This window comes from Anomaloglossus baeobatrachus, chromosome 2, assembly GCF_048569485.1.
Source record: "Anomaloglossus baeobatrachus isolate aAnoBae1 chromosome 2, aAnoBae1.hap1, whole genome shotgun sequence".
Lineage (NCBI taxonomy): Eukaryota > Metazoa > Chordata > Amphibia > Anura > Aromobatidae > Anomaloglossus > Anomaloglossus baeobatrachus.
In genome coordinates this window covers 31,676,152-31,820,330 of record NC_134354.1, presented here as the reverse complement: position 1 = coordinate 31,820,330, position 144,179 = coordinate 31,676,152, and the positions used below count along the sequence as shown (strand labels likewise).

The following is a 144,179-nucleotide window of genomic DNA, read 5'->3' as shown; positions in this document are numbered from 1 at the left end:
TCTCCTCCATACAGATCTTCTCCAGATCTTTCAGGTCACTCCTCCATACAGATCTTCTTCAAATCTTTCAGATTTCGGGGGTGTCACTGGGCAACATTGAGTTTCAGCTCCTCCAAAGATTTTCTATTGGGTTTAGGTCTGGAGACTGGCTAGGCAACTCTAGGACCTTGAAATAATTCTTATGGTGCCGCTCCTGAGTTGCCCTGGCTGTGTGTTTTGAGTCATTTCATACTGGAAGATCCAGCCACGACCCATCTTCAATGCTCTTATTGAGGGAAAAAGGTTGTTGGCCAAAATTTCACAATACATAAAACCATCTCATCTATCCTCCCTCCCTTCAAAACGGTGTAGTCGTCCTCTCCCCTTTGCGGAAAAGCATCCCCAAAGTATGATATTTCTGTCGCGGGCGAGGAGGAGGGTGTCAGCACACTACGCTCACCCCTTCTGCTCGGGTCCGGCGGCTGCTGCTCAGTGGTGGCTCGAGCTGTGGGCCGGATCCCGGGGGTTCTCGAGCGGCACTCCTCGCCCGTGAGTGAAAGGGGGTTTGTTGGGTGTGGGAATAGTTTATTGTCCGTGACGCCACCCACGGTTGTGGTGATTTCACCACCGCTGCTCAGTATGGGGATCCCGGGGATGGTGATGCGGAGCAGCCAGGTGTTGTGTTGCCCCTCCGTGGGTAGGGGTTGGTGATCCCGGGGCCCGGTGATGGGGTGGAAGGGTGCAGGGCCTGGTGGGCGCAGGGACGCGGGGGCAGCGCCGTGCCTTACGGCACTGTGGTACTCACTCAGCCTGAGACACTGACACAGTTCTTAGTAAAACACTCGGCTGGATGGACGGGTACCCTCAGACGGCTGCGGTTGTTGTTTCTCCCCTGACCCAGTTTGGTGGTGTAAGTCCTTTCTTCTACTTCCGTGCACCCTTCTCCTGCACGCCGGCTTCCAGCTGGCTCCCCGACTCTGTACCGGGGGGCCACTGCCCAGCCCCGGCTACCTGCGGTTCCACCAGCTGTCTCCCCGGCTCCCTGCAGACGGCACCTAGCGTCTGCCGGACTCTCTCTACGAGGCCCTAGGCTCCAACCTAGGCCCCTGGCTCTGTCTGCCTCTCTGCAGACCTTCACTCTTCCTCTCCTAGGACTAGACTGGGCTTGTTCCCTGCCTCAAGTCAGCTCACTCCAGGGTGGGCGTCCCCATCTCCTCACTCCGCCCACCTGGTGTGTCAGTCTGAGGCAGAAAGCAGGTCACTTTGGGGTTGTCTGCTGTGAACTGCTGGGGGTGGGGGTGTGTGTGTGTTGTTACCTGTGTCCCCTGGCTTGTCCAGGGCGACACATTTCCACACCCATGCTTCACTGCTGGGACGGCGTTCTTGAGGTTGTGCTCATCCTTCTTCCTCTGCCAAAACTTATATGCAAAAATTCGCTTTTGCCTATTTACGAATACATAGTAACAATTAGAAGCCTATCATTGGAATTTATGGGGTTAATATGTTGAAGGATTTTAAGTTGGGTAGTAAAAAAATAAATAAATTAAAAAAATGTACAATCCTGTGAATGACTTTGCTGGCAGTGATATCGAGGGGGAGAAGAGCCAAAAACCTTAGTTGTTTTACATGCATCAAATGAGCTCTCGAGAAAATCCATGGCAGGAAGACTACAGCTCAATTTAGACTCTGCTATACAGCAATATTGAGAGTGCTGATCCAGCGGCACGGACAACACTTACTTATGTGATTAAATGGATGGTGGAGGCCTTGATTCCGGGATTTACTTAGTGCACACAGCGAAGTGCTACACGGATTATAGATGGAGATGTAGCAGAGCTGAACGCCTGATTGATTATTTAAAGTGCGAGACGTACGTTGCGTGAACGCAATGATCAAATCGACTTTGCTACATCTATTTCAGGGGTCACGTTAGATATTGGATGTTTATGTAACAGCGCGGTGACAGGCGGCATCCTTTACCGACACTATTTGTCGCTCTGCCTAAATGACTGTAAAATGAGAGCCATACATCATCAGAATAACCGTGACACGGCTCTAATGTGGATTTTTGCAAAATTCAGGCAGCGAAAAGAAATCCTCATATATAAGATGTGAGTATCTGACAGCACAATGCCAGTCTGCTGTGCTAAAGGACACGTAAGGTGCACACTTGTCCAGGAGATATATGATTTTAAGAACATTAGTGTTGGAAATTTAGTTCCTGTCTCTGTCCCTGAAAACGCTCCTGTCCTGATGGGACTGTCTATGAAAATTTGGCAAATTGGGGACAGGTACAGTTAGGTCCAGAAATATTTGGACAGTGACACAATTTTGGCGAGTTGGGCTCTGCATGCCACCACATTGGATTTGAAATGAAACCTCTACAACAGAATTCAAGTGCAGATTGTAACGTTTAATTTGAAGGTTTGAACAAAAATATCTGATAGAAATTGTAGGAATTGTCACATTTCTTTACAAACACTCCACATTTTAGGAGGTCAAAAGTAATTGGACAAATAAACCAAACCCAAACAAAATATTTTTATTTTCAATATTTTGTTGCGAATCCTTTGGAGGCAATCACTGCTTTAAGTCTGGAACCCATGGACATCACCAAACGCTGGGTTTCCTCCTTCTTAATGCTTTGCCAGGCCTTTACAGCCGCAGCCTTCAGGTCTTGCTTGTTTGTGAGTCTTTCCGTCTTAAGTCTGGATTTGAGCAAGTGAAATGCATGCTCAATTGGGTTAAGATCTGGTGATTGACTTGGCCATTGCAGAATGTTCCACTTTTTTGCACTCATGAACTCCTGGGTAGCTTTGGCTGTATGCTTGGGGTCATTGTCCATCTGTACTATGAAGCGCCGTCCGATCAACTTTGCGGCATTTGGCTGAATCTGGGCTGAAAGTATATCCCGGTACACTTCAGAATTCATCCGGCTACTCTTGTCTGCTGTTATGTCATCAGTAAACACAAGTGACCCAGTGCCATTGAAAGCCATGCATGCCCATGCCATCACGTTGCCTCCACCATGTTTTACAGAGGATGTGATGTGCCTTGGATCATGTGCCGTTCCCTTTCTTCTCCAAACTTTTTTCTTCCCATCATTCTGGTACAGGTTGATCTTGGTCTCATCTGTCCATAGAATAGTTTTCCAGAACTGAGCTGGCTTCATGAGGTGTTTTTCAGCAAATTTAACTCTGGCCTATCTATTTTTGGAATTGATGAATGGTTTGCATCTAGATGTGAACCCTTTGTATTTACTTTCATGGAGTCTTCTCTTTACTGTTGACTTAGAGACAGATACACCTACTTCACTGAGAGTGTTCTGGACTTCAGTTGATGTTGTTAACGGGTTCTTCTTCACCAAAGAAAGTATGCGGCGATCATCCACCACTGTTGTCATCCGTGGACGCCCAGGCCTTTTTGAGTTCCCAAGCTCACCAGTCAATTCCTTTTTTCTCAGAATGTACCCGACTGTTGATTTTGCTACTCCAAGCATGTCTGCTATCTCTCTGATGGATTTTTTCTTTTTTTTCAGCCTCAGGATGTTCTGCTTCACCTCAATTGAGAGTTCCTTAGACCGCATGTTGTCTGGTCACAGGAATAGCTTCCAAATGCAAAACCACACACCTGTAATCAACCCCAGAACTTTTAACTACTTCATTGATTAGAGGTTAACGAGGGAGACGCCTTCAGAGTTAATTGCAGCCCTTAGAGTCCAATTGTCCAATTACTTTTGGTCCCTTGAAAAAGAGGAGGCTATGCATTACAGAGCTATGATTCCTAAACCCTTTCTCCGATTTGGATGTGAAAACTCTCATATTGCAGCTGGGAGTGTGCACTTTCAGCCCATATTATATATATAATTGTATTTCTGAACATGTTTTTGTAAAAAGCTAAAATAACAAAACTTGTGTCACTGTCCAAATATTTCTGGACCTAACTGTATGTTTATATTTGTGGCATCAGATGCCATATTATGGCATCCTCTCTGCCATGACTCAATAGTGTTGGCTTCTCTGTACTCGGAGGACACTCTCCATATTAGGGAGATATTCTTCCCTAAAAGCTGTGGTGGTAAAAGAAAATACATGGACGCTTCTGAAAAATGTAAAACAAAAAAGTACCGTACTTTTCTTTTTATAAGACGCACTGGATTATAAGACGCACCCCAAATTTAGAGGGAAAAAAGGGACAAAAAAATATGGTGTCCGTCTTATAAGTCGGTGCTGTCTTACCGGAGGGGGCGGAAGAGATGGTGGGGCAGGGTCACAGGAGGCTGGGGCGGGGGTGGAGTAGAGCGATGCAGGCGTTGCAGCGGCTGTCACAGATGCTCGCTGTGGGCGCTGTGAGGCAGAAGGAGCATCCAGAAACTGTCGCCGGTGTGGGCTTCAAAGAAGTGGGCTTTGGCGCGTGAACAGATGACAAGCCGAGATCTCATCTGTGCACGCGCTACCTCCGGGCACCATATTCCTTAAGTTTACTGCAGGGAATCAATGAGTTAATGGCGGTGCGTGTGCATATGTGAGCTTGAGCCAAGAGCTCCATCGGCGCACGCGCCGCCTCCGGACACCATTATTTGAAGCCCGCACTACTAACAGCGGCCCCTGCCTCACCGCCTGCAGCACAGCACAAAGCACCAAGTCCGTAGCACAAAGCCCGCAGCACAGTGCCCAGCACTAAGCTTACAGAACAGCACCAGGCACCAAGCCCGCAACACAGTGCCCAGCACCAAGCCCACAGCACAGTGCCCAGCACGAAACCCGCAGCACAGACCGCCGCCCGCAATAAGTCCGCAAAACAGCGCCCACGGCCCACAGCATCTCCCCTTTCTCCTGTGACCACTCTCCACTACCCCCGGTAACCTACATTCGGATTATAAGACGCCCCTCTCATTTTCCTCCAAAATTTTTGGGAAGAAAAGTGTGTCTTATAATCCGAAAAATATGGTATATTGTCACACGAAGGTTTTTACTAATTTTGCTGACTGTCATGGCGATATCGGGATCTGTTCAGACTTCAGATTTTGACACACCGCCTGATAACTTTTCTGATGTCTGTGATTAACGCAGGCAGACTCGGGCGTTGATCAACAGATTGGTATAGGCAGGCTAGCAAGAGTTGATGTCTGCTGGTATGCTTGTGAGTCATCTTTGATCACATGATGTGGGAGAGCCAATCACATCTGCTTCCCTCCTTTATATGCTGGCTGGACACTTCCATTAGTGCCAGCTATAGTTTGTCTAAGCTGGTCTGGTGAGGTGTTGTGATCCTGACTAACTAGTGGTTGTAGTACTTGTTGTTGTGTGCAGTTGTGGCATTAACCCTTGTTGCCTTTTTGTCGCTACCTTCCTGCTCTTGCTTTTCTCCTGAGCCTCTCATTGTTGGTCCCCGTGCGTTTGCAGTATGTCAGAGTTTTGGTTTCCCCCTGTCTGCCTTTAACTGTATTTCCAATTCTCCTCCTTCGTCCTTCCCTGGTGATCAGTTCTGGTCAGGAGCTTAGCCAGGCATGGACTCAGGTATCTCCACCATTAGGGGTAACCTAATATATATACACATGTCCCCTTCCTTTTATGATGGTCCATTTATAATACTGGTTTACTTTCATGGGGCTACTGGACCCTCATAAATACCCAGCATCAAATGTGAATGCAACTACTGTATCTCCTTTTAATGCACATCTGACACTAATGGAAAATACTCTACAAGCTCCCACCCCATTTATAATACTGAAGTCAGTATATGGGTCCAAATGGCCTATACTATAGGCACCTGCGAGCCAGAGGAGCCCAGAATGTTTGCATGTCCTGTATGTACATATGGGAGCAAACTAAAGTAGGTATGCATTAATTTTACATTGATGACCTGGGATATGAGACCGGCGGTGGATCGTCACCACTGATCAGTTATCTCCTCGGTGGTCGGGTTTAGTGACAGTAATATTGATGACTCATCCTAAGGATATTTTTATAGTTCTGTGGTACTGACACAGAGCCTCAGATCACCTGTGTAAGCATGTACAGTTAGGTCCAGAAATATTTGGACAGTGATACAAGTTTTGTTATTTTAGCTGTTTACAAAAACATGTTCAGAAATACAATTATATATATAATATGGGCTGAAAGTGCACACTCCCAGCTGCAATATGAGAGTTTTCACATCCAAGTCGGAGAAAGGGTTTAGGAATCATAGCTCTGTAATGCATAGCCTCCTCTTTTTCAAGGGACCAAAAGTAATTGGACAAGGGACTCTAAGGGCTGCAATTAACTCTGAAGGCGTCTCCCTCGTTAACCTGTAAACAATGAAGTAGTTAAAAGGTCTGGGGTTGATTACAGGTGTGTCGTTTTGCATTTGGAAGCTGTTGCTGTGACCAGACAACATGCGGTCTAAGGAACTCTCAATTGAGGTGAAGCAGAACATCCTGAGGCTGAAAAAAAAGAAAAAATCCATCAGAGAGATAGCAGACATGCTTGGAGTAGCAAAATCAACAGTCGGGTACATTCTGAGAAAAAAGGAATTGACTGGTGAGCTTGGGAACTCAAAAAGGCCTGGGCGTCCACGGATGACAACAGTGGTGGATGATCGCCGCATACTTTCTTTGGTGAAGAAGAACCCGTTAACAACATCAACTGAAGTCCAGAACACTCTCAGTGAAGTAGGTGTATCTGTCTCTAAGTCAACAGTAAAGAGAAGACTCCATGAAAGTAAATACAAAGGGTTCACATCTAGATGCAAACCATTCATCAATTCCAAAAATAGATAGGCCAGAGTTACATTTGCTGAAAAACACCTCATGAAGCCAGCTCAGTTCTGGAAAAGTATTCTATGGACAGATGAGACAAAGATCAACCTGTACCAGAATGATGGGAAGAAAAAAGTTTGGAGAAGAAAGGGAATGGCACATGATCCAAGGCACACCACATCCTCTGTAAAACATGGTGGAGGCAACGTGATGGCATGGGCATGCATGGCTTTCAATGGCACTGGGTCACTGGTGTTTATTGATGACATAACAGCAGACAAGAGTAGCCGGATGAATTCTGAAGTGTACCGGGATATACTTTCAGCCCAGATTCAGCCAAATGCCGCAAAGTTGATCGGACGGCGCTTCATAGTACAGATGGACAATGACCCCAAGCATACAGCCAAAGCTACCCAGGAGTTCATGAGTGCAAAAAAGTGGAACATTCTGCAATGGCCAAGTCAATCACCAGATCTTAACCCAATTGAGCATGCATTTCACTTGCTCAAATCCAGACGGAAAGACCCACAAACAAGCAAGACCTGAAGGCTGCGGCTGTAAAGGCCTGGCAAAGCATTAAGAAGGAGGAAACCCAGCGTTTGGTGATGTCCATGGGTTCCAGATTTAAGGCAGTGATTGCCTCCAAAGGATTCACAACAAAATATTGAAAATAAAAATATTTTGTTTGGGTTTGGTTTATTTGTCCAATTACTTTTGACCTCCTAAAATGTGGAGTGTTTGTAAAGAAATGTGACAATTCCTACAATTTCTATCAGATATTTTTGTTCAAACCTTCTGTCACAAACCACCGGGGGGTCACTCAGAAATCCCCCGCGCTGGCTACCAGTACGTCACAATCGGGGGGTAACAAGTGGGGGGTCACCCCTCCTTTATACCTCCCGACCGACAGACAGAGCACGTGACGCGCTCTCTAGCGCCCCTCTTATAGTCAGGCCAATTATGGAATTGCCCGACCATAAGCAAGGAGGCCGCTATACTACTTATGCCGATTATTGCAGGGTCCCCGGTGAGAGTAAGGTATATATTCCCCCGACCTCCGCGGGCGGAATATATAAAATCTCCCCGAATCTCACTGGCCTCCCCACAATAATCCTTGGCACAATTCGCTGCCACCAACCGATTTACGGTAACTATTAGCCGAACACACAGACGTGGGATTCTAGATCGAGATAACAGAACAGCCCAAGATTAATTATATAATTTAATCAGCCTAAAGCACACTAGAAACTACAATATATACAATAGGGAATCTACAGAATATACATATGTCAGAGTACAGTTACAATCAAAGCATGGGTTACAAACAGGCATACACAGTTCCAGCAGTTACCTTGTTGCGTCTGGCCACAGGGGGGCGCTGTAGACCAGGTTTCCAGGGACTCCCTCACAGGTCTTTCCCAACCAGGCCCCCGAGCAGAAGAACACTGGAAAATGGCCGAAGTAGGGTTATCAACCTGGCCAAATCCAGGTCCCCTCCTACCTTAGTGACCTCACAGAGAAGCACTGCCACTCCCCCTGCATGGATCAGAATTATCCAGCAAAGGGGATATTGGCCATAACTTTGCCTGGGAGCGTCGTAGGCGGACGCCAATGCTCTCATTGTGACAGTTATGAATTTAGCTACAGAACGAGGGGACTCATGACCTGTCTACGAGTTCCCATATGGCTGATATCACGCCTGGGGTATTTCCCAAGCTCCCCCTTCCATAAAAAAGGTGTGCCAGCATCGTCCGCCTGCGCAAACACCATTTTTATGGTTGCCATATTTATCGGAGATATGGCTTGCGAGATATGAACCATTTTTTACTGGAGTCGTTCTGTCTGGCTACTTCCAAGCCTTGCTAATGAGATACAACTCTTGTTACAGGGTGACGGCAGGGAGTCATCCTGGGTCCATTGTCCTCACATCATCTCATCTCCATATCAGAGGAGATGGCTGTTGGAGGTGTAAGTGGGATGTGACACCTTCACAGATGCTGGACATTTGAGAACAAGAAGGGAGGGGGGGCACTGCCAGGGAGTGATGAGAGCAATCATGACTTCTAGTCATAATTCCTCTTCATATCCCAGGATTTACCTCACACCTCCCCCCTTTTGAGGGCGCTAGGGGGCAGCACACTCCGGTGTTCCCCCGTGCGCCCGTCCGCGACCTCTCCTTGTCGGGACAGCCCGTCTGCGTTACCGTGGTCACGGCCCCTTTTGTGGCGAATGGTGAAGTCGTATTGCTGGAGCGCAAGGCTCCATCGCAACAATCGCCCATTCGTCCCAGAGACGGTGTGCAACCAGCTGAGGGGATTGTGGTCCGTCTCCACGATGAAGTGGCGCCCGTATAGATAGGGTTGCAGACGCTGCAGGGCCCACACTATGGCCAGGCACTCCTTCTCCATTGTAGAATAGGCCACTTCCCTTGGTAACAGCTTCCTGCTCAGGTACAAGACTGGGTGCTCTTGGCTCGCAGAGTCCACCTGGCTGAGCACCGCACCGAGGCCGAAGTCACTGGCGTCGGTCTGTACTACAAACGGCCGCGTGAAGTCGGCTGCCTGTAGCACGGGCGGGCTGGACAGGGCGTCCTTTAGGGCCCGGAAGGCTGTCTCGCAGTCCACTGTCCAATCGACTGCAGAGGGCAGCTTCTTCTTGGTGAGGTCCGTCAAGGGCTTTGCCAGGCTACTATAGCATGGAACAAACCTCCTATAGTACCCAGCGGTCCCCAAGAAGGACATCACCTGCTTCTTGGTCCTGGGGGTGGGCCAGGATGCGATGGCCTCCACTTTCTCAGGCTCGGGCTTCAGCGTTCCCCCACCTACCCGGTGACCGAGGTACTGGACCTCGCTCATGGCCAGCTGACACTTTCCCGGCTTGATGGTCAAACCTGCCCGGTGGATCCGCCTGAGCACCTGTGCTAGATGCTCTAGGTGGTCCTCCCAGGTGGGACTGAAGACGGCAATGTCATCCAGGTACGCGGCCGCGTACCCTTCAAGTCCCTTGAGCAGGGTGTTGACCATCCGCTGGAAAGTGGCAGGGGCATTCCTCATCCCGAATGGCATCACCGTGGACTCGTACAGTCCAAATGGGGTAATAAAGGCAGAGCGTTCCCTGGCCTTGCGAGTCAGGGGGATCTGCCAATATCCCCGGCTCAGGTCCATGATGGTCAGGTACTGAGCCCCGGCCAACTGATCGAGCAGGTCATCGATGCGTGGCATTGGGTACGCATCGGCGACCGTGACAGCATTGAGCCCCCTGTAGTCCACGCAGAACCGAGTGGTTCGGTCCTTCTTAGGGACGAGGACTACAGGCGAGGCCCAAGCGCTGTTGGATGCCTGGATCACCCCCAGCTCCAGCATCTCGTCAATCTCCTGGCGCATGTGTTGCTGCACCTCCAGGGAGACCCGATATGCTGAACGCCGGATCGGGGGATGATCCCCAGTGTCCACGTGATGGACAGCCAAGTCAGTCCTTCCGGGCTGGTTGGTAAACAACCCCCGGAAGGGGAGGAGGGTGGCCCACAGCTGGGACCGTTGGTCCTCCAAGAGCTGGTGGCCAACCTCCACATCCTCAATGGATCCGCCTGCCCTAACCTGGGCTAGCATATCCAAGAGGGTTTCCGCTTCTCCCTCCTCGGGCAGGTTGCACACGGGGAGCGCACATGCCTCCCGCTCATGATGTGCCTTCATCATGTTCACATGGAAGGGCTTTCGCCTTCCACGGGCGGGGTCCAGGGTGACCAGGTACGTTACAGGGTTGAGCTGCTGGTACACGAGGTATGGGCCTTCCCAGGCTGCCTGAAGCTTGTCCTGTGGTACGGGGACCAGTACCCACACCTTTTGACCCACTTGGTAGGTCCTCTCACAAGCGTTCTGGTCGTACCAACGCTTCTGATCGGCCTGGGCTTGAGCCATATTGTCGTGTACCAGTTGCGTCAAGGCCTGCATTTTGTCCCGGAAGCGCATGACATACTCGATAACCGACACTCCAGGGGTGGCCAAATCCCCTTCCCAAGCCTCTTTCACCAGAGCCAGGGGGCCCCGCACACGTCGCCCGTACAGGAGCTCAAACGGTGAGAATCCTGTTGAGGCCTGTGGAACCTCCCGGTAAGCAAATAACAGGTGTGGGAGATACCGCTCCCAGTCACGCCCATGGGAGTCGACCAACATCTTAAGCATCTGCTTTAAGGTGCCATTGAACCGCTCGCACAGGCCATTAGTCTGTGGATGGTACGGGCTGGCCACCAGATGTCGCACCTGGACTTGCTTACAGAGGGCCTCCATCAGCTGGGACATGAATTGGGTCCCCCGGTCAGTGAGCATTTCCTGGGGAAAACCCACTCGGGAGAAAATCTCCAGCAATGCGGTGGCCACCTTGTCAGCCCGAATGGACGACAAGGCCACTGCTTCTGGGTACCGGGTGGCATAGTCCACTACCGTCAGTATGAAGCGTTTCCCGGAGCTGCTGGGGATGGCCAGCGGGCCGACCAGATCCACAGCCACCCTCCTGAAAGGCTCATCGATGATTGGCAGAGATACCAGTGGGGCTTTGGGGTGTGGCCCCGCCTTCCCCACTCTCTGACAGGTTTCACACGAACGGCAGTAGGCAGCCACATCGGCCCCCATTTTTGGCCAGTAGAAATGCTGGTTCAACCTGGCCTTGGTCTTAGCGATCCCTAGGTGTCCGGCCATCGGAATCTCATGTGCGATCCGCAACAACTCCGTCCGGAACGGATAGGGTACCACCAACTGTCGGTCCCTGGGCCACGCCTCCGGTGAACCCTGCTGGACCGTGGCCCGGTACAGCCGTCCTTGGTCCCAGACCACTCGCTCCGGGTCCGAGTCCGAGGGAGGCTGTGCCGCCTGCTCCTTAAGAGCTTTCAGGCTGTCGTCAGCTTCTAACGCTGCCTGAAACCCCTGACTAGATGTGGCCAGAATCGACGAGACTGTCACATCTTCAGTCAGTACCCCGGGACCTGTGTCCTGGCCTCCACCTGACTCGGCTGCCACTTGGTCAGAAGGGGAAGAGCTATCGGACCTCCGGGAGGCCCCTTGGCTTCCAGCACTCCCACTGCGGGTGACAGCGGCCACAGCCGCTGCGACCGTGGGTCGTGCCTGCTCCTCCTCCGTTCCTGACCAAGTCGCCGGTTCAGGCAGACCTACCTGGCTTCCTGACACCCCGGTTGTGGGGGAACCATGCACCGAGATCTTACCTGGGAGCACTTCCGCTCCTGGACCGGCCCCAATCTCACCTGCCTGTTCCCCTCCTGCAGCAACAGAACCCCGCTGTGAAATCTCTGGGGACCCCACATTTGCTGTGGTAGCCCCCACCCCACACACTGGTCCTCCCCCTGCAGCACCCTGCTCTCTGCTTATCCCTGCAGAGGGCAACAGATCCCAGCTCACAGGCTGATTACTTGTAGAGGCATTGTCACACCTTTCTCTGACCCCCTCCCCTGTCACAGCTGCAGCTGTGTGTGTGTCTATGGTGTCTGTGCAAGCAGAAATATCAGAGTTCACTCCCTCCTCCCTTACATCATTCATAGATAACACATTAACATTGTCCGGAGGCATGTCAGTACGGGCTGAAGGTTCAGCCCTTGGTTGGGGCCCAAACTGGGAGGTTATCTGCCCCAAATCTGTCCCAAGTAGCACGTTTGCGGGGATCCGATCAGTTACCCCCACCTCCCTCACCCCTCGCCCTGCGCCCCAGTCCACATAAATGTCAGCAACAGGCAGCGCCGGGTCAGTGCCTCCAATCCCGGAGACAGCGAGGGTTTTTCCAGGGATCAAGTCTTGGGGGGACACCATCTCAGGCCGCACCAGAGTCACCTCCGAGGCGCTGTCTCGCAGTCCTATGGTCACAGACCGGCCGACGGTGACAGGTTGGAAGCTGTCCAGGGACCTACCACCACCCCCACCCACACAATACACCTTGGGCGGCCCTTGGGACGGGGACGGAGCCGGGGCCTTGGGACGCTGAGGGCACATGGCCTTGAAGTGTCCAGGTAGGTTGCACTGGTGGCACCGTCTTGGTTTCGCCACGGGCCTGGAGAGGGGAGTTGAGGGGGACACCCCCTGCAGTCTAGGGGCAGGTGGGGCAGTCGCAGAATTCATCTTACCCCCTCTCCAGGTGCTGCTGGTGGCCGCTCTCCTGGCCTCAGGGGCCCGGTTGTTGGTGTAGTCATCGGCAAGGGCAGCTGTAGCCGTGGACCCCTTTGGCTTCTGGTCTCGGATGAACTGGCGGAGATCCTCAGGGCAGTTCCACAAGAGTTGCTCCGTGATGAACAAGTCCAGGATCTCCGGTCCGGTGGAAAGCTGCAGGCCTTGGGTCCAGTGGTCGGCAGCTCGGGCAAGTGCCCGCCGGTGGTCAGCCCAGGAGTCCTTTGGTCCCTTCTGTAGGCTCCGGAACTTCTTGCGGTAGGACTCCGGGGTGAGGTTGTACTGTTGGATCAGGGCCCGCTTGATGGTGTCGTAGCCCTGATCTGCCTCAGCAGGCAAGTCCCCAAGGATATCCAGGGCCTTACCCCTTAAACGGGGGGTCAGGTATTTGGCCCACTGGTCCTTGTTCAGATGGTGCTGCAGGCAAGTCCGTTCAAAAGCAGTCAAGAAAGAGTCCAAGTCTCCATCCTTCTCCAGCACTGGGAAGTCCTCAACACGGACCTTTGGAAGTTTGGTGTCTTGAAGGTCACGTGTGGCTGATGAGGGCCGGAGCTGAGCTAGCTGCAGCTGGTAGTCACGCTCTGCCTGTCGCTCTCGCTCTCGCTCTTCACGCGCTGCTTGCCGCTCCGCAGCCTCACGCACTGCTTGCCGCTCCGCAGCCTCAGCATCACGCGCTGCCTGCCGCTCTGCCCTGTGCTCTGCCAGGAGTCCCTTGTAGCCCTCCTGGTCTCCAGCCTGGAGAAGGGCCATAGCCATTTGAAGAAGGCTATCCGAGCCTCCCAGGCTCGGTGGAATGGCACGTGGTGATCTGCGGCACGCTGCAGAGCTAGGCGATTCACTGTCCCTTTCAGAGCGGAGGGCTGGCATCTGGCTCGTTGAGGAACCTTGGGTGAGCTCCTCCTCATCTTGTCCAGCAGTGCCAGGTTGCGCAATGTCCTCGGCAGAACGGTTTTCTGGCGTCGAGCTCCTGGAGGACTCGTGGGCAACCTCCTCATTGCTGTCCACAGCACCGTCCTCCCTCTCTTCGGCTCCTGCCTTAGCATTGGCCAGTTGCATAGCTCTGCTCCTGGTGCCATCAGCCATTCTTGCAGACTTTTGGTCACTGACACAGAACTGACACCTGATGCCTCCACACACCTTACAGTATCTGCACTCTGACACTCTAGTGTTGAGCTAGTCTGAAGACCCCAGCAGCCACAGCTGCTGCAGGCAGTCTTTAGTGTCTGGGAGTATGGGTCTCACACTCACACACACTATTATCTCGATCCCACCGCTATGCCACCAATATGTCACAAACCACCGGGGGGTCACTCAGAAATCCCCCGCGCTGGCTACCAGTACGTCACAATCGGGGGGTAACAAGTGGGGGGTCACCCCTCCTTTATACCTCCCGACCGACAGACAGAGCACGTGACGCGCTCTCTAGCGCCCCTCTTATAGTCAGGCCAATTATGGAATTGCCCGACCATAAGCAAGGAGGCCGCTATACTACTTATGCCGATTATTGCAGGGTCCCCGGTGAGAGTAAGGTATATATTCCCCCGACCTCCGCGGGCGGAATATATAAAATCTCCCCGAATCTCACTGGCCTCCCCACAATAATCCTTGGCACAATTCGCTGCCACCAACCGATTTACGGTAACTATTAGCCGAACACACAGACGTGGGATTCTAGATCGAGATAACAGAACAGCCCAAGATTAATTATATAATATAATCAGCCTAAAGCACACTAGAAACTACAATATATACAATAGGGAATCTACAGAATATACATATGTCAGAGTACAGTTACAATCAAAGCATGGGTTACAAACAGGCATACACAGTTCCAGCAGTTACCTTGTTGCGTCTGGCCACAGGGGGGCGCTGTAGACCAGGTTTCCAGGGACTCCCTCACAGGTCTTTCCCAACCAGGCCCCCGAGCAGAAGAACACTGGAAAATGGCCGAAGTAGGGTTATCAACCTGGCCAAATCCAGGTCCCCTCCTACCTTAGTGACCTCACAGGGAAGCACTGCCACTCCCCCTGCATGGATCAGAATTATCCAGCAAAGGGGATATTGGCCATAACTTTGCCTGGGAGCGTCGTAGGCGGACGCCAATGCTCTCATTGTGACAGTTATGAATTTAGCTACAGAACGAGGGGACTCATGACCTGTCTACGAGTTCCCATATGGCTGATATCACGCCTGGGGTATTTCCCAAGCTCCCCCTTCCATAAAAAAGGTGTGCCAGCATCGTCCGCCTGCGCAAACACCATTTTTATGGTTGCCATATTTATCGGAGATATGGCTTGCGAGATATGAACCATTTTTTACTGGAGTCGTTCTGTCTGGCTACTTCCAAGCCTTGCTAATGAGATACAACTCTTGTTACAGGGTGACGGCAGGGAGTCATCCTGGGTCCATTGTCCTCACATCATCTCATCTCCATATCAGAGGAGATGGCTGTTGGAGGTGTAAGTGGGATGTGACACCTTCACAGATGCTGGACATTTGAGAACAAGAAGGGAGGGGGGCACTGCCAGGGAGTGATGAGAGCAATTATGACTTCTAGTCATAATTCCTCTTCATATCCCAGGATTTACCTCACACCTTCAAATTAAACGTTACAATCTGCACTTGAATTCTGTTGTAGAGGTTTCATTTCAAATCCAATGTGGTGGCATGCAGAGCCCAACTCGCCAAAATTGTGTCACTGTCCAAATATTTCTGGACCTAACTGTATATAATTATATACAGGAGATGCCCGGGTTATACCGGCTATACATATATAATTATATACAGGAGATGCCCAGGTTATACCAGCTGTACATATATAATTATATACAGGAGATGCCCAGGTTATACCAGCTATACATATATAATTATATACAGGAGATGCTTAGGTTATACCGGCTGTACATATATAATTATATACAGGAGATGCCCAGGTTATACCAGCTATACATATATAATTATATACAGGAGATGCCCAGGTTATACTGTACATATATAATTATATACAGGAGATGCCCAGATTATACCAGCTGTACATATATAATTATATACAGGCGATGCCCAGGTTATACCAGCTGTACATATATAATTATATACAGGAGATGCCCAGGTTATACCGGCTGTACATATATAATTATATACAGGAGATGCCCAGGTTATACCGGCTGTACATATATAATTATATACAGGAGATACCCAGGTTATACCAGCTGTACATATATAATTATATACAGGAGATGCCCGGGTTATACCAGCTGTACATATATAATTATATACAGGAGATGCCCAGGTTATACCGGCTGTACATATATAATTATATACAGGAGATGCCCAGGTTATACCAGCTGTAGATATATAATTATATACAGGAGATACCCAGGTTATACTGGCTGTACATATATAATTATATACAGGAGATGCCCAGGTTATACCAGCTGTACATATATAATTATATACAGGAGATGCCCAGGTTATACCGGCTGTACATATATAATTATATACAGGAGATGCCCAGGTTATACCAGCTGTACATATATAATTATATACAGGAGATGCCCAGGTTATACCGGCTGTACATATATAATTATATACAGGAGATGCCCAGGTTATACCGGCTGTACATATATAATTATATACAGGAGATGCCCAGGTTATACCGGCTGTACATATATAATTATATACAGGAGATACCCAGGTTATACCGGCTGTACATATATAATTATATACAGGAGATGCCCAGGTTATACCGGCTGTACATATAGAATTATATACAGGAGATACCCAGGTTATACCGGCTGTACATATATAATTATATACAGCAGATGCCCAGGTTATACCGGCTGTAGATATATAATTATATACAGGAGATGCCCAGGTTATACCGGCTGTACATATATAATTATATACAGGAGATACCCAGGTTATACCGGCTGTACATATATAATTATATACAGGAGATGACCAGGTTATACCGGCTGTACATATATAATTATATACAGGAGATGCCCAGGTTATACCGGCTGTACATATTTAATTATATACAGGAGATGCCCAGGTTATACCAGCTGTACATATATAATTATATACAGGAGATGCTCAGGTTATACCAGCTGTACATATATAATTATATACAGGAGATGCCCGGGTTATACCAGCTGTACATATATAATTATATACAGGAGATGCTCAGGTTATACCAGCTGTACATATATAATTATATACAGGAGATGCCCAGGTTATACCGGCTGTACATATATAATTATATACAGGCGGTGCCCGGGTTATACCGGCTGTACATATATAATTATATACAGGAGATGCCCAGGTTATACCGGCTGTACATATATAATTATATACAGGAGATGCCCAGGTTATACCGGCTGTACATATATAATTATATATAGGAGATACCCAGGTTATACCAGCCCCAGTTGTGATGTTCTGACCTGTGATTTTCCTCTGTGGAGGCAGTGCCGTTTTGCCTATATGCCGCTGTGCTTAGATTGCTCCCATGCAGTGCAGAGTTCTGCAGTGTGAATATGGGCGTGCAGACTTATGAATCATCTTATTACACGGCGTCCTGTGACCTTCTTATAATGCTTCAATATTTTGCTGAAACTTCTCTTTCTTTTCAGGAGCTTAAGGTTCACGGTCACATCGCCTCCATTATCTCGCCCTTGGTGCGTGTGACTCATAATGCCGCTTTTTCCCTCTGCTTCACTCATATATCAGAATTACTTACATTTGTGTTATTAAACATCGATTAATTTTCCAGCAATATAGTAGGCCGCAGTGGACTGAGGGCATTTTGCTCCCTCAACCTCCTAGACTATGACTTCTGGGCTTTGCTGCCCCTTTTAGGGTGATGGCATTTAACATAAAGTAGGGGGTTAATACTCATCCGAGCCCTTTTTCTACCCCATAAAGGATTAGTCCCATCTTCATTGAGTGACAACTTGCTGATCACTGGTGGTCCCACCACTGGGACCTCATGGATCTAAAGAACGAGGCTCTTAAATGGCCCCTTTGGAAGGAATCGGTGGCCACACATGCTTTATCTATGAGACTGATGGAGATAGACAAGTGCTATTGAAGGAGATTGTCGAGTCCCGCAATGTAAAGTATATGGTTTTGTGGAGTGTAACGTTTTTTGCCCATGCCACATACAGTAGTGGTTGGGCTGATATCCACTTTATGGAAGAGATCGGGTTAAAAGGGTTGTGACAGATGTGGATAGAGGACGGTTGGGAGGTCTTGAGGATAGCTAATCAAGAAGAGTGTCACATGGTGTTTGGCTATAAACTCGCCTAGTGTCATGGCGGCATCTGACGCTGTTCACACTGCAGAGTCTGGCACTCCTCACTATGCTTCCTTTAGTGCTGTGTTCTCAATAGTGATCGGGCTTGCAGGAGTTAACTTCTGCTAGCCTGCTGGTTACCTTTTGGATCACATGTTGTGGTAGACCTATTACAGTCACTCACCTTTTTAAGATGGAGGAAGCTGTCTCCCTATGCCGACTACAGCTTTAGCTACTCCATTTTGTGTGCTGATGTAGCCCAGTCCCGCTGATGATTGTATTGCTTCGTATATGGAATTGTTGTGAAGTTCTTCCGTCATCTCATTGTTTCCTCCCTGCTCTTATTTTCCACCTTATCACTTGTTGCCTTTGTGTGAATGTGCTGTCTGATCAAGTTTTAGTTTTCCATTTGTCCTCTGTCCGGGCCCTTTCTTAGGGTGGGGGAGAGGGGGTATTAAATCAGAGCTTTTTAGGAGCAGGGCAAGGAAGGCGGCCCAGATATCATCACCATTAGACATATCTCTGGGATCAGGGACAGCTAGGGCCCTCCTAGTTCGAGGGCCAGTTTAGGAGCCCTGGTCCCCAGTTATCCCATCACAAATATGGTTTGAGTGTATGAAGATAAGAACTTGATGCTAGGGCCAGTCATGGAACCCTGAGGTGTCCCGGAGAGGTCCGGAGCCTACAGCTCACCCCGGCGGTCTTAGAGAGTCGTTTGGCTAGAGAGCCGCTGGGGCCCAGAATTGGACGAAGGTGAACGGAGTCAGGGGGAAAGAGAAACAGACCCCGGAGGTCGAGGATGAGATCCAAGATAGCGGAGTGAAACAGGTCGAGACATACCAGGAAGACGTACCAGAAAGGAAGCAAATGAATGACATGTCAGTCATAACGGTGTGAAAAAGAAAGTGAACTTTCTGGTTGGCTAAGTAAACTGTGTTGTCACGTGTGTTACTGCCAGTGAGGTAATGGAAACCAGCCTGAAGAAACCAGTAAGTGATGTCCCCCCCACTCGATGTCCCATGAACTCCTAGAGCCTCATTAGCAAAGGAGCGCGGTGCCTGTACGGCTAGATAGATCCTTTATTGTATGTAGGTTTTTCCGGCAGTCCTATAGATAATCAAAAAAGAGGTGGCGATCCAATAGGGCATTCTAGGGGCTCATTCTCTAACTCAGTGGGTCCCACCAAGCGATGATGGAAATAATTTGGGGGAATTTGGCTTTCTGGGACGTTCTCTGAAGCTTCTACTCATTGTAAGAGATTTACCAACACTGTCAATAGTCTGAGAGGTTTCCGTCTCACCATTTTCTGTGGGCCTCACGGAGAGATAGTCAATATTCTTGTAGGCTCCACCATATGCAATGCCAGCCTTACCTTTCATGTTGCCTTTCAGGTACTTTCTGCCACCTCCTGTAGGACATTGTCCTGTCTGTATACAGTATATGATTGTGCCTGTCACATCTCTACCTGGACCTGCTCCAGCGATATCGGCTTCTGCCACCAGGTAGACATCATTCTGCAGGTAATGCTGGTGGTCATGATGGAGACATTGTGGTCAATAGAGGCGCTGGCCAGTGAAGGCGCCATCTTGCCTTTGATACTGGTGTAGCTGGAACCTGTCGTGCTGCCCAGTAAGGCAGAATGGGAGTGTGTGTGTGTGTTATCCGCAGATCGGCTGGACTAATCATCTCCAGTCTCCATGCTGATGTGGTCGGTGTATGGAGACTCACCATTGAAGATGCCGACCATGTTGTTTTAATGTGAATATTGTTAAGTACCGTGTCATATGAAGTCTGTGTACTAATGAGAAAACAATGTTATATAGATAAGTGTGAAGCCCCACAGGTGTTGTATCGGTGCATACCTTCAGGGACTCCACGTAGCTGGTGCTGGTCACAGGTAGGGAATCTTCAGTTTTGATCGTGACGCCACTCTCAGTATTGCGGTCAGTGGGGACCGCCACTGCAGGTTAGGGGACGCCTGGGGCTGATGGTGGGTGCAGTCGGATATAGTAGCCTCCTGAGAGTGAGGCAAGCCCCAGGGCCCGGTGTGAGTTTGTAGTACCACAAGTCGCAGAATGACTCAAACACAGTCCAAGAAGTCTTTTAACGTGTTTACTCACTGTTTGGAGGTCACGGTGAGATGCCCGGGCGACACTGTGATAACCAGGTGGAACCAGGAATTCCAGGAGGCCGTTCTGAGGGTAGCTGTCCACTCGCCTTCCTTGCACTCCTTCTGTTTTAGGAGGATCCTTTGCTTGAAGCGTAGTAGGACCCCTCCAGGGAAGCTGTTACCACCCTGCTCCCCTCTCTCTGGCTCGTCTGCCGGCAGCGTGGCCTTGGTGGGATGGCTTCTGGCCCTGTCCCCTTATGGGCCTGGTGTGCTGCTTGGCTCAAGCTCTGTGTAGTCGTGGTGAGGGCATGAAGTACCCCCCCAACCTGTAGGTTAAGCAGCTCTGGATGATCTGCTGCCTGTTCTGGGGACCTAGTTCCCCTTGTGTGCTCGGATACTGGGATCTCCGTACTCAGCCACCCCTCTTTCTCTGGATGCTCTTCAGGCCGACCCACAGTACTCCGTTCTCCTCCGCTTTCAGCTACAGCACTCCTCAGGACCTGTCTGCACGGGAGCTTCTCTGCTCCCCCTCCATACACTTCAACTTCTTCCTCTCGACTCCCTCACTTCCTCTCTCTCTCTGCCCTGCTTCCTAGCAACCAGCCCCTGAACACACCCCTAGCTGGGAATTGAAAGTTAACTCCTTCTGGCTACTCAAGGGTCCCCTCTGGTGATGTGGGAGGCCTGATCACTATATGTTTGTGTGTGCACCTCATCCTGGCCTTTGGAGATTACCTGGAAGCATTGCTCCCGCATGGGTGCAATACTCTGTGGTGCCTGACCAGGTCAGGGGCGCCACATTCCCCCTTAGTTATCATCAGCACGTCCTCGGGCTGCAAAGACAAGAGAAAGAAAAAAGGTAATTACAAACTTTTCCCACACAGGGGCAATTATTTACATTTAAACATGCCAGGTACCATTCCACCACCAACCACCCACATGTCCGAAACCCACCCAAAAACCTCCAGGAGGCAGGTCACCGGTCCTTTTGGTAACCAGGTCTGGGCCATCACATTCCCCAGACCTTTCCTCCAATCTTCCTCTCCTGAGGGGGGTGGTGTAAGGTAGGCCCCATAAACAGGCGTACCCGCTTCCGAGTGTTGGAGGGCAGGCCCCATAAACAGGCGTGCCCCCTTGTTGGTGCAGAGCCATGCCCCTCAACAGGCAGACCCTGTGGTTGGTACCAAGAAGGCAACTTTTTACAATGCAAAGTTTGTGGTTAAAGCCAGTTCATAACCAGTGGTCTAACATTTTAAGGAAGTCTCACAATAGTCCTTGTGGGCACATTTCGCTTAAACGTTGCTTAACTATAACAGGTTAAACATTACACTCCATACCGTCACTTTCAACTAAACTGTACTTTGTCTATAGCGTAATGGGAGCTGACCAAAGTTGCTGCGGGTTGATCTACGCAGTACTATACTGTCATCTGTCTGAGGTTGTGTCCTCCCACCCGATGTATGTGTCTCAATGTGAATTCTGGGTGTACTGGGTACTGATACCAATGCGTGGTTTTCTGCTTCAGCTACATTTGGCACTTCTAGGTTCTGAACAGGTGCTTCTAGGTCTCCTACTTCTCTAGATTGAGTGAATGTAATGACTGGAATAACAACTGCTCCATTGTATTGAGGCCAACTTGCTGGAAAATCTCCAAGCGCAGTATGGATCATCCTTTCTTTTGGTTCTTGAACTGGCAAAGGGTTGGGACTTTCTTCAGGGGTTCTTAGTTGTTCAGGACATTTCTTTAGGCGATCTCTAGAAACGACAGCTGTTGTTTTTCCTCCATCTTTGCTGATAAGGCATGTCTTTTCATTGCTAAGCGTTGATGGTAACACAGTATAGGGTTCTTCTTCCCATTGATTGTCAAGTTTATGACGCCTTCTCTTTCCCTTGAGAACTATATCTCCTGGCATCAAAGGAACAGCAGGTGCTTTTCGATTGTAGGCCTTTTCTTGTTTCTCACGCTGCTGAGTCAGGCTTCGCTCCACACACTCTTGTACTTTCTTGTATTGGGCTTGGCGGTTGGAATCCCAATCAGCACCTTGTTGATGGTCTTCAGGGGTCTCAACTCCCATTTCCAGATCTACTGGCAATCTCCCTGGTCTGGCCCTCATCAGGTATGCCGGTGTGCAGTTCGTGGAACTCACAGGGATGTTGTTATACATGTCCACTAGATCGGGCAGCTTTTCCGGCCACTGACTTCGTTCTTCTAGTGGGAGCGTCTTCAGAAGGTCGAGAATGATGTGGTTCATCTTCTCACACATGCCATTGGTCTGGGGATGGTAAGGCGTAGTACGGATCTTCTGGCAGCCGTACAGGTTACAAAACTCCTTAAACACTTCAGCTTCAAAGGCTGGTCCTTGGTCAGTGAGCACTTGATCTGGATAGCCATGTGGTCGACAGAAGTGTGTTTGGAAAGCTTTGGCTGCAGTTTGACCTGTCAAGTCCTTGACTGGTACTACCACCAGGAATCTGGAGTAGTGGTCAACCATAGTGAGAGCGTAGTTGTAGCCTTGTCTGCTGGGTGCCAACTTTACATGGTCCAGGGCCACTATCTCCAGGGGCCGTTTAGTTTGGATGGGCTGGAGTGGTGCTCTCTGGCGGTGCTGGTCTTTTCTTCTAAGATTGCAAGGCCCGCAGTTTCGACACCACTTCTCTAGGGCAGATCTCATGCCCACCCAGTAGAATCTTACTTTAAGTAGGGCCTCCAGTTTCTTCCAACCAAAGTGGCCTGCACCATTGTGATAGGCTTCTAGCACCATCCTCGTATCCTTCTGTGGTACAATCACTTGCCACACCTTCTCATGCGTCCTCGGGTCAATGATGCTCCTGTAAAGTTTGTCTTGATAGATGAATAATCGACCCCTCTCCTTCCATAGGTACTGTGCCTCAGGTGGGGCTCCTTTGTCAAGGCTGGCGCCAGGCTGGCTGATCAGTTTCTTTACCAAGCCTACCGCTGGATCATTTTCCTGGGTCTCCTTCCAGTTGTAGTGAGGTAGTGGGTTCAGGGTCACCTCTTGGCGGTTGGCACGCGACTGCCGACACTGTTTTGCTCCATGGCGATGGAACGCTGGCAGCTCAATCTCTTCAAGATCATCTTCATCTTCACCCTCGTCTGCTAGGTGAGGCATCCTGGACAGAGCATCTGCGTTGCCGTTCTTGCGGCCAGCTCGATACTTGACAGTAAAGTCATAATTCGCCAGTCGGGCTACCCAACGCTGCTCCATGGCACCCAATTTAGCAGTATCCAAGTGGGTCAGGGGGTTGTTGTCCGTGAAGACAGTGAATTTGGTGGCTGCCAGGTAGTGCTTGAACCGCTCTGTGATAGCCCATACCATGGCCAGGAACTCTAGCTTGAATGAGCTATAATTCTCCGGGTTTCTTTCAGTAGGCCTGAGCTTCCTGCTGGCGTAAGCAATCACACGCTCTTTGCCTCCCTGCACCTGTGAAAGCACTGCTCCCAGTCCCACATTACTGGCATCTGTGTACAGTACGAATGGCAGGCCATAGTCAGGGTAGGCTAGGATCTCTTCACCCGTCAAGGCCCCTTTCATTTGTCTGAAGGAGTGTTCTTCTGCTTCTCCCCAGTGAAATGGCGGGCCGGAGATCTTTCCTTTCTTCTTTGGGTGGCCTACCAGGAGCTCTTGCAAAGGCGCTGCCATTTTCGTGTAGCCCTTGATGAACCTTCTGTAGTAGCCTACCAAGCCAAGGAACTGACGTACCTCCCGGACGGTAGTAGGTGTGGGCCATTCCTGGATGACTGTGACCTTCTCTGGGTCCGGTGCTACTCCTTCTGCACTGACCACGTGACCTAGGTACTGGACCCTTGGCTTCAGTAGATGGCACTTGGATGGTTTCAGCTTCATTCCATATCGGGATAGTGCTTCAAAGACTTCAGCCAGGTGTTTCAGGTGGTCCTCATAGGTCTTGGAGTACACGATGACATCATCCAGGTAGAGCAGGACGGTTTCAAAGTTGAGGTGCCCTAGGCAGCATTCCATAAGCCTCTGGAAGGTCCCGGGGGCATTGCAGAGTCCAAATGGCATGCTGTTGAACTCACAGAGGCCCATTGGGGTGGTGAAGGCCGTCTTCTCCCGATCTTCTTCTGCTACAGATACTTGCCAGTAGCCACTAGTAAGATCTAGGGTAGAAAAGTAGTTAGAGGCTTTCAAGGCAGCGAGGGATTCCTCTATCCTTGGCAAAGGGTAGGCATCCTTGTGTGTTATCTGATTTATCCGTCTGTAATCCACACACATCCTCATCGTGCCATCCTTCTTTCTTACCAGGACTAGGGGAGCTGCCCAGGGGCTGCAACTGTCCCTTATGACTCCTGCCTCCTTCATGTCCTTCAGCATGTCCTTTGTGCGCTGGTAATGGGCTGGTGGAATAGGCCTATGTCTTTCCTTAATGGGAGGATGACTGCCTGTGGGTATGTGATGTTGCACCCCTTTGATCCTACCAAAGTCTAGTGGGTTCTTACTAAAGACCTGCTCGTATTCCTGCACGACCCTGTAAACCCCATGTTTCTGGTAGTCGGGTGTAGAGTCAGTCCCCACGTGTAGTTTCTGGCACCAGTCCTCTAACTGCTTTTGGGAGGTCTCGCCCTCTTTTGAGTCAGCTTGTGTCAGGGGACCTACAGGTGTTATGGCGTCATCTGAGCATGTAAACAGTTTGGCTATGGTAGCGTACCTTGGTAGTCTGGCTTCCTCCTCCCCACAGTTCAACACTCGTACAGGCACTCGTCCCTTGTGTACATCAACTACCCCCCTGGCTGTCAGAATCGTGGGCCAGTGGTCTGAATGAGTGGGCTCTAGTACAGCCTGGTAATCTTGTCCTCTGAGACCTACCGCTGCTCTACACCACATCATCATTTCACTCCGTGGGGGTATCACAATGGGGTTAGCATCCATCACCCGTACACTACCTATCTCACCGCCAGTCTGTTTTACCTGTTGCTTCCTCAGAATGATTCGGATCTCCTTTTGCAAGGCTCTTTGCGACCTGCCGTCAGCACCTTCAACAATCTGGTGAAGCAACAACAACACTTCCCCTAGGCAATTTTCTATGACATTAGTGCCTAAAATCATTTGCGGGTTCCTTTCTCTAACATCAGTGTCCACAACAATCAGTCCTTGTCCCTTCATTTCCTGCCTTCCCACCTTTATGGTTACCTCTTTGACCCCGATCTGGTCTATAGGTTGTCCGTTGGCAGCATAGATGGTGAGGGAGGGGTCCGGTGGTCGGAGATCGCCGTCCGACCAAAACCTCCGATAAAGGACATGCGGGATCGTGGTGACCTGAGAGCCGGTGTCCAATAATGCCGGGGTAGGGATCCCGTCCAAGACGATGGACAGGACAGGACGTCCACCCACGTACTGATCACAGCAGCGACTTGGGCCTGATCTTCTTAATCCTGAGGACTGGCCCTCGGCCCCAGGTTTGACTCGTTTAAAGGACAGGCCCTTGCATAGTGACCTGCCTTCTGGCAACGACGACAGATGGGTTGTCCAGCTGAGTCATAGCGATCACTGCTCCTGCCTCGAGTTGGGGGACCCCTTCTCCTCCGCATCCAAGGGACGTCCTCTGGGTTGTCGGCTAGCAGGATCTGATGAGGGACTTTGGTCTCTGAGGGCAACTGCATTGCTTTCAGGATTTGTGCGACGTCCTTAGTGAGCTGCTGCACTTGGGAGGATAGCGTACTTATGGTCTCTGCTGGCGCGTTGAGTCCTTTTGCAGTCATCAGGGCCTGCGTGGAGGATTCCGCTCCTGCAGCCGTGGAACTGGCAGGGTCTGTGTCCACAGGGGGTTGGAGTGCTTTCACTGCCCGGTCTTTCAGAATGGCAAAGTCCACGTCGGGGTGTTCTAGGGACCACAGCTTCATCTGCTTCCCATCCTCAGGAGAGCGCAGGCCCCGCAGGAATTGTTCCTTCATCATCCGGTTTCCTTCCTGGTCACTGACAGGGTCCACCAGCTTGAGAGCCCGTAGTGCAGCCTGCAGCCTGAGGGCAAAGTCTCTTATACTATCTTGGGGCTTCTGCCGGCAGTTATAGAAGTCCGTTCTCAGCTCTCCCTCCGTGCGGTGTTCAAAAGCAGCTGCTAGTTTGGCAAAGATGGTCTCAACAGAGCTCCGGTCATCATTGGCCCAGGACTCAGCTTCCAATTCTGCTGCTCCAGTCAATTGTCCCAGCACCACAGCGGCCCTCTGTTTACCAGTCATCGCGTGCATGTCTAGCAGGGTGTTGATCTTTTTCTTAAACCCGGTCAGCGTGTCTATTTTACCGGCGTATTGAGGCAGCCATTGCGCCCCTGGGGCATACAACAAGGACACTGGCATTATGGGGGCGACCTCGGCCGGCGCAGCTGCAACCGCGGCACCGGCACCAGGCGCTGCGGCGTCCAGCGCGACAGGGGCTGGCATCGCTTGGGCTGCGTCGCCCTGACCAGGGGCATTACCTCCTGCAGCGTCCATTTTTCTTCAGAAATCCCCGCGCTCCCTTTCCACTTCCTGGGTCAGAACGCTCTCTGAATTGTGGGGATTCTGGGGCGGCCACACCTCTTCGTGGGCGGTGCTCTTCTCCCTCGCGCGGGCTGCAGCGCGCGCTTTTGAAGATGGCAATATGGCGGCGGTTCAATTTTTGCGGTCGGACCTCTGAGGCACACGGTCACCTGTCTGAACAGGTCTAGTCCTTATCCTGTTCGTGACGCCAGAAGATGTGAAGCCCCACAGGTGTTGTATCGGTGCATACCTTCAGGGACTCCACGTAGCTGGTGCTGGTCACAGGTAGGGAATCTTCAGTTTTGATCGTGACGCCACTCTCAGTATTGCGGTCAGTGGGGACCGCCACTGCAGGTTAGGGGACGCCTGGGGCTGATGGTGGGTGCAGTCGGATATAGTAGCCTCCTGAGAGTGAGGCAAGCCCCAGGGCCCGGTGTGAGTTTGTAGTACCACAAGTCGCAGAATGACTCAAACACAGTCCAAGAAGTCTTTTAACGTGTTTACTCACTGTTTGGAGGTCACGGTGAGATGCCCGGGCGACACTGTGATAACCAGGTGGAACCAGGAATTCCAGGAGGCCGTTCTGAGGGTAGCTGTCCACTCGCCTTCCTTGCACTCCTTCTGTTTTAGGAGGATCCTTTGCTTGAAGCGTAGTAGGACCCCTCCAGGGAAGCTGTTACCACCCTGCTCCCCTCTCTCTGGCTCGTCTGCCGGCAGCGTGGCCTTGGTGGGATGGCTTCTGGCCCTGTCCCCTTATGGGCCTGGTGTGCTGCTTGGCTCAAGCTCTGTGTAGTCGTGGTGAGGGCATGAAGTACCCCCCCAACCTGTAGGTTAAGCAGCTCTGGATGATCTGCTGCCTGTTCTGGGGACCTAGTTCCCCTTGTGTGCTCGGATACTGGGATCTCCGTACTCAGCCACCCCTCTTTCTCTGGATGCTCTTCAGGCCGACCCACAGTACTCCGTTCTCCTCCGCTTTCAGCTACAGCACTCCTCAGGACCTGTCTGCACGGGAGCTTCTCTGCTCCCCCTCCATACACTTCAACTTCTTCCTCTCGACTCCCTCACTTCCTCTCTCTCTCTGCCCTGCTTCCTAGCAACCAGCCCCTGAACACACCCCTAGCTGGGAATTGAAAGTTAACTCCTTCTGGCTACTCAAGGGTCCCCTCTGGTGATGTGGGAGGCCTGATCACTATATGTTTGTGTGTGCACCTCATCCTGGCCTTTGGAGATTACCTGGAAGCATTGCTCCCGCATGGGTGCAATACTCTGTGGTGCCTGACCAGGTCAGGGGCGCCACATAAGATGTAGCAGAGGTAGATGTGTTAGAAGGAAAATGTTGCTGCTTATGATGTTGGTCTGGGTAGGTCAGCCATGTTCTATCTAGGGCAAGGACATCTGGAGGAGCCATTGGGAGGAGTTTTAGAGGGTTAAGGCCTTGAGACAGGAGGACAAAGGAGGAGAACAAAATGACTGTGGTGGTTGTATGGAGTGCTGGGGTCGAACCGCTTGGATCCGGGGTCTGCTGTAGCTCGAGGGTCTCCGGACCCGGGGGCTTGCGGCCACTTCAAATGAAAAGGGGGTATTTACAGGGGATAATAGTTCGTGACGCCACCCGTGGTACCGCCGCTGCCGATGGGAGTACCCGGGGAAATGGAGTGGGGCAGCCAGATGACATTCCCTCCACGGGAAGGGGAGGCCCCGGGACTCTGGATGGTGAGATGCTGGTTGTAGGGGAGCGCAGCACTGGTTGGAAGCAGGGGAGGGCCATGTACTCACTCCGGCAGTATTGGAGATGATACGACTGCAAAGCAGACTCTAACAACAAGGTAAACCAAGTCTCTTGGTGCCACTGCCCTCTTGGAGGAGCCCGTCCGGGTATATGTCGCGGGCGGAGGAGGGGACGCCGCGCTCTCACACTGCTCGGGTCTGGCTGCCGCGGCTGCTGCGGCCTGCCGCTGCTCGGTGGCTCGAGCGATGGGCCGGATCCCGGGGACTCGAGCGGCGATCCTCGCCCGTGAGTGAAAAGGGGAATTGGTGTTTTGGGATAGTTTATTGTCCGTGACGCCACCCACGGTTGTGGTGATTTGTTAACACCACCGCTGCTCTGTATGGGGAGCCCGGGAGTGATGGTATGGAGCAGCCAGTTGTTGATGTGCCCTCTGTGGGTAGGGGTTGTGGTGCTCCCGGGGCCCGGTGATGGGGTTGGTATGGTGGACAGGCGGGTATGGGGCCTGTGGAGGTGCAGGGGCGCAGGGGCAGCGCTGTGCCGCACGGCACAGAGGTACTCACTCAGCCAGTAAACACGACATAGTTCTCGGTAAACAAACGGCTGGTTGGACGGGTCCCTCGGACGGTTCACGGTGCTGATGTTCCCTGCAGTTAGCGGTGACGGTCTCTTCCCTGCACCTATGAAAGTCTCTTTGGTAGCGATGGGTCCCCACCGGTTACCCACTCCTCGGCTTCAAGCTGGGCCGAAGGAGCCCTACTTTGCCCGCAGGCGCTGGCCCTGGGAAACTGGTGCCCTGGCGGTGGCGGTGTCTCCCCTTCACGGTCGGGCTGTTGCCTTCAATCGGGACTTGGTTGTTAGGAGACAGACGTCCCATTCACTGACGGATTTGGCAAATTATGGCGACTCCTAGCCTTGCCGGGATCCAAAAGGCCCCTGCCCTGGTGCTGACTGTTCTTCGTATACTGCTCCGGTACCGCCGGGTCACTACCCGTCCGCGGTCCTTCCAGCAACCTCCGAGCAGTCCCCCTGCAGACTATCACCGCCGTCTGCTGACCTTGCTGTCACGGTCCGGGGCACACACCCGGATCAACTTCAGGCTTTACAAACTGTTTCCTTTCACTTTACTTCAGCTTCTCTCCTTCACTTCCCTAGCTGTTCTGCCTGGTTCTCCCGCCTCCAGGGCTGTGAACTCCTCGGTGGGCGGAGCCAACCGCCTGGCCCACCCCCTGGTGTGGACATCAGCCCCTGGAGGAAGGCAACAAGGATTTTGGGTTAGCTTGGTGTACCTGCAGGGAATGTGGGGTGCATGTGATGTTGTGACCTGTGACCCCTGGCTTGCCCAGGGCGTCACATATACGTCCCCTATAGTACTGCCGGGTGGTCCGGAACCTGCCTCCGTGCACAAATTAGAAGTGTTCGGTTGGCCCGTTGGCGTAAAGCTGTTCGGGCCCCGCTCCCTACTTGTTGGTAGTGCAGCTGCGCTCTCAAGGGCTCACACTTGGGATTTCTGTTGGCTGCGTGGGTTGGAAAGCCCTATCCCCTTGTTGCGCTAGTGCCACTGATCTCTGAGCTTCTTGGGGACAGTCCACAAAGTCACTATCAGGTTAATTGCCAGGTTGCCTGAAGCTACTTCCCGACCGAGGGTCCTGTACCCTGCCCTGCTTTCGGTTCTGGACCGGCTATTGAACTCGAGCTGCTGACCCTCCTCCAAGACTAGGTCTAGGCACCCAGCCTCAATACCCTGCGACTGGGTCTCCGACTCCTCCGGGCCCAGACCACCGTTTGCGACCCAACCTGTAACCCCCCCTGGGAGCCACACACTCCCAGCTCCTCACTTCTCGAGGGACAACACTTCACTACTGGGTCAGTACCATAGGTTGGGAACCCAGTACCATGGGGGTTGAGCCCTGCACTAAAGAGCAGCAAGTGCAGTACCCTCTGACGCCCTGACTAGTCCAGGGGCATCACATCCTCTCTGGTTTTCATCTGGCTTGTTTGACTGTCCTCTGCCAGCTCGCTCTACCAGCCAGCAGGAATTTCAATTGTAAATCCATGTCTGTATTATACAGCTCCATAGATCTGAATAATACCGCTATACAAGATTCTTTACCGAGCCTATTTGCTGCCAATTTTAGAAGAGCGATTCATACACCGAGTGCATACGCCATGGTCAGACCGATGTACATTCATGGGCTCGCTCAGTTGAGACTCCCTTGGTGTGTAATACAGATGAATGATCCCTATGGCATCCATTTTCTGAATCCATTGTATAGATTACCAGAAATCTGAACAGTATTTCGCCTTTTTGAGCGAATCTGCAAATTCACAGATTGCCTTGAATTTCTGTAGGAAATGTGGTGCGTTGGATATGCTTCATTACGGGGGTCTCTGGGGCCCTCACCTGCCCTGCTTTGTCCGTTCATCTTCCTTGGTCATGTCTTCACTGCTCCTCTTATAAAACGGCCATACGGATGACGTGAAAAAAATCGGACACAGCATTGGGATTTTTGATTTTTCATACGCTCGCCTGACCCGACCTTAGAGATGTACCTACGTCCGGCACCCGGCGATTATTACACTATACGTGTGAAGCAGGGGCAGAATGATCGCAGTCGCAGGGATCGCGACCGGGCCCGGTTATGCAGTAGGCTTGCCAGCCCCATGCCCTGCTTCAGCTGGATGTGCGGCCTCAGACGCACATGCAGCTAAAATGCATAGCGGTGCACAGACCTGTCAGGTCCCTGTACTGCGGCCAAACAGAAGTTGGCAGCTTTCAGCGGTGTCCCCGTGACTGATGATGCCTTGCTTTGCCATAGCACAGACACCGATGAAAGCTGCCGGCCACTGCGAGGTAGCTATAGAGGAGGACTTCACATGACATGGGAGCCGGGGAGAGCACAGTATATACCAGGAGGGGGACAGATTATTCCAGGAGGGGCCCAGGAGAGCAACATATTTTCCAGGAAGGGGACTGTATACACCAAGAGGGGCCCAGGAGAGGAACATATTTACCAGGAGGGGAACAGTATATTCCAGGACGGGGCCAGAAGAGGAACATATTTTCCAGGAGGGGGACAGTATAAACCAGTAATGGCCCAGAAGAGGAACATATTTACCAGGAGGGGGACAGTATATACCAGGAGGGGCCCAGGAGAGCAACATATTTTCCAGGAAGGGGACAGTATAAACCAGTAATGACCCAGAAGAGGAACATATTTACCAGGAGGGGGACAGTATTTACCAGGAGGGGCCCAGAAGAGGAACATATTTACCAGGAGGAGAACAGTATATACCAGGAAGGGGCCAGAAGAGGAACATATTTTCCAGGAGGGGGACAGTATATACCAGTAATGGCCCAGAAGAGGAACATATTTACCAGGAGGGGGACAGTATATACCAGGAAGGGCCCAGGAGAGCAACATATTTTACAGGAAGGGGACAGTATATACCAAGAGGGGCCCAGGAGAGGAACATATTTACCAGGAGGGAGGGAGACAGTATATACCAGGAGGGGCCCAGAAGAGGAACATATTTACCAGGAGGGGGACAGTATATACCAGGAGGGGCCCAGGAGAGCAACATATTTTCAAGGAGGGGGACAGTATACACCAGGAGGGGCCCAGGAGAGGAACATACTTACCAGGAGGGGGACAGTATATACCAGGAGGGGCCCAGAATAGGAACATATTTACCAGGAGGGGGGCAGTATATACCAGGAGGGGCCCAGGAGAGCAACATATTTACCAGGAGGGGGACAGTATATACCAGGAGGGGCCCAGAATAGGAACATATTTACCAGGAGGGGGACAGTATATACCAGGAGGGGCCCAGGAGAGCAACATATTTACCAGGAGGGGGACAGTATATACCAGAAGGGGCCCAGGAGAGCAACATATTTTCCAGGAGGGGGACAGTATATACCAGAAGGGGCCCAGGAGAGGAACATATTTACCAGGAGGGGGACAGTATATACCAGGAGGGGCCCAGAAAAGGAACATATTTACCAGGAGGAGAACAGTATATTCCAGGACGGGGCCAGAAGAGGAACATATTTTCCAGGAGGGGGACAGTATAAACCAGTAATGGCCCAGAAGAGGAACATATTTACCAGGAGGGGGACAGTATATACCAGGAGGGGCCCAGGAGAGCAACATATTTTCCAGGAAGGGGACAGTATAAACCAGTAATGACCCAGAAGAGGAACATATTTACCAGGAGGGGGACAGTATTTACCAGGAGGGGCCCAGAAGAGGAACATATTTACCAGGAGGAGAACAGTATATACCAGGAAGGGGCCAGAAGAGGAACATATTTTCCAGGAGGGGGACAGTATATACCAGTAATGGCCCAGAAGAGGAACATATTTACCAGGAGGGGGACAGTATATACCAGGAAGGGCCCAGGAGAGCAACATATTTTACAGGAAGGGGACAGTATATACCAAGAGGGGCCCAGGAGAGGAACATATTTACCAGGAGGGAGGGAGACAGTATATACCAGGAGGGGCCCAGAAGAGGAACATATTTACCAGGAGGGGGACAGTATATACCAGGAGGGGCCCAGGAGAGCAACATATTTTCAAGGAGGGGGACAGTATACACCAGGAGGGGCCCAGGAGAGGAACATACTTACCAGGAGGGGGACAGTATATACCAGGAGGGGCCCAGAATAGGAACATATTTACCAGGAGGGGGGCAGTATATACCAGGAGGGGCCCAGGAGAGCAACATATTTACCAGGAGGGGGACAGTATATACCAGGAGGGGCCCAGAATAGGAACATATTTACCAGGAGGGGGACAGTATATACCAGGAGGGGCCCAGGAGAGCAACATATTTACCAGGAGGGGGACAGTATATACCAGAAGGGGCCCAGGAGAGCAACATATTTTCCAGGAGGGGGACAGTATATACCAGAAGGGGCCCAGGAGAGGAACATATTTACCAGGAGGGGGACAGTATATACCCAGAGGGGCCCAGGAGACTAAGGAGACTAACATATTTTCCAGGAGGAGGACAGTATAGACCAGGAGGGGCCCATGATAAGAACATATTTACCAGGAGGGGGGCAGTATATACTAGGTGTATACTAAGAGGGTGACAGTATATACCAGGAGAGGGACAGTATACACCAGGAGGGGCATAGTAGAGTAACATATATACTAGGAAGGGGACAGTAAATACCAGGAGGGGGACAGTATATACCAGGATGAGGGACATATATACTAGGATGAGGGACATATTTAGTAGGATGGGGGATATACCAAGATGTGGGGTATATATATATATATCAGAATGGGAAACATATACACTGTGTGCAGAATTATTAGGCAAATGAGTATTTTGATCACATGATACTTTTTATGCATGTTGTCCTACTCCAAGCTGTATAGGCTGAGAGCCAACTACCAATTAAGTAAATCAGGTGATGTGCATCTCTGTAATGAGGAGGGGTGCGGTGTAATGACATCAACACCCTATATAAGGTGTGCTTAATTATTAGCCAACTTCCTTTCCTTTGGCAAAATGGGTCAGAAGAGAGATTTAATGGGCTCTGAAAAGTCCAAAATTGTGAGATGTCTTGCAGAGGGATGCAGCAGTCTTGAAATTGCCAAACTTTTGAAGCGTGATCGACGAACAATCAAGCATTTCATGGCAAATAGCCAACAGGGTCACAAGAAGCGTGTTGGGCAAAAAAGGTGCAAAATAACTGCCCATAAATTGAGGAAAATCAATCGTGAAGCTGCCAAGATGCCATTTGCCACCACTTTGGCCATATTTCAGAGCTGCAACATTACTGGTGTGCCATACTCAGGGACATGGCCAAGGTAAGGAAGGCTGAAAAATCACCAACTTTGAACAAGAAACATAAGATAAAACGTCAAGACTGGGCCAAGAAATATCTTAAGACTGATTTTTCAAAGGTTTTCTGGACTGATGAAATGAGAGTGACTCTTGATGGGCAGATGGATGAGCCAGAGACTGGATCAGTAAAGGGCAGAGAGTTCCACTCCGACTCACACGCCAGCAAGGTGGAGGTGGGGTACTGGTATGGGCTGGTATCATCAAAGATGAACTTGTGGGACCTTTTCGGGTTGAGGATGGAGTGAATCTCAACTCCCAGACCTACTGTCAGTTTCTGGAAGACAACTTCTTCAAGAAGTGGTACAGGAAGAAGTCGGTATCGTTCAAGAAAAACATGATTTTCATGCAGGACAATGCTCCATCACATGCATCCAACTACTCCACAGCGTGGCTGGCCAGTAAAGGTCTAAAAGATGAAAAAATAATGACATGGCCCCCTTGTTCACCTGACCTGAACCCCATAGAGAACCTGTGGTCCCTCATAAAATGTGAGATCTACGGGAGGGAAAACAGTCCACCTCTGGGAGCAGTGTCTGGAGGCTGTGGTGGCTGCTGCACGCAATATTGATCGTAAACAGATCAAGCAATGACAAAATCTATGGATGGTCGCTGCTGAGTGTCATCATAAAGAAAGGGGGCTATATTGGTCACTAATTTTTTGGGGTTTTGTTTTTGCATGTCAGAAATGTTTATTTTTAAATTTTGTGCAGTTCTATTGGTTTACCTGGTGACAATAAACAAGTGAGATGGGAATAGATTTGGTTTTTATTAAGTTGCCTAATAATTCTGCACAGTAATAGTTACCTGCACAAACGGATATCCTCCTAAGATAGCCAAATCTAAAAAAAAAAAACACTCCAACTTCCAAAAATATTAAGCTTTGATATTTATGAGTCTTTTGGGTTGATTGAGAACATAGTTGTTGATCAATAATAAAAAAAATCCTCTAAAATACAACTTGCCTAATAATTCTGCACACGGTGTACATCATGATGGGAGACATATTTACCAGGATAGGGGACATTACTACATAATGGGGGGAGGGAACTCGTATATCTTTATAGGATTTAGAATGCTAAATGTATACATATACATACATCTGACCAACATGCGGGGATGGGGGAACTCATGTCCAGAATTTGCACCGGTGCTTATCAAACTCTCGGTACCCCGCTGGTGTGTAGTGGTGTGCACAGCTCATCCCAGGAGACGTTTTATTGTGCGCCCACCTTTATACCCCTGCAGGATACAATTGCAGCTAATTTCCCAGCTATTTCCATGCTACAAGCCCCCAGCTCTGCACATTGCAGTTGTGCGTTGCATTTCCACATTTGACCACTAGGTGTCTCCTTTGACTTTGCCATATAAAGCCAAGACTAAGCTGCTGTCAGCTGCAGGACTCTTATTGGCTTGCTGGGCTAGTGATGCCACAGGGTAGCCCCTCTTAAGAGAAAAAGCTTTGGTACATTACAGCAGCTCGAGTCGCTCGTCCTTCAGTGTAAAAACCATCTGGAGACCTGAGGACTGTCATCTCACCGCCACCATGAGCGAGGTAAGTGACCGCAATCCCAGCTCCTCTTCACTGCTGAGTATCTGCAGCAATGCAACATTCCTCCTGCAGGTGACAAAAGCCACCTGTGCTGCACATGTAGCAGAGCTGAACGGGTTTGGTTGGGTTTTTTTCCGCTGTTTTTAGCTCTTTTTGACTTCGGCGCACAAAATAACGTTCTCAGCTCTGCTACATCTGCCGTAGGATTCTACCTAATTGCTTCTGTGGCTTTCGTGCGCCTCTCTCCTTTATATCAGATGTGCAGGGACTTGTTGAAGAGGTGATTTGCTCAATAATGATATCTGCATTTGGATGGACCCTCATTGCTTGCAATGATATGACATGGGGGGCTCCAGGGGTAAGACCCCCAGCACACAGTGCCGCTCCGAAATATTCCATCAGGATTGATTTACATTCACAGGTAACAGGTCTCGTATCGATGCAAGAAATGCAGAGAGAACGTTATGAATATTTAACAAGACCCCCGGGGACCACCCGGAGTAATGACATTATTCCTGTAGCAATTACACCTCTGGGGTTACGATTCCTCATACACATATATTATATATGTCTCCCAATAAGACGCCGCGCTGTAATGTCTGCAGGTCTGATGAAACTTTATGTGTGGGAGGCAAAAAGGAGAGAAACCTGGAGGTAAAACTGCGGAGCCGAAATCCACAGCAAATCATACATGTGAGAATGACACGGATACTGGGGGTACAGGATAATGACACTGGGGGTACAGGATAATGACACTGGGGGTACTGGATAATGACACTGGGGGTACAGGATAATGACACTGGGGGTACAGGATAATGACACTGACACTGGGGGTACTGGATAATGACACTGGGGGTACAGGATAATGACACTGGGGGTACAGGATAATGACACTGACACTGGGGGTACAGGATAATGACACTGGGGGTACAGGATAATGACACTGGGGGTACTGGATAATGACACTGGGGGTACAGGATAATGACACTGGGGGTACAGGATAATGACACTGGGGGTACAGGATAATGACACTGACACTGGGGGTACAGGATAATGACACTGACACTGGGGGTACAGGATAATGACACTGGGGGTACAGGATAATGACACTGACACTGGGGGTACTGGATAATGACACTGACACTGGGGGTACAGGATAATGACACTGACACTGGGGGTACGGGATAATGGCACTGGGGGTATAGGATAATGACACTGGGGGTACAGGATAATGACACTGACACTGGGGGTACAGGATAATGACACTGACACTGGGGGTACGGGATAATGGCACTGGGGGTACAGGATAATGACACTGACACTGGGGGTACAGGATAATGACACTGACACTGGGGGTACGGGATAATGGCACTGGGGGTACAGGATAATGACACTGACACTGGGGGTACAGGATAATGACACTGACACTGGGGGTACGGGATAATGGCACTGGGGGTACAGGATAATGACACTGACACTGGGGGTACAGGATAATGACACTGGGGGTACAGGATAATGACACTGACACTGGGGGTACAGGATAATGATACTGGGGGTACAGGATAATGACACTGACACTGGAGTACAGGATAATGACACTGACACTGGGGGTACAGGATAATGACACTGACACTGGGGGTACAGGATACTGACACTCGGGGTACTGGATAATGACACTGACACTGGGGATAAAGGATAATGATACTGGGGTACTGGATAATGACACTGAAACTGGGGGTACAGGATAATGACACTGACTCTCGGGGTACAGGATAATCATACTGACACTCGGGGTACAGTATAATGACACTGAGGGTACAGGGTAATGACGCTGACACTGGGGGTATAGGATAATGACACTGACTCTCGGGGTGCAGGATAATGACGCTGATACGCGGGGTACAAGATAATGATACTGACACTGGGGGTACAGGATAATGACATTGGGGGTACAGGATAATGACACTGACACTCAGGGTACAGGATAATTACGCTAATACTCGGGGTACAGGATAATGACACTGGGGGTACAGGATAATGACACTTGGGGTACAGGATAATGACGCTAATACTCGGGGTACAGGATAATGAGACTGACACTGGGGGTACAGGATAATGACACTGACACTGGGGGTACAGGATAATGACATTGGGGGTACAGGATAATGACACTGACACTGGGGGTACAGGATAATGTCACTGACACTCGGGGTACAGGATAATGACGCTGACACTGGCGGTACAGGATAATGACACTGACACTGGGGGTACAGGATAATGACACTGACACTGGCGGTACAGGATAATGACACTGACACTGGGGGTACAGGATAATGACACTGACACTGGGGGTACAGGATAATGACACTGACACTGGGGGTACAGGATAATGACACTGACACTGGGGGTACAGGATGATGACACTGACACTGTGGGTACAGAATAATGATAATGACAATGAGGGTACAGGATAATGACACTGGGGGTACAGGATAATGACACTGACACTCGGGGTACAGGATAATGACACTGACACTCGGGGTAAAGGATAATGATACTGGGGGTACAGGATAATGACACTGACACTCGGGGTACAGGATAATGACACTGACACTCGGGGTACAGGATAATGACACTGGGGGTACAGGATAATGATACTGGGGGTACAGGATAATGACACTGACACTCGGGGTACAGGATAATGATACTGGGGGTACAGGATAATGATACTGGGGGTACAGGATAATGACACTGACACTCGGGGTACAGGATAATGACACTGGGGGTGCAGGATAATGACGCTGACACTGAGGGTACAGGATAATGACTCTGGGGGTGCAGAATAATGACACTGACACTCGGGGTACAGGACAATGACACTGATTGTGAGGTGCCTCTCCCCGGTAGTGATTGTGAGGTTCCTCTCCCCCGGCAGTGACTGGGGACAGGGCATTAGATGGAGCAGTGACTGTGAGGTTTCTTTCCCCAGTAGTGACTGTCAGGTTTCTCTCCCCGGTAGTGACTGTCAGGTTTCTCTCCCCCCGGTAGTGACTCTGAGGTTCCTCTCCCCCAGTAGTGACTGTGAGGCTCCTCTCCCCCGGCAGTGACTGTGAGGTTCCTCTTCCCCAGCAGTGACTGTGAGGTTCCTCTCCCCCGGCAGTGACTGTGAGGTTTCTCTCCCCCGGCAGTGACTGTGAGGTTCCTCTCCCCCAGCAGTGACTGTGAGGCTCCTCTCCCCCTGCAATGACTGTGAGGCTCCTCTCCTCTGGCAGTGACTGTGAGGTTCCTCTCCCCCGGCAGTGACTGTGAGGTTCCTCTCCCCCGGCAGTGACTGTGAGGTTCCTCTCCCCCAGCAGTGACTGTTAGGTTTCTCTCCCCCGGCAGTGACTGTGAGGTTCCTCTCCCCCAGCAGTGACTGTGAGGCTCCTCTCCCCCGGCAGTGTCTTCTATCCGCCATCATTCATCTTTGCAGGATTTCTCATCCAAATTATGTTTTGAATTTAGATATTTCTCTATTCAAATCAATTCCAGCGATTTCCATAAATTTCAATTAATGTCTGAGTTTTTCATGAGGCTTGAATGTCATTTCCATACCGGGGCGATCAATCAGCCTCGTCCGCTCCCTTGTGGATTTTTTTTTCTTTAAGCTTTTCTTGACTAAACAACCCAGTGACAGGATGATGTATGAAGACTTTACCAGTCCAAACAAAAAGTTTTATCGGTAGTTATGGCGCCCTCATTAACACCCGCCGCCGGCTTGTGCTGAGGTCAGCGATCCGTTTTTGTCAATTTTTATCACCTGTCTGCTGAATTGATCTATGAGGAGCTCGCTAATGCATCACCATCCAGCACGTCAAATCGATTCCACCATCTCTAAAAGAAAACCTCACAAAATCATCATAAGAAGGCTTGGATCTCAGCTTGGTGGCATAAAGAGGTCCTCTGAGTCAAAAAAATGATCACAATACCAGTACCACGAGTGACCAGGTGTAAATTTTGGGGGAGACCCATCAGCAAGTCTCCCCGTAAAACCCCCAAAATAAGGCACTACAACCTTCCACATGTCATTCACAGATATGCTGAGTCCTCCAAAAAGAAAGGCAAGGTATAGATGGGGTACCCAACATATGGCTCCCCAGCTCCCAGTATGCCCTAGTTCGGATTGCTGCTTTAGAGCGTCTTTATCAATAGAGGACCCCACATTTCCATGCATGTTTTACATGCACAGTCCATTGTAATACTCCTTTTCGCCTGCGGAGGTGCTAAAGGGAAATGAATGAGTTACTGCTGCAGATAAGGATCCAGAAAGAGCGTCCTCTCTACATTATTATTATTATTATTATTTATTTATAGAGCACCATTAATTCCATGGTGCTGTACATGAGAAGGGGGTTACATACAAAATACGTATACAAGTTACAGTAGACAGACTAGTACAGAGGGAAGAGGGCCCTACCCTTGCGGGCTTACATTCTATAGGATTATGGGGAGGAGACAATAGGTGGGGTGTAGGTCAGGCGGCAGCTCCGCACGGTGGTCGGGCGGCAGCTCCGCACGGTGGTCGGGCGGCAGCTCCGCACGGTGGTCGGGCGGCAGCTCCGCACGGTGGTCGGGCGGCAGCTCCGCACGGTGGTCGGGCGGCAGCTCCGCACGGTGGTCGGGCGGCAGCGAGTTCATTGTAGATTGTAAGCATTTCTGAACAGGTGCGTTTTCAGGTTCCGTTTGAAGTTTGCAAGGGTAGGGGATAGTCTGACGTGTTGAGGCAGCGAGTTCCAGGAGACTGGGGATGCTCGGGAGAAGTCTTGGAGTCGGTTGTGTGAGGAGCGAATGAGAGAGGAGGAGAGGAGGAGATCTTGGGAGGACCGGAGGTGACGTGTTGGAGTGTAGTGGGAGAGTAGTTCGGAGATGTACGGAGGGGAAAGATTATGCACAGCTTTGTAGGTCAGTGTTAGAAGTTTGAATTGGATACGGTGGAAGATTGGAAGCCAGTGGAGGGACATGCAGAGAGGAGAAGCGGGGTGGTATTGAGGAGAGAGGTGGATAAGTCGGGCAGCAGAGTTAAGGATGGACTGGAGAGGGGCAAGCGTGTTGGCAGGGAGGCCACAGAGGAGGATGTTACAGTAGTCGAGGCGGGAGATTATGAGGGCATGCACTAGCATTTTAGTAGATTGCAAATTGAGGAAAGGGCGGATTCTGGAAATATTTTTGAGTTGAAGACGGCAGGAGGTGGTGAGGGATTGGATGTGTGGTATGAAGGATAAGGCAGAGTCAAAGGTCACTCCGAGGCAGCAAACTTTGGGTACTGGCGAGAGCGTGGTGTTATTTATTGTAATAGATAGATCAGGTGGAGAGTGTAGGTGAGACGGAGGAAAGATGATTAGTTCAGTTTTGGCCACATTGAGCTTTAGGAAGCGAGAGGAGAAGAAGGAGGATATAGCAGATAGACATTTCGGGATTTTGGACAGCAGAGATGTGGCATCTGGGCCAGAGAGGTAGATCTGGGTGTCATCGGCATATAGGTGGTATTGGAAGCCATGGGACTTTATGAGTTGTCCCAGGCCAAATGTGTAGATAGAGAAAAGTAGGGGTCCTAGGACAGAGCCTTGAGGGACGCCAACAGAGAGATGGTGGGATGAAGAGGTTGTGTGGGAGTGGGAGACACTAAAAGTGCGATTTGAGAGGTATGAAGAGATCCAAGAGAGGGCAAGATCTCTGACACCAAGGGAAGAGAGGGTCTGTAATAGGAGGGAGTGGTCAACGGTATCGAAGGCTGAGGACAGGTCTAGGAGTAGGAGTATAGAGAAGTGCTTGTTCGCTTTGGCAGTAAGCAAGTCATTTGTGATTTTAGTCAGGGCAGTTTCGGTGGAGTGATGTGGACGGAAGCCGGACTGTAGGTTGTCAAAGAGAGCGTTAGAGGAGAGGTGGGAGGAAAGTTCAGCATGGACATGCTGTTCCAGGAGTTTTGAGGCAAGTGGGAGTAGCGATATGGGGCGGTAGCTGGTAGTAGAGGTTGGATCGAGGGAAGGTTTCTTTAGGATAGGTGTGACTGTTGCATGTTTAAAGGCAGAGGGGAAGGTTCCAGTCGTTAAAGATAGGTTGAAGAGATGGGTTAAGGCTGGAATAAGGATGGTGGTGAGGTTGGGAAGGAGGTGGGATGGCATGGGGTCAAGTGCGCAGGTGGTGAGGTGCGCTTTTGAGAGCAGACGTGCAAGCTCTCCTTCGGTGATGGTGGGGAGGAAGTTTATGGGGGAGGGGCAGTGGTCAGCTACATGAAGGGGTTGTGGTGGCTGAGCAGAGAAGACTTGCCTTATTAGGTCGATTTTTTCTTGGAAATAGGTGGCAAAGTCTTCTGCAGAAATGAGGGAGGTTGGAGGGGGCAGTGGTGGGCGAAGGAGGGAGTTGAAAGTGTTGAATAACTGTTTGGGGTTGTGTGTTAGAGAGGATATGAGGTTTCTGAAGTAATCGTGTGTAGCGGAGGTGAGGACTGAACGAAATGTGTGAATTGCATTTTTGAATGTGGTGAAGTCTTCCTGGGAGTGCGTTTTCTTCCACCGCCGCTCTGCAGCCCTAGACCTTTGCCTAAGTTTTTTAGTGAGGCTGTTGTGCCAGGGCTGTCTATTGATTCGTCTCACTCTGCCATGCACAAGGGGAGCGACTGAATCAATAGCTGATGTGAGGGTGGTGTTGTAGAAAGTAGTGGCGCTGTCTGTGTCGTGGAGGGACGATATGGAGGACAGCGGTAGGATAGAGTCGGCGAGGGTGTGCATGTTGAGGTGTGCAAGGTTTCTGCGGGGATGTGCTAGGTGCTGGACAGGGGGGGTAGGTGAGGAGGACAGGGCTGAAAAGGTCAGAAGATGGTGGTCAGATAGGGGGAGGGGGGAAGTTGTGAAGTCAGAAAGGGGACAGAGGCGGGTGAAGATAAGGTCTAGTGTGTGTCCATCTTTGTGGGTGGCAGAGGTGGACCACTGAGTTAAGCCAAAAGACGAAGCAAGGGAGAGGAGTTTGGAAGCAGCTTGTTGGCGAGTGTCAGTGGGGATGTTGAAGTCACCCATGATGATGGTGGGAATGTCAGCAGAGAGAAAGTGTAGAAGCCAGGCAGAGAAGTGGTCGAGGAAGGCAGTGGTGGCGCCCGGGGGTCTGTATATGACGGCCACTTGGAGGTTGGAGGGAGAATAGATTCGGACAGAGTGCACTTCAAAGGAAGGCAGGTCGAGGGAGGGTAGAGGTGGGATTGTGGTGAAGTTGTAGTTGTTAGAAAGAAGGAGGCCCACTCCTCCACCTTGTCTATTGCCAGGGCGAGGAGTGTGGGAGAAGTGCAGGCCACCGTAGCATAGTGCAGCTGGGGAGGCAGAGTTGGATGGTGTCAGCCATGTTTCGGTGATGCCTAGAAAGGATAGATTGCTAGAGGTAAAGAGATCATGAATGATGTGCAGTTTATTACACACTGAACGGGCATTCCAGAGCGCTCCTGAGAGAGGGGGCGGCAGAGTGGGTGAGAGGGGAATAGTTTTTATGTTGGATAGATTGCGGTAGTTACTATTATGTGGAGAGTGGTGGGTGGGTGATAAAGAGGGGTGTACCATCCACGGGGGGCCAGGATTGGGGGCTATGTCACCAGCAGTGAGAAGGAGTAGAGAAAGGGAGAGCAGGTGGGAGAAGGAGAGTGGACGGCATGGTCTGCGCGATATTAGGAGCGACCTGAGGTTCAGGAGTAGGTCAGCAGATGAGGACAGATGAGAAGGCAGGAGGGAGGGGGAGATGAATATTTGCTTAGAGGGTGCTGGGGTGTGGGGATAGTGAAGGAGAGTGAGGAGGAGAGGGGCAAAGACTGTGAGGGCATAGGTGAACATGGTGGGGGTAGTGTGGTAAGTATATGATTTAACAAGTAAGTTGTGTCAGTGGAAAACTTGGTTAGAAAGAGCTGAAGTTTACCTTCTGGTCATGTCTGGTTCATTTCTGGTATATTTCTGACACTTATGAGGCACTTATCCAGAGGCACGCACACAGACCACGGTCATAGACCTAGTGCAGTACTTATATACATGTCTCATTGACCCAGATGAACATCAGCTGACCAGCAGGGGTGAGGCACATGAAAGAATTACAAACAGGTAGGAAGCACTCAAAGAAGGGAAAAAAAAAAAAATAAATAAATAAATACAGACAGGATTTAACTAATTATACAACAGTAAAACAGCAGGTTAGCATACCAAAAGCAAAGGGACTTTAAATGTGTTTGCAGGTGAGGAGATTAAAGTCAAGTCAGGAAATTCAGATGCATAGAACAACTGGACGGTCATACCTGTGAATGAGACAGATGGATTGTCAGAATCAGAGATGAATGGGGACCATGGAGAGTTAGGCCATAGAATTACATTTCATTTCTGGTATATTTCTGACACTTATGAGGCACTTATCCAGAGGCACGCACACAGACCACGGTCATAGACCTAGTGCAGTACTTATATACATGTCTCATTGACCCAGATGAACATCAGCTGACCAGCAGGGGTGAGGCACATGAAAGAATTACAAACAGGTAGGAAGCACTCAAAGAAGAGAAAAAAAATAAATAAATAAATAAATACAGACAGGATTTAACTAATTATACAACAGTAAAACAGCAGGTTAGCATACCAAAAGCAAAGGGACTTTAAATGTGTTTGCAGGTGAGGAGATTAAAGTCAAGTCAGGAAATTCAGATGCATAGAACAACTGGACGGTCATACCTGTGAATGAGACAGATGGATTGTCAGAATCAGAGATGAATGGGGACCATGGAGAGTTAGGCCATAGAATTACATTTCATTTCTGGTATATTTCTGACACTTATGAGGCACTTATCCAGAGGCACGCACACAGACCACGGTCATAGACCTAGTGCAGTACTTATATACATGTCTCATTGACCCAGATGAACATCAGCTGACCAGCAGGGGTGAGGCACATGAAAGAATTACAAACAGGTAGGAAGCACTCAAAGAAGGGAAAAAAAAAAAAATAAATAAATAAATACAGACAGGATTTAACTAATTATACAACAGTAAAACAGCAGGTTAGCATACCAAAAGCAAAGGGACTTTAAATGTGTTTGCAGGTGAGGAGATTAAAGTCAAGTCAGGAAATTCAGATGCATAGAACAACTGGACGGTCATACCTGTGAATGAGACAGATGGATTGTCAGAATCAGAGATGAATGGGGACCATGGAGAGTTAGGCCATAGAATTACATTTCATTTCTGGTATATTTCTGACACTTATGAGGCACTTATCCAGAGGCACGCACACAGACCACGGTCATAGACCTAGTGCAGTACTTATATACATGTCTCATTGACCCAGATGAACATCAGCTGACCAGCAGGGGTGAGGCACATGAAAGAATTACAAACAGGTAGGAAGCACTCAAAGAAGGGAAAAAAAAAAAAATAAATAAATAAATACAGACAGGATTTAACTAATTATACAACAGTAAAACAGCAGGTTAGCATACCAAAAGCAAAGGGACTTTAAATGTGTTTGCAGGTGAGGAGATTAAAGTCAAGTCAGGAAATTCAGATGCATAGAACAACTGGACGGTCATACCTGTGAATGAGACAGATGGATTGTCAGAATCAGAGATGAATGGGGACCATGGAGAGTTAGGCCATAGAATTACATTTCATTTCTGGTATATTTCTGACACTTATGAGGCACTTATCCAGAGGCACGCACACAGACCACGGTCATAGACCTAGTGCAGTACTTATATACATGTCTCATTGACCCAGATGAACATCAGCTGACCAGCAGGGGTGAGGCACATGAAAGAATTACAAACAGGTAGGAAGCACTCAAAGAAGAGAAAAAAAAAAAAAATAAATAAATAAATACAGACAGGATTTAACTAATTATACAACAGTAAAACAGCAGGTTAGCATACCAAAAGCAAAGGGACTTTAAATGTGTTTGCAGGTGAGGAGATTAAAGTCAAGTCAGGAAATTCAGATGCATAGAACAACTGGACGGTCATACCTGTGAATGAGACAGATGGATTGTCAGAATCAGAGATGAATGGGGACCATGGAGAGTTAGGCCATAGAATTACATTTCATTTCTGGTATATTTCTGATACTTATGAGGCACTTATCCAGAGGCACGCACACAGACCACGGTCATAGACCTAGTGCAGTACTTATATACATGTCTCATTGACCCAGATGAACATCAGCTGACCAGCAGGGGTGAGGCACATGAAAGAATTACAAACAGGTAGGAAGCACTCAAAGAAGAGAAAAAAAAAAAAATAAATAAATAAATACAGACAGGATTTAACTAATTATACAACAGTAAAACAGCAGGTTAGCATACCAAAAGCAAAGGGACTTTAAATGTGTTTGCAGGTGAGGAGATTAAAGTCAAGTCAGGAAATTCAGATGCATAGAACAACTGGACGGTCATACCTGTGAATGAGACAGATGGATTGTCAGAATCAGAGATGAATGGGGACCATGGAGAGTTAGGCCATAGAATTACATTTCATTTCTGGTATATTTCTGACACTTATGAGGCACTTATCCAGAGGCACGCACACAGACCACGGTCATAGACCTAGTGCAGTACTTATATACATGTCTCATTGACCCAGATGAACATCAGCTGACCAGCAGGGGTGAGGCACATGAAAGAATTACAAACAGGTAGGAAGCACTCAAAGAAGGGAAAAAAAAATAAATAAATAAATAAATACAGACAGGATTTAACTAATTATACAACAGTAAAACAGCAGGTTAGCATACCAAAAGCAAAGGGACTTTAAATGTGTTTGCAGGTGAGGAGATTAAAGTCAAGTCAGGAAATTCAGATGCATAGAACAACTGGACGGTCATACCTGTGAATGAGACAGATGGATTGTCAGAATCAGAGATGAATGGGGACCATGGAGAGTTAGGCCATAGAATTACATTTCATTTCTGGTATATTTCTGACACTTATGAGGCACTTATCCAGAGGCACGCACACAGACCACGGTCATAGACCTAGTGCAGTACTTATATACATGTCTCATTGACCCAGATGAACATCAGCTGACCAGCAGGGGTGAGGCACATGAAAGAATTACAAACAGGTAGGAAGCACTCAAAGAAGAGAAAAAAAAAAAATAAATAAATAAATACAGACAGGATTTAACTAATTATACAACAGTAAAACAGCAGGTTAGCATACCAAAAGCAAAGGGACTTTAAATGTGTTTGCAGGTGAGGAGATTAAAGTCAAGTCAGGAAATTCAGATGCATAGAACAACTGGACGGTCATACCTGTGAATGAGACAGATGGATTGTCAGAATCAGAGATGAATGGGGACCATGGAGAGTTAGGCCATAGAATTACATTTCATTTCTGGTATATTTCTGACACTTATGAGGCACTTATCCAGAGGCACGCACACAGACCACGGTCATAGACCTAGTGCAGTACTTATATACATGTCTCATTGACCCAGATGAACATCAGCTGACCAGCAGGGGTGAGGCACATGAAAGAATTACAAACAGGTAGGAAGCACTCAAAGAAGGGAAAAAAAAAAAAATAAATAAATAAATACAGACAGGATTTAACTAATTATACAACAGTAAAACAGCAGGTTAGCATACCAAAAGCAAAGGGACTTTAAATGTGTTTGCAGGTGAGGAGATTAAAGTCAAGTCAGGAAATTCAGATGCATAGAACAACTGGACGGTCATACCTGTGAATGAGACAGATGGATTGTCAGAATCAGAGATGAATGGGGACCATGGAGAGTTAGGCCATAGAATTACATTTCATTTCTGGTATATTTCTGACACTTATGAGGCACTTATCCAGAGGCACGCACACAGACCACGGTCATAGACCTAGTGCAGTACTTATATACATGTCTCATTGACCCAGATGAACATCAGCTGACCAGCAGGGGTGAGGCACATGAAAGAATTACAAACAGGTAGGAAGCACTCAAAGAAGAGAAAAAAAAAAAATAAATAAATAAATACAGACAGGATTTAACTAATTATACAACAGTAAAACAGCAGGTTAGCATACCAAAAGCAAAGGGACTTTAAATGTGTTTGCAGGTGAGGAGATTAAAGTCAAGTCAGGAAATTCAGATGCATAGAACAACTGGACGGTCATACCTGTGAATGAGACAGATGGATTGTCAGAATCAGAGATGAATGGGGACCATGGAGAGTTAGGCCATAGAATTACATTTCATTTCTGGTATATTTCTGACACTTATGAGGCACTTATCCAGAGGCACGCACACAGACCACGGTCATAGACCTAGTGCAGTACTTATATACATGTCTCATTGACCCAGATGAACATCAGCTGACCAGCAGGGGTGAGGCACATGAAAGAATTACAAACAGGTAGGAAGCACTCAAAGAAGGGAAAAAAAAAAAAATAAATAAATAAATACAGACAGGATTTAACTAATTATACAACAGTAAAACAGCAGGTTAGCATACCAAAAGCAAAGGGACTTTAAATGTGTTTGCAGGTGAGGAGATTAAAGTCAAGTCAGGAAATTCAGATGCATAGAACAACTGGACGGTCATACCTGTGAATGAGACAGATGGATTGTCAGAATCAGAGATGAATGGGGACCATGGAGAGTTAGGCCATAGAATTACATTTCATTTCTGGTATATTTCTGACACTTATGAGGCACTTATCCAGAGGCACGCACACAGACCACGGTCATAGACCTAGTGCAGTACTTATATACATGTCTCATTGACCCAGATGAACATCAGCTGACCAGCAGGGGTGAGGCACATGAAAGAATTACAAACAGGTAGGAAGCACTCAAAGAAGAGAAAAAAAAATAAATAAATAAATAAATACAGACAGGATTTAACTAATTATACAACAGTAAAACAGCAGGTTAGCATACCAAAAGCAAAGGGACTTTAAATGTGTTTGCAGGTGAGGAGATTAAAGTCAAGTCAGGAAATTCAGATGCATAGAACAACTGGACGGTCATACCTGTGAATGAGACAGATGGATTGTCAGAATCAGAGATGAATGGGGACCATGGAGAGTTAGGCCATAGAATTACATTTCATTTCTGGTATATTTCTGACACTTATGAGGCACTTATCCAGAGGCACGCACACAGACCACGGTCATAGACCTAGTGCAGTACTTATATACATGTCTCATTGACCCAGATGAACATCAGCTGACCAGCAGGGGTGAGGCACATGAAAGAATTACAAACAGGTAGGAAGCACTCAAAGAAGGGAAAAAAAAAAAAATAAATAAATAAATACAGACAGGATTTAACTAATTATACAACAGTAAAACAGCAGGTTAGCATACCAAAAGCAAAGGGACTTTAAATGTGTTTGCAGGTGAGGAGATTAAAGTCAAGTCAGGAAATTCAGATGCATAGAACAACTGGACGGTCATACCTGTGAATGAGACAGATGGATTGTCAGAATCAGAGATGAATGGGGACCATGGAGAGTTAGGCCATAGAATTACATTTCATTTCTGGTATATTTCTGACACTTATGAGGCACTTATCCAGAGGCACGCACACAGACCACGGTCATAGACCTAGTGCAGTACTTATATACATGTCTCATTGACCCAGATGAACATCAGCTGACCAGCAGGGGTGAGGCACATGAAAGAATTACAAACAGGTAGGAAGCACTCAAAGAAGAGAAAAAAAAAAAAATAAATAAATAAATACAGACAGGATTCAACTAATTATACAACAGTAAAACAGCAGGTTAGCATACCAAAAGCAAAGGGACTTTAAATGTGTTTGCAGGTGAGGAGATTAAAGTCAAGTCAGGAAATTCAGATGCATAGAACAACTGGACGGTCATACCTGTGAATGAGACAGATGGATTGTCAGAATCAGAGATGAATGGGGACCATGGAGAGTTAGGCCATAGAATTACATTTCATTTCTGGTATATTTCTGACACTTATGAGGCACTTATCCAGAGGCACGCACACAGACCACGGTCATAGACCTAGTGCAGTACTTATATACATGTCTCATTGACCCAGATGAACATCAGCTGACCAGCAGGGGTGAGGCACATGAAAGAATTACAAACAGGTAGGAAGCACTCAAAGAAGGGAAAAAAAAAAAAAAAAATAAATAAATACAGACAGGATTTAACTAATTATACAACAGTAAAACAGCAGGTTAGCATACCAAAAGCAAAGGGACTTTAAATGTGTTTGCAGGTGAGGAGATTAAAGTCAAGTCAGGAAATTCAGATGCATAGAACAACTGGACGGTCATACCTGTGAATGAGACAGATGGATTGTCAGAATCAGAGATGAATGGGGACCATGGAGAGTTAGGCCATAGAATTACATTTCATTTCTGGTATATTTCTGACACTTATGAGGCACTTATCCAGAGGCACGCACACAGACCACGGTCATAGACCTAGTGCAGTACTTATATACATGTCTCATTGACCCAGATGAACATCAGCTGACCAGCAGGGGTGAGGCACATGAAAGAATTACAAACAGGTAGGAAGCACTCAAAGAAGAGAAAAAAAAAAAAATAAATAAATAAATACAGACAGGATTTAACTAATTATACAACAGTAAAACAGCAGGTTAGCATACCAAAAGCAAAGGGACTTTAAATGTGTTTGCAGGTGAGGAGATTAAAGTCAAGTCAGGAAATTCAGATGCATAGAACAACTGGACGGTCATACCTGTGAATGAGACAGATGGATTGTCAGAATCAGAGATGAATGGGGACCATGGAGAGTTAGGCCATAGAATTACATTTCATTTCTGGTATATTTCTGACACTTATGAGGCACTTATCCAGAGGCACGCACACAGACCACGGTCATAGACCTAGTGCAGTACTTATATACATGTCTCATTGACCCAGATGAACATCAGCTGACCAGCAGGGGTGAGGCACATGAAAGAATTACAAACAGGTAGGAAGCACTCAAAGAAGAGAAAAAAAAAAAATAAATAAATAAATACAGACAGGATTTAACTAATTATACAACAGTAAAACAGCAGGTTAGCATACCAAAAGCAAAGGGACTTTAAATGTGTTTGCAGGTGAGGAGATTAAAGTCAAGTCAGGAAATTCAGATGCATAGAACAACTGGACGGTCATACCTGTGAATGAGACAGATGGATTGTCAGAATCAGAGATGAATGGGGACCATGGAGAGTTAGGCCATAGAATTACATTTCATTTCTGGTATATTTCTGACACTTATGAGGCACTTATCCAGAGGCACGCACACAGACCACGGTCATAGACCTAGTGCAGTACTTATATACATGTCTCATTGACCCAGATGAACATCAGCTGACCAGCAGGGGTGAGGCACATGAAAGAATTACAAACAGGTAGGAAGCACTCAAAGAAGAGAAAAAAAAAAAAATAAATAAATAAATACAGACAGGATTTAACTAATTATACAACAGTAAAACAGCAGGTTAGCATACCAAAAGCAAAGGGACTTTAAATGTGTTTGCAGGTGAGGAGATTAAAGTCAAGTCAGGAAATTCAGATGCATAGAACAACTGGACGGTCATACCTGTGAATGAGACAGATGGATTGTCAGAATCAGAGATGAATGGGGACCATGGAGAGTTAGGCCATAGAATTACATTTCATTTCTGGTATATTTCTGACACTTATGAGGCACTTATCCAGAGGCACGCACACAGACCACGGTCATAGACCTAGTGCAGTACTTATATACATGTCTCATTGACCCAGATGAACATCAGCTGACCAGCAGGGGTGAGGCACATGAAAGAATTACAAACAGGTAGGAAGCACTCAAAGAAGAGAAAAAAAAAAAAAATAAATAAATAAATACAGACAGGATTTAACTAATTATACAACAGTAAAACAGCAGGTTAGCATACCAAAAGCAAAGGGACTTTAAATGTGTTTGCAGGTGAGGAGATTAAAGTCAAGTCAGGAAATTCAGATGCATAGAACAACTGGACGGTCATACCTGTGAATGAGACAGATGGATTGTCAGAATCAGAGATGAATGGGGACCATGGAGAGTTAGGCCATAGAATTACATTTCATTTCTGGTATATTTCTGACACTTATGAGGCACTTATCCAGAGGCACGCACACAGACCACGGTCATAGACCTAGTGCAGTACTTATATACATGTCTCATTGACCCAGATGAACATCAGCTGACCAGCAGGGGTGAGGCACATGAAAGAATTACAAACAGGTAGGAAGCACTCAAAGAAGGGAAAAAAAAAAAAATAAATAAATAAATACAGACAGGATTTAACTAATTATACAACAGTAAAACAGCAGGTTAGCATACCAAAAGCAAAGGGACTTTAAATGTGTTTGCAGGTGAGGAGATTAAAGTCAAGTCAGGAAATTCAGATGCATAGAACAACTGGACGGTCATACCTGTGAATGAGACAGATGGATTGTCAGAATCAGAGATGAATGGGGACCATGGAGAGTTAGGCCATAGAATTACATTTCATTTCTGGTATATTTCTGACACTTATGAGGCACTTATCCAGAGGCACGCACACAGACCACGGTCATAGACCTAGTGCAGTACTTATATACATGTCTCATTGACCCAGATGAACATCAGCTGACCAGCAGGGGTGAGGCACATGAAAGAATTACAAACAGGTAGGAAGCACTCAAAGAAGAGAAAAAAAAAAAAATAAATAAATAAATACAGACAGGATTTAACTAATTATACAACAGTAAAACAGCAGGTTAGCATACCAAAAGCAAAGGGACTTTAAATGTGTTTGCAGGTGAGGAGATTAAAGTCAAGTCAGGAAATTCAGATGCATAGAACAACTGGACGGTCATACCTGTGAATGAGACAGATGGATTGTCAGAATCAGAGATGAATGGGGACCATGGAGAGTTAGGCCATAGAATTACATTTCATTTCTGGTATATTTCTGACACTTATGAGGCACTTATCCAGAGGCACGCACACAGACCACGGTCATAGACCTAGTGCAGTACTTATATACATGTCTCATTGACCCAGATGAACATCAGCTGACCAGCAGGGGTGAGGCACATGAAAGAATTACAAACAGGTAGGAAGCACTCAAAGAAGGGAAAAAAAAAAAAATAAATAAATAAATACAGACAGGATTTAACTAATTATACAACAGTAAAACAGCAGGTTAGCATACCAAAAGCAAAGGGACTTTAAATGTGTTTGCAGGTGAGGAGATTAAAGTCAAGTCAGGAAATTCAGATGCATAGAACAACTGGACGGTCATACCTGTGAATGAGACAGATGGATTGTCAGAATCAGAGATGAATGGGGACCATGGAGAGTTAGGCCATAGAATTACATTTCATTTCTGGTATATTTCTGACACTTATGAGGCACTTATCCAGAGGCACGCACACAGACCACGGTCATAGACCTAGTGCAGTACTTATATACATGTCTCATTGACCCAGATGAACATCAGCTGACCAGCAGGGGTGAGGCACATGAAAGAATTACAAACAGGTAGGAAGCACTCAAAGAAGAGAAAAAAAAAAAATAAATAAATAAATACAGACAGGATTTAACTAATTATACAACAGTAAAACAGCAGGTTAGCATACCAAAAGCAAAGGGACTTTAAATGTGTTTGCAGGTGAGGAGATTAAAGTCAAGTCAGGAAATTCAGATGCATAGAACAACTGGACGGTCATACCTGTGAATGAGACAGATGGATTGTCAGAATCAGAGATGAATGGGGACCATGGAGAGTTAGGCCATAGAATTACATTTCATTTCTGGTATATTTCTGACACTTATGAGGCACTTATCCAGAGGCACGCACACAGACCACGGTCATAGACCTAGTGCAGTACTTATATACATGTCTCATTGACCCAGATGAACATCAGCTGACCAGCAGGGGTGAGGCACATGAAAGAATTACAAACAGGTAGGAAGCACTCAAAGAAGAGAAAAAAAAATAAATAAATAAATAAATACAGACAGGATTTAACTAATTATACAACAGTAAAACAGCAGGTTAGCATACCAAAAGCAAAGGGACTTTAAATGTGTTTGCAGGTGAGGAGATTAAAGTCAAGTCAGGAAATTCAGATGCATAGAACAACTGGACGGTCATACCTGTGAATGAGACAGATGGATTGTCAGAATCAGAGATGAATGGGGACCATGGAGAGTTAGGCCATAGAATTACATTTCATTTCTGGTATATTTCTGACACTTATGAGGCACTTATCCAGAGGCACGCACACAGACCACGGTCATAGACCTAGTGCAGTACTTATATACATGTCTCATTGACCCAGATGAACATCAGCTGACCAGCAGGGGTGAGGCACATGAAAGAATTACAAACAGGTAGGAAGCACTCAAAGAAGAGAAAAAAAAAAAATAAATAAATAAATACAGACAGGATTTAACTAATTATACAACAGTAAAACAGCAGGTTAGCATACCAAAAGCAAAGGGACTTTAAATGTGTTTGCAGGTGAGGAGATTAAAGTCAAGTCAGGAAATTCAGATGCATAGAACAACTGGACGGTCATACCTGTGAATGAGACAGATGGATTGTCAGAATCAGAGATGAATGGGGACCATGGAGAGTTAGGCCATAGAATTACATTTCATTTCTGGTATATTTCTGACACTTATGAGGCACTTATCCAGAGGCACGCACACAGACCACGGTCATAGACCTAGTGCAGTACTTATATACATGTCTCATTGACCCAGATGAACATCAGCTGACCAGCAGGGGTGAGGCACATGAAAGAATTACAAACAGGTAGGAAGCACTCAAAGAAGAGAAAAAAAAAAAAATAAATAAATAAATACAGACAGGATTTAACTAATTATACAACAGTAAAACAGCAGGTTAGCATACCAAAAGCAAAGGGACTTTAAATGTGTTTGCAGGTGAGGAGATTAAAGTCAAGTCAGGAAATTCAGATGCATAGAACAACTGGACGGTCATACCTGTGAATGAGACAGATGGATTGTCAGAATCAGAGATGAATGGGGACCATGGAGAGTTAGGCCATAGAATTACATTTCATTTCTGGTATATTTCTGACACTTATGAGGCACTTATCCAGAGGCACGCACACAGACCACGGTCATAGACCTAGTGCAGTACTTATATACATGTCTCATTGACCCAGATGAACATCAGCTGACCAGCAGGGGTGAGGCACATGAAAGAATTACAAACAGGTAGGAAGCACTCAAAGAAGAGAAAAAAAAAAAAAAAAAAAAATAAATAAATACAGACAGGATTTAACTAATTATACAACAGTAAAACAGCAGGTTAGCATACCAAAAGCAAAGGGACTTTAAATGTGTTTGCAGGTGAGGAGATTAAAGTCAAGTCAGGAAATTCAGATGCATAGAACAACTGGACGGTCATACCAAAAGCAAAGGGACTTTAAATGTGTTTGCAGGTGAGGAGATTAAAGTCAAGTCAGGAAATTCAGATGCATAGAACAACTGGACGGTCATACCAAAAGCAAAGGGACTTTAAATGTGTTTGCAGGTGAGGAGATTAAAGTCAAGTCAGGAAATTCAGATGCATAGAACAACTGGACGGTCATACCAAAAGCAAAGGGACTTTAAATGTGTTTGCAGGTGAGGAGATTAAAGTCAAGTCAGGAAATTCAGATGCATAGAACAACTGGACGGTCATACCAAAAGCAAAGGGACTTTAAATGTGTTTGCAGGTGAGGAGATTACTCACATTGACTCCAAATATCTCAAAAGGGTATTTGCTATTGGGTTTTCAGAATCAGATAACACCCTTAAAGGAGGACCTGTCACCAGGGCCAAAGGGGGCTATGTTTGCTTTTATTTTATTCCCACTGCTCTACTAACTATTCTTTTTTTTTATGTACTGTGTTTCCCCGAAAATAAGCCCGACACTGAAGATAAGCTCTGGCAGAAATTTTCGCCCTTTTCGGAGTAAGGCTTCAATATAAGCCCCATCCCAAAAATAAGCTCTAGTTATAGTTCAATAATGAAGTGTCCATGCAGTGCAGCTAAAAAAGTTAAAGAATTCTGCAGGACACGTCATTAAAGAATGTGGACACCTCCAAAAGAGAGAAGAAAGAAGATCTCGTAATTATACTCACCAGAACCTGAATGGGAGGACCTGTGGTGGAACGTATTGAGGACCTGCGGTGGAACGCACACACACATACACATCTGGTGATACCGTACTGCTTTGGGGACTTGGAACACAGTGGAACGCGAGGACCTGTGGTGGAATGCATCAATGCGTTCCACTGCAGGTCCTCAATGCATTCCACCACAGGTCCTCGTGCTCCACTGTACTGCATCCCAGATCCCCCTGCTGTCCGGTCAATACGGTATTACTAGATGTTGTGTGTGTGTGTGTGCTTATGCTATGATGTATTGTGTGAGTGCCGGCCGGAAGCAGGGGAGGACCGCATTGGAGCACACCTGCTGGGAGCGACGCAGAAGGCCAGTGTCTGGTAAGTATTATTTTCCTGGAAAGGTAGTCTCCCTTTTTTGGGGGGTAAACTTACCCCGAACCCGTGTTTCCCCAAATATAAGCCTTACCCCAAAAACAAGTCCTGGCACATTTTTCTGGATAAAAAATAATGTAAGACAGTGAAAAACATTGTATTTTTTTTTAAAAACCCATCATACAGTTCCAAAGATAGGAGCCTTTTTATGTAGTACTAATTTTTATGGTCTTTACAAAGGGGGTATAGACAGACAGGATCCTCGGGGGTGTGTCTTTAGTCTTCTCTGCATTATTACCCTGCGAGCCACACCCCCTTTGTAAAGATCATAAAAGATTTCAAAATAGAAAAACAAGAATAGTAGGAGGACAGTGGGAATAAAGTCGGAGCAAAAACTAGACACTTTTGACCTGGCGACAGGTCCTCTTTATAAAGCAAAGTAAAGAAAACACCCAGCCAAGGGTGTCCCTATGAGTAGAATGAACTTGAAGACGGTTTCCCGATATCCTCAGAACATAATGGAAGTCAGTAGAAGAGATGGGATGGGAAATTGTGGTTGAAGAAGGGCAGGGTCATCTTGTTGACATCAGACCCCCATTGTGGTTTCAGTGTAGGCCACCTTCTCTTCTATGTTGAGCTGCAGGTGACTACAGAAGCTTCATTCGTGATTTTTGAGGAGTTGATGGTCTACAAGAAGGAGTGAGAAGCTTATCCTAGCAGGTCCTAGAAGGTCCAGGCTCTTCCTTCACCATGTGGGTCAGCAAATGTGTGGTTCCTATAGTCTAAGAGTTCTTTGACGAAGAGTGCTTTACCAACCTTTTGGAGAGGTTTCTTGACCATATGCTGATTACATAATGTCCTGCTAGGACCTCTAGCAATTAGATCATGTAACATGGTAATGGAAATGGAGTTGTCAACCAAACAGTTTAAAGGGGATTTCCATCCAATTTTTAAGTAAGTTTATATATCAGTAAATCAGAAGTTAGGGAGACGGCCAAAGTTTAGTCATCACGTTTCAATAACTTACAGAGATATAACCATTTTTATTTTGTTTTTTTTGTATCAGCCATTTTGAAAAAAATAACAACAGGAAGTGCAGCCATTTTTGTGAAGTTACTTTAAAGGTGACAACAATATGGCTGTACTTCCTGTTTTAAATAAGCAGAGGTAACAAACTGGAAACATGTGACTATCTATTAAACCGATGATGCCTACATTTTATGTAATGCTCTAACTTTTGATTTACTAATATATAGAAAGTTTTTAGTTTTGGGTGAAAAACTCCTTTAAGGATTTTTTTGTAAAGGAGCTTTGTTGTAACGTTCTCCTCCACTATGGGCTGAGATGGTACTCAATAGAAGACTTTGTGAAGGTCAATGCTGAATGACGATGTATAATTGGGAATTCTGCATCTAATCTAGGTGTGGAAGATTTGAGGATGGAGATGTTACAAAGAATTAAAGGGTAATTCCCATTTGTTTGGGTAGGATACGCCATCTTTATGGTCAGTAGTCTGACTTCTTGAGCTCATAGGGGATACAGCCCTTGTGTAGCACTGCCTCCCCTTCATTGTCAGGATCGGGGTGGGACCCCCACCCCCTTAGTTGGGTACAAATGCCGGAAAACAAGAGAAACCGAGAGAAAAAATTAAAATTTGAATCAATGGAATTGCCACATCTGGTTTTGTTGCCCATAGCAACCAATCAGAGCACAGCTTTCAGTGCTTAAACAGCTTTGATAAAATGAAAGAAGCGCTGTGATTGGTTGCTTTGAGGAAGCAAGAGAGGAGTGAATGTGTAAATGAGGACGATGGAGGACATATAAGAAATATGATTAGGATGGGTTTAAGTGAAGAGAAGATATTAGGCCTGATTTGAAAAACTGTTCCCGTTGCCCAACCAATCAGAGCACAGCTTTCATTGCTTAAATAGGGTTAGTAAAATGAAATCTGCACTGTAATTGGTTGCTATGAAATATGCATGGTAATTGGTTGCTATGGGCAATTTAGATAAATCAGTCTCATTGAGTTGTTGCTAGTAGCAACCAGATTACAGGTCCTGTTTGTGGAAGGGTACAAGCTTCCATTTTTTGCCTGTATTAATTCCTATAAATGGCAGCCATGATCTCATACCTGCTCGACAGCGACCCGTATATCCAATGCTGACCAATCGTAACTAAAATGTATGCGTCCGATGGTATAAACATAGAGGTGTGCTCCCATGATCATGTGTGATTGAAACCCATCCTCTTAAACTAGACCACCTAGATTAGAGCAGACTCAGATCTTGGCCATTTAACCCCTAAAGTTCCATCTATGTGGACCACACAGGGAGCACCCTGTGCTCTCAGTAATGACTGTGACGAATTAGCTAGCTACATACATCGCCTTGTTGGATTTTAGCACATTGTTGAGGATGCCCAACAAATCCGTTATTACTTCATTCTTGAACAACCCCCTTAAAAGAAGACATGTCAAAGATCAAAAATGTCCAGTTTTGCTCTCTTTTTATTCCTACTGGTACACCAAATATTTAGGGTTTTAATCTGTCATACAGTTCCAGAGAGTTGGAAATTTTTATTTAGTGGGGGGGGTTCTTTATGATCCTCAGGGGCGGGGCTTATAGGATCCTCAGGGGTGTGTCTTAACACTAAATAAAAGACCCATATCTCTGGAACTGTATGACGGTTTAAAAAAAAAATAAAAAAAAAAATAATTATGGAACACTCCGGTGGGCAGCAGAATAATATAAGAGCAAACACTGGCTGCTTTTGACCAGGTGACAGGCCTCCTTTAAGACTCCCAAAAATGTTAAGACTCCCAAAAAAGGTTTCCAAATTACAAATCTCTTTGCATTGGATTGAGACGTCGTGACCCAGATAAAATGCCCCGTTTCCCTTAACGAGCCTGTGTAACCAAAGTGGTACCTGATAGCGGAGCATATGTCGGATGGATATTAACAGGCGTCGTTATAACGACCCGAGTGTCAGGATGATAATGACGAGCTCCGCTGCTTCCTCCTGATTAATGTACCTGCATAATATCAGACATTAATAGCCCGCAGGCCGCCACGTCTCCCGCTTTGATGAGGAAGTGTCACTTGATTAATGTCTGGACTTCACTCTTTAGTCCCCGTCCGTGAATACTTTATGTTAGTGTCACAGTGTATAGCGCTATTATTTACTCTATTACATCTTAAACAAATGTAGCATAGCTGAGTTTGGTATATGTACACCACACAGTTTAGTTTTTTAAGTAAAAATACATTCAAAATTTGTGCAGATTAATTTTTTTAAAATATCTGTAACCCTATTTTGCTGATACAAAACTCCAAAATCCCAGCATAGAAAAAGAGAAAGCTACAAAAATTCTGTCTACCTGCAGTAACCACTAGGGGGAGCTCTGGAGCTTAATGTATACTGTTTGCAAATGGTCATAAATACGCTGTTGCCCCAAGCCCTAGCGTAGGATTGGAATGTTTTTTGAGTATGCTTAATATATAAGCCCTACTTCAAAAATAAGCCCTTGTCCATAAGGAAGGGTTCAAGCAGCTAAAAAGGCTAAAAAATACAGCAGGTCTTCAAAGAAAGTAGACATTCCCAAAAGAAAGCAGACCCCCCTCCTGAAAAAAGGCACTCACCAGACCACAAACAATTACAGTTGGCAACTACTGATGGTGGATGGGCTCTCACAAAGAGATCTCTGTTGCTGCCAGGTCCCTCACCGTTCCAGCTGCACTATAGCAGCATAGTATACAGTGGGCTCCCTCTAGTAGTGGCTGCACACAGTCACCCCCGATAAAAAAAAATCGCACTCACCAGACCCCAAACAATTGCAGTTGGCAAGTGCTGATGGTGGATGGACTCTCACACAGAGATCTGTGTCGCTGTCACGTCCCGCGCCATTCCAGCTGCACTATAGAAAATGGTATACAGTGGGCTCCCTCTAGTGGTGGCTGCACACAGACAGATTTAGAATTAATTTCTATAACTTTGCACAGGATTTGGAGCTTTGTATCAGAAATAAATAGAGTTAACTGTCTTAAAGATTTGTATGTTAAGAAACTGGACATTTACCGTGCCAGTGTAGATTAATTAATTTCGTTTTTGATTTGTTTATTTTCTCATCTAGAGCTCAAAATTTTACTGCAAAGTTTTAGCGATAAATGATAATATTCTAGCTACCTACAGCCACCACTAGGAGGAGCTTACTGTATATTGTAGTGAGTACATATATTACCAGTTACAGTGAGTTCCCCCTAGTGGTGGCTAGGGGTAGCTAAAATGTATTTATCTTTATGACTTTGCGGTGGATTTGCAGCTCTGTATTACAACAAAAATGAGCGCTGCTAATGAGAAAACATATATCATAAAATAAATGACCACAAAATTGATATATATATTTCCGCAGGGTAAATTGCGATTCTATTTGTATAGATATTTCCAATGCCGCAGCCATGGAGACTAGTGGAGGAGATTACATCTTATTATCAGGTTTGTGTACGAGGATAGGCAGCGGCGGGTTCACATAGGGACACAATTTTACATGTTTCCTATAAAATTCTGAAGCGATTCTTTAATGGTTGTACATTATTAGGAGCAGCACTGGCGAGGAGCGGGATTATGATTATTATCACCATTATTATGGTCTGTGCAGCGTTTCTGCACTAATAATTCTGTAGATTGTCATTTTAGGGCATGTAATTCTGGATATAGCGACGGGGGCTAATGATGAGGAGACGGGGAGATGCCAGGAGGAATGAATGAGGGAGCTCTGTGTGACAGAAGACGTCCTGCTGGGAAAGCCGTCATACACAGGATGGGAAAGCCGTCATACACAGGTTGGGAAAGCCGTCATACACAGGTTGGGAAAGCCGTCATACACAGGATGGGAAAGGCCGTCATACACAGGTTGGGAAAGGCGTCATACACAGGATGGGAAAGCCGTCATACACAGGATGGGAAAGCCATCATACACAGGTTGGGAAAGCCGTCATACACAGGTTGGGAAAGCCGTCATACACAGGATGGGAAAGGCCGTCATACACAGGTTGGGAAAGCCGTCATACACAGGTTGGGAAAGCCGTCATACACAGGATGGGAAAGGCCGTCATACACAGGTTGGGAAAGCCGTCATACACAGGATGGGAAAGCCGTCATACATGCGCTTCAGCCTTAAATGTTTGTACATAAGTTTCACTCCTAAAACATCAAGTATCATAAATAACCTCCCTCGTCAGATCTGTCATACATGAGCTCCACCCTCAGATCTGTCATACATGAGCTCCACCCTCAGGTCTGTCATACATGAGCTCCACCCTCAGGTCTGTCATACATGAGCTCCACCCTCAGATCTGTCATACATGAGCTCCACCCTCAGGTCTGTCATACATGAGCTCCACCCTCAGATCTGTCATACATGAGCTCCCCCTTCAGATCTGTCATACATGAGCTCCACCCTCAGATCTGTCATACATGAGCTCCCCCTTCAGATCTGTCATACATGATGAGCTCCACCCTCAGATCTGTCATACATGAGCTTCACCCTCAGATCTGTCATACATGAGCTCCACCCTCAGATCTGTCATACATGAGCTCCACCCTCAGGTCTGTCATACATGAGCTCCACCCTCAGATCTGTCATACATGAGCTCAACCTTCAGATCTGTCATATATGAGCTCCACCTTAAGATCTTTAATAAACATGTGCTCCACCCTCAAATCGTTCTTACAGGACATCGACTCTCAGATCTTTTATACATGAGCTCCCCCTTCACATCTGTCATACATGAGCTACACCCTTAGATCTTTCATACATGAACGTCACCCTCAGATCTGTCATACATCAGCTCCATCCTCAGAGCTTTCGTACATGAGCTCCGTTCTCAGATCTTTCATACATTAGCTCCACCCTTAAATCATTCAAACAAGAGCTCCAACCTTAGATCTTTCATACATGAGCATCATCTCATCTTCTGATCTTTCATGCATGAGCTCCAACCTTAGATCTTTCATACATGAGCTCCACCTTAGATCTTTCATACATGTGGAGCACTCCACGGGGCCTTGGGAATACTCGTCACTGGGCCGGTGAGGGTCAGGAGAGGTATCCACGAAAGGAAGATGGATGGGATGATGGGGATGAAGGATGTTGGGAGTAGTAGTTGACTCGTGACGCCATCTGTGGTATGCGGCCAGGGATTAGATGCCACTGCGGGTGCTGTCCTCTGGGGCGAATGGTGTCGCAGCTCCGATGGTTCGGCTCCCCACAGGTAGAGCGGGCCCCAGGGAGGACGACGGGAGTGGTAGTGGCCGGTATCACCGGAGCGCGGGGTGACGGCAATGACGGGCTGACACAGTGGATGCAGTTTAAGGTCTTTACTCACTGTTAGGTTGTCACCCTCGGAGTGCCAGTTTCCGCCGTGATGGGCCCCAGCCGATCTCGGACAGTTCCAAGGCCACCACCGGTGTTGTGAAGTGTGAGACCTTCCTTTCTTGCGCTTTGTACTATGGATCCCCATGGCGTGAAGCTATTTGGGGATCCCTGCCTTTGGTGGTTAAGTTCCTGTCTCGTAGGCAGCGTGAATCAAACGTGGGCCCGACCGTGGTCCTTACTCTGTATGCTACTGTGCCCCGGGATCTTTGGTGGACAGAAAGACATGAAATCCCCCTGTCCGGCAGATTATGATGGCACAATAAAAAGTGTATGCCACCCTAGGGCTCTGCACCCTGAACTGCACTGGTACTGAGGGAGCTATTGAGCTACCGTGTTTCTCTTCTGTCTCATCAACTCCACCAGTCGTCTGCTGCTTCTTCAAGTCGGGCCGGTCCTAACTAAGTAAGCTCTAAAGCACTCTCCTTAGCGACCGTGTTGTTCTGTGTCCCAGACTATTCTGAGGTAAAAGTCTGTCTGCTCTCTCTCTTCCCTTATGCTGCCCCCACCTTCCTGTTGACTCACCAGTGGCTGTGAAAGTCCCGTTGCCATGGTGACCACCTCTATCCCAGTTCCAGGGAAAACACCTAAAGCTGCTTTCACACATCCGGCTTTAGCAGTGTGACACAATCCAGTGCTCTGCTTAAAAAAACAAAACCGTTTTTTTCTGCTGCCGGTTTAGTTTTTTCCAGCATTGACTTGCATTGGTGCCGCATTGTGCCGCATGGGCTTGCGTTCCGTCCGTTTTTTGCCGCATGCGGCAGATTTAGCCGATGCGGCGGCCGGATGCAACGTTCCCTGGCACGCTTTTTGCTCCAGCAAAAAAAACGCATCGCGCCGCACCTGGCCACTGTGGCGCATTTTTCAATGCATGCCTATGGACGCCAGATGCGGCGCGATGCGGCTAAAAACGCATCCGGCCGCCGCATTTGGTTTCTTCCACTGCGCATGCTCAGTAGCGTGCCGCAACCGGAAAAAAATGGACTGGCCGCATGTAAAAACTTATGCAAAGGATGCGGTCTTTTCGCCGCATCCGTTGCATGAGTTTCACAGCCGGATTGAGCCGCAGTGCTCAAACCGGATGTGTGAAAGTAGCCTAAGTGTGTGTGTTGGGTAAGTGATGAACACCAGTGGTTAACCTCTTCCTTACCCAGGATAAGTACTGCGCCTTAAGTGAGATGCAATACCCTGTAGCAACTGAAGTCTCAGGGGCGCTACACATGAGCTCCACCTTCTGATCTTTCACACATGAGCGCCACCTTCTGATCTTTCACACATGAGCTCCACCTTCTGATCTTTCACACATGAGCTCCACCTTCTGATCTTTCACACATGAGCTCCACCTTCTGATCTTTCACACATGAGCTCCACCTTCTGATCTTTCACACATGAGCTCTACCTTCTGATCTTTCACACATGAGCTCCACCTTCTGATCTTTCACACATGAGCTCCACCTTCTGATCTTTCACACATGAGCTCCACCTTCTGATCTTTCACACATGAGCTCCACCTTCTGATCTTTCACACATGAGCTCCACCTTCTGATCTTTCACACATGAGCTCCACCTTCTGATCTTTCACACATGAGCTCCACCTTCTGATCTTTCACACATAAGCTCCACCTTAGATCTTTCACACATGAGCTCCACCTTAGATCTTTCACACATGAGCTCCACCTTCTGATCTTTCACACATGAGCTCCACCTTCTGATCTTTCACACATGAGCTCCACCTTCTGATCTTTCACACATGAGCTCCACCTTCTGATCTTTCACACATGAGCTCCACCTTCTGATCTTTCACACATGAGCTCCACCTTCTGATCTTTCACACATGAGCTCCACCTTCTGATCTTTCACACATGAGCTCCACCTTCTGATCTTTCACACATGAGCTCCACCTTCTGATCTTTCACACATGAGCTCCACCTTCTGATCTTTCACACATGAGCTCCACCTTCTGATCTTTCACACATGAGCTCCACCTTAGATCTTTCACACATGAGCTCCACCTTAGATCTTTCACACATGAGCTCCACCTTAGATCTTTCACACATGAGCTCCACCTTAGATCTTTCACACATGAGCTCCACCTTAGATCTTTCACACATGAGCACCGCCTTAGATCTTTCACACATGAGCACCACCTTAGATCTTTCACACATGAGCACCACCTTAGATCTTTCACACATGAGCACCACCTTAGATCTTTCACACATGAGCACCACCTTAGATCTTTCACACATGAGCACCACCTTAGATCTTTCACACATGAGCTCCACCTTTAGATTTTTCACACATGAGCTCCACCTTTAGATTTTTCACACATGAGCTCCACCTTTAGATTTTTCACACATGAGCTCCACCTTTAGATTTTTCACACATGAGCTCCACCTTTAGATTTTTCACATATGAGCTCCACCTTTAGATTTTTCACACATGAGCTCCACCTTAGATCTTTCACACATGAGCTCCACCTTAGATCTTTCACACATGAGCTCCACCTTAGATCTTTCACACATGAGCACCGCCTTAGATCTTTCACACATGAGCACCACCTTAGATCTTTCACACATGAGCACCACCTTAGATCTTTCACACATGAGCACCACCTTAGATCTTTCACACATGAGCACCACCTTAGATCTTTCACACATGAGCTCCACCTTTAGATTTTTCACACATGAGCTCCACCTTTAGATTTTTCACACATGAGCTCCACCTTTAGATTTTTCATACATGAGCTCCACCTTTAGATTTTTCACACATGAGCTCCACCTTTAGATTTTTCACACATGAGCTCCACCTTTAGATTTTTCACACATGAGCACCACCTTAGATTTTTCACACATGAGCTCCACCTTAGATTTTTCACACATGAGCTCCACCTTTAGATTTTTCACACATGAGCTCCACCTTTAGATTTTTCACACATGAGCTCCACCTTTAGATTTTTCATACATGAGCTCCACCTTTAGATTTTTCACACATGAGCACCACCTTAGATTTTTCACACATGAGCTCCACCTTAGATTTTTCACACATGAGCACCACCTTAGATTTTTCACACATGAGCTCCACCTTAGATTTTTCACACATGAGCTCCACCTTTAGATTTTTCACACATGAGCTCCACCTTAGATTTTTCACACTTGAGCTCCACCTTTAGATCTTTCACACATGAGCTCCACCTTCTGATCTTTCACACATGAGCTCCACCTTCTGATCTTTCACACATGAGCTCCACCTTCTGATCTTTCACACATGAGCTCCACCTTTTGATCTTTCACACATGAGCTCCACCTTCTGATCTTTCACACATGAGCTCCACCTTCTGATCTTTCACACATGAGCTCCACCTTCTGATCTTTCACACATGAGCTCCACCTTCTGATCTTTCACACATGAGCTCCACCTTAGATCTTTCACACATGAGCTCCACCTTCTGATCTTTCACACATGAGCTCCACCTTCTGATCTTTCACACATGAGCTCCACCTTCTGATCTTTCACACATGAGCTCCACCTTCTGATCTTTCACACATGAGCTCCACCTTCTGATCTTTCACACATGAGCTCCACCTTCTGATCTTTCACACATGAGCTCCACCTTCTGATCTTTCACACATGAGCTCCACCTTCTGATCTTTCACACATGAGCTCCACCTTCTGATCTTTCACACATGAGCTCCACCTTCTGATCTTTCACACATGAGCTCCACCTTCTGATCTTTCACACATGAGCTCCACCTTCTGATCTTTCACACATGAGCTCCACCTTCTGATCTTTCACACATGAGCTCCACCTTCTGATCTTTCACACATGAGCTCCACCTTAGATCTTTCACACATGAGCTCCACCTTAGATCTTTCACACATGAGCTCCACCTTAGATCTTTCACACATGAGCTCCACCTTGGATCTTTCACACATGAGCTCCACCTTAGATCTTTCACACATGAGCTCCACCTTAGATCTTTCACACATGAGCTCCACCTTAGATCTTTCACACATGAGCTCCACCTTAGATCTTTCACACATGAGCTCCACCTTAGATCTTTCACACATGAGCTCCACCTTAGATCTTTCACACATGAGCACCGCCTTAGATCTTTCACACATGAGCACCACCTTAGATCTTTCACACATGAGCACCACCTTAGATCTTTCACACATGAGCACCACCTTAGATCTTTCACACATGAGCTCCACCTTTAGATTTTTCACACATGAGCACCACCTTAGATTTTTCACACATGAGCTCCACCTTAGATTTTTCACACATGAGCTCCACCTTAGATTTTTCACACATGAGCTCCACCTTAGATTTTTCACACATGAGCTCCACCTTAGATTTTTCACACATGAGCTCCACCTTAGATTTTTCACACATGAGCTCCACCTTAGATTTTTCATACATGAGCTCCACCCTTAGATCTTTCACATATGAGCTCCACCTTAGATTTTTCACACATGAGCTCCACCCTTAGATTTTTCACACATGAGCTCCACCTTAGATTTTTCACACATGAGCTCCACCCTTAGATTTTTCACACATGAGCTCCACCTTAGATTTTTCATACGTGAGCTCTACTCTCAGATCTTTCATACATGAGCTCCAACCTTAGATTTTTCATACGTGAGCTCCCCTCTCAGATCTTTCATACATGAGCTCTACTCTCAGATCTTTCATACATGAGCTCCAACCTCAGATCTTTCATACATGAGCTCCCCTCTCAGATCTTTCATACATGATCTCCCTCTCAGATCTTTCATACATGAGCTCCAACCTCAGATCTTTCATACATGAGCTCTACTCTCAGATCTTTCATACATGATCTCCCTCTCAGATCTTTCATACATGAGCTCTACTCTCAGATCTTTCATACATGATCTCCACCCTTAGATCTTTCATACATGAGTTCCCCTCTCAGATCTTTCATACATGAGCTCCAACCTCAGATCTTTCATACATGAGCTCTACTCTCAGATCTTTCATACATGATCTCCCCCTTAGATCTTTCATACATGAGCTACACATTTTGCTCCTTGTACAGCTGAAAAAAACTTCAAATATTAAAGTATAGAATCACATTACACCCCCATTCCATTATCTTTTGTGAAGATGCAAACCTGCAAACGACATGGTGGCACATGGACTGGCAATGGATCCATAGCACAATCTTGGGAATCATCGTATCAGTCCCAGCATGTGAAGCAACTGGCAGCATGAGCCCATAGTCATCATAAAGCAGCTTGGTCACTGTTGGGTTAAACCCAACTCACATTTCCAGCCAGGACACAGCCCAGGCCGATATTCTATCGCTCAATGCCCAGGTACAGCAGAGTTCTGCTCATTAATTACAATGTCATCCATCATAAGGAGGTGTAAATTAACTTACTGCACAGGTTTCTTACAAATTACATTTCCCTCTGATGCTGACAGGCGATCGAGCAGAAGCGGTGGATGAAATGGCGCGGACGGATTTGTCTTCTTTTTCTCATAAAGGGACCCTCCAAAAAATTCTTCACCAATCTTAAGTTGTCCCCACTCCAGGGTTGTATCGGTTCCTCTTTGGTTCTGCTGGGCAACATTCTTCCATTCATACTAATGCCTGGCACAAAGATGGCTGTGACTGGCAAAGCGAATAAACATTGATCGTGTCTCGCAATGATATTGTGGCGCTGTCTGGGACTGACAATATTAACCCCTTACCAACTGCCGGCTATACTGGTACGTCCTAAATCATGTCCGGGTAATCACCTCCTGTTGCTGCAGTGAGCGCCGCACATGTCAGCTGATTTGGACAGCAGACATGCGTGCCTCGCAGGTGGATCCATGATCCACCTGTGTCAGTTAACCCCATAAATGCCCACCAAGGTAAACATGTACTTACCTGGCTCCATCGGAGGCACCACGACATGATCACTGGGAGCCAATTTTTGCCATGGTAGCACAGTGTCATGTGATGATTGCTGTAGCTCACATGACTCACTTCCTGTTTCACCTGGCCGACTGCTGCCTGTTACAAGAGGTGAGTATTTCTGGTGATCACAGCTCTGCAGCTGTGATCAACAGAAATGAATCAGTGATCAGACTGCTGATCCTTATAGTCCCGTAGGGGAACTATTAAATAAAAAAAAAAAAAAAAAATTAAAAAAAACCCTAAATTTCAAATCACCCCTCTTTCGCCCCATTGAAAATTAAGGGGTTAAAAAATATACACATATTTGATATCACCGAGTTCAGAAATGCCTGATCTATCAAAATATAAAATCAATTAATCTGATCGGTAAACGGCAAAAGAAGCAGCAAAAAAAAAATACAAACGCCAAAATTATGTTCTTTGGTCGCTGCATGTTTTGCGCAAAATGCAATAACAGGCGGTCAAAATGTAGCATCTGCGCAAAAATGGTACCGTTAAAAACGTCAGCTCGAGGCACAAAAAATAAGCCATCACTGAGCCCCATGTCCTGAAAAATGAGAAAGCTACGGATTGCTGAAAATTTGCACAAAATGTGCGCCAATTTTTTGGGACAAAGTTCTGATTTTTTTTTAACCCCTTAGGTAAAAGTAAACCTATACATGTTTGGTGTCTACGAACTGGTAAAGACCTGAGGTATCACACCGACACATCAGTTTTACCATATAGTGAAGACGGTGAATAAAATATCCCAAAAACAATCATGCAATCACACTTTTGTTGCAATTTTTCCGCACTTGGAATTTTTTTGGCGTTTTCCAGTACACCATATGGTACAACTCATGGTTTCATTTAAAAGTACAACTCGTCCTGCAAAATAAAAGCCCTTATATGGCAAGATTGACGGAAAAATAAAAGAGTTACGGCTCCCGGAATAGAGGGAGCAAAAATAAAAACAAAAAATGGAAAATTGGCCGGGGGTGAAGGGGATCTGCTCCTAGAATTAATATGGAAAATAACTATTGCGCTCCTCTCTATACATAGATCTAAAAATGTCTCCGAAATTGGAGCACATCCTCTGCGCTGACGAAGTTAAAAAGGTTATATCCCATTATTAAACTGCTGCCACCCGCTTTATTACTTCTCAGGTTCCTATATACAGTATAGCACAAAAGTGAGTACACCCCTCACATTTTTGTATATTAAATATTATCTTTTCATGGGACAACACTGAGGATCTGACCCTGTGATACAATGTGCAGTGTCAGTGTGCAACTTGTATAACGGGAAATTTGGTGTCCTCTAAAAATAACTCAACAGTCATTAATGTCTAAACTGCTGGCAAGAAAAGTGAGTACACCCCTAAGTAAAAATAGCAAAATTGTGTTCAAAGTGTGAATATTTTGTGTGGCCACAAATATTTTCCAGCTCGGCCTTAACTCTCTTGGGCATGGAGATCACTAGATCTTCACAGGAGCCACTGGATCCTCTTCCATCCTCCATGACTGCATCACAGAGCTGGTGAATATTAGAGACCTTGTGCTCCCCCACCTTTCGTTTGAGGAGGCCCCACAGATGCTCCATAAGGATTAGGCCGGTTTCACACATCCGGCTTTTCGCCGGTTTGCCGGATCCGGCGCTCTCCCATACAGTGACTACAGTACAGTGACAGCGCAACAAGCGCTGGTCACATGCTGTCATGTGACCGGCGCATGTGATCCGGAAGTTACAGCGCTGTCACTGTACTGTATTGTCTGTACGGGAGAGCGCCGGATCCGGCAAACTGGCGAAAAGCCGGATGTGTGAAACCGGCCTTAGGTCTAGAGACACCTGGCCAGTCCAGCACCCTTATCCTCAGTTGCTATAGCAAAGCAGTGGTGGGCTTAGGGGCATGTTTGGGGTTATGTTGAAATATGAAGGCATGGGATCATGCTCTGCTTCAGTATGTCACAGTACATATATGCATTCATGTTTCCCTCAATGAATTGTAACAGCCAGCAGCACTCATACAGCCCCAAAGCATGACACTCCACCACCATGCCTGACTGTAGGCAGGACACACTTGTCTTCCTTCTCCTCGCCTGATTGTCACCACTCACGCTTGACACCATGAACAAAATAAGTTTATCTTGGTCTCATCAGACCACAGGACAATTCCAGTAATCCATGTTCTTAGTCTGCTTGTCTTCAGCAAACTATTTGTGGCTTTCTTAAGCATCATCTTTAGAAGAGGCTTCCTTCTGGGATGACAGCCATGCAGACCAATGTGATGCAGTGTGCGGAGTATGGTCTGAGCACTGGCAGGCAGAACCCTCAGCCCTGTAACCTCTGCAGTGCAGCGTATGGAATTGTAAGAAGGGATTCTTCTGTGTGTACTTTTCAATCTGAATGACATTGACCAATTATAAGCAGGAGACATCATACAGGAGAAAAAAAGAACACACCCACCATCCGAATGTCAGGCTTCAACCCTAGCTTTCCTCTCAATGCAGTCAGTGGGGTAGATTAGGGGGAGTACAAGATAGCTGACAGTCCTCTAACAGGAGAGCTGCAGCTTGTTATGGAACCCAGCTCAGCTATACTCCCCTGTCCACCACACTGACTGCCAGAAGATGAAAGCTGGAGATGTTTTTAATGATACTGACCTCTACTGTACTCTTCACATTAGATGCAGATATCAGTAAGGACAGCAGGGCTGTGTGTCATTACATGTCTGACAACAGAAAGCTAGCTCTAAAATGATTTAGGGCATGTTTATTGCTTTACATGACACCTCGTGATTATGATTGGTCACTGTCATGCAGGGAGAAAACTACTCACCCCTTTGAGTTTAGCATAAATTAGAATGTAAACTTTACAAACTAATATCACTGAAATGGATGAGAGAAAGTGAAAAAAAATATTTTTTTATTGAGATCTGCAGTCTCTATTCCATGATGTGACCAGTGTAAAGGCAATCTGCTATTTAATATGAGAGCAGCATAATATTGGGGCAGAGAGCCTGATTCCAGCAACGTAATACTTCGTCAGCAGCTAGCAATTAGTGTTTTATCATTAGGAGATTATCACTACAGGACTTGTTGTTGCACGCCAGGCAGTCCAGCTAATCAGTGTAACTCTGCCCTATCACTGATTAGCAGCTTGCAGACAATATACAGTGTACACAGGAAGCTGCCAATCAGGGATGTGGGCAGAGTTATACATAGCTCAGCATTCTGAGAATTGCTACAGCAAAGAAACAACGGCTTATATCAACAATACATCAAGTGACACAATGCTGGATTCAGGCTTTCTGCCTCTACATCATGTTGCTGTCATGATGATGTCCAGCCCACAGTGCAACACAAAGGTATAACGGGGATGGAAAGGGAGAGGAAGGCCCTGATGATAGGGAGTCGGGGTGGGGACACCACCTGACACTAACCTGTATCTGAACCCTGAGCTCCCCTAATGTCCCTATACGAGTCCTTCCCCTCATCGCCGTCACGTGCCTAGTCCCTGTCTGTTCCTTCACTCACCCTGGCTGGTGTGAAGGCTGGGAAGAGCACTAGACTTCACCTCTACGATAGTCCGACACAGGGGAAGGTAGACAGACAGGGGACATAGACAAAAAAGGATATACTTCAAAGTTGCAGCCAGACACCAAGGCTGCAGGCAACAAGACTCCAGCAGCTACAAGAAGCTTCCTTCTTTCAAGGTGATCAGTTCAGAATGAACCTCTATTACCGGCATCAGGTGATGGAACATGTGACTATTTAAGGTGGAGGGAAGTGGTTATAAAACTGCTGCACCTGAGACTGCAGTAACAAGGAACTACCAGCAAGGAAAGGGTCATTAACCCTTGCTGTACCAAAAAAACACAACAACTATGTTTAAAACTCAGAGCTTCACAAGTAGCAGAAGTCTCCCAAGGACAGGAGACCCTCGTGACAGCTGCTTTCATATTCTATAGCAAAAACCTATTGACAGATTCCTTTTAACATGCTGAAACTTTGGAACGGTCCTAATTAAACCTAATAACAGAGTATGCAGTGAGCTCCCTCTAGTGGTGGCTGCAGGTAGCCAGAATTTTAGTATTTATCCCAATGCAGGGAATTTGCAGCTACATGGGTATAGTAAGAAAAATAACCTTATGCTAAAAGGTGTAGATTCTCTTTAAGCTTCTTCATGCAATGTAAATGTGCAGTAAGGGTTTCCACAGCCATGTTAATCATACAGAATATAAAGCTGCTGCCGGCGACGTGGCCGAGGACGGCACCCTGTGTTACTCCAACCTTTGGCCACAATTACATTCCAGGCAGTGTGATAATTATCCTCTGTAACTTCACTATTTTGCCAGAGGAAGAGTCAAATATTTCTTAGATTTAATGACTAGAATAAGATGCTGGGTAAATATTTCTCTTTTTATTATAGCAATTATGTAGACCGCAGATCTGCTCCCCATAGACACAGCACTGGTTACAGAGAAGTATGTTGTAATATCTATACCCCAGCCATCCCACACACTGCAACAGAAGCTCTGCTCGTCCCTGTGCAAGAACAATATATAGGTCCCTGTGCAAGAACAATATATAGGTCCCTGTGCAAGAACAATATATAGGTCCCTGTGCAAGAACAATATATAGGTCCCTGTGCAAGAACAATATATGGGCCCCTGTGCAAGAACAATATATGGGTCCCTGTGCAAGAACAATATATGGGTCCCTGTGCAAGAACAATATATGGGTCCCTGTGCAAGAACAATATATAGGTCCCTGTGCAAGAACAATATATGGGTCCCTGTGCAAGAACAATATATGGGTCTCTGTGCAAGAACAATATATAGGTCCCTGTGCAAGAACAATATATGGGTCCCTGTGCAAGAACAATATATGGGCCCCTGTGCAAGAACAATATATGGGCCCCTGTGCAAGAACAATATATGGGCCCCTGTGCAAGAACAATATATGGGCCCCTGTGCAAGAACAATATATGGGCCCCTGTACAAGAACAATATATAGGTCCCTGTGCAAAAACAAATATATAGGTCCCTGTGCAAGAACAATATATAGATCCCTGTGCAAGAACAATAAATGGGTCCCTGTGCAAGAACAATATATGGGCCCCTGTGCAAGAACAATATATGGGTCTCTGTGCAAAAACAAATATATAGGTCCCTGTGCAAGAACAATATATAGGTCCCTGTGCAAGAACAATAAATGGATCCCTGTGCAAGAACAATAAATGGGTCCCTGTGCAAGAACAAATATATAGGTCCCTGTGCAAGAACAATATATGGACCTCTGTGCAAGAACAATATATGAATCCCTGTGCAAGAAGAATATATGGGCCCATTGCAGTCCATAAGCTCATCATAATGCATAATTCCACCTGTTTCCAAGATATCTTGGAAAATCAATGCTACTGGTTAATGATTGTCAGCTGCTATACCAGACACCGCCTATAGACAATGGTGGCACTTTTATTGGAAAAATGGCAGTTTCTGAAAATGGGATTTAAAGGGGTTGTCCACTACTTTTTACAGTGATGGTCTGTCCTTAGGATAGGTCATCAATGTCTGATCGGCCGGGGTCCAACACCCTGCACCCACGCTGATCAGCGGTGGTAGCAAGTGGCTGGCAATGCTTAGTTCCGGAGTTGCCCCGTCTTCTGATAGTGACCGCGGCCGGGAACTGCACATTCTCCATCCTATTGATTTGAATGGGAAGCCAATATGCAGTACCCAGATGCTGCTGCTATCAGTTAACAGGGCAGCTCCGGAACTGAACAGCTGATCGGCGGGGGTGAAGGTGTTGGACCCTGGCCAATCCTAAAGACTGACCATCAATGTAAAAGTAGTGGACAACCCCTTTAAGTGGTGCGATCCTGGTTTTTTAGGTGCTGTATATATAGTGGATATATACAAGTGATTATAGATTGAAGTCCCCAAGGGGGAAATCAAAAAGTTTGTTTAAAATATTGAAAAAAAATTTGCAAACATAAAAGTTTGAATCACCCACACCAAAAAACCCCACAAAGATATTTGATATTGCCATATAAAGTCGAATCTATCAAAATATAAAGTGTTTTTTTAATAGTTAATGCCTATTTTAAATTCCCCCCACCTCCACCAAAAAAAGTAATTACGGTAAGTAAATGCAGTGGTAAATCGATCAAAATGTTAGCTGTGCCCCAAAATGATATTAAAATTAAAAAAAGCACGCCTTGCAAAAAAACAATCCCGCGTACAGCTCTGCCAACAAAAAGTTTACGAGTCTCATAAAATGGTGAAACAAGTAAATCATGTTTGAAAACTTATAAAAAATGTTAAATCTAAAAATAATGGTAATAAACTATAGAAGTTTGGTATTGTCGTAAACATACTGACCCGGAGGATCACGGTACTGGGTTATTTTAAGAATGTCGTAAAAAAGAAATCCCCCAATAAACCAGGGAAAGCGGATTCATTCTGCGCTGGTGATTCCAGAAGAAGATCCAGGACAGTGTTTAATGAAAGTGGTTTATTGACGACGCGTTTCACAGTCAATCTGACTCCTTCATCAGGACTGTGAAACGCGTCGACAATAAACCACATTCTATACAAAATCATGGCTACTGCAGTGGCTGGGACAGTTGTCACCATAATGTGAGCCCATAATGTGAGCCCATCCCAGTCTCCCCCCCCCCCACCATCATACGTTGGATAAGACCCCATTACGCTGTCCGCTCGTTTCTTTTCCAAAAAAAAAAGGTGGAATTGCCTTTTTATGTCACCTGATTCGGATTTTCCTCCCATTCTTATATACATTAACGGTGTCATTAAAAAAAATACACCTCGTCCGGCAAAAAAACGACTTTGTAATGATGTAAAGTCGGAAAAATTAAAAAGTTATGGGTCATGGAAATGGGGAGGGAAAAATGAAAATTTGACTGCAGTGGGAAGGGGTTAAAAATCCGTGTCTCTCCATTATTTGTGGGACGGGACTAGACGGCCAAGATGCAGTTTGTTTTTCGAGTCTTGTGGCAAAGTGGTTTGTTGGCGCTCCCCACGGGCAGATGCCCCTGCCGTAGCGGAGGATACACTGACATATACGGTGTGTTTCCATCGGGATACAGGGGGCCATTATGTGGCTGCCGACTCTTCACAGCCAGACACTAATGCACCTATGTATATATAAACATGTCAGGAGGATGATTCGTCTTGTGAATCGCATATTATCCTCCCAGCGATTCCTTAAGCCTAACAAAGCCTTAAAAGCTTTCTATGAATGGTACATAATGACTGGCGCCCGATGTGCCATCCTTCTTAATGCACCGTACAACCACCAGGAGAATCTTAAGATAGATGTGCCCTTGAAATGACACTTTCCTTGTACTCGGCAATATCCACAAAAATGATTACGGTTCTTCATAGAGAGAGATGTAACAGGGCTCAATGTGTTCTTTAAACAAGGCCAACATTGGATCAGAATCATAACCTACTGTGCCGACGTGCCAGCTATCGCCATATATCTACAGCCTAAACCTTACATTATGTGTGATGGAGCTCTAGATATAAGAGGCTAGAGGTGAGGTACAGCCCAGATCAACTGTAGGTACCCTTGATTTAGACTCCATGTTCTTTAAACAAGGCCTACATCTATCCAAAATCACAATAGACTGTGCTGACGTGTGCCAGTTATTGCAATATGTCCCAAGCCTAAAGCTTACATTATGTGTGATGGAGCTCTAGATATAAGAGCCTAGAAATAACTTATTGCCCAGATCAGCTCTAGGTACCCTTGATGTAGAGTCCATGTTCTTTAAGCAAAGCCTACTTTTGTCCAAAATCAGAGCATGCTATGCCGACTAATGCCAGCTATTGCCATGTGTCTCCAGCCTAAGCCTTACATTATGTGTGATGGAGCTCTAGATATAAGAGGCTAGAGGTGAGGTACAGCTCAGATCAACTGTAGGTACCCTTGATTTAGACTCCATGTTCTTTAAACAAGGCCTACATCTGTCCAAAATCACAAATCGACTGTCCCGACGTGTGCCAGTTATTGCAATATGTCCCAAGCCTAAAGCTTACATTATGTGTGATGGAGCTCTAGATATAAGAGGCTAGTAATGAGCTAAATCCCAGATCAGCTCTGGTTACCCTTGATCTAGACTCCGTGTTCTTTAAACAAGGGCTACATCGGTCCAAAATCAAAACCTAAACTGTGCGTACTCGTTCCAGCTGCTGCCATGTGTCCCCAGCCTAAACCTTACATTATGTATGGTGGAGCTCTAGTACAAGAGGCTAGAAATTACCTACTGCCCAGATCAGTTCTTGATCTAGACTTTTTGTTCTTTAAATAAGGTCCAAAATCACAACCTAAACTGTCTCTACTTGTGCCAGGTATTGTCATGTATCCTCAGCCTAAACCTTAGATTATGTGTGGGGGAGCTCTAGATATAAGAGGCTAGAAATGAGCTACAGTCCAGATCAGCTCCAGGTCTTGATCTAGAGTCCGTCTTCTTTAAACAAGGTCTATATTGGTCCAAAAACAAAAACTTAACTGTGCGTTCCAGCTGTTGCCATGTGTCTCCAGTCTAAACCTTACATTATGTATGGTGGAGCTCTAGTATAAGAGGCTAGAAATTGCCTACAGGCCAGATCAGTTCTTGATCTAGACTGTGTTCTTTAAACAAGGTCCAAAATCACAATCTAAACTGTATATACTTGTACCAACTATCGCAATGATCCCCAGCGTAAACCTTACATTAAGTGTGGTGGAGCTTTAAATATAAGAGGCTAGAAATTACTTGCAGTCCAGATCAGCTGTAGGTACCCTTGACCTTAATTTGTTTTGTCCGTGTATTACACTGGTTGGGCTCTTTAAATGTACCTGTCATTTCAAGTAACTTTTCAGAGTAAGCCATCCTGTGAGTGTACATAAAGAATAACACAATTTTGGCTATTATTTGATTTTTATCACACATTTTTCACCAGTTTCCCCACCGCTGTCTCTAATTTTCAGTTGTCTCTGAGCACGTGGGTGGAGACGAGCTGCTATGATGTCTCCCATACACAAACTTGAGGGATTCCTGCTCTCCTGTCTCTATGCAGCACTTGGTCAGAAGCAGCAGCAGCATGGAGGACATTATACAGCAGCACTGAGCAGTGTAGCTGTGAATCCAGCATTAGAAGATAAAACACACAGACATGAGGGATTCCTGCTCTCCTGTCTCTATGCAGCACTTGGTCAGAAGCAGCAGCAGCATGGAGGACATTATACAGCAGCACTGAGCAGTGTAGCTGTGAATCCAGCATTAGAAGATAAAACACACAGTCATGAGGGATTCCTGCTCTCCTGTCTCTATGCAACAGATGTTCAGAAGCAGCAGCCACATGGAGGACATTATACAGCAGAGCTGAGCAGTGCAGCTGTGAGTCCAGCATTAGGAGAAGATAAAACACACAGTCATGAGGGATTTCTGCTCTTCTATCTCTATGCAGCACTTGGTCAGAAGCAGCAGCAGCATGGAGGACATTATACAGCAGCACTGAGCAGGGTAGGTGTGAATCCAGCATTAGGAGAAGATAAAACACACAGATACGAGGGATTCCTGCTCTCCTATCTCTATGCAGCAGATGTTCAGAAGCAGCAGCCACATGGAGGACATTATACAGCAGTACTGAGCAGTGTAGCTGTAAATCCAGCATTAGGAGAAGATAAAACACACAGTCATGAGGGATTCCTGCTCTCCTATCTCTATGCAGCAGATGTTCAGAAGCAGCAGCCACATGGAGGACATTATACAGCAGTACTGAGCAGTGTAGCTGTAAATCCAGCATTAGGAGAAGATAAAACACACAGTCTTGAGGGATTCCTGCTCTTCTATCTCTATGCAGCACTTGGTCAGAAGCAGCAGCAGCATGGAGGACATTATACAGCAGCAGCATGGAGGACATTATACAGCAGCACTGAGCAGTGTAGCTGTGAATCCACCATTAGGAGAAGATAAAACACACAGACATGAGGGATTCCTGCTCTTCTATCTCTATGCAGCACTTGGTCAGAAGCAGCAGCAGCATGGAGGACATTATACACTAGCAGCATGGAGGACATTATACAGCAGCACTGAGCAGTGTAGCTGTGAATCCACCATTAGGAGAAGATAAAACACACAGACATGAGGGATTCCTGCTCTCCTGTCTCTATACAGCACATGTTAAGAAGCAGCAGCATGGAGGACATTATACAGCAGTACTGAGCAGGATAGCTGTGAATCCTGCATTGGGAGAAGATAAAACACTTACTGGAAAGCTACATCTCTGTCTCATTAACTTTACTGCTACTCCCCTCTCCATAGACTTCAGTAGGTATGTGTAACCTAGTTTGTCTTGTATAGACCAGATGGTTATAGCAATTTTCCAGGGTGAATAATGAGATCAGGAGGCAGGGGAGGAGAAGTGGCTCATAAATGGAGAGAGTAGCATATTACAAAGTTTCTTGTATTACTGATTTATGCGAAATTTGTTGTGTTGACAGCAACTATTTAAGTCCAGTGGGCTCTGATTTGCCTCGAGTCCTGCGTAATCATCATCATGAACGATGATATAAATGTGTTCTGATATTTCGTTATCTTCACCACGAATTATGACATACGACAGATGAAGCTTTTCTTCCAACTGCATCAGTCTCAAAGTTTTGCCTTGAAGACACTGTAACTCCAAGCTCCGCTTTAATATTAGACCTCTGACATTGCACTTGGGGGGATGGGAGAATGCAAAAGTCCTGTGGCTGCCGATAACCAGCTGCCGTCTTGTGCTTGTACGTCTTACTATTAGGAATAAACAGAAAGTGATGGCATATTGTTAGGATATGTTGTCACTTTTTGATTGGTGGGATCTGACTGCCAAGACCCCACCGATCGTGGGGATAAAGAGTGTTCAGCAGCGGCTCAGCGTTGCAGCCCCTTGTACTGTATTTTCCTGTAGGCACTATTCCAATCACTATCAGGGTGTGCTGGGAGACGGACCTCCATCAGTCTGATATTAATAGCCCATCATAAGGACAGGTTATCAATATCTATTTCAATATAACTGTATGCCGGCTGTGTTATACAGCCAGCACCTACTTCTAACAGCAGCGACCAGAGCTAGCTCAGATCACTGATTTTTAACTAATGTCAGAGGCACTTACATGGCACAATTGCATGAACCAGCTCCCATTGGAACACCGCAATGTGCCGATGGTTTGTCACTGTCATTGGAGACCCGTTGAAGGCCCCCTCTGCTGCAATCATAGCTCCCCCCCCATTATGCTTAGCTTGTGGGCTTCATAGAAGATCGTCATTTTCGCTATATACTGCAGTATTGCAGTATATTGATCAAAACGATCCATATACTTCAACATATTATATTGATATAAAATAAAGTAAAAAAAAAAAAAATACAAATATAAAAAATATATAAAAATACAGTAAAAAAATACAAACAAAATATAGAAATATAAAGTAAAAAATACAAATATAAAAATATATAAAAAAAACAGTGAAAAACAAATATAAAAAATATATAAGGATAATGTAAAAAAAATACAAATATTAAAAAAATAAAGTAAAAATACAAGTATAAAAAAAATATAAAAATAAAGTAAAAAATACAAATATAAAAAATATATAAAAAAAACAAAGTAAAAAAACAAATATCCAAAATATATAAAAAGTAAAAAAAAATACAAATATAAAAAATAAAAATAAAATAAAAAATACAAATTTAAAAAAATATATAAAAAGTAAAAAAATGCAAATATAAAAAAAATATAGAAAAGTAAAAAAATACAAATATAAAAAAGTAAAAAAAAACAACTAAAAAAATATACAAAAATAAAGTAAACAATACAAATATAACAATAAAGTAAAAAAAATACAAATATAAAGAAAACAATAAAGTAAAAATAATTCCAAATATAAAAAATATACAAAAATAAAGTAAAAAAATACAAATATTAAAATATATAAATATAAAGTAAAAAAATACAAACATAAAAAATAAAGTAAAAAAACAAATATACAAAATATATAAAAAGTAAAAAAATAAAAATACAAATTTTAAAAATATATAAAAAGTAAAAAAAATACAAATAAAAAAATACAAATATAAAAAATATACAAAAATAAAGTTAAAAATTAAAATATAAAAATAAAGTTAAAAAATACAAATTAAAAAAATATACAAAAATAAAGTTAAAAAGTAAAATATAAAAATAAAGTTAAAAAATACAAATATAAAGAAAATATAACAATAAAGTAAAAATAATTACAAATATAAAAAATATACAAAAATAAAGTAAAAAAATACAAATATAAAAAATATAAAAATAAGGTAAAAAAATATATAAAAAAACAAAGTAAAAAAACAAATATTTGAAATATACAAAAATAAAGTAAAAAATATACAATAATAAAGTAAAAAAAATCAAATATAAAAATAAAGTAAAAAAATAAATACAAAAAATATAAAAATAAGGTAAAAAAAGAAACAGTATATAAAAATAAAGTAAAAAATAAAAATATAAAAAATAAAGTAAAACAATACAAATATAAAAAATTTATTAAAAATACAAATCCTCCCCGTTTAAATTTTCAAAGTAAAAGATAAGCATATATAGTATCCTTGTATCCATAAAAATCCAATCTATCAAATTATAAAATTAATTGGAAAATAGGACATAGCGGATAGATGATAAATCTGTAATAGTTCCCTTAGCGCACGCTTACATGGGGTGATAATCGGACACGGTCCGGGCAGTTTGGCAGCGCTACCACCATGGTGCCTGCAGGATCAGGGCAGTCAGGAGTCACTGGAGCCATTAATGCCATTTTTCCTCGGCTTTAGAAATATTTCTATAGACTTCTCTTTGCTTTTGCCGCAGTTATTCAGCGCCTCAATGATACTAAATTGCCTCACAGCATGGAGTCCCGGAGATGTGTCACTACCAAAGTCTGAAAGGATGGAGACTTTGTATGGGAATTAGCAGGGAAGGAGTCTTGCTGTCACTCAGCGGAGGACGTAGACCGTAGAGGAGAATGTGACAGCGAGGTCTCCGGCGTAGGATGGAGGAAAGCGTCTGATGCCACGCACCGCACAATGATGGATGCCGCATCCTGATGGGATGTTCATTCACATTCCATGCTATGATTCATATACACGCCTAGATGTTAACGTCAGTCACTGTTACAGAAAAAAAAAATAGCAAAATGGCATACAAGTATAATATAACATGACTGTCATGCTCTGTTTCTCGTCTTTCACTCTTTAGAGCAGGCGCTTTTCACCAGCATTCAGTCAGCACTATAGGTGCTGGAGCTTCCTTTTTTCGTTCCCTCTGCCTTTTGTCCAATGACAACTGAAAGTCCTCCTCCTATTCATTTATTTAGTTTGACAGACGGGAGAACAGAAGCAGAGAGACAAAAACCCTCCACAAACTCCCTGTAATCCGTCTCGGTGTCTCTGCTGCCAGATACAGATGACACTTTACAACAGGCAGTGGACAACAAACAAGACAGGAGGGAGACGCCTAGTGGTCGGGACTGTGTATAGCTTTTGTCAGGGACCTCCAGGTCACTACGATTATAGCGATACACAACCTATGAGGCTTTGTGTTTCTGAGACCTGAACATTTTTAGTTTTCCATTAATGTGGCTGAGTGAGAGCGATATACCTAATATATAAAGCTGAGTGTGTGTGTGTGTGTGTGTGTGTGTGTGTGTGTGTGTGTGTGTGTGTGTCCGTGTCCGGGATTGGCATCTGCATGTGTCCGTGTCCGGGATTGGCATCTGCACCGTCGCAGCTACAGCCACAAAATTTTACACACTCACATGTTTTGACCCCGAGAGCGTCATAGGTTATGTTTTGAGGGGAAATTTTAACTCCGCTCTTTACAGTTATTCACCAAAAAACCTGCCTCCATTAAAGCGAATGGAGCTGGGAGCCACAGTGCAGCCAGAACTTCAGAAGAATGCGCAGCTCCGCCTTTATATGGAATGTTGGCGTGTCACAATGCAGCCAGGGAAAGAGGCAGACCCAGACAGGGTAAGAAACAGACATAGACAGGGTAAGAGACAGACACAAAGAGACAAACACAGACAAAGAGACAGACTGACAGGGAAAGAGACAGGGAAAGAGAGGGAAAGAGAGAGACAGGTTAAGAGACAGACACAGACAGGTAAAGAGACAGACACAGACAGGTAAAGAGACAAACACAGGGAAAGAGAGGGAAAGAGAGAGACAGGGTAAGAGACAGGCAAAGACAGGTAAAGAGACAGACAAAGAGACAGACAGGGAAAGAGACAGAGGGAAAGAGACAGACAGGGAAAGAGACAGACAGGGAAAGAGAGGGAAAGAGACAGACAGGGAAAGAGACAGACAGGGAAAGTGACAGAGATAGATAGACAGACAGGGAAAGAGATTGAGAGAGACAGAGAAAGAGACAGAGACAGTCAGAGACAGACAGGGAAAGAGACAGACAGACAAAGAGATAGAGAGAGAGACAGAGAGATATATACAGAGGGGGAGACAGACATTATAATTACATTTATATCTATTTGTTTTGTGGTTTTTCTGTGCAGAATACATTTTTTTTTAATACATTCTATTTTGTTAACAGCAGTTATTAACCCGGCCGAAGCCGGGTAGTACAGCTAGTATTTATATATATATATATATATATATATATATATATATATATATATATATACACACACACACACATATATACAGTATATATATATATATATATATTTATTTATTTTTTTTAAATGCATTTATTGTTGAAAGGGGAAAATCAAGTGACATAAACATTTATGTATTTTTATTTTTTTATTTAATTTTTACTTTATATTTTAGTCTTATGGATCTTGAACCTGGCGATCGTTTGATGAATTATACTATACACTGCAGTATATGGTTAAAATAACAATCTCCTAAGGCTTCTTAGGAAAAATACTTAACAGCATTGCAGTATATAATGGAAATCAGGCCAAGCTAACAGAAGGACTAAGGTGGCAATGATAACCTATACGCTATACGGATGATAACCTGTCACAGTAATCTCTGTTTTAGGAGACTAATGACAGGTGCAGGACTAGAGTCTCATCATATAAAACTCTATATTAAAGTAGTTTCATTGCTTTTGGTGCCTAAAGAGTTAATATCAGTTTTGTTGCCAGCAGCTCGTAGCCGAGCATTTCAGCTGCAGCTGCTTTGTAGCCAAACCCCTGTTTGTTTAAGTGGTAATGTTTCCCAGCAATCCCTACTGAAGATACAAATTCATTGTACTCTGGCCACCTTGGTGGAAGGTCTTGTGAAGGAGTGTTCCAGAAGTTGGACTTCTTTCTTTTTTTTTGTTTGTTTGTTTTTTCCCTTTTTGTCTTACCTTTTCTTGTGTCACATTATTGCAATGGTGGGGCTAGCGTACCCCACCTGCCAGCGCACTAGCCAGGGCATCTATACGGTTTCTCAGGGTCACAGGTTCCTGCTCGGCGACAGTTGAGGAGACTGTTAAGGGCCTGTCTAGGAGAGTTGGAACAGTTATAGGTGAGGATAGGAGGTGTCCCATCAACCCCTCTCATTAGCACTAGGGCCCACCATTGTTATAGGGTCCTTCTTGCTTGTGGTATTGTTTATTGTGTTTTTATTGTTGTTACCTGTAGATCTGAACGCACATGCCAAGCTTGTCATACCCAGCAAGCATGACATACCTTATCCATATATTAGCCCTGCATACAGTAGATTTTCCCCTACAACCCTCCACGCAGTATGATGGCTAACACAAAACCCTCCATGTTGTATAATGGCCGCCACAACAGTATAGTGACCCTCAAACAGCCCTCCATATAATATGATGGCCTCTACACAGCCCTACACACAGTGTAATGGTCCTCCATACAGAATAATGGCCCTCAGAGAGGCTCTCATACAGTATGGTGGCTGGCCCGTAATACAGTGGCTCATCATATAGTGCAGTGGCCCCCTAAAACCTTTCACACTGTATAATGGCCCGAATACAGTATAATGGACACAATTAGCCCTCCAAATAGTATAATGGCCCCCCCAAACATCCCTCCACACGGTATAATGGCCACCAGATAGCCCTCCAAACAGTATAATTGGCCCCCCACAAAGCTCTCTACACTGTATAATGGCCCAACAGTAGAATGGTGCCAACACAACCCTTCAAACAGTACAATGGCCCCAACACAACCCTCCAAACAGTATAATGGCCACAATTAGTCCTTCATATAGTATAATGGCCCTCACACAGTCCTCCACACTGTATAATGGCCCATACAATGTGTAATAGCCCCCACAGCCCTCCAAACAGTATAATTGCTCAACACAGCCCTCCAAACAGTATAATGGCCTCAATACAACAGATAGCCCTCCAAACAGTATAATTGGCCCACACACAGCCCTCTACACTGTATAATGGCCCATACAGTGTGTAATAGCCACCACAGCCGTCCAAACAGTATAATTGCTCAACATAGCCCTCCAAACAGTATAATGGCCTCAATACAACAGATAGCCCTCCAAACAGTATAATTGGCCCACACACAGCCCTCTACACTGTATAATGGCCCATACAGTGTGTAATAGCCACCACAGCCCTCCAAACAGTATAATTGCTCAACACAGCCCTCCAAACAGTATAATGACCTCAATACAACCCTCCAAACATTATAAAGGCTTCAACACAGCCCTTCAAACAGTATAATGGACACAATTAGCCCTCCAAATAGTATAATGGCCCCACATAGCCCTCCACACAGTATAATGGCCACCTCACAACTCTCCAAACAGTATAATTGGCCACCACAAGCCGTCCACACAGTATAATCCCCTATATTCGTGTAATGGCCCCTACAGCCCTCCCAACAGTATGGCCTCAACACAACCCTCCAAGCTGTATAATGGCTCCCACACAGCCCTTCAAACAGTATAATGACCCCAACACAACCCTCCACGCTGTATAATGGCTCCCACACAGCCCTCCCAACAGTATAATGGCCTCAACACAACCCTCCAAGCTGTATAATGGCTCCCACACAGCCCTCCCAACAGTATAATGGCCTCAACACAACCCTCCAAGCTGTATAAAGGCTCCCACACAGCCCTCCAAATAGTATAATGACCCCTGTACAGTGTTCCAAACTGTATAATGGCCTCCACATCACGCTCCAAATAGTATATTTACCCTCCAAATAGTATGATAACGCCACATAGCCCTGCAAACAGTATAATGGCTCCCATATAGCCCTTTAAAAAGTATAATGGCCCGCTACATAGCACTTCAAATAGCATGATGCCCTCCCAAACAGCATAATGGCCCCCACATAGCCCTCAAAACAGTTTAATGGCACCTACAAAGTAGTCATTGACTGAAAAATAAAAAGAGAAAATACTCACGTGTCCTTGTTCCACAACTGCTCCGGTCTGAAACGTTGCACATTTTGGCAATATAGTGACATCATGCACACTGCGCTGAGGCATCAGGCAGGGAGAGTGATGGAGGAGGGAACTGCCTGAGTGCACCCAACACTAGAGGGCGCTCACCGCACCCGGGTTCCGTCTCGCAAACTGTATAAAAGTGTCGCAATCTCCAGTTAACCCCTGGTGGTCAGGCGGCTTCTCAATGTCAGCATAACCTGTGGCGGCTCTGAGTCACGGGGCTGCACCATCCTCTTGTCTGAGGATGGCCTGAGTCTTCAACAGTCTCTTAGGCCACTACCCACACTTAGTATCTGCCCCTCACACCAGCAGGTCCTTCCTTTATTTTTCTTTATTACTTTTTTCTTTTTCTCTATATATTAGTGTGGTTTCTTTGTTTTTTTTTCTCTCTTTCTTTTTGTTTGTCTCTTTCTTTTTCTCTCCCTCTGTTTCTTTATCGCTTTTTTCTTTATTTTTCCTTCTCTTCCTACTCGTCTCTCTATCTATCTATCTCAATTTTTCTTCTTTCTTTCCTTCTTTCTAGCTTTATTTCGTTCTTTTTGCCCTACCCCTCTCTATCTCTTTTGATATTACTCTCAAACAAAATTTTTCTTTCTTTTTCTCTATTTATTTCTTCCTCCCTCTCTCTCTCTCTCCATTTATATCTCTCACACAGTGTTTCTTTCTTTCTTTTTCTCTTTCTTGCTCTTCCTTTTTTTCTTTCTTTGTTCCTCCCTACCTCTATCACGCTTTCCATTTCTCTCTATCACACAATGTTTCTTTCTGCTTTCTTTTTTACTTCTTTCTTTCTTTCCTTTTTTTCTTTCTTTGTTCCTCCCTACCTCTCTATATCACGCTTTCCATTTCTCTCTATCACACAATGTTTCTTTCTGCTTTCTTTTTTACTTCTTTCTTTCTTTTGTCACTTTTCTTTCTTTCATTCTTTTCTTTCTTTCCTCCATTCTTTTTTTTTCTCCGTCTCTCCATCCCTCCCTCTTGTTTTTCAATCTATCTATCTACCGTATGTACCTATCTGCCATGATGACTTGTATGTGCACCCCAGAACACCATTACCACTCAGGGTGCTGGTAGAGTTGGGTGACCCCTGTGCGGCCATTACATAGGAGCCCCCCTTTAGTTGTCATTATCCACCTGTGTATCTGCCGGCTCCTGTATATCTGCCGGCTGCTGTGTATATGCCTGCTCCTGTATATTTATTATTTTATTATTATTATTATTTATTTATTGAGCACCATTGATTCCATGGTGCTGTACATGAGAAGGGGTTACATACAATATACATGTACACGTTACAATAGACAGACTAGTACAGAGGGAAGAGGGCCCTGCCCTTGCAGGCTTACATTCTATAGGATTTTGGGGAGGAGACAGTAGGTGGGGTGCAGGTGGGGCAGCAGCTCCGCGCGTTGGTGGGGCGGCGGCTCCGCACGTTGGTGGGGCGGCAGCTGTGGTGGTGGTGAAGCAGTGAGGTCATTGAAGGTTATAGGCATTTCTGAACAGATGAGTTTTCAAGTTATGTTTGAAGTTTGCAAGTGTAGTAGATAGTCTGACGTGTTGAGGCAGCGAGTTCCAGGAGACTGGGGATGCTCGGGAGAAGTCTTTGAGTCGGTTGCGTGAGGAGCGAATGAGAGAGGAGGAGAGAAGGAGATCTTGGGAGGATCGGAGATTGCGTTTTGGGGAGTAGTGAGAAATTAGTTCAGAGATATACGGAGGAGACAGATTATGGACGGCTTTGTAGTACAGTGTTAGTAGTTTGAATTGGATTGGAGCCAATGGAGGGATTTGCAGAGAGGAGAAGCAGGGTGGTATTGAGGAGAGAGGTGGATCAGTCGGGCAGCAGAATTAAGGATGGATTGGAGAGGGGTGAGCGTGTAAACAGGGAGGCCACAGAGGAGGATGTTACAGTAGTCGAGGCGGGAGATTATGAGAGCATGCACTAGCATTTTTGTAGATTGGGAATTGAGGAAAGGACGGATTCTGGAAATATTTTTGAGTTGAAGACGACAGGAGGTGGTGAGGGATTGAATGTGTGGTATGAAGGACAAGGCAGAGTCAAAGGTCACTCCGAGGCACCGAACTTTGTGTGCTGGGGAGAGCGTGATGTTATTTATTGTAATAGATAGATCAGGTGGAGAGTGTAGATGAGATGGAGGAAAGATGATCAGTTCAGTTTTGGCCACATTGAGCTTTAGGAAGCTAGAGGAAAAGAGGGAGGATATAGCCGATAGACACTCCATGATTCTGGACAGCAGAGAAGTGACATCTGGACCAGAGAGGTAGATCTGAGTGTTATCATTATATAGGTGGTACTGGAAGCCGTGGGACTTTATGAGTTGTCCCAGGCCAAATGTATAGATGGAAAAGAGTAAGGGTCCCAGGACAGAGCCTTCAGGGACGCCAACAGAGAGATGGTGGGATGAAGAGGTTGTGTGGGAGTGGGAGACACTAAAAGTGTGGAGAGGTATGAAGAGATCCAAGAGAGGGCAAGGTCTCTGACACCAAGGGAAAAGAGGATCTGTAGTAGCAGGGAGTGGTCGACAGTGTCAAAGGCTGAGGACAGGTCTAGAAGTAGGAGTACAGAGAAGTGGTTGTTAGCTTTGGCAGTAAGTCATTTGTGATTTTAGTCAGGGCAGTTTCAGTGGAATGATGTGGACGGAAGCCGAACTGTAGGTTGTCAAAAAGAGAGTTAGAGGAGAGGTGGGAGGAAAGTTCAGCATGGACATGCTGTTCCAGGAGTTTTGAGGCGAATGGGAGTAGTGATATGGGGCGATAGCTGGCAGCAGAGGTTGGGTCAAGGGAAGGTTTCTTTAGGATAGGTGTGACTGTTGCATGTGTCGCGGGCGGGGAGGACGCTGCCGCGCGCTCGCTAACGCTCGGGTTCGGCGCTGCTGCGGCTGCTGCTCGGTGGCTCGAGCGGTGGGCCGGATCCGGGGACTCAAGTAGCTCTCCTCGCCCGTGAGTGAAAGGGGTTGTTGGTTTGGGGGATTTGGTCCGTGACGCCACCCACGGGTCATGGTGAAGATGGGCACCACCGCTGCTGGTGACGGGGATCCCGGGAGCGATGGTAGGGAGCAGCTGGGATGTTGTTTTCCCCCTCCGTGGGTAGAGGTTGGTGGTCCCGGGGCCCTGTGATGTGACGGGGAAGCTGGGTTGGTGAGGTGCAGGGTTGCAGGGACAGCGCGGCCCGGTGCCGGATGGCACGGGTGTACTCACTCAGTAAGAGATGCACAAAGTCCTCGGTAAACCAAACGGCTGGATGGACGGGTCCCGCAGCCGGCTGCAGTGTCTCTCCCCGGACAGGTGATGGCGGATGTCTTTCCCTGCACCTTGATGTACTTAGTTGACTACTATGGATCCCCAACGGTAGTCCGCTCCCCGGTGAATGTATGTCGGAGGAGCCCGTTTGCCCGCAGGCGCTGGCCCTTGGGTCTCTAGCCTTAGGCGGTAGCTGTATACCCTCACGGTGTGGGCGGTTGCCTTCTATCGGGTCTTTGGTTGTTAGGAAACCCCTGGGGTTCCGGTCACATTCGGATTTGACTATTCTCGGCGGCTCCAAGCCTGGTCGGGGTCCGATGGCCCTGCCTGTGTGTGCTGGCTTCACTTCGCTCCCCGGTCGGTACCGGCGGGCCAACGCCCGACCCTGGTCCTACGGTTCCGCGTTGCTTCACCACTCCTGCAGACGGCCACCACCGTCTGCCAACCTTGCTGTCAGTGCCTGGGCCACAAACCCAGACACCCAAGTGTTTACTCCTCTCACTTCCACCTCCTGGACTAAACTCCTGAACTCAACTGACTCTTTTCCCGCCTCCAGGCCTGTGAACTCCTCACTCTTGAAACTCCAACCACTAACTGACACTTTTCCCGCCTCCAGGCCTGTGAACTCCTCGGTGGGTGGGGCCAACAGCTTGGCTCCGCCCCACCTGGTGTGGACATCAGACACTGGAGGGAGGCAACAAGGGTTTTGTGTTTGGCTGGTGTCACTGTCTAATGGGGGTGGGGGTGTTTGTGTGTTATCTGTGACGACCTGGCTAGACCAGGGCGCCACACATGTTTAAAGGCAGATGAGAAGGTACAAGTTGTTAAAAACAGGTTGAAGAGATGGGTTAAGGCTGGAATAAGCATAGCGGTGAGGTTGGGGAGGAGGTGGGATGGGATCGGGTCAAGTGCGCAGGTTGTGAGGTGCGCTTTTGAGAGAAGATGCGCAAGTTCTCCTTCGGTGATGGTGGGGAGGAAGTTTATGGAGGAGGGGCAGTGGTCTGTTATATGAGGGGGTTGTGGTGGTTGAGCAGAAAAGACTTGTTGGTTTGGTCGATCTTTTCTTTGAAATGTGTAGCAAATTCTTCTGCTGAGATGAGGGAGGTTGGAGGGGGCAGCGGTGGGCGAAGGAGGGAGGTAAAAGTATTAAATAGCTGTTTGGGGTTGTGTGTTACAGATGATATCAGGTTTCTGAAGTAATCCTGTTTATCAGAGGTGAGGGCCAAGCGAAATGTGTCAATTGCATTTTTGAATATGGTGAAGTCTTCCTGGGAGTGCGTTTTCTTCCAGCGCCGCTCTGCAGCCCTAGACACTTGCCGTAGTTTTTTAGTGAGGCTGTTGTGCCAGGGCTGTCTATTGATTCGTCTCACTCTGCCGTGTACAAGGGGAGCGACAGAATCAATAGCTGATGTGAGTGTGGCGTTGTAGAAACTGGTAGCACTGTTTGTGTCGTGGACTGAAGATATGGAGGACAGAGGTAGGATAGAATCAGAAAGGGTGTGTATGTTGATGTGTGCAAGATTTCTGCGGGGGTGTGCTAGGCGCTGAAGAGGGGGGGGCGGGCAGGTGAGGAGGACAGAGCTGAAAGGGTCAGTAGGTGGTGGTCAGATAAGGGGAGAGGGGAGGTTGTGACGTTAGATAGAGAGCAGAGACGGGTGAAGATAAGGTATATTGTGTGTCCATCTTTATGGGTGGCAGAGGCGGACCACTGAGTTAGACCAAACGATGAAGCGAGGGAGAGGAGTTTGGAGGATGCGGACTGGCGGGTGTCAGTGGGGATGTTGAAGTCACCCATGATGATAGTGGGAATGTCAGCAGAGAGAACGTGTAGAAGCCAGGCAGAGAACTGGTCGATAAAGGCAGTGGTAGGGCCCGGGGGTCTGTATATGATGGCCACTTGGAGGTTGGAGGGAGAATAGATGCGGACAGAGTGCACTTCAAAGGAAGGCAGGACAAGGGAGGGTAGAGGTGGGATTGGGTTGAAGCTGCAGTTGTTAGAAAGAAGGAGGCCCACTCCACCACCCTGTCTATTGCCAGGGCGAGGAGTGTGGGTGAAGTGGAGGCCGCTGTAGCATAGTGCAGCAGGGGAGGCAGTGTTGGAGGGTGTCAGCCATGTTTTGGTGAGGCCCAGAAAGGATAGATTGCTAGAGGTAAAGAGGTTGTGAATGATGTGCAGTTTATTACAGACAGAACGGGCATTCCAGAGCGCTCCAGAGAGAAGGTGCGGCGGAGTGGGTGAGAGGTGAATGGATTTTATATTGGAGAGGTTGCGGTAGTTACTACTAGGTGGGGAGCGATAAATGGGTGATAAAGAGGGGTGTACCATCTGTGGGGGTCCAGGATTGAGGGATATGTCACCAGCAGTGAGAAGAAGTAGAGAAAGGGAGAGCAAGTGGGAGAAGGAGAGTGGACGGCATGGTCTGCGTGTTATTGACTCGCCCACCCCAGGGCCTTGGGTGACTCGGTGTTGGGCCGGACTAGTCCGGGGTAGTCAGCGGTGGTGGGGCCCGATTCCGTGGCCCTGGTGGGGTCAGTTAATGTGGCGGTATTGGGGGTGATGATAGTGTTAAAGTTTATATAAGATTCGTGACGCCACCTGTGGTAATTTGCAGCTATGGAGCCGCAGCTGCTGGAAGGGACCTCCGGGGCTGATGTTATGGCAGCTAAGTTGTTTCTTGCTCTCCACAGGTAGAGCGGGTACCCCAGGACAACCTTTGGTGCTTGGTAAAGTCTATGGTGTTTTAGGTGCAGTGCAGGACAAAGCAGACGACACAGGGATTGCAGTTAAGGTCTTTACTCACTGTTTCTGAGTCCAGGCGCTAGCAAAACCGGTTGCCCACAGTATGCTGGGATCCACTGTCAGGTGCCTCCGTCGATCCCGAGTAGTTCAGAGGTCAATACCGGTGCACCCTTCCTGTGTCTCTCTCTCCTCACTGTCTTTTTAGCCTTGACTCTACTAGTTGAACTGGTCTCGGCCTCCACCACAGGGCCTGTACAAAGGGCCTGTACCCTCGGCCTTCGGTGTTACTTTATGAGGAATTGTCTTTCTTCCCTCTGTCTGGGGACCCTCCCCGAATGCAGCCACATCCCTCCACCCGATCTTCCTGTGGAACAGGCCACGAGCCAAACTGCCCTTCTGTGGCCCTGGAATCCTTTCTCACTTTCTTCAGGTGTCACCTGGGCCTAACTAGACCCCAGGATCTCCACCAGGAACTTCTTTCTGTCCGTTTCTCTCCTTCACAGTCCTGAGGTAACTACCTCCCTCTCCTCCTCCCTCTCACAGACTGCTCTCACTGACTGAACTATGAACTTGAACTTCCTGGTTCCCTCATCTACTCACACTTTCTGACTCCTCCCACACACCCACTGACTAGGACACACACCATTGGGACCAGAAATGGAACTTATGGCCCCATGAATACATCTATGGGGGTTGCTGCCACTATCCCTGACCCAGTGTATGCCTACCAATTGGTGTGTGCAAGTTTTAGTCTATGGACCGGCATATGAGCTCATTCTTACCCAGGATGGGACATCACACCTCTGGCTGAGGGGCAATATCTCTGTGGCGACGGAAGCCTCAGGGGCGCCACATTATTAAGAGAGATCTGAGATTTAGGAGCAGGTCAGCAGATATGGACAGGTTGGGAGGTAAGGGGGAAGGGGAGATAAATATTTATTTGGAGAGTGCTGGGGTTTGGGGATAGTGAAGGAGAGTGAGGAGGAGTGGAGCAAAGACTGTGACGGCATAGGTGAACATGGTGAGAATAAAGTTTACAAATGTGAATAAGGGGGAGACCCAAAAAATAAAAAAGTTAAAGATGTAAGTGAAAGACACAGTGAAAGAGGTAACGCTCACCTTCTGGTCACTTCTGGAATATTTCTGATTGCCCACTTAGGAATCCCACTTAGGGAATCGCACAGACCATGGTCATAACAGACCAGTGCCATCTGATTTATACAACTCTAGAGGCATAGAAGATGGCTCAGGTGTGAGCAGAAGGGAGGGGTGGCAGGAAGAGAGGTCAGAGAAACACACCAGGGGTGAATTAGTAAGTTTTAACCAAGAGAAACATTTGGACTACTTCACAGCAAGAAAACAAACTACTTAAGATGCAGAAGATATGGACAGGTGTCCGGCTCCTGTATATCTCCCTGCTCCCGTATATCTCCCTGCTCCTGTATATCTGCCTGCTCCCGTATATCTCCCTGCTCCTGTGTATCTCCCTGCTCCTGTGTATCTGCCGGCTGCTGTATATCTCCCTGCTCCTGTATATCTCCCTGCTCCTGTGTATCTGCCGGCTCCTGTGTATCTGCCGGCTGCTGTATATCTCCCTGCTCCTGTATATCTCCCTGCTCCTGTATATCTCCCTGCTCCTGTGTATCTGCCGGCTCCTGTGTATCTGCCGGCTCCTGTGTATCTGCCGGCTCCTGTGTATCTGCCTGCTCCTGTGTATCTGCCTTCTCCTGTGTATCTGCCTTCTCCTGTATATCTGCCTTCTCCTGTATATCTGCCTGCTCCTGTGTATCTCCCTGCTCCTGTGTATCTCCCTGCTCCTGTGTATCTCCCTGCTCCTGTGTATCTCCCTGCTCCTGTGTATCTGCCGGCTGCTGTATATCTCCCTGCTCCTGTATATCTCCCTGCTCCTGTGTATCTGCCGGCTCCTGTGTATCTGCCGGCTGCTGTATATCTCCCTGCTCCTGTATATCTCCCTGCTCCTGTATATCTCCCTGCTCCTGTGTATCTGCCTGCTCCTGTGTATCTGCCGGCTCCTGTGTATCTGCCGGCTCCTGTATATCTCTGGCTCCTGTGTATCTCCCTGCTCCTGTGTATCTCCCTGCTCCTGTGTATCTGCCTGCTCCTGTGTATCTGCCTGCTCCTGTGTATCTGCCTGCTCCTGTGTATCTGCCTGCTCTTGTATATCTGCCGGCTCCTGTGTATCTGCCGGCTCCTGTGTATCTGCCGGCTCCTGTGTATCTGCCTGCTCCTGTATATCTGCCTGCTCTTGTATATCTGCCTGCTCCTGTATATCTCCCTGCTCCTGTGTATCTGCCGCCTCCTGTGTATCTGCCGGCTCCTGTATATCTGCCGGCTCCTGTACATCTGCCGGCTCCTGTATATCTCCGGCTCCTGTATATCTCTGGCTCCTGTATATCTGCCTGCTCCTGTATATCTGCCTGCTCCTGTATATCTGCCTGCTCCTGTATATCTGCCTGCTCCTGTATATCTGCCGGCTCCTGTATATCTGCCGGCTCCTGTATATCTGCCGGCTCCTGTATATCTGCCGGCTCCTGTATATCTGCCGGCTCCTGTATATCTCTGGCTCCCGTATATCTGCCTGCTCCTGTATATCTGCCTGCTCCTGTATATCTGCCGGCTCCTGTATATCTCTGGCTCCTGTATATCTCTGGCTCCTGTATATCTGCCTGCTCCTGTATATCTGCCTGCTCCTGTATATCTGCCGGCTCCTGTATATCTGCCGGCTCCTGTATATCTGCCGGCTCCTGTATATCTGCCGGCTCCTGTATATCTGCCGGCTCCTGTATATCTGCTTGCTCCCGTATATCTGCCTGCTCCTGTATATCTGCCGGCTCCTGTATATCTGCCGGCTCCTGTATATCTGCCGGCTCCTGTATATCTGCCGGCTCCTGTATATCTGCCTGCTCCTGTATATCTGCCTGCTCCTGTATATCTGCCTGCTCCTGTATATCTGCCGGCTGCTGTATATCTCCCTGCTCCTGTATATCTGCCTGCTCCTGCATATCTGCCTGCTCCTGTATATCTGCCGGCTCCTGTATATCTGCCGGCTCCTGTATATCTGCCTGCTCCTGTATATCTGCCTGCTCCTGTATATCTGCCTGCTCCTGTATATCTGCAGGCTCCTGTATATCTCCGGCCCCATCCTGTGGTAAATCACCCTATTAAACATTAATGTGGCCGGGAGCGGGACACAAATGAAGCTTCTCATACCGCTAACAAAACTGTTTATCCTTTCATAATGTCGCCCTATGGACGGTCTTCGCTTGTGCAGCGCCGGTAATTGGGAGAAGTGTCTCTTCCGGCAGCGAGAAAACAGCCACTGGGGGAATGGGGAGCTTCCCACCCCCGTCCACCTGTGTACAGGCGCTGCCATCCTATTTTCCAGATCTGATCCCTCCATCCATCGGGGAGTACAGGAATAGCTGCTGTTTCCTGTTTTGTGTAACATGTAGATTGTTTATCATATGAAATAGCTTGAATAGCCATCCCATAATGTCCCATAATATCTGTCCGATAGACGGCAGAGACCCCACGAAAAATCATCCTACAATGCCAAGTCTTCTTCTCTCTGACCACGGCCATGAACTGGAAATCTGGGGAAAGAAATGGAAATATAGAGGAAGGAGTAAGGAAGGGATGAGCAGCTCCGGCAGCCAATACAGGAGGGGCGGAGCCAGGTACCACGCTCCTCAGGGGAGGGGATAATGGAACATTATACTATTGATCCAGCATGAGGAGCAGAAAAGTCCACACAAAAAAAGGGTAGAAGTGATGGAGGAGCTTATTGAGGGCTACACCAACAAAGAAAAGGGTGGCCTTTAAACTAATTGTATCAACTCCGCAAAGTGAAGCCGAGCCAGGGACGATCACATGATACATTGCCGGGTAGTTGGGCCTGGTTGCCCAGTGCTACTACCTGGGGCTCTGTTTTACTGCTCTAACTATTAATGGGATCTCTGTGGTTATTACTGGGATCTCTGTGGTTATTACTGGGATCTCTGTGGTTATTACTGGGATCTCTGTGGCTGTTACTGGGAGCTCTGTGACTATTACTGGAAGTTTGATGGCTATTAATGGGAACTCTGTGACTATTACTGGGAACTCTGTGACTATTACTGGGATCTTTGTAACTATTACTGGGAGCTGTGTGACTATTACTGGGAGTTCTGTGACTATTACTAGGAGTTTGGTGGCTATTGCTGGAAGCTCTGTGTCTATTGATGGGAGCTCTGTGACTATTACTGGAAGCTCTGTGTCTATTGATGGGAGCTCTGTGACTGTTACTGGAAGCTCTGAGGCTGTTACTGGGAGCTCTGTGACTATTACTGGAAGCTCTGAGGCTGTTACTGGGAGCTCTGTGACTATTACTGGGAGCTCTGAGGCTGTTACTGGGAGCTCTGTAGTTTGCATTTTTAAGGTCTTATATCTGGGACCTCCCAATCCCTAGGAAAAAAGGACTTATCAAGGCGCCTTGTCCTTTGCCTTTAGTGGGCATCCCATTCATACCATAGAGTCAAAATATGTGGCCGCACTGGGGACCGTGCAAGAGAGGACCAAACTGTGTTCGTTTAATCCTTTTAATAATAAATGGTGAGAATTTTTTATCCTGAGGGCCAATACATAGTGTGGCGCCCCTGAGGCTTCAGTCGCCACAGGGTACTGCACATCACCAGAGGTGCAGTATTCATCCCGGGTAAGGAGGATGTCATTGCCGGTAACCACCACAATCCACACAACAAACAGTCAGTTGCCCTCCCACGGGGACAGGGTTAGGGTAGGGACCAGCGGGTGGCCATCACAAAGTGAGGAACCTCCTGCCCACTAGTTCAGCAACCCGGGGGTGGAGCTAAAGAAGGGAGAGCAAGGTGACACAGAGACACGCATACAGTAACAGGCAGACAGGGAACAAGTGAGGCGTGGGGAGAATACGCTCTCTGGGGAGAGAGCTGCGCCATAGCTCCCTCAGGACCAAGCACAGAAAGCAGGGACTTGCACTGCCTGCCATACGGGACAGAAACGGAGCCCATCCAAGGACTTGGGTCTCAGCATAGCTTCAAGCCGCAGGGACCCACACAACACAGCGCAAGTAGGAAGTAGTCACAGAGTGAAGCACCGGCACTGACCTCCGATTTATCCGTCATCAGCTGGAGCCCATGACCGCGGAGCTCCGCACTCCAGAGGTGGTGACATCTCAGTGAGTGAAGAACTTTAACTGTAACCCCTGTGTCCTCCAATCCTACCTTCGCCAAAGCTGCACAGGAGCAGGAAACAACTACTCCCGACATCCCTGGGGCCTGAGCTCTGCCTGTGGAGAGCTGCACCAACCGAGCTGCACTACCATCTGCCCCAGAAGACACCTCCCGCAGCGGCGACTCCTATATTAGCCGCAAACCACAGGTGGCGTCACAAATACAAACTCTATCCTCCCCTGTAAATAACCCGTCCATCTTTATTGACACCATTGTGGTCACGGAACCGGGCCTAGCCAATGTGACATCCCACTCCCTACACCGGCCCAGTGACGAGTACACCCCCAGACCCCGTAGGCGCGTCACATAGCACCATTATGGGGGGACTAGTGTAATGTTTGCTCTTGAGCCCCTTCTCCTTCAGCTCTGAGTAGTACCATTTAGCCTCAAAACTCTGCCTCTTGCTTTGGCACTGGTACCCAGCTGGCATTATCGCTGAATGACCTCCTGTTACTGGAGGAAGACGTGGCTCCGGAGGCTCCGATCTCCTGTCATCTTGCGCCCACTCCTTTTCCTGATCAGCAGCCCTTTCTCTTTGCTGCCAGCACTTTGTTATGAAAGATACCAGCTGATGCAATCTACTAGACGGACGGATGGGAACGAGCCTCAAATGTGCCCTCGATGTGTTCAACTCACATGTGGATGCGTCACTGTTAGTGATGAGCGGGCACTACCATGCTCGGGTGCTTTGTACTCGTAACTAGTGATGAACGAGCACTACCATGCTCGGTTGCTCAGTACTCGTAACTAGTGATGAGCGGGCACTACCATGCTCAGGTGCTCAGTACTCGTAACTAGTAATGAGCGGGCACTACCATGCTCGGGTGCTTTGTACTCGTAACTAGTGATGAACGAGCACTACCATGCTCGGTTGCTCAGTACTCGTAACTAGTGATGAGCGGGCACTACCATGCTCAGGTGCTCAGTACTCGTAACTAGTAATGAGCGGGCACTACCATGCTCGGGTGCTTTGTACTCGTAACTAGTGATGAATGAGCACTACCATGCTCAGGTGCTGTAACGCCTGCCTAGATCAACAGACTCGGGGGGATGTAATGGACAGACTAGAGGGAAGCCACTCACCAAGCAGGACCCCCAGAACCCTGAAACCCTTTAACCCCTATACAGGGATTTGGAATTACACAGGGCCCTGGTGATCACTACCTGTGGAAGGCTGCAGTCCGATGAGAGTAGTCATCAGGCAGGGTCAAACCAGGAGTAGCAGAACAGGAACAGAATCGGCAGACAAGGACATAATCAGAAAATGGAGCAGAGGTCAAATCCGGATCGGGCAGCGAGGTACAAAAACAGCAGGCAGAAGGGTAGTCAAAAAACATGCAGAAGTCAGCACACAGGAATCACAAAACAGAATAGGGCGGACCAGGAGCCAGGAAATCAGAACTATCTCTGGCAGTGGTCATGTGACAGGAGGGGGAATAAGAAGGGTGTGGTGTCTTCCCATTGGCTGTAGCTGAACGCTTGCAACTTCAGCTGGAAGATACACACCACCCACAGTCAGCCAACGGTACTGCAGATCCCAAGATAACCCAGCCCAGTGGATGATCAGAGCCTGCGCCCACCGGTGCCACTGGCATCGACTCTTCTCCCATCACCAGCACCATCCACGGCAGGAACACTGTGTCGCCTGGCGATCGGAGCAGAAGTCGCTGGAGCAGACTCCGGCGGTGACGTAACAGGTGCTCAGTACTCGTAACTAGTGATGAGTGGGCACTACCATGCTCAGGTGCTCAGTACTCGTAACTAGTGGAGAGCGAGCACTACCATGCTCAGGTGCTCAGTACTCGTAACTAGTGATTAGCGGGCACTACCATGCTCGGATGCTTTGTACTCGTAACTAGTGATGAACGAGCACTACCATGCTCAGGTGCTCAGTACTCGTAACTAGTGATGAGCGGGCACTACCATGCTCGGATGCTTTGTACTCGTAACTAGTGATGAACGAGCACTACCATGCTCAGGTGCTCAGTACTTGTAACTAGTGATGAGCGGGCACTACCATGCTCGGATGCTTTGTACTCGTAACTAGTGATGAACGAGCACTACCATGCTCAGGTGCTCAGTACTCGTAACTAGTGATGAGCGGGCACTACCATGCTCAGGTGCTCAGTACTCGTAACTAGTGATGAGCGGGCACTACCATGCTCTAGTGCTCAGTACTCGTAACTAGTGATGAGCGGGCACTACCATGCTCGGATGCTTTGTACTCGTAACTAGTGATGAACGAGCACTACCATGCTCAGGTGCTCAGTACTCGTAACTAGTGATGAGCGGGCACTACCATGCTCGGATGCTTTGTACTCGTAACTAGTGATGAACGAGCACTACCATGCTCAGGTGCTCAGTACTCGTAACTAGTGATGAGCGGGCACTACCATGCTCGGATGCTTTGTACTCGTAACTAGTGATGAACGAGCACTACCATGCTCAGGTGCTCAGTACTCGTAACTAGTGATGAGCGGGCACTAGCATGCTCAGGTGTATGTACTCGTAACTAGTGATGAGCAAGCACTACCATGCTCTGGAGCTCAGTACTTGTAACTAGTGATGAGCGGACACTACCATGGTCAGTACACGTAACTTGTGATGAGCGGACACTACCATGCTCAGGTGCTCAGTACTCGTAACTAGTGATGAGCAAGTACTACCATGCTCGGGTGCTTGGTACTCGTATCCAGGACCGTCCAGGGCATTACAATCATTACTGATGTGTTGGACCCGGTGAAGAAGGGGGCCCAGCCGGGTAATTACTTAGCTTTATTAAGCCGTGGGCCCCAGTCACAGCCACAGCAGAAGGGGCTGGCCGTGTTGCTTCGGCCACTACACATGGCTAATTTCCATGCAAAGGACTTCAGGAACAGGACATGGAAATTAGCCATGTGGTGGAGCCAAGTGCAGGGCAGGGTGCTGGTGCATCATTCTGAGGCCCAATGTGCAGGAGCGTGATGAGGTCATCACTCTGCAACCTCATCACACTGCTGTGGGTAACGCAAAGCTGCGGAGGTGGCAATGATGCAGCGGGTAAGGGAAGAGCTGAAGTCAGGCACAGTACAGACACAGGGGCCATAGGTGGTGGTCGGAGGACCCATCGATCCCAGCCCCTGCTTCAGCTGGATGTGCGTCTGAGGCGCACATCCAGCTGAAATGTATCACAGTACAGAGAGCACACATTCCTTAGCGGTAACGTTCCGGCACATCTACGTGAGTGGAGAGTCCCAATAATTGGCAAGTGGTACTGTGATTAAGGCTGCCTGGACACGGCTGGTCTTCTGGACCTCTGGGGTGGGTTTCTTACAGGGTCACCTGCTATACTGGGAATGGGCTGGTGGCACACATGGGTATACAGTGTGGCAACCATATTTCTTCATGAGTGGGCTACATTGTCAATGAGAGAATGTGGAAATTGGAGATGATTAAGTCTTTTTGAAATTTTTGAATTATTTTGTTGTATTGTGTCACTTTCCTGCTTTACATTAACACTATAGTTGCCGTTTGAATGATCAAAATAATTATTTTTGTTCATTTTTCTTTCTGGATCTAGAGACAAAGTTCTGGAGCAACAAGTGTAAAAGACAAGAAATCAGGTGAAAATGGTAAGACGCCTTCCTTTATCTTCTAACCACTTGACGTTGATGATGTTTCTTAATATAAATCGTGTAATTTTACCAATGATGAATGTAAAATCATCAATCGTCAGTTGACTGAATCACAAACCACCCTGAGAATCAAAAGTTAACAAATTGAAATCCTAGATGGATCCAATGAGTGTGAATTTCATTAAGCAACATAATGTGATGAGTGGTGTGTATGACCCCCGTGTTCCTGTGTGACCTCTGGACAACATCTCGGCATATTCCTCATGAGACGTTGGATGGAGTCCTGGGTGATCTCCTCCCAGACCTGGATCAGGACTAACTGTGACATTGGACAAGCTGTGGTGATAATCGTCAGCGATGGATGCACTGATACATAATGTATGACGTGTGTATCACGTGTGACGTGAAGTGTATGACCCCCGTGTTCCTGTATGACCTCTAGACAATGTCTGAACATGTTCATCATGAGACATTGGATGGAGTCCTGGGTGATCTCCTCCCAGGCCTGAATCAGAACATAACAGAGACCTTGGACAGGCTGTGGCAATAATCGTTAGTGTCGGATGCACTGATACATAATGTGATGGGTGGTGTGTGTGACTAACCCCCGTGTGCCTGTGTGACCACTGGACATTGTCTGGGAATGTTCCTCATGAGACGTTAGATGGAGTCCTGGGTGATCTCCCAAACCTGAATCAGGACATAACTGAGACATTGGACAGGCTGTGGTGATTATTAGCATAATGATACATATTATGATGAGTGTTGTGTATGACCCTATGTTTCTGTATGACCTCTGGACAACATCTGGGCATGTTCCTCATGAGACCTTTGATGAAGTACTGGGTGATTTCCTTGCAGACCTGGATGAAGACATAACTGAGACCTTGGACAGGCTGTGGCAATAATCGGCAGCGTCGGATGCACTGATACATAATGAGTGGTGTGTATGACCCTCGTGTTCCTGTATGACCTCTGGACAACGTCTGGGCATGTTTCTGATAAGACATTCCATGGAGTCCTGGGTTATTTCCTCCCAAACCTGGATTGGGACACAACTGAGACCTTGGACAGACTGTGGCGATACTTGGCAGCGTCGGATAAACTGATACATAATGTGAGAAGATGTGTGGTTTACCCTCATGTTCCTGTGTGACCTCTAGACAATGCTTGGCCATGTTGCTCATGAGACGTTGGATGGAGTCCTGGATGATTTCCTCCCAGGCCTAAATCAGGACATAACTGAGACCTTGGACAGGCTGTGGTAATACTGGGGAGCTTTGGATGCACTGATACATAATGAGTGGTGTGTATGACTCGCGTGATCCTGTATGACCTCTGCACAACGTCTGGGCATGTTCCTCATGAAACATTAGATTGAGTTATGGGTGATCTCCTCCCAGACCTGGATCAGGCCTTAACTGACACCCTGAACAGGCTGTGGCAATATTCAGCAGCATCGGATGCACAGATACATAATGTGATGAGTGGTGTGTATGACCCCCATGATCCTCTGTGACCTCTGGACAACGTCTGGGCATGTTCCTCATATTACGTTAGATGGGGTCATGGGTGATCTCCTCCCAGATCTGGATCAGGACAATACTGAGACCTTGGACAGGCTGGGGTGATACTCAGCAGCGTCGGATGCACAGATACATAATGTGATGAGTGGTGTGTATGACCGCCGTGGTCCTGTGTGACCTCTGGACAACGTCTGGGCATGTTCCTCATGAGACATTCGATGGAGTTCTGGGTGATCTCCTCCCAGACCTGGATCAGGACATAACTGAGACCTGGACAGGTTGTGGCAATACTCGTCTTTTTTCTGATACTCGTCTCCTCTTTTTGGGGTCGTCTTGCTGTACGACGGCACTGTACCTGTGCAGTCAGGCAAAGTCAGGAAACCCCCAAATCATAGTATGTTCACCGCCACTTAGAGTTGATCAAAAAGATTTGCAGGACCTTGTTCCACCTGACATGCCGGTAGTTGGCTGCTGCCAGTTCAGGACCGTGCGTGCATCCAGCCACCCACCGGCATGCCTAGCACCTCTTCGATTGGTAGGACCAGTACAATGTTAGCTTGGTGGCGGACTCACCAATGAGAACAGTAGCCAAGGGTGCCCATGGGTGGAAGGAGGTCCACAGGGCTACCAAAACGCCGCTAGACTAGCATCTAAATCTTAATGGCTCAACTTTACTATTGGGCAATATCGGGAAATTAATGGCGCAATCGTCTGCAATATACGGCATCTTCATGTTCCGCTGACACCGCTCATTGTAAATAAGCCTCAATATAAAGGTCATATAGTAAAGGTGCAGCCCTTTAAGACCTGTATAATTGCTGAATAAGACAAGCTGCCAAGAGCAGGAGCACGCAGAGAAATGACCTGGCGCAGCGCCCGGGTAGCTGTTGCAGGAATCAATGCAAGACAAAGCTGCTGCTTGAGTAAGTAATCTCGCGGAGACGATAGTTAAATAATTATGAATTTGGCAGAGCTGAAGGAGCTTCACCGGGAGCCGCACCGCCACGGAGGAGGACGTGCGCTGAGAGCAAAGCACCCGCGTGCTGCGCAGGATTAATAATCCTCCCATGGTGCTTTTAAATCGGCGCCTTTTCCTAGAGATGAAAAGTTTTATTATCCCATTATGTAAACCTGAAAGCTAATATTTCCAGCGATCCGGGCGTCCGTGTGCGAGGCGACACAATGGAGGCTCATTGTAAACGTCTCAAGTGAAATATGTGCATTTTCCAAAAAAGATTTATTATCCGACTGTCACTTGGAGGCAGAAAGCTGTGCTGTGTTGTTTGCTTTTTTTTGTTTGTTTTTTTTGGGGTTTTTTTTGAGGGATGGGGGGTTCTAAATTTGATACAGCGTATATATAATAGTGCCATACAATGTATAAATAATAGTGCAATAGAGCGCATATATAATAGTGTTATACAGTGTATAAATAATAGTGCCATACAATGTATAAATAATAGTGCGATAGAGCGCATATATAATAGTGTTATACAGTGTATAAATAATAGTGACATACAGTGTATAAATAATAGTGCCATACGATGTACAAATAATAGTGCCATACAGTGCATATAAATAATAGTGCCATACAGTGTATAAATAATAGTGCCATACAGTGCATATATAATACTGTAGTGCCATATAGTGGATATATAATACTGCCATACAATGCATATATAATAGTGCCATACAGACTATATATAATATTGCCAGAGTATATATACATAATAGTGGGATACAGTGCATATAGAATAGTCATAAAGTGTACATATATAATAGTGCCATATAGTGTATAAATAATAGTGCCGTACAATGGATATATAATACTGCCATACAGTGTATATATAATAGTGCCATACAGAGTATACATTTTAGTGCCATATAGTGCATACAGTACAGACCAAACGTTTGGACACACCTCCTCATTCAAAGAGTTTTCTTTATTTTCATGACTCTGAAAATTGTAGATTCACATTGAAGGCGTCAAAACTATGAATTAACACATGTGGAATGAAATACTTAAAAAAGTGTGAAACAACTGAAAATATGTCTTATATTCTAGGTTCTTCAAAGTAGCCACCTTTTGCTTTCATTACTGCTTTGCACACTCTTGGCCTTCTCTTGATGAGCTTCAAGAGCTAGTCACTGGAAATGGTTTTCCAACAGTCTTGAAGGAGTTCCCAGAGATGCTTAGCACTTGTTGGCCCTTTTGCCTTCACTCTGCGGTCCAGCTCACCCCAAACCATCTCGATTGGGTTGAGGTCTGGTGACTGTGGAGGCCAGGTCATCTGGCGTAGCACCCCATCACTCTCCTTCTTAGTCAGATAGCCCTTACACAGCCTGGAGATGTGTTTGGGGTCATTGTCCTGTTGAAAAATAAATGATGGTCCAACTAAACGCAAACCGGATGGAATAGCACGCCGCTGCAAGATGCTGTGGTAGCCATGCTGGTTCTGTATGCCTTCAGTTGTGAATAAATCCCCAACAGTGTCACCAGCAAAGCCCCCCCACACCATCACACCTCCTCCTCCATGCTTCACGGTGGGAACCAGCCATGTAGAGTCCATCTGTTCACCTTTTCTACAAAGACACGGTGGTTGGATCCAAAGATCTTAAATTTGGACTCATCAGATCAAAGCACAGATTTCCACTGGTCTAATGTCCATTCCTTGTGTTCTTTAGCCCAACTAAGTCTCTTCTGCTTGTTCCTGTCCTTAGCAGTGGTTTCCTAGCAGCTATTTTACCATGAAGGCCTGCTGCACAAAGTCTCCTCTTAACAGTTATTCTAGAGATGTGTCTGCTGCTAGAACTCTGTGTGGCACTGACCTGGTCTCTAATCTGAGCTGCTGTTAACCTGCAATTTCTGAGGCCACTCGTTTTTCTTTACTTAGCTGCTTTTTTCTTTCCATAATACAAATTTTAACAGTCTATTCAGTAGGACTATCAACAACTGATGGTCCCAACCCCATTTATAAGGCAAGAAATCCCACTTATTAATATTAAACCTGACAGGGCACACCTGTGAAGTGAAAACCATTTCCGGTGACTACCTCTTGAAGCTCATCAAGAGAATACCAAGAGTGTGCAAAGCAGTAATCAAAGCAAAAGGTGGCTACTTTGAAGAACCTAGAATATAAGACATATTTTCAGTTGTTTCACACTTTTTTGGTAAGTATTTCATTCCACATGTGATAATTCATAGTTTTGATGCCTTCAACGTGAATCTACAATTTTCAGAGACATGAAAATAAAGAAAACTCTTTGAATGAAAAGGTGTGTCCAAACGTTTGGTCTGTACTGTATATAATAATGCCATACAGTCTATATATAATAGTTCCATACAGTGCGTATATAATAATGCCATATATTCATCCATTCTTCCTTGGAGATGTCTTCCAGTTCTGTGAGATTTCTGGCTTGTCTCCCAGTTCTGTGAGATTCCTGGCTCGTCTTGCATGGACTGCTCTTTTGAGGTCTAGCCACAGATTTTCAATGATGCTCAGATCAGAGGACTGTAACATTGCAAAACCTTCAGCTTGTGCCTTTTCAGGTCGTCTATTGTGGATTTTGACGTGTGTTTAGGATCATTATCCATTTGTAGAAGCCATCCTCTTTTCTTCTCTTTTCAATTTCAGCTTTTTACATATAGTGTTATGGTTTGCATCAAGAATTTGTTGAAATTCATTGATTCCATTCTTCCCTCTACCTGTGAAATGTTCCCTGTGCCATTGGCTGCAACATAACCCCAAAGCCTGATTGATCCACCCTCATGCTTAATGGTTGGCGAGATATTCTTTTCCTGAAATTCTGTGCCCTTTTTTCTCCACACATAGCTTTGGTCATTGTGGCCAGAGTTCTGTTTTAACCTAGTGGGTCCACAGGACTTGTTTCCAAAATGCATCAGGCTTGTTTAGTTGATCTTTTGCAGTCTTCTGACACTGAATGTTAAGGTGAGGACACAGAAGAGGTTTTCTTCTGATGACTCTTCCATGAAGGCCATATTTGTGCAGGTGTCTTTGAATAGTAGAACAATGTGCCACAGCTCCAGAGTCTGCTAAATCTTCCTGAAAGTCTTTTGCAGTCAGGCAGGGGTTCTGATTTGCCTCTTTAGCAATCTTATGAGAAGCTCTTACAGAAATTTTGCTTAGTCTTCCAGACTTTACCTTGACCTCCAATGTTCCTGGTAACTGACATTTCTTAATTACATTTCAAACTCAGGAAAGGTCAACTTGAAAACGCTTTGCTATCTTCGTATAGCCTTCCCCTGCTTTGTAGGCCTCCACCATTTTCAGAGTGCTAGGCAGCTGCTTAGAAGAACTCATTGCCGCTTTTCTTTGGCACAAGGTTAGAAGAGGCTGGGTTTTTATAAAGATGTGAAATTTGCATCACTGGGCCTTTCCTAACAATGATAGTGATCAAGCCATAACCCTAACAGGCTAATTAAGGCCTGAAACCTTGGTCAAAGTAATCTGAGCACACAAATATCCAAGGGTGCCAAAACTTTTGCATCGGCCCATTTTCCTTTTTGTATTTTTTAAACAGTAAAAGATGAAAATAATTTTAAAACCTCCGTTAACGCAAGGTGTTTATTATGTAAAAAAAAAAATCCTACCAAGAAGAATAATTTCAGAAATGTTTTCACCATTAATGTCTCCCAGAATCTGTAGAATTCAATTGCAAAATAAACTAAAATCTTTGTGGGTGTAAAAATGAAAATACAGAACTAACATAATGTGGTTGCATAAATCTGCACACCCGTAAACTAATACTTTGAATTTATGACAACATTCAGTCTTTTTGCTTTGGAATTTATCAGGAATTGCACAGCCATAATTGGCAATTTTTGCCCACTTTTCCTTGCACTAGCTCCACATCTGTCAGATTGCGGGGGCATCTCCTGTGTACAGCGCCTTCTGCAAATCACTCACAGGATGTCAATTATATTTAGGTATGGGATCTGATGGGGACATTTCAAAACTTTGCTCTTCTTTTGTTGAAGCTGTTGTTTTCTTGATGTAGAAGTCACTAACGGTCAGTGTTGTGCTGAAAGGTGAAATTCCTATTCATCTTAAAGTTTTTAGCAGAAGTCTGAAGGTTTTGTTGCAAAACTGACTGATATTTGTAACAGTACATAATTTCTTCCACCTTGACTAAAGCGCCAGTTCAACCTGCCAAAAAACAGCCCCAAAGCATAATACTGCCTCCACCATGCCTCACTGTGGGTATGTTGTTCTTTTGGTTATACGCAGTGTTGATTTAGTGCCAAACATACCTTTTGCAATTATGGCCAAAACTTTCAACCTTGGTCTCATCAGACATAACACATTTTCCCAAATGCTTTTGGCAGACTTCATGTATATTTTGGCAAAGCATAGCTAGACTTGGATGTTTTTATTTGAAGGAAAAGACTTTCATTTTGCCTCCCTAATCCACAGGCTAAATATATGAACATGCGACATTATTGTCTCAGGCAGTACACAAATAGTACTTGCCAGAAATTCCTGCATCTCTTTTAATATTGCTGTAGACCTCTTGGCAGCCTCCCAAACCAATTTTTCTTTTGTCTTTTTGTCCATTTTTGAGGGAAGTCCAGTGCTAGGAAAGGTCACAATTGTACCAAATTTAAGACACTTATTGTTGATGTCTTCAGTTTTCCATAGTTTATCTAATGACTTGAAAATTGTACTCTTCTCCTGACTCATAACTTCCAAAATGAGATCACTTTGCTGTGTTGTCAGCTGTTTATGCTTAAGTTTCAACAATGAGATCCTTTTGCTGTGTTATCAGCTGTTTATCCTTAAGTTTCAACAATGAGATCCCTTTGCTGTGTTATCAGCTGTTTACGCATAAGTTTCAACTATGAGATCCTTTTGCTCTGTTATCAGCTGTTTATCCTTAAGTTTCAACAATGAGATCCCTTTGCTGTGTTGTCAGCTGTTTATCCTTAAGTTTCAACAATTAAATACTTTTGCTGTGTTATCAGCTGTTTATCCTTAAGTTTCAACAATGAGATCCCTTTGTTGTGTTATCAGCTGTTTACGCATAAGTTTCAACTATGAGATCCTTTTGCTGTGTTATCAGCTGTTTACGCATAAGTTTCAACAATGAGATCCTTTTACTGTGTTGTCAGCTGTTTATGTTTCAACAATGATATCCCTCTGCTGTGTTATCAGCTGTTTATGCATAAGTTTCAGCAATGAGATCCCTCTGCTGTGTTATCAGCTGTTTATGCATAAGTTTCAGCAATGAGATCCCTTTGCTGTGTTGTCAGCTGTTTATGTTTATGTTTCAACAATGATATCCCTTTGCTGTGTTATCAGCTGTTTAAGCCTAAGTTTCAACAATGAGATCCCTCTGCTGTGTTGTCAGCTGTTTATGCATAAGTTTCAGCAATGAGATCCCTTTGCTGTGTTGTCAGCTGTTTATCCTTAAGTTTCAACAATGAGATCCCTTTGCTGTGTTATCAGCTGTTTACGCATAAGTTTCAACAATGAGATCCTTTTACTGTGTTATCAGCTGTTTATGTTTCAACAATGATATCCCTCTGCTGTGTTATCAGCTGTTTATGCATAAGTTTCAGCAATGAGATCCCTTTGCTGTGTTGTCAGCTGTTTATGTTTATATTTCAACAATGATATCCCTTTGCTGTGTTATCAGCTGTTTAAGCCTAAGTTTCAACAATGAGATCCCTCTGCTGTGTTGTCAGCTGTTTATGCATAAGTTTCAGCAATGAGATCCCTTTGCTGTGTTGTCAGCTGTTTATGTTTACGTTTCAACAATGAGATCCCTTTGCTGTGTTGTCAGCTGTTTATGCCTAAGTTTCAACAATGAGATGCCTTTGCTGTGTTGTCAGCTGTTTATGCCTAAGTTTCAACAATGAGATCCCTCTGCTGTGTTGTCAGCTGTTTATGCATAAGTTTCAGCAATGAGATCCTTTTACTGTGTTGTAAGCTGTTTATGTTTACGTTTCAACAATGAGATCCCTTTGCTGTGTTGTAAGCTGTTTATGTTTACGTTTCAACAATGAGATCCCTTTGCTGTGTTGTCAGCTGTTTACAGATCATGGCTTTTACTGTAAAATGCAACTAAGAAAATGACAAAAAAATCCTACTAAAATATCTAAACTTTATATGGGGTTAATCAGAATTACTTTAAACATACTGATTACTATGTAACATGAGTGTAAATACTATAGATTCCATATGTGATAGTACCATAAAGTGTGTATATAGATATATATTAATACCATATAGTGCATATATTATATTGCCAAAGTGTAATATATAATAGTAGGATGGAGTGGACGGGTGACAGGGCCCTACAATGCTTATTTAATAGTGCAATAAAGTGCACATATAATTGTGATATACAGTGTGCATATAATAGAGAAATACAGCACATATATGACATAGAAGAGCTATGACATATGACCCTGTGACATATGCACTATATGGCACTATTATATAAGCATTACATGGTCCCCATGTTTCTGTACGTTTCCATTAGCTACTCTAGTTTCCTTCCACACCCGTAAACTACTATTGCTATGAAATTCACCAAGGAGTTTGTGTGTGTAGAATAGAAAAATTGGATACTGACCCCTATTTGAGTAGAGGCTAATGTGAATGGTTGGTGGAATACGGTGTCATATCATTATATATATATAATACAAAACTTTGTTGCATATACAATTGCGACCGAAAGTGTTGCCACCTTGAAATTGTTCCAGAAAATGATATATTTCTCCCAGAAAATTATTGCAATTACACGTTTTCTTATACACATTTATTTCCGTTGTGTGTATTGGAACAACACAACAACAAAAAGAGGGAAAAAAGAGCAAATTGGACATAAACACACTGCAAGAAGCCCCAGAAATGAGTGGAAATAAATCTCTGGAGATTACTGAAGCGGCAGCAATGAGTCCGGATCTAAATCCCATTAACTCCTGTGGAGAGATCTTAAAATTGCTGTTGGGAGAAGAGAAGACGCTTCCAAATATGAGAGATCTGGAGACATTTAGAAAGAAGAGTCCGAAATTCCAGGTGAGAGGAGGAAGAAGCTTGTGGACAGTTATAGGAAGAGATTGATTGCAGGTATTTATTCCAATAGTAAACGGTGTGACACCAATTGTTAAGTTGAGGGGGACAACAATTTTGTTCAGCCCACTTTTACAGTTTTGTGTGAAATGATGCCCAATCTGCCTTTTTTTCTAAGTTTCATTGGTGTTGTTTCAATCCACACAAAGGAAATAAACTTGTGCATAATAAAACATGTATAATTGCGATAATTTTCCAGAAGAAATACTTCATTTTCTGGAACAATATCAAGGGTGCCAAAACTTTCGGCCATGACTATAATAGGGCTCTAAAATATATGAGTAAGGACTGTGAATAAAGCACCAGAACCATCATTGATGCATGAATACAGCACCAGAACCATCATCAGTACATGTGTACATTTACAAAAAAAACCCCAATAATAAATACACAAATACAGCACCAAAGCCATCATCAGTACATCAATACAGTACCAGAAGTAACATCAGTACAAGAATACAGTACCAGTTGCCGCATCAGTACAAGAATACAGTACCAAAAGCAGCATCAGTACAAGAATACAGTACCAGAAGCCACATCAGTACAAAAATACAGTACCAGAAGCCACATCAGTACAAGGATACAGTGCCAGAAGCAACATTAGTACAAAAATACAGTACCAGAAGCAGCATCAGTACAAGAATACAGTACGAGAAGCAACATCAGTACAAGAATACAGTACAAGAATCACCATCAGTACAGGAATACAGCAGTGGAACCACCATAAACACAGCAATATTGCATAAAAAACATCAGTATAGGAATCAATCACACCCAACCACCATCAGTGCATGAGTACAGCTTCCCATACACATTGCCTCGCCCGTGCACTCACATGCAGCACTCAGTGGCAATAACTTGTTGCGCTCTAGTTTTACAGGCAACTCAAACCTTTTTGCTGAGTAGTGGTGGATGGAGAGAGAAATGGGCCCCTGTGCATATATGGGCCCTTTTGAAGTCCAATAGTTCTGCTTTGGAGGTAGAAGTGGCCCCCTTATCTCTTGGACCCCTGTGTGGCTGCACAGGTTACACTCGTGATATGTTCGCCCCCGTTTCCAGATCCAATTCAGCACCCAACTTGGAAAACTGTCCATAGCCACAACAAAGCGACACCCTACCAAATATTTCCTCAAAAAGTCACAGATATATCATTAATTGCATAAACCAGGACATACAGTACCGACCAAAAGTTTGGACACACCTTCTCATCTCTAGAACAACTATTAAGAGGAGACTTTGTGCAGCAGCCTTCATGGTAAAATATGGAAAAAAGGAGAACCAGAGCAAAAAGCTGAATCAGATATTACAAAAGTTTTTATTCAAGGTGCACAGTGCAATACATGAAACATTGATGTACAATAAAAAGAGTGGGTGAGGAACATGGGTACAAGACAGATCAACATTAGCTGGGTATGGACTAGCAGGCAAAAAAATGTTCGGTATTAATAAATAATATCTCTGTTGTGTCATCTTGGCCTCCTCATTCATTCATTCACTGTGTCCGGAGTCTTGTGCGCATGCGTGCGCCCGCCTTTTTGTCCCCTGGCCGCGCTCCGGCGTCTCCATGGAGTCCGCGCGTGCGCGGCGGTCTCGGCGGAAACACCGGCTTTCGCCTTGACCTCCGCGCATGCGCCTGACTCCTTCACGGCTGGGGCTACGTAACGGGGGACGTCTTGGCGGGCCCACGCATGCGCCGTCTGACTCCGGAACTGCGAATTCCATTCGCGTTTCCCATTTCCGCGGAGCTATTTATGGGTCACCCTACCGGATATGTGCATCACTCCTTACCTTCCCCCATGATGAAGCGGCAAGCGATGTGCTAACAGCCGCGAAACGTGCGTCGGGCCCCCTGCCACTGGTCTCAGGTAATATGTTCTTTCATTCGGGCACTTAGCCTCATCCCCACTCTTTTGCCGTCGAGATAACCTCTCCTGTTTTTGTCCTATTTTCCATCCTAAACCCCCTTGGCATTTTGTCAAATGGACTCTCCACTTACCACTCTGGATTTGGGTTATTAACTACCCTGGGGGTTTGTTCTATTGACACTCTATTCATCTTTTATACCATTCATAACTAAGGGTATTCATTGGCCTCTTTCTGACCACTCAGTCGGGAGTATTTCTGTTCTGTAGGGTTCTACATTGATTTCACGTAATTTAATGCTATTGTACTTACTCTGCATCTCGGAATGTCTCCTGTTTGCTAGTTATACTCCCTACCAATGACCTTTACTCAACACAGGGATCTGCCCTTTGTCTATTAACCCTTAGGATACTCAGCTTTATCTGACCCCCTCCAGTCCCTGATCCCCCCTTTTTTCCAGGTGACCAGGGGCTTACTAATATTATACTTGCATTACCCCTCCTTATATACTCTTGTGTCTCCTGGGCAACGGAGTTTCCATTTACTAATCGGGATTTGGGTTGTTATCCTCATCCACCTTGGGGGTCTGCTAAACTGTTAGATCACACACCATTTACCTTAAGTGGTACTTCTTTGGCTTAGTTCTTTGATTATCCAGTCAGGAGCACATCTCCTCCCATTTGGGTTTCCGTACTAGTTACTTGTGATTTTATCCTTCCTCATTCTTGGATATTTCCTGACTGCTAATCATTCCTTTGCCAAATTATTTTGATCCACCAATAGGTTTGGTCCTCGGTGTTTTAACCCTAATGGGTTAACTGCATTCATATGCTCTTACCTAGTATATTGATTCATTTCATTTATCCTAGGCAATTAGGGGTTTATTAATACCGAACATTTTTTTGCCTGCTAGTCCATACCCGGCTAATGTTGATCTGTCTTGTACCCATGTTCCTCACCCCCTCTTTTTATTGTACATCAATGTTTCATGTATTGCACTGTGCACCTTGAATACAAAAATAAAAAAACTTTTGTAATATCTGATTCAGCTTTTTGCTCTGGTTCTCCTTTTTTCCATGTATTTTGAGCTGCTGAAAACCTGAGGTGGCTTGCCCACCAGGTTCTTCCTGTCTTGTTTTCCCAATGGAATGTATATTTCTTCATGGTAAAATAGCTGTCAGGAAACCACTGCTAAGGACAGGAACAAGCAGAAGAGACTTGTTTGGGTAAAGAACACAAGGAATAGACATTAGACCAGTGGAAATCTGTGCTTTGGTCTGATGAGTCCAAATTTGAGATCTTTGGAACCAACCACCGTGTCTTTGTAGAAAAGGTGAATGGATGGACTCTACATGGCTGGTTCCCACCGTGAAGCATGGAGGAGGAGGTGTGATGGTGTAGGGGTGCTTTGATGGTGACACTGTTGGGGATTTATTCACAACTGAAGGCATACAGAACCAGCATGGCTACCACAGCATCTTGCGGCAGCATGCTATTCCATCCGGTTTGCGTTTAGTTGGACCATCATTTATTTTTCAACAGGACAATGACCCCAAACACACCTCCAGGCTGTGTAAGGGCTATTTGACTAAGAAGGAGAGTGATGGGATGCTACACCAGATGACCTGGCCTCCACAGTCACCAGACCTGAACCCAATCGAGATGGTTTGGGGTGAGCTGGACCGCAGAGTGAAGGCAAAAGGGCCAACAAGTGCTAAGCATCTCTGGGAACTCTTTCAAGACTGTTGGAAGACCATTTCCGGTGACTACCTCTTGAAGCTCATCAAGAGAATGCCAAGAGTGTGCAAAGCTGTAATCAAAGCAAAAGGTGGCTACATTGAAGAACCTAGAATATAAGACATATTTTCAGTTGTTTCACACTTTTTTAAGTATTTCAGTCCACATGTTTTAATTCATAATTTTGATGCCTTCAATGTGAATCTACAATTTTCCTGAAAATAAAGAAAACTCTTTGAATAAGGAGGTGTGTCCAAACTTTTGGTCTGTACTGTATATTAAGTACTTAAAAATGCAGACTGATAAATGGTCCCGGCACTGGTGGCACAATTAGGAGAGATTTGACTTCCTGCTTGTTGGATTGGTGTTGTTTAAAAACAAGTCTGTGCCGCATTGAGAGTCAGTCTACTGTATGGCACAGCTTCCTGTGACCGCTGCATCACCTGTAATTACATAATTCTCATGTTGTGGTGGGTCAGACCTGAAGAGCAGGGTTTGATAAGCAGAATACAAAATGTAGTGATGGGGAGGGGGGAGCTCGAGCCTAGAAATAAGCCCGTTACTGTAGTGGAGTGTGGACTGGAAGCAAATTAGGCTTCGTCTATCACCTGTGAATGTTTGCAGTTTCCTACAGAAATCTAAGCAATTCGCTGGCTTTAATATGTAGCAGAACCCAACAGGCGGCTGCGGAGTCCCACAGGCTATTGATTCTTCCGCTCTCAGACACGCAGAACATTGCAGAGCAGCGTGAGCGTGCAGGTAAATGAGGAGCGGCGGAGAAGGTCGCGCCAGGCCTCTTACATCACGCTCTACATTCGTTTTTCAAGAGTCTATTGATTGGTTTTATAATTCCTTCTATTTAACTCCAGATTCCGCCGTGTAATATTTATAACACCGGCGGATAGCGGAGTACAAGGTGAGATTTTACGGGTTTTCTGTGGGTAGATGAAACATTTGTTCTCACAGGATCTGAAGCAAGATTATTTCTTCAACCTCTTCACCCCCGGGGAGAGTAAAAAGTTCAGCAGTGTGTGCATAGGATGGAATGAAACAAAAGATAGTCACTGCGTACATACATTACTGATCCTGTACTAGCCATAAGCTATATTGTGCCGCCCCCGTGTTGGCAGCCTGCCGCCGCTCGGGTACGGGCCTTCCGGTGGGTGGCTCGAGGGTCTCCGAACCCGGGGGATCCCGCGGACACTCCGAATGAATAGAGTTGGGGGGTGGTGGATGTAGGACGTATATGTACGGGCTGGGCCGTACTAGGTTTGTGACGCCACCCACGGTATGTAGTGAGTTTGGACACAACCGCTGCAGTTACGGGGCACCCGGGGGGAGATGATGTGCAACAAGTTGTTAACCCCTCCGTGGGCAGGGATGGTGGCCCCGGGACGCGTTGGGATTCGCTGGTGCAGGGAGATGGGCGACCGCAGGGTACTGGTTTACTCACTAGTGAAGGAAACACACGAGTCTCTGGTAAACCAAGGTGATGGTGGTCGGTGCCCGCAGCCGGCTGCGTTCCGGTCCCCCACCCGGCTGGTGGTCTCTGTCTTTCTTCCGCACCTTTGTGTAATGGTGGACTACCTGTGCGTGCAATTTCAGGAGTCCGCTCCCGGCTGGATGTGGCCTAAGGAGCCCTTGCCCGCAGACGCTGGCCCGTGGGATCTCTGAGCCCTGACGGTGGCCTATTATCCCCCTCAATGGGCTGTTGCCTTCTATCGGGACTTTGGGTGGGACAAGACCTCTAGTCCTGGCCTCAATCAGTTAATTAACCAGTTCCAGTTGGTTCTGGACCTAGCTTCAGGGTCTGAGTACCCCCCTGTGTGCTCCGGTTTCCGAGTCGGTTCCCCGGGTCGGTACCAGCGGGCCACTACCCTGTCTCGGTCCACCTCGGTTCCACCGAGCCGTCTTCCCGGCTCCTGCAGACGGAGACCGCCGTCTGCCTCCTAGCCAAAGGCACCAGGGCTCCTACCCTGGCACCTGTCAGTTTGCTTCAGGCCTGACACACAGGGCTGACCTCCACTCTCCTTGAACTCTCAAACTGAACTGTCTGTAGACTCTCTGTTTTCCCGCCCCCGGGCTGTCTAGACTCCTTGGTGGGCGTCTTCCAACCGCCTGGCTCAACCCCCTGGTGTGTCCATCTAGCCCTGAGGGGGGTGACTAGGGTTTTGAAGGATGGATGATGTCACCTGTGAGGGAAAGGTGTTGTGCAGAGGCCTATCTGTGACTACCTGGCCCGGCCAGGGCATCACAATATCCTGTATTATACTCCAGAGCTGCACTCACTATTCTGCTGGTGCAGTCACTGTGCACATACATCAAATTACTGATCCTGTACTGATCCTGAGTTACATCCTATATTATACTCCAGAGCTGCACTCACTATTTTGCTGCTGCAGTCACTGTGCACATACATTACATTACTGATCCTGTACTGATCCTGAGTTACATCCTGTATTATATTCCAGAGCTGCACTCACTATTCTGCTGGTGCAGTCACTATGTACCTACATTACATTACTGATCCTGTACTGATACTGAGTTACCCCCTGTATTATACTCCAGAGCTGCACTCACTATTCTGCTGGTGCAGTCACTGTGTACATACATTATATTACTGATCCTGAGTTACCTCCTGTATTATACTCCAGAGCTGCACTCACTATTCTGCTGGTGCAGTCATTATGTACATACATTACTTATCCTGCACTGATCCTGAGTTACCTTCTGTATTATACCCCAGAGCTGCACTCACTATTCTGCTGGTGCAGTCACTGTGTACATACATTATATTACTGATCCTGAGTTACCTCCTGTATTATACTCCAGAGCTGCCCTCACTATTCTGCTTTACTTAAAGGCAATGATGTGGCATGAATGAGACATTAGTATTGATCAGGATTGTAGTAACGTGCAGATTAGGCATTTTATATTGGCCTATGAGTATTATTGTCGGGGGCCAGATCCGCCCCTGGTCGTTACATTGCCTGGGTGTCAGAGGTTCCAGCAGGTTGTCAGGTCCGGCCTCTTATATTCCCATATTTTGTCACCCGCCTCTTGTGGACTGCGCGGCCGCTGACAGGAGCTCGCTCGGCTCATGTAAAGCATCAGAGATGTCTTTTATGTTTCCATGCAAATCTATGCAAATCACAATGAAAAGATGAAATAAGACTCAGCGCTGTGAGAGGGGAATTTGGTTAAAGGAGCAGAACAGTTTCCATAAAATATGAGCGGTAACGTGCTCATCTTACCAGAAAATATCCATCCTGAGCCATTGTATGGCGGTATTATTTATCTGCACACATGTGGAGGTAGATGGGTAGTAATTTTTGGGTATTCTGTGGTGGCATCGCTCTAAACCACATTGTTATTTGGGCACTGGATTTACAATTGTAGCAAACCCTCATTTAGAAGAAATATAAGAGACCTGTGAGACTTTAGGCGTGAGAAAATATATAATAAAAAAAATTGGAATTTAATTTTTATTTTAGACGCACTGGTGGCAATAGAAGCTCATTTTTATTACATAAAAAGAGGCAAATTATAGTGCAAATATGGCGTGTACCAGAACCTCTGCACAAATGGTGCAAATCAAACAATACATTTCCTCTATTGTGTTCTGGAGGTTCCGAGGGGGTGGAGCATGACACCAAGAGCTCTCACCATTGGTAGAATGCCTGTGTTATGCTCCACCCCCTAAGGTCCAATGCTAAGAATAACACAATATTAGGTGAAGTTTTATTAAAATTCTGTAAAACTTAAAGACCTGTCACTTGCTGAAAATACTTGTGTTAAATACCATGTAACAATCTCTTGGCTCACCTTATTCTGTTGCTTTTTCCATTTTGTGCTGCAAAGCTCCATTGCAGAGATATTCACATTTGTTGCTTTTAGAGCACAGTATGGGAAATCTCTGCTCGTAATGCAACTGGGCCTTCTCCCCTCCTTCCAAGATGTTCAGCTCTGCAGCGGATTTAACTGTCCAAGACCTTGCCAAGCTGAGAAAAAGGGATGCTGAAGAAATTCACATATGTTGCTTTTAGAGCACTGAGTGGTATCCCTAGTGCTGGGCCCTAAATAGATAACGGGAGGGATGAGCTTTTTGTCAACCCCACTAAACACTAAAGAAGACAACAAGGGGTACACACAGGGGAAATGCATGAACTACTTATCCACAGATGACACAGGTAGAAGTTCAGTAACATTTTCAGCAGTGAAACTACAGAGGAGTACAAGCCACTTGCTTGCACCCAGGGCATGGATAACTGCAGAATATCATCAGCACCAGTCTAAGGCAGGAAGGGGTATATAAACACCAAGAGAATACTGATGATCAGCAGCTGGGTGGAAGATGAGCTCCTGCTGGGTCCAAAAGGGGGGAGAGATGAATCCAGCAGGAAAGCTACCTATACCAATGAATACTGACAGCAGGAACTATGGAAAGTCAGGGAGAATTCCGCGTAGCCAAATGCTGTGACCTTCTATTGCCAGAAATCACATGACTGACTCACCCGTGACACACCCGCGACAGGTAAGCCCTCAAAGTATAATAAACAGGGGGCCAAACAAAGGGCTAAAAAAAAACCCAATAAAACATTATACTAACTTGTTCTAGGATTACCCCAAACCTGCCTAAGATCCCCATCCGGTCCTCTGATATAAATTAATTTTTGGCCTGGATCGACCTGAGCCTATAGGGTCTCATGTGGTCAATAATGTGCATCGTCCTTTGTGGTCATGGTGGACTTCAGATCTAAGACCAATCCAAAAACCAAAACGATAAAGACAATCCAAACACCAATTTGGAGTGAGCAGAGAACCACTCAGGGAGCTGTTGAATAATGAGGGATAGGAGCCCATATGTTGTCCCTAACCTCAGGGATACTCCTAATGGTGGAGATGCCGGAGCCTGAGTCCCGTTCCTGGTCCTGCTCCTGAACAGACCTAATCTGATTCCCACCCTCCCACCAGGGAAGGACAAGGCAGGAGAGTGATACTACATATAAAAACAGACAAGGGGAAACCAAAGCTCTGACACAATGCACACACAAACAGGATTAGACAATGAGCAATTCAGGAGGAAAACAAGAGCAGGAAGGTAACATCAAAAGACAACTGGGGTAAACTCGGCGTTAGGGCAGGTGAGGTGTGGGTCTAGAAAACACATGTATAATCTGTTTTTTAATGTTTGCATTCTTTGCCATCCTCCAAATCTTGAAAAATTCAGCTTCGAATATGAAAATCAGAGTCTGAATATTTTTTGAAATTCAAAAAGATTTTGATTTGTTACGAATCAATTCACCAATGTCGAAGGTAAATGAATGGACATGTTGAATTTTAACATGGCTGATCCTTTACTTCTAAGGTGTCTGTCAACAGCCTACTGACTTCTCCCCATTGAAGACACATGCATGCTCAGATGAATGAGCGTGCACTTGACAGATGAGTTCATTAGAAAAAAAGCTTCAGCTGGGGACAATTGAGAGTATATGGCCAGCTGTAGGTTCAGAACCAAACTAAAAAGTAATTTCGGGTTCAAGGGTAGCGCCCCTGAGACCCTCAGGGTGCTACAAGGTTCTGCATCCCCACCAGGATGCAGGGCCTACCCCCTCAGGTACCCAGAACCCCAGTGCCAGTACCAACAAAAACCCAGGTAATCCCAGTTTTCCCCAACAATCCCCCATACAATGGTACCCAGATAGGGTGGGTCCATGGATGGCCGCCTAGAGGTGGAGCCACTCCAGTCCACTAGTTGACCAGGTGGGAGGGGCAGACAGTGGAGAGTAGTCAGGACACAGGAAGACAGTAGACAGAAGGAAGTGTGCAGCGAAAGGGAGCAGACATAGTCAGTGAAAGTGTGAGACGGTGAAGGAGGTGACTGAGAAACATCCTGACTCAGGTTGACGGTGACCTGCTACCCAGGATAGGTGGTTGCCGGTGAAGTACAGTGGAGTACTCCTGGAACTACGCACCGACTGGGTACAGGACCCTATGACAGGAAAGAGCTTCAAGCCGACCTGTTAACACCTGCACAGCAAAGGGGACCATCAAGGACCTTGCTGACCCTACAGAATCCGAAGACTCAGTAGCAAAGGGAGAACCGGGGATAGGACCAGAGACTCCAACCCCACAGGGTTCACGCTACCGTCGGGCGGACAGAAGTGGACAAATCACAAACCGGGGACCCCCAGTGTTATATGCCACGGGGACCCACTTACCAGAGACAGGTGCAGGGGAAGAAGGTAGCAGAGAACCAAACTGGCACTGGCACGACGGGGACCCGGAGGCGAAACCAGCCGGCCTCGGGCAACCAGTTAACATCAACAGTGAGTAAACCAGTTGCGCTGAATACCTGTCTGGACTCCTTCTTCCGACGTGCACCGCACCCTACACCTGCTGGGGCAATTCCCTCCTTGCGGAGGGTCTACCATACTAGCTGCTCATACCATCAGCCCCAGTAGAGACATTACAGCGGCGACTCCCTACACTTAGCCACAACACCGCAAGTGGTGTCACAAATAACTTTATACACAAATCCCCTGTAAATATCCCCCATTACAAAAAGGGCCCAGGGCACGGAACCGGATAACGGCCACTACCGTGACATCCCCGGGACGTACACTGCCCGGAACCGAGTACCCCATATCCCTGGGTGCTAGAGGAGTAATTCTTTTATTTCCATGAACATCAATATATTACGCTGAATAGCATGAAATGTGTGTGCCGCGTACATCCGCTATTATACGCTCTTTAATAATCACCTTACAGGGCCATTTTTCATATGTCAGGAGAAAATAATGCTGCTCTGTTAGATTATTGCATGTGGTGAAGATAGATGAAGTGGTAGAAGCGGAGATAAGAATATAATATTATTAGAGGCAAGGTCAGCGGGGAGGATGGATATATATGTACGGTACTCCCATTGTCAGGGGATAACTCCGCTCGTCACGATTACAGTCAGCACCGCCGGCCGCGGCTCGCAGGCTTTTGTGCTGGGCTCAGTGTCAGATTGTGAACCATTTGGTGGCGATGTCGGATCTTCAAGATGCATTTTATTCCGTGGTACCAGTGATGGAAGGTTTATCGCTGGTGATGGGTTAGCCATGTATGTTCCAATCCGCACACTGATTTGCAGGATTATTAGTAATTCTGGATTTATACTGTACTTAGGAGCAAGCGCTCAACTCATCGCAGCCGGCTGAAACGGGCAGGACGTAAAGCCTGACACTTGAGACTTGTGACCACAAATCTTAATATTTATATGGCGGTATTATTTAGACATTTTATGCAGTACTAGCTGTACTACTCGGCTTCGCCCGGGTTAATAACTGCTGTTAACAAAATAGAATGTATTAACAAAAATGTATTCTGCACACAAAAACCACAAAACATATAGATATAAATGTAATTATAATGTCTGTCTCCCCCTCTGTATATATCTCTCTGTCTCTCTCTCTCTTTGCCTGTCTGTCTCTTTCCCTGTCTGTCTCTGTCTCTGTCTCTTTCTCCGTCTGTCTCAATCTCTTTCCCTGTCTGTCTATCTCTTTCCCTGTCTGTCTATCTATCTCTGTCACTTTCCCTGTCTGTCTCTTTCCCTGTCTGTCTCTTTCCCTCTTTTTCCCTGTCTGTTTCTTTCCCTATTTCCCTCTGTCTCTTTCCCTGTCTGTCTCTTTCCCTCTCTTTCCCTGTCTGTCTCTTTCCCTCTTTTTCCCTGTCTGTTTCTTTCCCTATTTCCCTCTGTCTCTTTCCCTATGTCTGTCTCTTTCTCTCTTTACCTGTCTTTGTCTGTCTCTTACACTGTCTGTCTCTTTCCCTCTCTTTCCCTGTCTGTCTGTTTCCGTGTGTCTGTCTCTTGTCTGTGTCTGTCTCTTTACCTGTCTTTGTCTGTCTCTTAACCTGTCTCTCTCTTTCCCTCTCTTTCCCTGTCTGTCTCTTTCCCTGTCAGTCTGTCTCTTTGTCTGTCTCTTTGTGTCTGTCTCTTTGTGTCTGTCTCTTACCCTGTCTATGTCTGTTTCTTACCCTGTCTGTGTCTGCCTCTTTCCCTGTCTGTGTCTGTCTCTTTCCCTGGCTGCATTGTGACACGCCAACATTCCATATAAGGGCGTGGCTGCGCATTCTTCTGAAGTTCTGGCTGCACTGTGGCTCCCAGCTCCATTCGCTTTAATGGAGGCAGGTTTTTTGGCAAATAACTATAAAGCGCGGGGTTAAAATTTCCCCTCGAAACATAGGCTATGACGCTCTCGGGGTCCAGAAGTGTGAGTGTGCAAAATTTTGTGGCTGTAGCTGAGATGGTGCAGATGCCAATCCCGGACATACATACACACATACACACACACACACATACACACATTCAGCTTTATATATTAGATTGTTATATTGTAACGTCCGCAGTCGAGGTAGTGGCAGCGAGCAGGGTTAGTGGACCTAATGGACCACAGGGGGACCTGGGCTTACCCATTAGTGGGAGGGGCTTAACTAAGCGCTTACCACGAGGCGGACACCAGGTACCACTGCCAGGGAAGTGACCGAGACTGTGGTGGCTGACCTCCAGGGCAGGTGACTGACTTGAGTATAGACAGATACAGGTGAGGTGACTGAGGCAGGTGGGTATGGACAGGAATGGTGGGCATGGCAGAGGCAGGCAGGTACTGGAACTGGACACAAATATAACACGATAGGAGCTCAGGACCTGACGACTAGCTAGGTAGCAGACTGGTATACTGACTGACTAACTAGAAGCGTTGTGCAGGCACCTCCCCTAATGGGAGGGTGCCTTAAATACACAGTGCCTCTCAGCTATACGCTGAGAGGCATTTCCTGGAAATAGCGTGCCAGCCCTTTAAGAGGATGGCCGGTGTGTGCACTAGCGCATCTTAGGTGCACTCCTGGGAACCCTATGCAGCATGCACATGGCCTGGAAGGGGAGGGAGGCAGCAGCACACGGGGATGGACAGGGGAGTGCAGGGGAGTATGCGACCCATCCAGGGTAAGTCGAGATCCCAGTAGAGACGCCGGCGCTACATATATACAGACCATTAATTTGGCCACTATATGTTGCAGGGACGGACACTGACCATGATAGTCATCATGCAGGACATGTGTCTGGGCTGCCCCCTCCGCTATATCCCACCCATGTATACACATGCATATTCATTACACACACATTTACACACCCATAAAACAAACACATACATAGTATATACATATATAGATGCGGCTTTAAAATACTCACATAGTTTTATATTATTATGTGAATACCTGTGAGGTCTGGATTTTTGGAAGACCCTCTACCCTATTAGAATATTTACCATCAAAAAGCGTTCAAGAGATGCTCCAACTCTTAACCACTGCTCTAAGAAGAGCCAAAAAATGGCACATTTCTCATCATTTGCGTGAAGCGACACTGTCCGTTCCCTCCTCACTCTCCAGATATTCATCAATCTCTCCGATATTTCGTTGAAATTACCTTTATCTTCTAACATCCGTCATTTCATCGGGGATTGATCCTCCAACATCTAGAAGAAGACATTTCTCTCCTCTTTGGCTAATCCTTCAAAATCACAATCTACATTTTTAATTTGTGCAGGAAAAGTTTATAATATGGCGGGATTTGTATATGAAGGAGTTTGAAGCGTTTTTGGGTTGTTTTTTTGGGAAAGGTATGAAACATTTTGGGAAAAGGGAAAGGTTGAGATAATGGTAAAAATTGGGTCTAATGCAATGCAGGAAGACGTCTGTCACGGTTGTGTCACGGGTGACAGACAGTCACGTGATTTCTGGTAATAGAAGGTCACAGCGTTTGGTGGTACAAAGTGCTCCCTGACTTTCTATTGTTCCTGCTGTCAGTATTCATTGGTATTGGTAGCTTTCCTGCTCTGGTTTTTCATCTCTTCCCCTTTAGAACCCAGTGGAGCTCTCCTTCCACCCAGCTGATGATTATCAGTATTCCCCTTGTGCATAAATATGCCTTCCTTCCTGGACTTGTGCTGGTGATATTATTCAGTTCATTCAAGCTCTGGTTGCAAGCAGGTGCCTTGCACTCAGTTGGGTTTTCATTTCTTCCCCTTTAGGACCCAGCAGAGCTCTTCTTCTATCCAGCTGCTGATTATTAGTATTTCCCTTATTCTTAAATACTCCCATCTTCCCTGGACTTTTGCTGGTCATATTATTAAGTTCATTCAAGCTCTGGTTGCAAGCAGGTGCCTTGCACTCAGTTGGGTTTTCATTTCTTCCCCTTTAGGACCCAGCAGAGCTCTTCTTCTATCCAGCTGTTGATCATTAGTATTTCCGTTATTCTTAAATACTCCCATCTTCCCTGGACTTTTGCTGGTGATATTATTAAGTTCATTCAAGCTCTGATTGCAAGCAGGTGGCTTGTACTCCTCTGTAGTATTATTGCTGAAACTTAGCTGAACTTATACCGATGTCATCTGTGGATAAGTAGTTCTTGCATTTTCCCCCTGTATTCTCCTTGTGTCTTCTGTAGTGTTTAGTGGGGTTGACGAAAAGCTCATCCCATCTGTTCCCTATTTAGGGTCCAGCACTAGGGATATCTAGGGTCAGATATCCGGCTCAGCGCATAGGTGCGGAACCTTTCTAGGGTGGTGAGGGACCCCAGGGACCAACAGTAGGTTTGGTCATAGAACACTATCTCCTCCTACCCTTTCACCGTTCACTTGGTACGCTCCCAAACCTAGCGTGACAACTTCATTCTGATAGGCTACACCCATTGCCCTTTTTGTAAAATCTGGATTAGCTCCTCTAGGGCGGAGTTTTACTTTACATCTCACCCTTTATACCTTGACCAAAAAATAATTAGATTGGTGTGAGTTTATAATACGGATTTCAGATTCAGATTCAGATTGGCCCTTCCAGAGCATGTGAGGATCCTTGTTTTGGCCAAGGCTCTGACTCAATAATTGGCCCTAAAAGTCCAGAAGAAGACAACCATAATTGGAGGTCCCTTGATGTCAATCATTTACGATTAAGGTCTATTTATATGGGATTATTCCTAAATAACCTATTAAATAATACGCAAAGATCATTATGCAAATATCGGTGGGGTCCACTGGGCCCATGAAACACTAGTAAGACAATAACGGGCCCCTTTGCTTGATTCCATGAGAAAAAATATCTTACTCCATCGGCAGTTGTCTTACAAAGGCAGAAGTATTTCTTATGGAAATATAGACTTTCAGAGTCTATGTGTGCCACTTTGACTTGTATATGAAACAGCACCACACGTGTCTAAAGGTTGTGGCTGGTATTGCAGCTCCATTGAAATGAGGAGGGCTTAGGCTAAGTTCACATTTCCGCTAAAATCTATCAGTCACAATCCGCTGCTCTTGTAAACAGCGGAATCCGTTTAGCGGATTCCGCTGCTCCCATAGACTTGTATGAGCAGCGGATTGTGACTGATGATGCTGCGTTGCACCCTCCGCCCGACTGATCAGTCGTGGAACGACTGACCGCCGGGCGGGAGGAACGCAGCATGTAACGTTTTTTGAGCAGCGAGATCCGTCGGATTTCGCTGCGCATGCTCTCTGGCTCCCTGCACACGTCACCAGCTTTGGTTGGTTACCCGATATTTACCCTGGTTACGGTGCAAGGAGCCAGCGCTAAGCGGTGTAGGCCCGTAACCAAGGTAAATATCGGGTAACCAAGGTAAACATCGGGTGCTTTGCTGTTACCCGATATTTAGGCTGGTTACGTGTGCAGGGAGGCCGACACTTCCCCGCTCGGCCCCGCCCCCTCCCGCACTCCGCACATGTATGTACACACACACACACACACACACCTGTCCCCAGCCATGCAGACAAGCACTGACACCCTCGTCTGGCCCCGCCCCCCGCTCGGCTCTGCCCCAGAACTCCGCCCCCCGCACACAACGGAATCCGACAAAGAATTCTGTTCTTTGTCATCTGTTGTACAGCGTTGAACAGCGCATCAGTCACATGCGTCAAGCGACGCATGTGACTGATACAAATCAACGGAAATGTGAACTTAGCCTTAGTTACATATGTGACATGGCATTTGTGAACAGAAAAACCTTGTGTTTTTAATCTTGGACATCCCCTTTAAATCTGATCAAGAATTGGAAGAAATAAAATAGTTTTATTATGTTATTTTATGTTTTTTTTATAGCGACATAGATTAGCAGTAGTGTTCTTCCTCATTTATCCGTCTGTGTGAAGCAAAATGACCCCCCCCCCCCCACAGGCCCCCGGCAGATGACCTCCCCATTGCTTTTATTGCCTCGCTTGCCCCCAGCACTTCGAGGTTGGCTGAGATAATGATTGTGGGGTCACTTTTCTTCACGGTAGGTGACATTATAGTATCATTAATCCTCACTTTTGCCTTTGGATTTCGGCACATTAAACACATTTTTTTCTTCCTGTGAACTGCACATAATGCGGAAAAAATAGATTTATATCTTGCTCCGTGCGTTCCTTATCTACATTGGCATTTGTTCCAGGTTTTTAATTTTTTTTTCTTTTTTTTTTTTTATTTTATAAAATCAAAGCCTAATAAAACAAATAAAAAATAAACTAAAAGAAGAATTAAAAAAGTAAAAAAAAAAACGTTATCTATAAATACTTAAAACTTACCAGCAGAATTAATATTTTGTAGTATAATTTACCCCTTTAATGTCCCCCTAATGTGTCATTCTGGGGTGTAGGAAAGAGTAACATACCGGAACTTTAAAGCGCACCAATCTATTTTTAATTTTTTTTTATTTTTTTTTTTTTTTTATTTTATAAAATCAAAGCCTAATAAAACAAATAAAAAATAAACTAAAAGAAGAATTAAAAAAGTTAAAAAAAAGCGTTATCTATAAATACTTAAAACTTACCAGCAGAATTAATATTTTGTAGTATAATTTCCCCCTTTAATGTCCCCCTAATGTGTCATTCTGGGGTGTAGGAAAGAGTAACATACCGGAACTTTAAAGCGCACCAATCTATTTTTAATTTTTTTTTATTTATTTATTTTTTTTTTTTATTTTATAAAATCAAAGCCTAATAAAACAAATAAAAAATAAACTAAAAGAAGAATTAAAAAAGTTAAAAAAAAGCGTTATCTATAAATACTTAAAACTTACCAGCAGAAATAATATTTTGTAGTATAATTTCCCCCTTTAATGTCCCCCTAATGTGTCATTCTGGGGTGTAGGAAAGAGTAACATACCGGAACGTTAAAGCGCACCAATCACCAGGATTGTCGTATATAACCTAAAGCCAATGTTATACTGGCACTCAGGCCGAGTCTATACATACCTTTAGTGGTCAGCTTGGATATATAGGTTTTGAAACCCAAGAAAGTAAAGTTTATAAAATCAGCAGATTATTGAGTGACAGCAGCTGAGGATCAGATAATATCTGGGGGGGTATTCATACTTATCCCCTCCCCCTGTTACTTATTCTATTTCTGTTATACAATCGTTTTACTTTGTAACTAGAAGGACTTCTGGTGATGTCATACCCATGTGACCAGAAGGGGAGGGGCCTCAGCCAACAGAAAAATGTTACCGGAACTTTAAAGTGCACCAATCACCAGGATTTCCCTATGTAACCTAAAGCCAATGCTATACTGGCACTATCAGGCTGAGTCTATACATACCTGTAGTGGTCAGCTCGGATATATAGGTTTTGAAACACAAGAAAGTAAAGTTTATAAAGTCGTCAGCTTGTTGAGTGGCAGCAGCTGAGGATCAGATAATACCTGGGGAGTATTCATACTTATACTTATTCTGTTATACAATCGTTTTACTTTGTGACTAGAAGGACCTGTGCTGATGTCATACCCATGTGACCAGAAGGGGAGGGGCCTCAGCCAACAGAAAAATGTTGCTTCCTGGTATAAAATATGTTGGCTGAGGTATGTATAGAATCTAGTCTGAGGGCCAGTCTAGAGGCCCCTGTCCTGTCATTTCATAACCCGTGGCAATTCGATTGGTTTATAATTGGTACATGATGACAATGAGTATGGCATATTGTGCACCTTTTTGTGAATAGGGGATAGTTATTTATTAAATTTAAATCATATTAATTATTAATAAATTACCTAACTTTTCTGAATTTTTACAATATTTGTCCTATCCCAAAAGTAAAAATGAAATAAATATATAAAAAAGCAAAAACATCCATCAATACTTCTCTAGCGTTTCAGTCCCGGTCCTAGAAAAAGTATCAAACTAGATCCATAGAGGAGTTATCCTGTTTTTTTTTACCTGTTTTTCGCTTCCAAAAACAGCACCATTCTTGTCCATGGTTTGTGCATTGAAGGGGACTGAGCTGCAATACCGGGCAAAGCCTAGGGGGAAACATGGCGCTGTTTCTGAAAAAGGCTATTTTTTTTAGACAGATAAAGGGCACTATGCATTATTGCTTTTACGCTTGTTTTTGGTGTTTTGCACTTTTTTTTTTGTTTGCACCAAATTCATTTATCTATTTGTGCTTTATTATAACTTTATGCTTAGATCATCGTTTGTGTGAATCAGAGTTTCTAGATATTTTCTCCAAATTCATCATTTGCAACTTTTTAACATTGTTTATAGTCCACCCCCCCGAAGTTATTTTCTATACTGCAGAAGTGACTTGCGCCTCTTAATAAATTTGGCGCATCCTACTCCAGTAAGCCTTTCATTAACAGAATCAGTCACCAGGTTTTTGGTATGTAATTCGAGAACAGCTGTGATATGATGTTCGGCTTTGCACACACCTGCAGGCACGGTGTTGTCGGACTCTGTTCACACCACCAGAGCCTGATAAGCAACCTGAGGCTTCTGTATTGTTTGGCCTGAGCCGGGCGTCGGCTGATTCAGATTTACTGGTCTTCAGCTCTACAGACTGGTGAGCAGGACCTAAGAGCTCAGGTTGCTAATTGCCTTGTGCAGCTGTCTCCTCCCTATTTAAGGTACATTTTCCTTCCTGTATGTACTGATGATAGCTTCAGCTTTTGCTCCAGCGATTCTGGTCTTGGTGACTCTCCTGTACATGGTAATCTGTGTTGTGTGTATGAGTGATGCGAACGTTCCACTGTTGTGCGTTACTTCCCCCCTTTTTCCGTTGTTTCCCTGTACACATATTGTCCCTCCTGTGTGTTTTGAGTGCTGTGTGTGCGACGTTCAGTCCTTACTTGTCCATGTCATTTTTTGGGTTTTGGCTTTGTGTTTCCGAGCGTGTGAGAAAGGGGGAGTAAGACAGGAGTTAGGGTCACGCTGGAGGCTCGGACCTGGTTACCATCAAACGTACCTCCAAAATAAGGTACAGCGCAGGGACCCCAGTCTGAGGGCTAGCCTAGTGTCACCCGTCATTCCATACCCTGTGACAACAGCAGGGGAAGAGCCGCTGATTCTAGCGATGTGTCACTTACTCTTGTGCTTGGTTGAGTTTTGATAAATTCATTGCATTCTGAATGTTGAGCCCTACTTAACCCCACTGTACATTGACTGAAAGCTGCTAATCAGTGGTGTGGACAGAGTTACAGGACTACATGGCTCAAGACACCTAGTCCTGTACTGATTATCTCTTGCTGATAAAACACTAATTTCATTGAAGCAACAACACACAGCCTAGTAAGTGACACATCGCTGGAATCAGATTCTCAGCCTCATAGCAATAACCTGCTGACAGGTTCACTTTAAACGTATGTATGAAATGTAAGTTCCATCATTTGCATTGTGATGCCCTCCCATTTTTTTGTTTTGCTTTTTATTAGCCAGTATGTATTGATAAATTTTATTTTATTTTTTTGCATTATTTATATGTCTTCAATAATACCTAATGATTAAGAATATATAATTTTTTTTTGCTGAATGTTTGAAGATATTAATCCTGGGGTTTTTTAGGAGATTTTTGTAATATAATGTTTCATATTAAATGCTTAGTGCTAAGCGGATGGCTCAGCGTAATCGTACCCGTCATTGTGCTAATGGCCTATTTTTTTGCCTTAGCGGCTTCTTGGTGTTTTTTGCCCCTGGAATCGTTCTCTGCCAGGAACATAAATCTCAGTCCTTTTTTCTGATATAAACCGAACTGTGGAGCAGGTGAGATTCTCAAGGAATTTAACAAAGCCTTTCAGTAAAGCTTCTCCCATCCTCCTCCTTCCTCCTCCTCCCTCTCCGCTCCATCATCCTGGAGGGAAGGAAGATCGAAGCCTCATATTTTCTGGTGCTGTCATTGTTCATTTTATCTCGGAGTCGAAAAAAAAAAGTAAACGGAATAATTTGCTGGAAGCAAAGTTGCAACTAATAACTGTGGGATGAAATTCATCAGATGTCACCGGATCTTAGAGAAAAAAAATAAAGCTCTTCTGGAATAATTAGGATGGAAGCCAGGGAGAAGATGCAGATCCATAGTGATGGGGACATGGGCATGACGTCTTAGTGTCCTAGTGTCCACATGTGATGCAATCAGTCGTGTAACTATATGGAAGGGCTAATACACTGATATGACAATAATCGAGGACTTTAGGAGAACATTTGTCCTAAAGCCGTTTTGGTCAGTTGAGTTCTCTTTACAATTGATGATAAGTGCTCCTTATTTATCTTGTGTCAAATGTATCACTGCTAGACCCATAACCATTCATTATCAGGGTCCAAAATTACTGGCTATGGGCAGTAGAGTAATTGGCAGTAGGACTTTTTACTATTATCTTTTAGACATTAGAAATTGTCAGTCCAACCCCAAGATCCATTGAAGTCCTTCGAGCAGTACGAGAAGTCCAGCCCAAGCCCAAGATCCATTGAAGTCCTTCGGGCATTACGAGAAGTCCAGTCCAAGCCCAGGATCCATTTAAGTGCTTTGGGCAGTACGAGAAGTCCAGTCCAAGCCCAAGATAAATTCAAGTGCTTGGGCAGTACGAGAAGTCCAGTCCGAGCCCAAGATCAATTTAAGTCCTTCGAGCAGTACAAGAAGTCCAGTCCAAGCCCAAGATCAATTTAAGTTCTTTGAGCAGTACGAGAAGTCCAGTCCAAGCCCAAGATCAATTTAAGTTCTCGAGCAGTACAAGAAGTCCAGTCCAAGCCCAAGATCCATTTAAGTCCTTTGAGCAGTACGTGAAGTCCAGTCCAAGCCCAAGATCCATTTAAGTCCTTCGGGCATTACGAAAATTCCAGTCCAAGCCCAAGATCAATTTAAGTCATTTGAGCAGTACGAGAAGTCCAGTCCAAGCCCAAGAACATTTAAGTCTTTTGAGCAGTACGAGAAGTCCAGTCCAAGCCGAAGATCAATTTAAGTCCTTCGGGCAGTATGAGATGTCCTACGATTGAAGATTTGCTCCAAGCAATTATCTCCTTGACTTGTCTTTCTGCTTTTCATTCAGTCTTTAGGATTTACCATTCTGCAGTAAGAACTTGTCTGTCTCCCCGAAGGTCTTGACAATCTGTCCTTAGGGCTTAGCTAATAATGGTCATTCTGTCTCTGGGATTTGTTCTTCTGCCACTACAACTTGTTACTGTGACGGGGTATGAAATGGCTGCACTGGGGCTCCTAGGCTGGCCCTCAGACTAGAGACTCTGCATTGTCCCTTATCTCAGAGGTAGGCTTGATGTTAGCCAGGTCTGAGCCCCAAGCGTGACCCTGACTCCTGTCCGAGCCCTGAGCTTACTCCCTCTCCACTATCCTTGGGGTGGACTGGGTAACACAGTAACAAAACCCCACAAAAATAACAAGGAGAAGGATGAACCAAAACACATACACATGCTCTCAAACATGAAGGAGAAACTATACGTGTACAGAGGGAATAAAGCATAAGGAAGGAAGTAAATGCACGACAGGGAAACTTCCAGACCACACAAAGTAGCAACTACAGATCACCAAGAACTGGATCACCACAAGACCATAATTGCTGGAGCTATACTGAAGCTATAATCAGCTCAGAGAAACAGACTCCCAGACCTTAAATAGGAAGGAGATGGCTGTGGGTGGTAATCAGCAACCTGAGCTCCTAGGAGCCACCAATCCACAGGAATTAACTCCTGCAGGGCTGGGGAGAAATGGAAATAAATCAGCCGGTGCACGGCTCTGGCTGAGCAACTAGGAGACATCAAGTTGCCTGTCAGACTCTACAATGTGCACAGAGTACAACGCTGTCGTGGCACCCCACGAGTGTGGAGCCGAACACCACATGACAGTTACCTTACTTCAGGGCTTGTCACTCTTCCATAAATCTTTCTAATCAGTCCTTTACATTTTCCACTTCGACCGTAGGACTTATTAAACAGTCCTAAGAAGTTGTCAGCCCACCACCGAGGTCACTTCACTCAAAGGACTTTCTTGTTCTGACTCTAGTACTTAGAGATTTGCAATTAGAATTTTTCTTTCTGCTCTTTGGACTCGTCACACTGACAGGAATGACCCTTTGTCTTTACGACTTGACGCTCAGTCTTTGGGACTTTGTTTTCTTCTTCTAGGAACTTGTAGTTTGGCCATTAGGACTTGTCTTCATGCTCAATGGACGTTTTGCTAAAGGGAGTTGTCAATCCCCTAGGTCTTGTCCCTCTGCCCATAAGACTTATCACTTCACCCCGAGGGTTTGTCTTTTCACTTAGAAATATTTCTGCTCCCAAGGACCTGTCAATAAGTCCTTTACGACACTATGCCAAGGACTTGAGACTCTTAGCCCAGAACTTCTCACTCCATCGTTTTGGCCCCTATAACTTTCTTCTCCAAGGACTTCTCATGGTCTGTCTTTCAGTCCTTAAGACTTGCCTCTCTGCCTCTAGGACTTCTCTTTCTGCCCCCAAGGTTGTTTTGCACCCAAGACTTGTCTTTCAGCCGTTAGGACTTTCTTCTAATACTTACTTGCCCCTCTGCACTTAGGACTTATCACCACCCTCCTAGAACTGTTGTTTTGCCTCCCGGCCATATATATAATTCACAGAACCAATATCTGGTGTTCTGATAATGCGCCTCGTGTCGGTATTATCGCGGTATTATCTTTGTACATCGCTGCCTGCAGAATAATGATAATCGCTTGGCTTTTACTTGTAATTTTCTGCCTGGAAACTTTTGTTTTCTGATCGGATCTTTATCTCTGAACGTCCCGTCCTGTCACTTCCACTCCGCTGACATTTTGCTGCAGACGCGCTTTTCATGTGTTGCGCAGCTTTAATGTGACATTCAGACTCACAGAAAGTCGTTCTTAATCTTGTGAATATGGAAAAAGTCCTACTGTTCAGACTCCAACTCTGCTGCTACAACCTGGGCATCATCTGCATATAATTATATATGTATAGCTGGTATAACCTGGGCATCATCTGAATATAATTATATATGTACAGCCGGTATAACCTGGGTATCTCCTGTATATAATTATATATGTACAGCTGGTATAACCTGGGCATCTCCTGTATATAATTATATATGTACAGCTGGTATAACCTGGGTATCTCCTGTATATAATTATATATGTACAGCTGGTATAACCTGGGTATCTCCTGTATATAATTATATATGTACAGCTGGTATAACCTGGGTATCTCCTGTATATAATTATATATGTACAGCTGGTATAACCTGGGTATCTCCTGTATATAATTATATATGTACAGCTGGTATAACCTGGGCATCTCCTGTATATAATTATATATGTACAGCTGGTATAACCTGGACATCTCCTGTATATAATTATATATGTACAGCTGGTATAACCTGGGTATCTCCTGTATATAATTATATATGTACAGCTGGTATAACCTGGGCATCTCCTGTATATAATTATATATGTACAGCTGGTATAACCTGGGCATCTCCTCTATATAATTATATATGTACAGCCGGTATAACCTGGGCATCTCCTGTATATAATTATATATGTACAGCTGGTATAACCTGGGTATCTCCTGTATATAATTATATATGTACAGCTGGTATAACCTGGGTATCTCCTGTATATAATTATATATGTACAGCTGGTATAACCTGGGTATCTCCTGTATATAATTATATATGTACAGCCGGTATAACCTGGGCATCTCCTGTTTATAATTATATATGTACAGCCGGTATAACCTGGGTATCTCCTGTATATAATTATATATGTACAGCTGGTATAACCTGGGTATCTCCTGTATATAATTATATATGTACAGCTGGTATAACCTGGGTATCTCCTGTATATAATTATATATGTACAGCTGGTATAACCTGGGTATCTCCTGTATATAATTATATATGTACAGCCGGTATAACCTGGACATCTACTGTATACTGTATAATTACATATGTACAGCTGGTATAACCTGGGCATCTCCTGTATATAATTATATATGTACAGCTGGTATAACTTTGGCATCTTCTGTACAGTGCCTTGCAAAAGTATTCGGCTGCTTTGAATTTGTCAACCTTTTCCCACATTTCAGGCTTCAAACATAAAGATAAAATGTTAATGTTCTGGTGAAGAATCAACAACAAGTGGGACACAATTGTGAAGGTGAACGATATTTATTGCTTATTTTAAACTATTATAAAAAATAAATAACTGAAAATTGGGGCGTGTAATATTATTCATCCCCTTTAAGTTAATACTTTGTAGCGCCCCCTTTTTCTGTGATTACAGCTGCAGTCTCTTGGGGTATGTGTCTATCAGTTTTGCACATCGAGAGACTGAAATTCTCGCCCATTCTTCCTCTGCAAACAGCTGGAGCTGAGTGAGGTTGGATGGAGGCGTTTGTGAACAGCAGTTTTCAGCTCTTTCCACAGATTCTCGATTGGGTTCAGGTCTGGACTGTGACTTGGCCATTCTAACAGCTGGATACGTTTATTTGTGAACCATTCCATTGTAGACTTTGCTTTATGTTTGGGATCATTGTCTTGTTGGAAGACAAATCTCCGTCCCAGTCTCAGGTCTTTTGCAGACTCCAACAGGTTTTCTTCAAGAATGGTCCCGTATTTGGATCCATCCATCTTCCCATCAATTTTAACCTTCTTCCCTGTCTCTGCTGAAGAAAAGCAGGCCCAAACCATGATGCTGCCACCACCATGTTTGACAGTGGGGATGGTGTGTTCAGGGTGATGGGCTGTGTTGCATTTAAGCAAAACATATAATTTGGCATTGTGCCCTAATAGTTTGAGTTTGGTTTCATCTGAGCAGAGCACCTTCTTCCACATGTTTGGTGTCTCCAGGTGGCTTGTGGAAAACTTTAAATGACACTTTTTATGGATATCTTTGAGAAATGGCTTTCTTCTTGCCACTCTTCCATAAAGGTCAGATTTGTGCAGTGTACGACTGATTGTAGTCCTATGGACAGACTCTCCCACCTCAGCTGTAGATCTCTGCAGATCATCCAGAGGGATCATGGGCCTCTTGGCTGCATCTCTGATCAGTCGTCTCCTTGTTTGAGATGAAAGTTTGGATGGACGGCCGGGTCTTGGTAGATTTGCAGTGGTATGATACTCCTTCCATTTCAATATGATCGCTTGCACAGTGCTTCTTGAGATGTTTAAAGTTGTGTAAATCTATTTGTAACCAAATCTGGCTTTAAACCTCTCCACAACAGTATCGTGGACCTGCCTGTTGTGTTCCTTGGTCTTCATGATGCTATCTGCACTTTAAACAGCACACTGAGCCTATCACAGAGCAGGGGCATTTATACGGAGACTTGATTACACACAGGGGCTTATATTTATCATCCTCAGTCATTTAGGACAACATTGGATCATTCAGAGATTCTCAATGAACTTCTGGAGTGAGTTTGCTGCACTGAAAGTAAAGGGGATGAATAATATTGCACGCCCCAATTTTCAGTTTATTCTTTTTTACAAAAGTTTAAAATAAACAATAAATATCGTTCACCTTCACAATTGTGTCCACTTGTTGTTGATTCTTCACTATTACATTAAAATTTTTATCTTTATGTTTGATGCCTGAAATGTGGGAAAAGGTTGAAAAATTCACGGGGGCCGAATACTTTCGCAAGGCACTGTATATAATTATACTTATACAGCTGGTATAACCTGGGTATGTTCTGTATATAGTGATATAGCCATTCTGGGATAACCTCGGTATTCAGTAATGCATAAAGTGGGGGTATTTAGGAGAAGGGGGAACCAAGTTCATTCTTCTCCGGATGTGTCCTAATAACACTTTGTTTTTTGTATCTACAGATGACCAGAAGAAAATTCAGGAGGACTTTGACATTGACATGGACGCCCCAGAGACAGAGAAAGCAGCGGTGGCAATACAATCTCAGTTCAGAAAATTTCAAAAGAAGAAACAAGGGGCCGACGACTCGTAGTACCTACCTCTCACCACTAGGGAAATGACAAAACAAAGAAATTTTATCTGAAAAAAATGAAATAAAATAAAGGATAGAATGATCGATCAGGAAATTCTGAATATATATATATATGGGGTGCATGTACAAAGGGGCTAACTATTTATAGTCTACTAGACACAATCACTGAGCGCTTCACTGCAGTCTGTTATCTAAGAACCGAATCAAACTGTAACCTCCTATTTTATGTGATGTTATAATAAAACATGCTGAGATGAGAAGCGCAAACCTTTCTTTGTCGTATATTTTTTTTTAAGTATAGTGTGGATATTGCAATGCAGGAACTATGTGTATGAGGCTGGGGCGACAATCAAGACAGTGGAGAGCAAAAGGGTAACAATGTTTTGAGCTTTTGCCTTTCAGGCTCCGTATCTTACCCTGCTCTACAGCTTTGAGCTTCATTTTCTTGACAATCATCTTGGCTATCTCATACATAAATGTGGCTTGCAGCTATTTAGCATATGATTAGTTATGCAGATTCTTGTCAGGTCACTGCATTGTTACTGTTTTGCTCCTTTTTCTTCCTGTGCACTACAAATTACAACCTGTTCTCACATCCCCTAATAGCTCAGAGTGTTATTAGGTTGATTCCCAAGTGAAAGGTCATTGGTTGGAATCAAGGCACAGCCATGAAGAAGATTTCCCAAGAAGAGAAACAGCATCATCATTCAGCTCATCGATAGTGGCAAAATTACCAAACAGAATCCTGTGAGGCCATCACAGTTGGAAGAATATGAAATGAAGTCTGTCCATCCATTCAAAAACCAAGAGATGACATCCAGGCAAAACATCGAAGTCACCAAGTCCCTCATCACAAGGTCTATCAGTTCTGGGGCAACAAACCCAACAGTGGAGGCTTCTCGTCTGCTTCCTAATAGTGAGATCATGGATGTCCATACAGGCACCAATCGGCGCACGGAACACAAGTCTGCAATGGTGACCCGAAAAAAGGTGAAGACTCAACTTGAAAATCATCATAAGAAACGTCGGCTCGACTTTACAAAATAGTACTAAAAGTGGAAGGTTAGAAACGGGTGATTTCAAGAGATGAGATGAAAGTCAATAGACGGGGCAAATGGGTCTGGAAGAAATAAGGGAAAAAGGGTTCGAGAAATTGAAGGAACTGTCAAGTTTGGTGGAGGAAGCCTGATGATATGGGGTGTTTCACAGCCAGAGGCGTTGGATACTTGTCCAGTATGGATGGTGGTCTCAATGCTGATCCTACAAGATGAGTTACTTCATACACTCGAGTACTATCTGTATGAAAAGGACGACACAGTGTTCCAGCAGGACAACGACCAGAAGCATACAGCGAGATTGGCGAATAAATGGTTCAATGACAATGAAGTAGAGGAGCTGGATTGTCCCCACAGTCCCCAGACCTCAACCCAACCCAACACTTGTAGGTAGGTAGTAGGTCAAGAAAACGCCGACCAATATATACCAACATTGGGAACGTGTAGAAGAGACCTGGGATCAGATTTCGGTGAAGACATGCTTAAATCTGATAGAGAGCCCAGAAGGATTCAGGCAGAGCTGAAAGCCAAAGGTAGATTTATAAAATGCTAACAAAATAATAAAAATTAGATTTTTAGGAGCAAAACAGTAACAATGCAGTGAGATGACAAGAATCTGCATAACTAATTATATGCTAAATAGCTGCAAGTCACATTTATGTATGAGATAGCCAAGATGATTGTCTATAAATTGAAGGTCGTCTTACGCTCAAAGCTGTAGTGGATGGTGAGATATGGAGCCCGAAAGTCAAAAGATCAAAACATTGTTACCCTTTTGCTCATCAAGAACGTATGAAGCTCAGGCAAAAGGGTGTCGACACTTACCAACATCTGCCAATAACCTAATATCCACCAATTCATACATGGGAGCTATAGTCCCGTTTTTATAGCAATTGGTCCCTCTTTAAAGAGAACCTGTCATGTACAATGAATATGTATTTTTATTTTACGTGGTGTAAATGCCGCTGTTCTCCTGAATCCGGCATAGTTTTCCTTTTATTACTGCTCCTCTCCATTCCTGAGATATGGGGGCACCTCTTCCCTGTATATAAATCCGGTCTTTTTTAGTCAAGTGGGTATGGTCCTCAAGAAAAAATTCATAGACAACAGTTGACCAAATCCACTTGGCTAAAAGGAATAGATTTATATACAGGGAGAAAGAGGCCACACTTTGGGTATGGAGAAGCTCACGACTGTAAAGGTGCAGACCCCAGTGAGTATTTTGCCATCGCAGACTACTTAAATATATCATATGGGTTCATAGTATACTGTACATATTATTTCGCACCCACCAACTCTCAGAGTTCCTAAACTCACGCTATATTGCCAGGGCACGGTGCGAACCTTCTGGAAACCTCCTGGTCAGTAACAATCCCGGAAGACTTTCTGCTTCTGCCACCAAAATACCTAATCTGAGCACTGGAGCTCAGTCTGATACACAAGGATTCAGGGGGCATTTCTGAAAAAGGGGCATGGTCTGTAAAAGGGGCGTGGTTACGCTCTTTGTGCTCCCCGCTCAGTAATCACCCTCCAGACCGTTCGTAAACATAGGAAGGTTAGCCTTCAATTCACAGTGTAACAGCCTTTTTCAGGAGCCCACCAAATGTTTGCCATAGGGTACAGTATGGACATTGATGGGCATAAGTCATGGACCCTGACGAGTCTCATATATGGGGTCTAGTTGAATGTAAAGAACATATTCCCTCTCGCAAAATCAGGACTGAAAAATTAAGGTCCATTGTGTCAGAGTAAGGGGCACTTTGCACACTGCGACATCGCAGGCCGATGCTGCGATGCCGAGTGCGATAGTCCCCGCCCCCGTCGCAGCAGCAATATGTGGTGATAGCTGGCGTAGCGAAAATTATCGCTACGCCAGCTTCACACACACACTCACCTGCCGTGCGACGTCCCTGTGGCCGGCGATCCGCCTCCTTGTTAAGGGGGCTGGTCGTGCGGCGTCACTGCGATGTCACACGGCAGGCGGCCAATCGGAGCGGAGGGGCGGAGATGAGTGGGATGTAAACATCCTGCCCACCTCCTTCCTTCCGCATATCCTACGGGAGCCGCGGTGACGCCGGTAGGAGAAGTTCCTCGCTCCTGCGGCTTCACACACAGCGATGTGTGCTGCCGCAGGAGCGAGGAACAACATCGGACTGTCGCATCAGCGTAATTATGAATTACGCCGACGCTGCACCGATGATACGATTACGACGCTTTTGCGCTCGTTAATCGTATCATCTAGGCTTTACACACTGCGATGTCGCATGCGATGCCGGATGTGCGTCACTTTCAATTTGACCCCACCGACATCACACCTGTGATGTCGCAGTGTGCAAAGTGCCCCTAACAGTAGTACTACTTGATCCAGTTGGTATAAACCATTCAAAAGAAAGCAGTGTAATTGAAAAGCCAAATATGGGTCATCTGCCAAAAATATATATATGTGGTTGTTACATGGTGTAAATGCCACTGTTCTCCCGAATCCAGTGATGCTTTTCTTTTGTTCTTGCACCTCTCCATTCCTGAGATATGGCTCCTCATCCCCCTTGTCTTGTTAGTAAAGTAGACATGGTGCTTAACCCTTCTCTAGGGCAGTCATCTTTAGGACCTCACCCAGTTAGCCAAAAAGACTAGATTTTTAAACAAGGAAGATGGGTCCAAAAACCTTCAGGAAAAAAAATGGGAAGTCTTGAACTCTTTGGGAGAACTCGTAAGAACAACTCTCTTTGGTGTCTTATATCTTCTATGACCTCACCCAGTTGGCTAAAAAGACTAGATTTTTAAACAGGGAAGATGGGTCAAAAAACATTCAAGGAAAAAATGGGAAGTCTTTGGGACAACTCATAAGAACAACTCTCTTTGGTGTCTTGTATCTTCTATGACTTCACCCAGTTGGCTAAAAAGACTAGATTTTTAAACAGGGAAGATGGGTCCGAAAACATTCAGGAAAAAATGGGAACTCTTTGGGAGAACTCGTAAGAACAATTTTCTTTGGTGCCTTTTATCTTCTAGGACTTCACCCACTTGACTAAAAAGACTTAGGGGTACTTTGCACGTTGCGACATCGCACCTGCGATATCGTCGGGGTCAAATCAAAAGTGACGCACATCCGGCGCCGGTAACGATGTCGCAACGTGTAAAGCCTAGGAGAGAAGATGAAAGACCGTGAAACAGTCAAAAATCGGTGATCTGTGTCACGTTGGTCATTTTCATAATGTCGGTGCGTCCGCAGGTACGATGTTGTTCCTCGTTCCTGCAGCTCCACACATCGCTGTGTGTGAAGCCGCAGGAGCGAGGAACATCTCCTTACCTGCGCCCGGCGTCCACCGGCAATGCGGAAGGGAGAAGGTGGGCGGGATGTTTACATCCTGCTCATCTCCTCCCCTCCGCTGCTATTGGCCGGCCGCTTAATGACATCGCGGTGACGTCACTGTGACGCCGAACGCACCTCACCCTTGAAGGAGGGATTCTTCGGCAGTCACAGCGACGTCGCTGACCAGGTATGTGCATGTGAAGCTGCCGTAGCGATAATGTTCGCTACGGCAGCTTGCACTACATATCGCATGTGCGACGGGGGTGGGTACTATCGCGCTTGTCATCGCTAGCATTGGCTAGCGATGTCGCAGCGTGCAAAGTACCCCTAAGTTTTTAAACAGGGAAGATTGGTCCAAAAACATTCAGGAAAAAATGGGAACTCTTTGGGAGAACTAGTAAGAACAGCTCTCTTTGGAGTCTTGTATCTTCTAGGACCTCACCCAGTGATGATGGGTCCAAAAACCTTCAGGGAAAAAAATGGGAATCCTTGAACTCTTTGGGAGAACTCGTAAGAACAACTCTCTTTGGTGTCTTGTATCTTCTAGGACCTCACCCAGTTGGCTAAAAAAAGTAGATTTTTAAACAGAGAAGATGGGTCCAAAAATATTCAGGAAAAAATGGTAAGTCTTGAAGTCTTTTGGGAGAACTCATAAGAACATCTCTCTTGGGGTCTTGTATCTTCTTCACATCATACCATTGTTCCCATTTTGCATTCCATCACATAGTCTTCGCTGAGCAGAATCTAGAGCCGCTATCCCAACTCCCATTACCAGAAAGCAGAGCACGTTGTTAAATCAAAGCCATCGGTCACCAGACTGGAATATTTCAAGTAGTGACTTGATAAATTATTACTTTCACATCGGGTGTGACTTGAACATAAAATATGATAAAGCTGAAAATTGGTACAAAAAAAGTGCAAAATTAATCATGTAAACTACCGTATGTGCAAAGTTATTCACATCTCCACCCGTGGATGAAGATGCTCAATGTAGAAAAATATTTTTTTTTATAAAAGCTTTGCCCCTCTAAAAATATATACTTGGAATATAGAAAGGATAGGAAAATAAAAGGGTCATTACCAGTCACCAAGATCAGTAAAGAGACCACAATAAAGGAAGCTCCTATACAAGTGTCATGATACATTCACACATGTGTATTTCAGATCTCACATTTTACATTCAGATCTAATCTATTTCGAAATCTGAGTTTTATTCTGTATTATACTTCAGAGCTGCACTCACTATTCTGCTGGTGCAGTCACTGTGTACATACATTACATTACTGATCCTGTACTGATCCTGAGTTACCTCCTGTATTATACTCCAGAGCTGCACTCATTATTCTGCTGCTACAGTCACTGTGTACATACATTACTGATCCTGTACTGATCCTGAGTTACCTCCTGTATTATACTCCAGAGCTGCACTCACTATTCTGCTGGTGCAGTCACTGTGTACATACATTACATTACTGATCCTGTACTGATCCTGAGTTGCATCCTGTATTATTCTCCAGAGCTGCACTCACTATTCTGCTGGTGCAGTCACTGTGTACATACATTACATTACTGATCCTGAGTTACATCCTGTATTATACTCCAGAGCTGCACTCACTATTCTGCTGGTGCAGTCACTGTGTACATACATTACATTACTGATCCTGAGTTACCTCCTGTATTATACTCCAGAGCTGCACTCACTATTCTGCTGGTGCAGTCACTGTGTACATACATTACATTACTGATCCTGTACTGATCCTGAGTTACATCCTGTATTATACACCAGAGCTGCACTCACTATTCTGCTGGTGCAGTCACTGTGTACATACATTACATTACTGATCCTGTACTGATCCTGAGTTACCTCCTGTATTATACTCCAGAGCTGCACTCATTATTCTGCTGCTACAGTCACTGTGTACATACATTACTGATCCTGTACTGATCCTGAGTTACATCCTGTATTATACTCCACAGCTGCACTCACTATTCTGCTGGTGCAGTCACTGTGTATATACATTACATTACTGATCCTGTACTGATCCTGAGTTACCTCCTGTATTATACTCCAGAGCTGCACTCACTATTCTGCTGGTGCAGTCACTGTGTACATACATTACATTACTGATCCTGTACTGATCCTGAGTTACATCCTGTATTATACTCCAGAGCTGCACTCACTATTCTGCTGGTGCAGTCACTGTGTACATACATTACATTACTGATCCTGAGTTACCTCCTGTATTATACTCCAGAGCTGCACTCACTATTCTGCTGGTGCAGTCACTGTGTACATACATTACATTACTGATCCTGAGTTACATCCTGTATTATATTCCAGAGCTGCACTCACTATTCTGCTGGTGCAGTCACTGTGTACATACATTACATTACTGATCCTGAGTTACCTCCTGTATTATACTCCAGAGCTGCACTCACTATTCTGCTGGTGCAGTCACTGTGTACATACATTACTGATCCTGAGTTACATCCTGTATTAGGGCTCCTTTCCACTCATGATTTCCTGGTATGAGTGTGATCCGATAAAAAATCGGATTGCACTCGCATCAGTGTTAATCAATGAGACAGTTTCCTCTGTCCCGTTTTTTCTCCACACGAGTCGGGCTCTCAGTACAATCGTAGCATGCTACATTTTGCCCCGGGTCTCGGCTCACGTGTGTGTAAAATCGCACTGTACTCACATGTTATGCGACTGCAGTGCGGTGCACGCAGAGACAGACAACGGAGGAGATGGGAGAAAGTGCTCCCTCCATCTTCTCCGAGGCTGTGATGCGATGTCATGCGATCTCAAGACCGCATCACAGTCGCATGACCTTCGGCTGTCGGCTGACACCAACAGCAGAGGGTCATTAGCATATCGCTTCTGATACTCTCGCATCAGAAGCGGTACACAAGTGGAAAAGAGACCGTATACTCCAGAGCTGCACTCACTATTCTGCTGGTGGAGACACTGTGTACATACATTAATTATCCTTAATGATTCTGACATATCCTGTATTATACCTCAGAGCTGCACTCACTATTCTGCTGGTGGAGACACTGTGTACATGCATTATTTTACATTAATGTTTTTACACAGTGATTCCACAAACAGAATAGTGAGTTAAGCTCTGGAGAATAATACAGGATGTAACTCAGGATCAGTAATGTATGTTCACAGTGATTTCACCAGCAGAATAGTGAGTGCAGCTCT

At 45.7% G+C, this 144,179-nt stretch overlaps 1 protein-coding gene across 1 annotated transcript; it reads left to right on the top strand.

Moving 5' to 3' along the window:
- The first annotated feature begins 35,797 nt into the window (after positions 1-35,797).
- On the top strand, positions 35,798-136,864 carry PCP4 (Purkinje cell protein 4). Its single transcript, XM_075332899.1, has 3 exons — positions 35,798-35,932; positions 101,075-101,126; positions 136,467-136,864. The coding sequence occupies exons 1-3, from the start codon at positions 35,924-35,926 to the stop codon at positions 136,595-136,597; spliced, it is 192 nt and encodes a 63-aa protein (XP_075189014.1). The 5' UTR covers positions 35,798-35,923; the 3' UTR covers positions 136,598-136,864.
- Positions 136,865-144,179: the final 7,315 nt, after the last annotated feature.

Coding starts and splice junctions, on each gene's coding strand:
- PCP4 (XM_075332899.1), top strand. Junction 101,127..136,466: donor CAAGAAATCAGGTGAAAATG/GTAAGACGCCTT, acceptor TTGTATCTACAG/ATGACCAGAAGAAAATTCAG.